This window comes from Microcebus murinus, chromosome 12, assembly GCF_040939455.1.
Source record: "Microcebus murinus isolate Inina chromosome 12, M.murinus_Inina_mat1.0, whole genome shotgun sequence".
NCBI classification, from domain to species: Eukaryota; Metazoa; Chordata; class Mammalia; order Primates; family Cheirogaleidae; genus Microcebus; species Microcebus murinus.
In genome coordinates, this window is record NC_134115.1 from 49,040,813 (window position 1) to 49,184,991 (window position 144,179).

Below are 144,179 nucleotides of genomic sequence, written 5' to 3' on the forward strand. Positions count from 1 at the left end.
TTATTAATCTTAGCTCCTTTTTTGACTCATTAACCATTTCCTCAGCACACGTACATGACCAGTGTGAGTGGGGAGGCAAAACTCCAGTGAAATTAAAAACACAAAATGTATTTCATGCTGTCAGAATGCTTGGGCAAAGATCTCATGAATCCTGGTGACGTTCATGAGAACACAACACCTTGCGCTGCAGTCGGAACGGAAACATCAGGCTCTAAGAAAGTCAGAGGAAATGGAAATCACCCACGCACCTTGAAAGCAACATGCCCCAAACTTAACTCGTTATCTTCTCATCCCTCTCTCCCCCCGTTTCCCATGCCCCATCTTCCTCCTCCTGCTCCTTTACTTTCTATATCTCAGGGAATAGCATGGCCCCTACCCAGGGGCCCCCCGAAACTGTAGGTAGTCATGTACCTACGAGTCAAGTGACATTGCACCTCCTGCCTTAACCCCCTCATCACTAGGACCTTGGAAATAGATCATTTCCATCCACACCTCTCCAAGCACACTTCTGCTGGCCTGGACTCTGCCCACACTGTTTCTCTGCTGTACTGTTGTGATTAATTCCTTATGCATCTCTCTGCTGCTACACTTTCTTCAGTGCAATTGTTCTCTACAAAACCTTTAGAGGAACGTTTCAAAGTTTCAAAACCAACTGGGGCACTTCCCCAATAAAAGTCTACATTTCTTTCAAGCCACCTCCCTGTTCCTCTCTCCACCCTTAATTCCTTCCTCTCCCATGGTCCTATTTTACCCTCTAGCCACATAGATTCACTGCAGGTTCCCAAATCTCCCACTTTTCCTCCCACCTCTGCACTCCAGGCGCATGCCCTTTCCTCCGCTTGGGATTCTTCCAGTGGTTTGTCTACCCAGAAATCTCCAACTCATCCTACAAAGCCCAGCTCAAATGCTGCCACCTCTGTGCAGCCCTCCTTGCCTTCTGCAGGCTGTGGACACTGATGCTCTACCTTCCGGGCAGCATACACAGAGCTCCGTAAGTCAATGCTCTCACCATTTCACAATGGCTAGTTTGCAGGATTATCCTCCAGCACTGTGTCTGGATATTGTAGACCAGAATAATGACAGTGACAACAATGTAATAAGAGTTGTTCCTTTTGTTTACAGTCGTGGTTATTAGTGTTGAGTCTTTGGCAGATTCTAGGCACTTTGCTAAGCCATTTATTAGCTTGAATGGCATAGAATTGCTGTTTTCATTGGTCAAAATGGTCATATATTGGTGATTTCATGTAGTTTGACCTAAAACATGCATCATTTTAATCTTCACCACTATCCTAAGAGGTAGATATGTTATTGTCCCCATTCTGTAAGAAAATTGAGGCTCTGAGATTTTAAGTAACTTTGCCCAAAGTTACACATCAAGCGCTATAGGGGGAGTCATAAATATTTATGAAGGGAATTCATACCCTTGTCATTGTGTTTTATTTCTTCCATCCCATCGTGGCTGGGAACTCAGTTGTAAGGTGTTTCTAGGGCTCCCCTGGGCCAAGACGAGCCCATTCAGTTAGCAGAGGTCTTAGGATTTTATTTGTAGTCCACACTTAGTATCCCGGTTTTGCAACATGATGATTAATATATTAAACCAATTAAACTCGAAGTAACTCTCCAAAAAAAAAAAAAAGAAAAGAAAAGAAAAGAAAGTAAAGGAACCAAGACTCTAACCTAGGACTGCCTGACTCCCAAGGCTCTTGAGCAGTATTGTTATTGATATATTCCAACCCCCAGAACTCTTTAATTGGTTAATCAACTAATGAAGTGATAATAGGGGGGTCCCCAAAGATATAATGATCGTCGCCTAACATAAAGAGGCAAGCTGGCATTCAGCAAGTCTAAGGAAGGACAAATCCTGATGTTCATGTGTGAGTTAAAATAAAGCAGGCTTCTCAGCAGCAAGCAAAAGCTGTTAAATATTGAAATGAGTCAAGAAGGAAGGTTATAGACTCTCCTTCAAGGGAAGGATTTCTTCCCCCAGTGGAGAATAGGTTCTCATCTGTCTGAGGTGGTTTAAATATAATCCTTTGTGAAGGTCAATAAATTGGCTCGCCAAGCCCCTTCCAGGCTCCTTATGATACTCGGATACACTGGCTTAATGTGGCTCAGCGCATGGCCTCAAAATGGAGGGTGCTGATCTCCCAGCCAGAAATAATCTCTCCCTCCTTTAAACTCTCTCAGCCCTCTGACTCGACCTTCTCTGTGACATGTGTAGTGATTTCTGTGTGCTGCTCTGACTTCTGCTGGAGAAAAGCCCATCTAAAGCACAAAGCGTGTATGCTTCATTCTGACATTTCCCACAGTGCCTAACAAAGCGCTGAATGCTACATTTCTTAAAATTTGCTCAAATGGCCCTTCTTTTTCTCTTCTGAAAGAATCCTATACTATCAAATGCAAACAAGGCCATGATTTTTGTCTAAAATTTATTTTCAAAATTAAGCAACTCACGCCCTGAGAACAAAGTTTTCCTAAGTGTGCTGTTGGTCCAAAGATGAACCAGCATTTGAGTTAATAAGAACAAGATCTAGCTAGATTACTAATAGATGATGATAGCATGTCCAAATATCTAAGCAAGTGTGTAACAATTGCCAGTTAGAGTTACTACCATCTCCAAATAATTCTAATGGGGAAGTTTTTCAATAATTGTCACTCCATAGAAACATAACTTTTATGATTATAATAAATAAGTATAATAAAAATTGCTCTAGACTTATTCTCAATAAAAATAATAACTACACTTGCACAGAACATTAAAGTGGGGAAAAAAATCTTCCAAATGGTTTGGCTCATTTGATCCATATAACAGTTCTTACCATTTATATCAGCACTCTAGAGGATATTTACAGGAAACTTGGATCAGAGAGATGAAGAAAATTGCTATGAGTCACAAAGCTAGCAATAGCAGGGTCTAGACTAGAACTCAGGCATTTTCCTCATTCCAAGTCTGATAATTTTTCCACTGTGTCTATCTGTCCACATGGCCAATCTTAAAAAAAAAAAGGAAAGAAAAAAAGCATTTTTATCTCAGCAGTAAAGAAAATCAAGTTCCAGAAATTGACCAATTTGCTGGAGGAGGCACATTTTCTTAATTTTGGTAATTGAGCTTAAACTTTAATTCCTCATGTCTTATAAAAATACCAAAAATGCCAATAGTTAACATCATTGAGCATTTACATCTTGCCACTGTATTAAGGGCTTTACATGAAGCATCTCATTTAACCCCTGTAAGTCTGGAATGTTGATCCTCTTCCAATTTACAAAAGGTGGAAACTGCAGCTGACAGAGATGAAATAACTTCACCAAGGTCACATGATCGGGAGAGTTAAGTGACAGAGCCATGATGGGAACCCTCAGCTGAACCCAGAATTGAATTCTTAACCACTACGTTAATCTGCTGTGCCACTGGTTCTCAAAGCTTGGTGCCGGCATTCAGCATCAGCATCCCTGGGAACTTGTCAGAAATGTAAATTTTCTGGATACGCCCCACAGAAGGTCTGGGAGTCGGGCCCAGAAACCTGTGTTTTAAGCCCTCCAGGTGCTTTTGAGGCACACTAAAATTTGAGAAACACCGTGCTAGACTGCAACAAGAGTAAATGGCAGCCATTTATAAGGCTTCTGCGTGCGCTCTGTGTTGTCGGGGAATGCAAAAAGGAAGTCAGAGAAGTTGGGGACAACTAACGAAGTTGTTGAAAACGAAAATCTTCAGGGGATATTAAAGCCAAAAAAAGGAAAGAAATAACCTTAACTAGTGAATGCAGAAGCCGAAAACAGCAATGATGAGCAATTAATCAGGCAGTATGTTACACTGTAATCAAAGTTCAGAAAATTCCGGAAGGACTAAATGACACAGAGTTTATTACTGCATGGTAAGTGATCATTAATAAAATGTGGCTGTTAAAAGAACTAAAGAGATGAATAATTGTAAAAGGAAATGTCAGCTGTAGAAGGAACAACTTGTGGTCTTAATCACTTGGAGAAATTACAGGTGTGGACTCAGAATCAAAAGAATGGAAATTAGCTGTGATATAAGAGCAATATGGCATGAACTGGATAGCTCTTTTTAAACAAAATCGGGGTAGTTGTAGAGATACTGTACACTAGCTAATGACAGTTTGACCTGGCTAACATTGAAGCTGCTAAAAATAATGAATTTACATAATTTTAACAGCACATTGTTTGGCATTGATCCCCACCTCTACTGTGGAAACAAAAACTGACTTGTAGGAGTTGCTAAACAACAGAGATTGCTTGACTTGGAGTTTATCTGCCCCTTCCACCCCAGTTATTCCTTGGATTTATCTGGCTGATGACCTCCGCTGGTCTATAATTTTTTTACAGAGCTAACTCTGCACACAAATACCTCTGAAGAGAGAAGCAAAAGCAGCTTCCAAGGGCATATCATTCCAATATCATTCATTAGATCTCTTTAGAGGACTGCTTTTTCAAAGTGCAATGCAGAGGGACTGAAATGTGATATCAAGAAGAAAAAACACCTAATAATAACCTGCAAAGGAGTATGAAAATAAAAAGGATTCCAACAGAGACACCAAAAGTCATTATACAACAAAACTGTAGGTTACTCCTTTCATTTGATGGCTACTAATGTGAGGTCCTTGAAAAAACAAAACAACAACAAAAACTCCATCAGTTGTTTAAGAGGAAGCAAATCAAAGAGAATACATTAATTGAAGTTGTCAAAGAAATATTAACCAGTAAAATTGTCTACATGGGCTTTACCAGGAAAGGGTATGCTCTTTAACTTAGCATTTTACAGCAATTCTCCATTCCCACATAAACAAAAATTAACTAAAATGTATTGACTACTTACTATATATCAGGAATCATTCCAAACTTGTTACATGCATAATAACTTATAATTTTCATAGCAACTCTATGATGTATGACTTTGTTACCCTCCCTCCATTTCATATTTTAAAGATAAAAAGGCAGAAAGTTAAAGTTACTGTGGTATTCAGTCTTAAAAAATGTCCCCAAATAATTCTGCCTCTTATTATATGTACAAGCTGCTCTGCCCATAAAGAATGGAACTTACATTCCCTTCCCCTTGAATGCTGAGTCTGAGACTTATTTCACCAATACAATGCAGAGAAAGAAATACTATGAGTCTTCCAAGCCAGTAATTAAGAAGACCTGGCAGCTTTCACATCTTGAAATGTAGCCACCATGTTGTAAGGAAGCCCAAGAAGCCATGTGGAGAGGTTCCTGTGGAGAATAATCAAGACCGCTGGCTGATATTTTCAGCTGAGCTCCCAGCCAACAGCCAGCAGCAACTCACCAGTTATATGAGTGAACCATCATGGATGTTGACTCTCCAGCCCCAGACAAGACACTCCAACTGATGGTACGTGGAACAGACATAAGTTGTTTCCAACAAGCTCTACCCAAATTGCAAAATCATTACTGTTTTAAGCCACTATGTTTTGGGGTGATTTACTACATATCAATGGATGACTAAAACTCTTAGCCACCTAAAGTTATAAAGTGAGATGATCCAACACCAGGTGGGCCATACCTTTCACTCTCAAATATATTAAACTGCAAATGAGGATATGCAATGAAAGGATTCCAATCAGAGGCAGGGATGATTAAAAACATGCTTATATGGACATTTTATTCAACAAGTATTCACTGAGAATATTTGAGGTGTCAGGCACTGAGGCCAAATACTATATATAAAGGTAAATAATTAGATTATTAGATAATAGTAATCTAATAATCTAATAATTAGATATAAAGGTAAATAATTAGAATCCTGAGCTCAAGAAATTCTCCATGTGAGACTACTGAGACAAAATTAAAATACCAGAGGAAATGATCAAATTGTTGCAAAATAATGGGTAGATGCTTGGGAGCACTTGGTAACCTGAGTAGATACTACTGCTTTTTTATATATACCCTAAGGCAAGGAATTATGGGGAAAACTTGGAATGAACAGGGAGTAGGAGCAAGAAGAAAAGTTGCATTTAGAAGTACAAAGTAAACTTGCATGGTAGAGCAACAACCACCACAAAAACACTATATACATACACGCACAGTACTCCCATGGCAAGGTCACAGAAATAGTCTGGCTAAATTGAACGTCAAAGAGTTCTTTAAAAATGAACTCTTTTGGGCCAGGCGCTGTGGCTCACGCCTGTAATCCTAGCTCTTGGGAGGCCGAGGCGGGCGGATTGCTCAAGGTCAGGAGTTCAAAACCAGCCTGAGCAAGAGCGAGACCCCGTCTCTACTATAAATAGAAAGAAATTAATTGGCCAACTGTTATATATATAAAAAATTAGCCGGGCATGGTGGCACATGCCTGTAGTCCCAGCTACCCGGGAGGCTGAGGCAGAAGGATCACTCGAGCCCAGGAGTTTGAGGTTGCTGTGAGCTAGGCTGACGCCATGGCACTCACTCTAGCCTGGGCAACAAAGCGAGACTCTGTCTCAAAAAAAAAAAAAAAAAATGAACTCTTTTTTTAAATAACAGGGACCTCCAGTTCCAGACGAGATGGAGTTGTCCCACTTCTCTTACAAAGGCAAAGGCCCTTCCTTTCATAACTAAAACATCATGGCTATAACAGTACCAACAAGCTAAGGTTCTAACAGGTGAGGGAAAGACAGACTGCCTAGGAATCTCAGGACTTGAGGAGGACATTGCAGAGTCCCCCACCTATACCTCCTCACCTGCCCCCTATATATCCCAGACATAGCACTGCAGATACCTCCAATCCAAGACCACCGAAATGCACAGATAAAAAAAAACTGTAAGAAAAGCCTATACCCCTAGCTAAAGAACTAGAAAAAGGGTGGTCTATCAATAGAAACTTCTTTTTGGCAATACCACCTTATTCCAGTCAAATTCCAAAGGGAAAATTGCATTGTCCCCACCCTGTGGTTTTAGTAGGGCTAAGTAGGGAGCCATTCTTCTACCCTCCCCTCCCCACAGAAGCAATCAGTAAGGCTCAGACTCTACACCCAGGTAGTATTAATGAGGTCTGGAGTCAAACTGAGCCTCTCACCCCTACCAGGTAGCAACAAAACTAAACAAACTGTGAATCCTGTCTAGTCAGCACATCACTCACACCTCACCCGTGTCAGGGGAACCCAGTGGGAAGCTGAATATCCATGCACATCCAGCAGTAAGATGAAATATGAGGCTGGGTTAGTTGAAACTCCTTGTAACCCCCCTTCCCATTACTTGGTGTCAGTGATGCCCAGGAGGGAGCTGGGCTTCTGCCTCACCCTACAGCAACAAAGCAGCATGAGTCTGTCCTCTGCTTCCGCCCTCCCTGGTGTCAGCAGAGTACAGTCGCACTCATGAGTTGGTATTACTCCCCCACTCAGAGGCAATGAAGTGAAATCAGTTGATGCCCCACTGTCTCTGAGAAGGTGACAGTAGGGCTAAGAGGGGAGCTAACTTCTACCCCACCCACCTGCAATAACTGGTATTGGTGGAGCTTGTTGGCAAGCTGGACGTTTACACCCTTCTAGTCCTCAAGCTACACAACAAGCTACCTATGAATAAAAGAATAAATAGGACTCAGAGTCTCACAATAGAATATCCAAAATGTCCAGGGATACAATAGAAAATCACTCAGCATAGGGAAGAACCAGGAAAATCACAACTTAAATGAGAAAAGACAATCTATAGCCACCAACACCAAGATTAATCAGATATTGGAATTATCTGACAAGGATGTTAAAGCAACCATCATAAAAATGCTTACACAAGCAATTACAAATTCTCTTGAAACAAATGAAAAAATTAAAAATCGTTACCAACATTATCTCATGTTAGTAAATTTATATAACTGGCAGCTATGGCTAGGGCATCTTTTCTTTCTCAAGATTCAGAAGTTGCTTATTCCCTAACAATAACGATAACTTGTCCACTTGAAAATATTTGTAGTGCCTGCCTGCATTTTCCCCAAAACCTAAGAAATTATTATTCATTTGAATTTTCTAAAGAACCCACAGCTAATACAATGTACAACATATGGACCAGAAGTTAATTATTTCATGTTAGTTGCTTACCCATTTCTCGTAAAATTGATCCCATGTATTCATTTGCTTAACATCTGTGTCAAAACTTTACAACTTCTAATGAAAATGCTCTAGAAGATGGTAAATAGAAGAAATAGTGGTTATTTTTGGCTTGACATTGACTTTTATTTACCTTTGACACTGATAAAAATGTACTTTTCTTCTGAAGAAAAAAACTTGTCAAATGTTTGCTGTGGGATAAGACCTTAGAGAGACAAATGCTTCCAGTGGTATTTGTTCATTGAGCTTTAGGTTTGTATGGTATGAATCAAGGTGCCTCAAAGTGTACCTTTCCCTAATATCTGCCATAAAGCCTGAAATTACATACAGTCTTTGTGCATTAAACACTTTCCTGTCTTTAGGCATTTTCTCCTGAAGTGAAAACACTCTGTGAGGAAGTACATCTCAGTGATGAATGCCCTGTTAGGACTCAGGACATCTGAGCTCTCTCTGACTGCTCATCGCCCACCTGACTTGGGGCAAGTCTTGTAACCGAACTATGTTTTATTATTTGTAAACTGTGGATAACCCACCTATCTGGTCCACTTGGCAGAATTAACAACAAAAATAAAATAATGCCTATGTGCATGCTTTATAAAATGTAATGAGCAAACGCAAGTGACTACTATTAACAGATAAGTTTTTGTAGAAATAAGCAGAATTGTGTCAAAGTTAGTTCTTATGTCAAAAGAAACTCTTCAATAATCAAAACATACAAGAAGGACTTTAGGGGCTTCCAGGGAACTAGTAGGCATATCAAAAACTATCAGAGGGAAGGGAGAAGCTTGCCATAAACAAATTTTGCCTATGCCTCAGTTGTCCCTGAGGGATATTTAGTGGTCCTTGCAACAGGTCCAGTGGAAAGCACACTCAGGACCAAGACGAGGCCAGAAGCTAAATGTGCTGTGTCTGCACATAACACCTGGATCCAAGGATGTGGGAAACCTCCAAATTTTCTATCAGTTATGTACACAGTATCTCCTTGCAAGGGGACTGGTAATAATCTGCAGTTAGATCGTGTTTCTAAAATTCATGAGTAGGAGGCATTAAGACAGCTAAGAAGGCAAAGCTATTAGATAAATAACACGGCCTTCAGTGTCTGCCATCATCAGCCCTGTTCCTTAAACAAAAGTTATAAATGTTTTCTTGAAAAAGAATCTGAAAATCTTCATGATATTGAAGAGGAGTTCAAGGCAGATAAAGCCTTAACTCTGTAATATTCATTGCTGTTTCAACTCCAGGCAAGTACAGGTGTTAATGTTGAACCTGGGTTAGGGAATCTGAGTTCCCAGCACTGTTTCCATCCAGCTGTCCTCTTCCCAGTCAACTTCAAGTCTTTTATAGAAATCACATTTTTCTTTTGAAAACTGCTGTGCCTACAGCCATTGAACAAGGAAACACTCGTGTTGTTAGTCCTCCCAAGGATGTCAAATTGGAAAATAGCATCCACCTCCTGATATCTGCATTGCTCTGAAGTTGCAAATAAAATAATTTGTTGTCTCACTTTAAAGGGGGGGGAGGTTTCCCCAAAATTACAGACCCTCCCCAGTTAACCCCCAGAGTGTGTTAAACACTTTCCCCCTCCACAATTCATTTTTAAATGAACGTGCTAAAAAGCCATTCTCTGTTCTACCACTCCAATCCCATCCCTAGAAGACTACAGAAGTTACAGGGAAAAGTACCAGAATGAAAATCCAAAGGCTGGAGTCTAATAGCATTCCATTACTAATTTACTATGTGCTGGACCTTGAGTATACCTCAATCTCTTTAGAATATTGAACTAAATATTATACATATTTACTATCTATGGTTGGTAGACATTTTTCTAATTTGCTTTACTCTTTTGTTGGCATCTGCTTTTATACCAAAAAAAAAAAAAAAAAAAAATACTGGTCTTGGAAACCATTTCCTGAAATAGAGTTTAATTTTCTCCCAGCCAAACTATATGTAACATCACTCAGAGTAGTGACTCGCACTGCAGTTTCACAAGTGTGTATATGTGTGGATTCTGATAATTTCGTACTCTGTAGGGGAGGAAAAGAAATACAAATCAAGTTGAGAAGAAAAATTATCCTCAAAAATGTTTCTTTATTACTGTTTTTGGAGATTTTTGTTAAGGTTAGCTCTTGAGATAGCACTAAGGTGGTAAAACGTGCCAGAGAACAATGGTAAAAACTCAGGCTTACCAGTTGGAAAGACTCAAGTTGAATCTTAGGTTCTGCTACTCATTAGCTATGTGACTTTTACACAATTGGTAAATTGGAGTAATATCTAGCTTGCAGATCAGATTTTCTATGGCAATTAAATATGATACTAATAAAGTCCTTGTGCATATAAGGAAGTCAATAAATGGTGCTTTTATGATGATGATAGTTGTGATAGTTCTCTTTCTGGGGCAGAAAGAGAACACAGAAGGGGAAGCACAACCCTCTGTTCCTGTAGCAGCAAAGCCATCTTCATTCCATAAGAGCAAAGCCATTCTTGGTCAGAAGAGGGCTTTAGTTTAGCTCTGTAGAACCTTCCAGAGCTGCACTGAAAGGGGAACTGGAAGCTGCAATTCCCTGCAAGAATTTCAATCCATGTTCCCTGTCTTCTTTATAATAGACCTCGGCATACTCTCTAAGATGCCAAATTGTCCCCTATGAGCTTCTCCTGAGAATGCTGTTTTTCCATGAGGAGTAAGAAAAGGCTGGTATGACAATTTCTGGGACCTAAAATCATAGCAATAATAATAAAATGATGCTTACTATTTATTGAGTCCTTTCTATGTAGGCCAAGCACTGTACTAAGTTCTTTACATATATTATCTTATTTAATCTTCTCATCAATTTTGTGTGGTAGGTATTATTACTCCATTAAAAGATGAATAAGACTCTCAAGGCTCAAAGAGGTTAATAACTGAAAGTGCCAAGATTCCAACACCACTTGCTTATTCACTACTTTATTCTGCTTTAAGTGCTACATGAAAATACTTAGACTTGTTAATACTTAACCCAGGCTCCCTGGCTGCTAGGAATTTATGCTAAATTGTATAATTAGAATTTCAAATTTAGGGCAGTGACTGAGAATTATTATACTTCAATATGTGACCTTACAAAAGTATTTACTATAATAAATTTGTCTGTACTATCTTTTGGAGAAGTCTACAGAATTCTAAAGCAGAGTCACATATACTTATATAAAAAAGAAATAGAAATGAGATTGTACTTCAACAAACAAGGTGCTCAAATTAAGTAATAATTGTATATTTTAGTTTTAATTGACACATAATTGTATATATTTATGGTTTATAGAGTGATATTTTGATATATGTATACAATGGATAATTAGCATATCTACCACCTCAGATATTTATCATTCCTTTGTGTTGGAAATATTCAAAATCCTCTCTTCTTCTAGCTATTTGAAAATATACAATAAATTATTAGTATTAACTATAATCACCCTACAGTGCTATATAGCACTACAACTTATTCCTCCAATCTAGCCGCAATTTTAATTGCAAATATACATGTAAATACTATGTGCCAGGCACAGTTATAAGCATCTTACTTATATTATTTAATTTAATCCTTACAACAATTCTATAAATGTGGATACAATTAAAATTCCCATTTTACAGATGAGGAAACAAAGGTACAAAAAGTATAAACAATTATTTTTGAAAGAGTTGATTAAACATCCAGGACAGGAAAAAGCCTTTAACAAGAAAAGAATACGAAACAAATGAAAATCCAAGAATCACTCTTCATTTATAAATCAAAACAACAAGGACAACACATAGGAGTTGTGCCTTGATTGAGGAACATTAATGATCAATTTACAAATAAATTGAGTTTGTATCCCAGATATGTTGAATTCACACTACTAAGCCAAAGTCAGAGAATACTTTTACTTTGCTAAGATTTAGTCCTCAGAGATCTAATGCAATACACAAATTGCTACTGCATGCATATTATCAACATTTGGTCTTAGATCTCTACCATACTTTTCCATATTTCTAGAATTGTTTCATGAGACCCATCACGTAGGTTTCAACATATATTTAATTAGTTCTTGGTTCTTATTTTTTTAAAAAGCTCGACAAATGGGTTGTGACTCCTTCATTGACAGAACGGACACTTCCATTTATGGAATTAGCACTATACATTAAGCCATCTGATTATTCCATGGTCAACCTTCCTCTTCTCTTTAAGTAAATCAGTATCAACTTGTGTTGCTTTTAATGAGATTAAATGAGTAGAAACCTGGTCTTGTTTTATTATGAAGTTGGTAGTTTCAAATATCCCCAAAAGGATCTTAAATCTGTGAGAGCCACTGCCTGCCTTTTGTAATGCTTAACTGGAACACTTTATTCCAACAAAAAAGTGATGCTCAAGGTCAGCATGTCAGCATATAAAAATGAAATTAAGCAGATTTCTAAAAATTTGCTAATTGCCCTTCTCTTTTTTCCCTAGAAATTGTATTAGCCTTAATATAAACATGCCACACACATAAATACTAAATGCATTGTGCTAGGTGTGGGGGATACAAAGATGATTAAGATACACCCACAAAGAACTGAACAAGACAGGGCACCCAAGCCACTCAGCTGACTGTCATCTTGAAATTATAGATTCTGTGTCCTAATTTATCACCTACATTCTGTCCTAGCCTTTCTGATGCTCAGCATTAATTTTCCTTTTCTGAGTACTGATCCCTCCTCCCCTATTCTATTCTTCCGCTGTTGAACCAGAACAAAGGTCACTTGAAATGGAAGCAAAATTTAGCTGTTACCAAAGGCACAAAGATCAAAGTTGGCAGCCACACTGAAGTTCAGGATTAAGAGACTTCCTCTTTAAGATCAAAATTCCAGATGATCCAAATATAGGCAAATGAGCCCCAGTAGAACACTCAGCTTTCTGTGCTGAATCCAAGAAAGAAGCAGAAATCACCATAGAAGCAACTCAGTCTCACTCTTTCCAACCCCGTGGGCTCTATGCTAATTGCCTACCCCAACAGTGAGATCGCATTTCGAAATATGGTCAAACACAAAACAGCCAAGTCAATCAAGCATTAAGTATTCAAGCACAATTATCCCAACACATGCCCAAGGACCAGCAGTGAAGCAGCTTAATTTGGGAGCGGCTCCGTAATCATCTCTCTGGGCAGCTGAGATTTTAACCTCTCCCCTGGGGGCTCCTGTTGGGGCACTAGGCTGACTCTCTCCCTGTGAGAGATCACAACGGGGGCCGCTGCCCCCCAGTTATGGGCCTCATTTAAATTCATGCTAAGGGTGGGGGAGGGGCGGGGGCAGAAGGTCTGCAGAAGCTCCCATTGTTGGGGAGAGACGTGTGGGAGCAGATGGTCTGGCTGGTCACTCAGTCTGGCTGTCAGATGCTCTCTGTCAAGTTCCCTGGGGACTGCGGGGGCTTTCTTTCCACTCTCCGCTCTGGTCATGTGTGTTTGCTCAGTGTGAGCAAGGGGTCTGTTTCTTTATCACCCCGCAGACTTGCCACGTCCTTCCCCCACTTCTTCCCTCTGCTTTCTCTGCTTTTTCTGGACCAGCTAGTGCTGAGCCTCCAAGGGCCCACTCGCTGCAGAGCAAAGCAAGCGATTTCCTTTGTCTCTAATTGATGCTGTGCTCTCATCCAGCAGCTTCTGACTGGCATGCTCACTCAGTTATTTAACAAATTACTCCACTGCCCTCATTAGGACTATTGACATGTACAGCTAACCAACCCCTACAGTCAGGGATGATGTGGTAACTGACTTCCATAGTCTTCCTTCCTCCTTTTAGCTCCATCCTGCAATGAGATGAGCAGACAGACCTTCAGAGCTTGGTTGGCCTTATACTCACCTTTCATATTATGCCAGGGTCTAAAAAAATAAAGCGTGGGTTACAGATGCAACTCTTATTTGCATCAGTAAAGGACAAACACGGAGTCAGCTTTTCTACATATAACTCTGTCTCTAAAGCATTAGCTGGTGAACATAAATCTTGGCCTCAAAACCTGCTCCCTTTTAAGATTCCACACAGCTTGTGCCAAGGCAGCTATTCCTTGCAGTTCTCAGTTAAGATTTCCTCCAGCTCAGGATGCTGTTAAATTTGTTTTAGTTTTTAAACCATACTGGCAGCCCAGTGCTCTGTAATGACGCCTCAGTCAGCTGGATAAAGTCAACATCAGCCCACAGAGACTGGTTTCTGAGATTGGGTGGCAAAGTTAAAGTGAGAAATATCATTTGATCCCCCTCGTCTGGCTGAGATTAATCTTTTCCTCTCATGGGCTATTCTCTGGACATAAATGCTTGAATGTTTCATTTTTCACTCATCAACAGAATTTCAGCTTCATGTTTCTCTCCCTTTCTCCCGCAAATTATGGAAGCCTTGAAGACAGAGATTGTAGTAGTCATATTTAATTGGTTCAAGATCCAATGTTATCTCCTACTACATCAGAGCAGCTCAATTAATATTGAATAAATGAATGTATTTAAAAAATCAGCAAATATTAGAAATTAACAAAAGAGAATATAATAAAATTGGAAAGAAGAAAGAGTATCTAAACTAAATGTCAAACATTTCTTCCATACGCCCACTAGTCCAGATATTCATGTATCCCACAGTAAAAATCAAACCATTTTGCTTTGAAGTAAAATGGCTCTGAAGAATTAAAAAGAAAGCCCGGGTCACTACATACTCAGGGTCTAAAAGACCAAAAGCTCTAACTGCCCAAGTGTTAATGTCCAGTGAAGACCAGCCCACAAACTAGCAATATGCACAAGCAGTTTTGTAAAATGTGCAGTTGGCATACTTGTAGGGGATGGGACAAGAGCTTAGCATGGCCTCTGGACCCCACTCTATCCCCTGTATTAGCCTGTGGCAGACAGGGACTGCATGCAGAGCAGAAGGTGTGGATTTATTAAGTGTAGTGCTGCTTTAGTGTCCAAGATACAACATATGACACAGACAGGGGCTGGGGTCCATCTTCCCCATGAGTAACATGGCCACAGGTGCTTGAGGATTTACAGCTTTGGGAATATTGGGGGATGGCATCCTTGCCACACACATCAAGCTTCTTCCATGGGTACCAGTAGCAGCAAGACACCATCAAGTAGCTTCCCAGGACATCATTGTAGGTGGTAGGATAGAGAGAATAGAAAAGGAAGAAATGGGCACATCCCATTGTAGGAAAGAACACTGTGCAAACACCCCTAAGGAAAGCCAAAAATTGAAAATCTGAAGAAAGCTGCCTATAAACTCTACTTTAGAAGATAGAGGTAAAAGCCAAGACATGCAGATTATACACACTGACACACATACTTTTCCTTTCATTGCATATTAGCTTTTCTTTTCATTGCATGTAGACGTAAGTACCAGAAAATTCATCTCGCACATATAACAATGCACCCTCCAATTTGAAATCATAGAACACTCTCTTTAGGAGGGGTATCTCCATAGTTTGTGTTCTATCATTTTTCTAAGAAAAGCTCCTCTAATCCATTCAATCTGCTATTTTGTATCTTAAAAAAAAAGTTATCGTTAGAACATGAATCAAAGAGACCACTTTAAAATAGGATGAGCAAATGTGATACAGGCACTCTGCCAGCATCCCTTCCTGTGCCCATTATAGACATTGCTAATCACTCAAGGCCTTAACGCAGCCTGCAAATCCTGCTAAAGCACAGGACAGCAGCAGCCCCTACCAAGCAATCTGTCCTGGTGTTTGAGGTGACTCCTGTTTGTCACCTTAGCTTTAAAGATAATAATCAGATATTACAAACATTAAACCATAGGAAATTCATTGCTTAAGAGGTAGTGAGAAGACCCAGTGAGGCAACCTTTATTATAAAAAGGTATGCTGTTGTCAGGAAGTGTTCCTGGTTTCCACAGGAAGCCATGGAATACAGCCTGTGGAATGGGGGGAAGGGATCATCGTGGGAGGATGAGCTTGCAGAGGTGGCAACTTGATAAACTTGCACTTGCTTTTGTATGTGTTTCTGCGGAAATGGTAAATATTCAGTTGCATTGGAGAAATTGAAGAGGCCTTAGAAGATTTCCAGGGAGGTGGCTTCTCAGGATTAGCAGGACACAGGATAGGAATAGGAAGTCCATTCTCCTTGGCCACCTCTCCCTAGAAGTGATAAGGAAAAGCATTGGATCTCATTTCCTTTTTCCTAGGACATGACCTTCCTAACTGGGGAAGGCCCCTCAGTCAGTATGTTAATACCTCAAGAAATCCATCACAGAAACAACAGAAAAATACAACACAGAGTGCCACTGGCCAGGAGCATGTTCTCAGCCTTTTCTTCACATTGCCAAGAATAAGAAATTTGAAAAGCAAGTTACTTGTTTTGTGGTTTGGATTTTAGCTATCATTTCAGTACTATGTGCTTTGCATACATTAACTACCTCATTTGATCCCCACAACCACCCTGTGAATTATCCCCATTTTTAAAAGACCCAATGAGGAGGTTAAAAGTGCCCACAGTCATAGAGCTTGAAGTGGCCAAACCTGGATTCAGATCAGATTAGGTCTCTGTGGCAACAAAGGCGGTGCTCTAAATCCACCTCAGGGGTCAATAACCTGCATATCTAGTATACCTTTAAGGACCATCTGTGTTCCTCCCTTCTCTCTCTCTAGCATGAGCTTTATAGGGTCTTCCTTTTTCCTGGCTAACTCTCACTGTTTCATGTTCTATGTCTGGGTCTGACACTGGAGCAACAGAGAAGCCCTGGTTTAACTTGCTGCAGTAGAAAAGAACTCAACGCCCTCTTCTCTGAAGTTTCACTGCTCTTCTCCTATCCAGGGAGTATCTAATGAGCCTGTTAATAACCTCATTTATGGGGTCTATGGTTGTTTTAAACCACAGTTACATATGATTACATTAAAGTTATAAATATTCCTGGTTGGCTATTCTGCTCTGGCATAATATTAACAGTCTTTAACAGCTGGGATGAACCAGATATCAACCACCAATGAGAATGAGCAGGCCCTGGGAGCTCCCCAGCTGTGTCACTCATTATGAACCCCTTAATTGCTGAGACGTGGTAGCATGGTGGGGTGCAATGAGAAGACCTGAAGCAGCGACTATTTACCCACTAGTAAAAAAAGTTTTTCAATATTTTAAAAACTGGTAGGGTCAGAGAGGTGGCACAACAGTGGAACATCAGCCCTGGATATGCCTCCTAAAACACGACTATACCATGACTAAATGTTTGAACACGTCCAAAAGAGAAGCCATGGAACACAGAACATGGAGGCAAATGCTATGAGAAGCACCCATCCTGATGCTAATCCGGGAGAGATTTTAGTCCACCCAGCAGGATCAATCAACGGTAGAGATGGGCCGAGCTGGCTTTCTGAGCCTACGTCCATTAAACATTCAAGCTACCCAAATAAATCCCCTCACTCTGCTTCCATATCTATTTTAAAATTTATTTTGTTTGAACTTCTGTGCTGCTTTTTCTCTGTGAAACAGCTAAGATGAAAATATTTTTACACAATCATGTTGAGCATGTTGAGCAAACTTGGAGGAAGTAGTAGATGTCTATTACATCGCTGCTTTCAGCACCCTTCCCCGATCAGTTTTAAGTATGATAACACAGATATTGGGCAAGAGCATATTCCCAGGAAAAAGTTTGATTTCACCATGCCTAGTATGTTTAACTTGGAGAGTCTTGAAAGAACTGTTTCAGTGATACCAGCCAGGTTTTACATTAAATATGATAGTTATAAGAAAAAATAAAAGAAGGAAAGTGGAATTATCTACCAAGTGCTGGTAATGCTGAAAATGTAAACAGATGCAAGGAGGGTTTGGTAAGTACAGGATGTAAAATCTGAACAGATTAGTGTCCTCTCAAGTCCTTTGAGATTTATGTGATAGAGACTGTCTTTTCCACAAATATAGTGCTGTCAAGGGGATTATTAGGCTGACTGAAGGATGAATAGGACCAATCTGATAATATCCTATGGGATTATGAAAGTTGGTGAGAATCAAAATGCCAAATAGGATGAACCAAACAACCTAGTTTCCTAAAACTTCCAACCTCCATATATTCCAGCATGATTGGAAGGACTGCAGCAGCAAGGAACAGGTAAGCCATTGCTGAAGACCTCTGCCTGCAACAATGAAAGTCATGGTTCCCATGAAGTTGGTACCAATGTCAAGAACCTCCAGAAGGCTCCTCTGCCTATCTCAGCCAGAACACCCAACCTAAGATTAAAAAAAAAGACTCACACTGACTATCTCCATTGCCTGGAGCACAAAGCAGGTGGTCCACGGGAGCTTGCTACAAGCTTCTGCAAGCCTCCTCTGTCATCCGTCCACATATCTGCCTACATTGTCTCCGGAGTATGATGATCTCTTTTCTCTCCACCTTCTGAATCTCACATAAGTAGCTCTTATTGGCAGACTCTACCTTGAAACCACATGGGGAAGAGGCTCCTGGAAAATATGCTTCCTAGCTTCTCCTCTCTCAGATTTTAGATAAGGATGGAGATGATTTCAAGCCGACAACAGACAACTCAGCACAACATGGAGAAGCCATGCTTGCTGAATGAATGAGTGAATATAAAGCCTTAAATACCTTAAAGTTGCTGCATTTTCATGCAGCCTTTTAGAAACTAGTCAGGAAAATTCTAAGGTTATGGTGGCTGAGAGACAGAACTTTATTGGGGCACATTCTAAGGGATGGACCTCAACTGATCACTAAAACTCAACGGTTCTCAAATTTATGAAAAAGAAGAAGAACCTGGAAGACATATTGCTCTTTACAAAACACTATGTTCTGTCAAACACCTTAAAATGTCAGCATAATGAGCTCCATCACATGAAGCATGAACAATTTTACCGGGAGAAAAATTTTATATGTAGAACTGGAAGCCCACATGCCCACAAAGAAACAAGCTGTCAAACGAAGCATGATCAACTGTTTCAGAATTTTTCCATTAATATTCATTTGCTGCTTGTTCATTTCTTTGGTCGTCTGTTAGTGCTTGCTACCAGACAAGCGGTAGCAGGCATCAAAATTAGAGAATGAATTTTAGGAGAAAATATTGAGAAAATTATCTCCTGTAAAATGGCAAGTTTTTCCCCCTGCAAATTCTGAAAGGACTGCCACTACTTTGGACTAACTGTAGCTCACCTCAATCCAATATTCCACTGGGCAGTTTGTTATAATGCAATGGGTTCGGATTGACCACCTGAAAGAGTATTGAAGTGTTGGCCTAACGATATTGCAAAAGGTAAAGTAGTAATAACTTCACACCCAAGAGCCTGTTCCACAACATTTAAAGATGAAAATCTTTTTTTTTTCCCAAACCTGAGATTCTTTGAACTGCACATCTCTAGAAGTCCTGTGCCAGAAAGTTCTTCTGAGTGCCTCAAAATCATGGAAATTTTATAGAACTTATAAAGAAATGTAACCAATCCTATACTAGAATTCCAATGCAAGAAGTTAAAAGGGTCTTCTATCAGAAAAGCAAAATATTATCGACATTTAGAGCTGAAAGAGCATGCATATATTTGTGTGTGTGCACACACACACATGCACAGACGTACACAAGCACACACTAACGTTTTTAGCAGTTCAAGAGCGTGGCCTGGAGCTTTGACACTGAAGTATCATTTATTGGCATTAAGGGAGAAATTAACTAGACTCCTTTCCCTAAGTACCTGAAAACTTACCCAGCAGTAGCAAAACTCTCTGGAAAACATAGGAATAGTATTTGACTCTCCCCAGATAAAGGTCAAATACATTTATTTAAAAACTTGTATGATGGCCTGTCCGGCTGTTACTAAAACCAGATGATGAAAAAGGACATCATTGAGCCTCAGAAAAGAAACTCTCCAAAAGGCGGGACTCTGGATGTGACCCACACCCAACAGCAAGGTCAAGTTCAGTGGAATTATAGGCACTGTGTATATGGAAACTTGAACCACTCCTGACCCTACCAGCCTGGCTAGACAGTGGATGACTTCTCATCAACCTTAAAATAAAATCTAACCTCCTTACCACAGTCTGTACATTGCAATGACTGGGCCTCTGCCCACCAGCCCAGGCTCCTAGTGTTCTCCTTCCGGTTCACTAAGCTCCAGCCGCACTGGCTTTCTTACAGTTGCTCAAATACACTGAACTTATTCCAATCCCAGGGACTTTATACATGTTATTTACTCAATTCTTCACTTGCATAGCTCTTTTGAAACAGAGACCTTTCTGAACCACCCTATTTGAAAGAACTTCCATCATCCCAACACAGCCACTGTCCTTCCCATCTCCCTCTTGTATGTACTTGATAGTAGTTACCACCATCTGAACTTAAAGTATTGGCATATGTTTTTCTTCTGTCTCACTTACTAGAACATAAACTCCATGAAAATAAGGATCTTATCTTTCTCAATAAGGACATGAGTGAGTTGAAAGAGTTATATCACCAGGAAAGATAACTCTTGAAGCACATGATTGACTGTTTATTTTTTCAGCCATTCAAAAAGCATTTATTAAGCACCTACCCTATGCCAAACACCATTTTAAGTGCTGTGGATAAAGCAATGAACAAAGTCTCTCTCCTCTTGGAGCTTTCATTCTAGCATGCAGACATAGTCAATAAACAAATATAACAATATCAAGTAAGCTATAAAAAAAATAGGCTGAGTGTGGTGGATCCTGCCTGTAATGCTAGACTTAGTAGGCCAAGGCAGCAGAGTCACTTCAGGCCAGGAGTTCCAGACCAGCCTGAGCAAGAGCAAGACCCTGTGTCTACAAAAATAGAAAAATGAGCTGTGCATAGTGGCGTGCACCTGTACTCCCACTTACTGTAGAGGCTGAGGCAGGAGGATTTCTGGATCCCAGGAGTTTGAGGCTGCAGTAAGCTCTGATAAGGTCACTGCACTCCAGCCTATGTGACAGAGCAAGCCCCTGAGAAAGAAAGAAAGAGAAAGATAAAGGAAGGGAAGGGAAGAGAAGGGAAGGGAAGGGAAGGGAAGGGAAGGGAAGGGAAGGGAAGGGAAGGGAAGGGAAGGGAAGGGAAGGGAAGGGAAGGGAAGGGAAGGGAAGGGAAGGGAAGGGAAGGGAAGGGAAGGGAAGGGAAGGGAAGGGAAGGGAAGGGAAAGGGAAAGGGGAAGAGGGAAGGGGGAAGGGGGAGGGAGAGGGGAGCGGAGAGGGGGTGGGGGAGGGAAAGGGGAGGAAGGGGAAGGAAGGAAAAGAGGAAAGGAAGAAAGAAAGCTGGATGTGGAACAAAGATGTGTAAGCTGGTATTTTATATGGGGTATTCTGCAAAGTCTTGTCTGAGGAAGTGCCATTTAAGCAGAGACCTAAACGTAGTGAGGAAGCTACCATGTGATATGAGACAACAGCAAATATTCCCCCACATAGACTAAATAGGAAGTGCAATGGCCTGGAGCTGGGTGTATCCTTAGCATGGTCAAGGAACAGCAAGGAGGCCAGAGTAGCTGAAGTAGAGAGCATGAAGGGGGCAGAGGGAGAAAGCCATACTGAAGAGGCTGTGGACCCAGACCCAGAAAGAAGACACAGGGACTTACACTGAGGTCTTAGGGAATCAAACAAGGCACCAGGCAAGCAGGAGCATGAGCCTGGCCAATCTCAATCTCCAGACTTCCAGGGTTCTGGCATGAATGGTATCAAACACCCTTATTTGACCAAATGCCCCCTTGAGGGCTGCATCAGACATTCATTCATTCATTCATTCAATTTCATATTATGGGGGTACAAAAATTTTGGTTACATAAGTTGCTTTTGTACTATTTGAGTCAAAGCTATAAGTGTGCCCATCCTCCAGACAGTGTGCATTATACCTGTTAGGTGTGAATTTACCCATCCCCTTCTTCCCTTTCCCACCTGCTTGATTGCCATGAATATTATTTCCATATGTGCACATAAGTGTTGATTGATTAGTTCCAATTTAATCATGAGTACATGTGGTGTTTGTTTTTCCATTCTTAAAGACATTCTGTAAGAAAGACATCTGCACTGGAATGTTTTTTGCAGCACCATTCACAATTTCAAAGATGTGGGAACAACCCAAGTGCCCATCAATACATGAGTGGATTAGTAAAATGTTTTATATGTGTACCATGGAGTACTACTCAGCCACAAAAAAATGGTGAACTAATACCTTTTGTAACAACCTGGATGGAACTACATCAGACTTTTAATTCTCCCAGGCAGAGGCAACAAATAAACAAGAAAGATAACTCTTCTGTACAAGCATTGGGGACTACAACAAAATTTGGGGAGGAAAACAGATGGAGGTAAGAGCCCTTTGATTCAGCTATCACAGAAACCATGGGCTTTTGGCCAGGCTCAGTGGCTCACGCCTGTAATCCTAGCATTCTGGAAGGTGAAGGCAGGAGGATTGCTTGAGCTCAGGAGTTCCAGACTAGCCTGAGCAAGAGTGACACCCCGTTTCTACAAAAAAAGGGGGGGGCTTATTTTGATTTTAAGTAATTTCAGATTGATGAGAACTGAGGAGAGGAGAGGGGAGGGGAGGGCAGGGAAGGAGAAAGAAGGGGAGAGGAGAGGAGGGAAGGGGAGGGGCGGCGAAGGGAGGGGAGAGGAGGGGAGGGGAAGGGAGAGGGGAGGATGGTTGTATGTGAAATATATGTATGAATGGATTTGTATGTTTACTTGTGCCTCATAGGTATTCTCTAATGTCTCAGTGGGGACAACCTTCGAGTTCATACTAAGGTCTTCATTTGACATAGAGGAAACTAAGACCCAAAGAGCTGAAGTGACATGTCCAGGTGTGCACAGCTGTTTAGAAGTTGTGGTCCTGCTCTGCCTTTCCCTTCCCCTATCTGAGCTCCATCAGAGCTTAGAAAGTTGTGCTTAAAAAGATGTGCTACTCAAAGATTACTAACATCCCTACACCTCTTCACATATCCTTTAAATATCATTAAGCTTCAGTGTTCTTTCCTCTTCATTATTTTACCCTCCTATCATATCTCTTCTTGGGGTTCCCTGGTCATTCACCAGCAACTCCCAACTCCTTTTATTGAAAATTTTTTTCAGCATATTACAGGGGTGCAAATGTTTAGGTTACATATATTGCCTTTGTCCTACTTGAGTCAGAGCTTCAAGTGTGTCCATCCCCCAGACAGTGCACACCGCGCCCATTAGGTGTGAATATACCCATCCCTCCCCCCCCAACTTGTCTGACATCCAGTGAATGTTACTACTCCGTTTTTAATTTCAAAATATTACAGGGTATTACAGAGCAGCACCTAGGTGGACACATAGGAACTACATTAATTGGATAATGGGTGGGTGGGAGGGGACTAGAGGCAGGTATATACATACATAATGAGTGAGACATGCACTGTCTGGGGAATCGTCATGCTTGAGGCTCAGACTTGTGGGGGGGGCAAGGGCATTGTTTGAAACCTTAAAATTTGTACCCCCATAATATGCTGAAATAAAAAAAATATTATAGGGGTACAAATTTTTTGGTTACATGGATCACGTTTGTAATGTTGAGGCAGGGCTATAGGTATGTTGCCCAAATAGTGTTCATTGTATACATTAGGTAGGTTTTTGCCCAACCCTCCTCCTCCCCCCCCACACTTGATTTCCACTGAGTTTTACTTCCCTCTGTGCAAATGCATGCTCATCAGTTAGTTCCAATTTGGTAGCGAGTACATGTGGTATTTGTTTTTCCATTCTTTAGATACTTCACTTAGGATAATGGTCTCTAGTTCCATCCAAATTTTTGCAAAAGGCATTAATTCATTATTTTTTATGGCTGAGTAGTACTCCATGGCATACATATACCACATTTTGTTAATCCACTCATGAATTGATGGGCGTTAGGTTGATTCCACATCTTTATAATTGTGAATTGTGGTGCAATAAATATTTGAATGCAAGGGTCTTTTTGATGAAAAATCTTCTTTTCCTTTAGGTAGGAACTACTACTTTTAGTTCTTTGAGGAATCTCCATACTGTTTTCCATAGAGGTTGTACTAATTTGCAGCCCCACCAACAGTGTATAAGTGTTCCTTTCTCTCTGCATTCACACAAGCATCTATTGTTTTTGGACTTTTTTAATAAAAGCCATTCTAACAGGGGTAAGATGATATCTCATTGTGGTTTTAACTTACACTTCCCTGATGATTAATGATGTTGAGCAGTTTTTCATATGTTTGTTGCCCCTGTGTCTATCTTCTTTTGAAAAACTTCTGTTTCTGTCTTTTGCCCATCCACTTTTTTTTAATGGGGTTATTTTTTCTTGCTGATTTGCTTGCTTTCTTTGTAGATTCTGTTTTTTAGCCCTTTATCAAATGTATAGCTTGTGAATATTTTCTCTCATTCTGTATGCTTTCTATTTGCTCTGTTGATTATTTCCTTGGCTGTGCAGAAGTGTTTTTAATTTTAGCAAGTCCCATTTATTTATTTTTGTTGTTGCTGTAATTAACATTGGGGTCTTAGTCATAAATACTTTGCCTAGGCCAATGTCTAGAAGAGTTTTTCCTACATTTTCTTCTAGAATTCTTAAGGTTTCATGCCTTACATTTAAGTCTTTTATCCATCTTGAATTAATTCTTGTGAGTGAGAGATTTAGATCCTGTTTCATTCTTCTGCAGGTGGCTATCCAGTTGTCCCAGCACCATTTATTGAATAGGGATTCTTTTCCCCAGTGTATATTGTTGTCTGCTTTGTCAAAGATCTCCCAACTCTTTTAACAGCAGCTCTGAACTCCCTCTAAACTTGAGCAGTATGCCTCAAGTCTTAAAAAGAGCACATTCTACCCCATTTCCTTCCCAATTTGACCTCCCTGCTCCTTGAGGAAAATTCTTCTTCCTGCTATATTTATTTATTTATTTAGAAACAGGGTCTCGTCTGTCACCAGTATGGAGTACAGAGGCCAGATCATAGCTCACTGTAACCTCCAGCTGTCAGACTTGCTGAGCCTGAGTAGCTACAACCACACCCGGCTAATTTTTTTTTTTTTTTTAATTTTCTACAAAGACAGGGTCTTGTTATGTTGCCCGCGCTGGTCTTGAACTCCTGGGCTCAAGCAATCCTCCCACCTTGGCCTATCAAAGTGCTGGAATTGCAGCATGAGCCACCATGTCTGGCCTCCTCCTATATTTATTTAGAAAACTGCACTACCATGGACATATTTTCTCAAGCTGCAATTGTTTCTCCCTCACTTAATGGTGCATTTTTCAGTTCCCCCTCATGTCTTCCCTTGCCTCTACCACTGTTGCCTTTGACTTTAGCTCATCTCCTGCCTAGACTTTAACAATAGAATCCAAATCATTCTCTCTACTCCTTGTCAAACCCACCTGCAGGAGGCAATAACTCATCATCATTAACTGACTTCTAAAGAATGTACCACCGCCTCTGAAGGAAATTCCCAAACAGGAACCCAACAAAGCTCAAACATGAGTACTAGTCCTGAAATAGCACCTTCCATAGTTTCTTCTTTGAAGATGACAGTTGAATGTACAAGTGCAGGTATGTTCTTCACAAAGAAAATCAACCTCATTAACTTCCAGGCACGTGCTCAGTGGAAAGTAAGGAGTGTTGGCATACTGCGGATTCAGAGAGATCTTTGGACTCCTTAGTTAGATGGCTTTCAAGCCACATGACCTCACCTCACTTCCACCTTCCCATTTGGAAATGCAGATATTAATAGTGCCCAGTTGGCAGGGTTGTTATATTATGTGATAGCGTGTGCAATGCAAACCTTTCTGCCTGATACAAAGTAAATAACATGAGATTCCTTTTTTCCCCCTTTAGCACTGCCTACTGTGTTTCCCAGAAAATAAGACCTACCCATAAAATAAGCCCTAGCAGGATTTCTAAGCATTTGTGCAATGTAAGTCCTACCCGGAAAATAAGACCTAGTGATGGGTGTGGCTACGCAGCATATCTGCACAACCCATGCATTTCGTCAAGGCAGTAAAGAAGAGGAGCAGCCCTTCTCATCTGCCCCATCGTGACAGCTACTATCCCAGAGGTGACCGGAAAGGTGTGGGCAGCCCCACCAACAAGGTCGGCTCCCCCTGTCAGGTCCTGGCCATCCTGTGCCTGCTGCAAGCTGAGGCTTTGAGGGGAAAATAACACATCCCCTGAAAATAAGCCCTAGGGTGTCTTCTTGAGGGAAAATAAATATAAGACCCTGTCTTATGTTCGGGGAAACATGGTAGTTATTTCTTCCTCATCCGAGCTCATGCTTCTCCACAGCAATTTCAGACCTGAGCACGAGATTCTGGACAATCTTGCCCATGTGCTAACCATGAGGGGGCTTTAAGGTGAGCAGCGTTTTCTTCTGAGTCCCTAGCCTGGGTGTCACACAAATGCTTCCACCGGCTGTCTGACATATGTGGCCTGCTCTAGACTAATTTCTTCTGACATGTTGCCTTGAATGCACAGTCACAGAGCATGTGCTGAAGTGCTAAACACCCCCAAACTGTGCACTTCCCAATCTGTGAAAGCTTTTTGGTGGGTCCAGGCTTTTTTTTTTTCCTCGACCTGAGGCATTATAATGGAGAAGCACATGGACACTTCATTGAGGCAATCTGTCACCCTGCAAATGCTTAATAGCAGCAGCAGTACCTGTGTGTCCCTCTCAGTGAGCCAGACAGCTGCTCCTCTGTTGAAGTTGTTGCTGCATTAATGAGCTTGCAGACAAAGAAATGACTGTGCGGCGTGTGGCTCTGGGTCCGCGCACAGGCTGAGAGGAAAGCAGAGGGAAACCCACACTCAAAAATATTACTTCATTTGCAAAAAAATAAAAATTGACTTTGGAGCCTAAATGAACTAATATGTTTCTTGAGACTTCACAACTTGTGAAGGCTAGATCATCCCTCTGCCATCTTTTATGGTCGCAGTGGCACACTAACAGTTATCTGGCACTCTAGAGTTTATAGTGTTTTCACACTTGGAACTTCACCATATCCTGTAAATGTATTGTTTTACAGATCTGGAAATTTGAATCCTTCAGAGGTTCAACAACATACACAAGTTCACGTGGGTAATAAAAGGCAGGAACAGCACATGAATAGATGTCTGTGTGTCTCCAAGGGCTTGACTTTCTGAAGAATTATCACCAAACTTAATCTCCGTTCCTCCAGTACACGGAGATGTCACTGCAACAACAATTATAAAAAGGAAGCCTCTGAAAGAAGGAGCTTTCAAGGGACAAAGCTTTTCCATTAAGATTTTAAATTCCTTACCTGACAGCATTTTGTTGGGGAGGAGGCAAGGGCATCTTAGGCTTTTTCAAAAGCTAATGTTCACACCCAAAGGAGGGCAGTCCTCTGCCCTGACAGTGATGATGATGATGACCTCGTGCAATGCCCCACACCACTAATAAAGGAGAGTAACAATTGAAACATAGCAAAGAATCCAGAACAGGTATAGAAATCCCAAACTACCTCTACTACTTCTACTATTATTAATAATAATGATAATACAGATAAAACAGCAATAACAAAAATAGTATTGGTAAGGAGCATTTCCTTAGCTTCCATCGTGTAATAACACTTAGGGTGTACATATATTATCTTGAATTTTCTCAACAATGCATTAAATAGGGGTTGATTTCTTTCTACAGATGAGGACTCTGAAGTCCAGAGAGGTCAAGTAACTTGCTGGAGGTCACAGAGCTTGTACATGGCAGAATGAGGTGAGATGCCCGTGGCTCCTGTCTCCAAGGCTGTGCTATTTCCATACATGCCTCTTCTAAAGGAGATAGGCAGTCACCAAATTAGTGAGTAGTGTCCAGGAGGTTAGGACAGCCTCATAACCCAGACCAGCCAAGGCTGATGAACACTAATAGGTGCACTGCTACCCCTTCTGATTATTTAATGGTAACCATTTTCCCTCGGTACCCAGAAAATGGGTTTTAATCACCTGCTTTTCGCCTTTTATATCTGGCCAAGAAATAATGAACAGGACAGGTTCTAAAAAAATCTGCCTTCAGGTGTGAGTTCGATCGAACCCTGTGACAGTGTGTTAAAGTCTCTGTGCATGTGCGCACACACCCATATTCATGTCTCCCGGGCGGAGGGTGCGGGCAGAGAACAGTAGGCTGATTACATGTCCTTTTCTGCCTCCTGACAGCTATGAAACTACAAGTGGGTAGATTATAGTTGAAGATAAAAATAGACATTATACAGCCGCTTTCTCTTCCCAGCTTTTTAGTCGCTCCAGCTTGAAAGCATATTGTAGCATTTTATTGTAGTCTGGGCTCTTGTGGCTTGTCTTGTTTGCGATTCCTTTTTGGAAAACTAGAAACATTCCCTCTCCATGGAGAAATGAACTCAAGTGAGTGAGTGAGAGGTGGCAGAGTGTGTGTGTGCCTGTGTGCACACCCGTGTCCCTCCCTGGGCTCCAGGACCTGAGAGAAGACAGGAGGGAGAATATGTGCCTATGTGTGCCCGTGTGCCCCTGTCCCAGTGCCTCCAAGAGAAGAGAGGCAGCAGAGTGTGAATCTGAATAGAGAGGAAATTGGAAATTGACACAGCTGTTTTTGTTACACTGTAACCATTTTTAGAACCTCAGGATGCACTAAGCTTCCAAACTAGGCAGCCCACTCAGCCCTGGGATTAAACATTAGCTGGGAGTGGGTAGTGGTGGACAGCGATTTGGAAGCATTGAACGTATCATCCCAAGGTCTAGAGTAGATCCCTCATCCCGGTAGTGCAGGTCACTTGGTGTAACATACATTCAGCGCCCTCTTTGTCTGAAACTGAATTCTGCAAGTGGGTGCATGTCAGGTCTCAGCCCAAACCTCTCCTTTCCACTTACCATCTCCATTCTTTTTCCTGAAATTTTATTTTAAGGTCACTTCAAACACCTTAAAATTAAAAGCCAGGTACAGTGTTCAGTGTTTCATAGCTTAGGGTCTCTGGACCACTGCACCCCTACTCAGTGCAGCTGTATTTTATAGTACACATTCCAGAGCCCACCACAGATCTACTGAATTTGAATCTATCAGGATCTGAATTTTAACTGGCTCCCTCTGAGTTAGTCTCACAAAGCTAAAATGCCTAGTGGAATATAAAAAATAAAAAAATAAAGACTTTGGTGTTACACTTGCCTGGTAGGAACCACTGAGTGACTCAGCCTCTTGTCTAGTTCAGTTCACTAGTTTCACCCACTTTATACCTAGGAAAAAAAATAGGAGCCTATTTATAAGTTGTGTAACCTTGTTCAACTCACAATATTTTTTATCTGCAAAATGGAGATAATAATGGTACCCACTGTACAGGGTTGTGGTGAGAATTAAACGAGGAAACATACATATTAACATAGAGAAGTAGTGATCAACTGGAAGTGGGGTGATTTCACCCATCAGGGAAGAGCTGACCATGTCTGGAGACATTTTGGTTGTCACACTGTGGTGAGGATCTAGAATAGAAGCCAGGGATACTGCTAGACATCCTACAGTGCACCAAGCAGCACTCCCCAAAAAAGCAGAATTACCAGCCCAAAATGTCAACAGTTGGACACTTTGAGAAACATAGGTGTAAAGCATATCAGGCCTGGGTTCAGATTCTGGGTGCCACCAGTCTAGCCGTGTGATCTTGGACAGGTTGCTCAGCCATTTGGAGCTTCAGTTTCTCTATCTGTGCAATAGGGATAAAATTCCTGCCTCATAAGGATAGTGAGGGTTCAAAGAAGTACCATATAAAATACATCTGGTGCATTTTCAGTGGGGTCCTTTCTTTCAGTTCTTCATCCTGGCCTGGTTTAAAAGGGGCTTTTTTCTACATTCATAAGAAGCTAGGAAGCCTAAGGCTTCCTTACCTTTAATTTGTCAAGTGAGGCACTTTATGAGTTGGCGCGAGGCAGGGCACAGATGGCCCTCATCTGAGCATGCATGCATGGCCAGGCCCTGTTACTGAGGTTAGGAATCACAGGGCCCCCTGTTGGGCCGCGGCTCCAGGACAGCCCCATAGACAGCCAAGGGCTGAGACACTTGCCCTGAATGCACTATTAACCCCATGATGCTATTTTAAAATAATGGAGAACCAGCTTATTGGAAAAGGGTAGTACAAAACCTAAAAATAAATCCAGCTAACAAGGTGAGGTTTCTAATCTAGAGAGAAGAAAAGCATCACACCCTTTAACATTTAGGCCATTGGATTTAAGATCCCCCCAAAATTGCCATCAGCTCAATTACCCACATGAGTGGAAGACAGCAGAGGTATAGATAAATGTATGCAATTATTTAGATTTTATATTCAGAATGCAAAGGGCATCAAGGATATGCAAGATCTTGGTGTACACTTCCAAGCATACTGGTGTTTCTGGGTGCCCCACCCTGGTGTTTCTGGGTGCCCCACCCTAGGACACTCTCCAATCAAGCTTGGCTCTACTCTCAGTGGAGTAGGAGAGGCTTGGAATTTCACTATTCCGGGAGCGACTTTAACATATTATGATCACAAACATGGAATAGTTGCCAGACCTTTAACTTGCACTAGGAGAGAGATACAGAAACCGCCCCCAAACCCCATTTCTAAGTCTCAAGGCCACTCAAGTCATCTTCATTTCCCCACTTTCTAACACAATCGAGTCCAACTGATCCTTAGTCAATTAAACACACAATTTTTTTCTTCACCTAATATGCTCAAAGCGCAAAATGACCATGGGCATGGTTCAAGCCTCAGAGAGTGGGAAAGGTGGGGGGAAGGGGAACCTCTGCACAGAAATTTTAGGGCTGCTGTGTCCTAAGAAAAGATAAAAGTAAGAATCAAGCTTCTTACCCTTTGTTGTCTGAACCCAGTCACCCACCTCCCTCCTGGGAAGGGGCGGGAAGGGAGCAGGTGAATGACTCTGCTATTGGATTTTTGCTAGGAGAAAAGATGGAAACCAGCAAACACCACACAACTGCTGCAACCACGTGGAGCCTGCACTGAAGTCAGCAGGCAGGTGCCGCCTTGCTCTCCCTCATCCGCCTCAACCCCTCATGGCTATCACGCACAGCTGCATCAGCTTGTACTTTTCACTCTGGTCAAACACACTGTAAATTCATCCCGCTCATCAGGAAGTCTCCTGTTAAGGAAATGAGACTGACATGATCCCAGCAGAGTGCCAACGCCTGGGAAGCTCGAGCCCCCCAGCCAGCTCTCTGCCCAGGGGGTGACTTAGCCACACACACGGGAAGCTGCTTTTGTCTTTCTCAAGTGGCAGCAATGCAGCCGCCAGCGCCATCCCTAACGTGAGCCTCAGAACCCTGTGAATAAAGGACCCTGCCCAGGGTTCCTCTGTACTGTCAGCTTTGCCCAGAAGAAGGGTACTCACCATCCACCCTGGGTAGGGACGGTATGCAATGTCGTGCAGTCCTTACAACAGCCCTTGAAGTACGTAGGTAGTATCTTCATTTTATAGTGGAGAAAAATGAATCTCAGAGAATTAAGAAGGGCCTCTTTCCCCAAGGAGGCCTCCTCAGCTATAAAATCCACTTTACATTGAAATATGTGCAGGTGGTTAAGAAAGAATCTGATCTTGTTACTTCCTTGCTTAAAACCCTCCAAAAGCTTCCCCAATGCCGGAGGCAATACTTCTCAACCATGGCTGCACCCTGGAATTACCTGGGGAAATTTCAAAAATGCCAATGTCCTGGCCCCAGCCCAGACCAATTAAACCAGAATCTATGGGCCTGGAACTCAGTGTTGGCATTGGCATTTTTTTGAAAGCTGCTGAGCAATTCTCAAGTGTAGTCAAGATTAAGAACCACTGCCCTAAGGGATTGGTGTCAGGCTCCTTAACATCTCTTGCCAGATTCTCTGCAGCCAGGCCCTTCCTTATCTCTTCAGCCTCATCACTTGTCACTGTCTCCCACTGCTACCTCCGTGCTTCATCCACCCCGGACCAGCTTGAACTTCTCCAGAGGAGGTGCACATTCATGCCTCTTTGCTTTGGTGCTCTATCATGTATCTACACAACATGCCCCTCTCTCTCTCCACTCACACAACCATAGCAGGTAGGCATTCCAAGCTGGAAAGCCTTTCTTCAGACAGTGATTCAAGGATCCTCTGGCTCCACTACTTTTAACACAGGTGCCCAAGGTTGTCCCAGGAGTTGCCTCACTCCAAGCCAGCCAAAATGGAAAAGTGCATGAAGAACCACAGTGGGAAATTTTCATGGGCCATGCCTGGAAGTGGCACACATCACTTCTTCTCATATTTCATCAGCCAGAACTCAGTCAAAGAGCCGCACAGAACTACAAGGGAGGTAGGGAAATATAGTCTATCTTTGTGTCCATGTGGAAGAGTAAATGGAATTGGTGATTCACCACTCCTCTGGCCCCTCATGCTACTAGATTTGTCCCCATAATAAGGCTTAGCTCCCCCTCATATTAAATCTCATATGTATTTGCCTCCCCCGATGAGTGTAAGCTCCACAAGGGCAGGGACCTGTCTTATCCACCACTGTATCTTCAGCACCTAGTACAGTGCTTGGAACACAGAAAGCAGCAATAATGATTTCTTGAATTACTAAATTAATTTTGTGCGGGCGCTCTATCTGATGGCCTCATATTTACCACTTCTTTCAGATGTTCCTGGACCTATCTTCCTTTTCATGTTTTTGCCACCAGAGCAGGCTCATCTTTATGCCAAAAGATAGGACCAGTTTCTCTAACAGTACCAGCAAAGTTGTGAGTCCCTCTCAACTGCTCCATCCTGGGCATATCAGTCGTGCTATCTTACCATTACTGATGTCATCGTCCCTTTCTAGTTTGCCCCAGTGGCCTTCTTTGTAAGGGAGAAGAAGAGACCCCAAGTTCATTCCTAGCCAGGCTGAGGACCCAAGAGGTGGTCTAGTACAAAGCACATTCTAAGTGAGGGGATGATGGTAACTAAGACAAAGAGATAGCCCCTCTGTGGAATTTCAACCAGAGGAAGATGGGATGTCATAAGAAAGATGTAAAAGAGTAAATACATAGAGAGAAGTGGACATAGCACAACAATGAAGACGTAGAAGTAGAGAGGGAGAGAGCAACTGTCTTGGATCCTCACGGCCATCCTGTTTCAATTGCAGGGAGTTACATGATGTCCTTAAAGTATCCCCCCTTTATGAGAGGGTCTAGAGGAGTCACTGTTTCTCATTTAGTTAGGAGCCTGACTAACCCAAGCCAGCACCCGTTGCCAAGATGGCCAGCAGTTCAGTAAGGGGGCTCAAGGAGAGATTGTCACATTCATATGCCACTTAGCTCTACAAAGTGAACTGCCCCACCCAGAGATGGCATCTGGGACTACATACCCCAACCAAGATGTCAACTGCACCCTGCTCTCACCACCTCACACTGAGGCTACCACAGCAGTTTCTTCACTCTCTTTCTTACCTCTTCCGCACCTTACCACCAGATTCCTCTTTCATAAAGCAGAATTTTTACTCTGTCACTTTCCTGCTCAAAATCTTCCAAAGTTCCTCACAGACTACAGAGATAACATTTAATTTGCATCTGTGTGGTGGGAAATCTCCTAGGGCTGTATATACATTGTCTCACTTGATCCTCAGAACACCCCGGCAATGAGGACTACCATCTTCATTTTGCAGCTATAGTCATGAAAGATTGAGTCACGAAAAGAATGAATACATCACTTACAAATATGGAACTAGGAACCAGCAGAACCAAAGAAGAAACTCAAATGTGCCTGTTTCTAAAGCTTCTCCTGTTTACATTATGCATTCTTGTGTTCATTCAAATAGATAGAGACAATCATGTGCCAGGATTGTGCTAGATACCAGGATTACAATAGATAATTTACCGATGGATAATTTTAAGAGTAGGAGCTCTTGCAAGCCTGGCCTCATTGGTCAGGGAGGCCCTTCTCGAGGCAGTGTCATCTGAGTTGCTCTGAAGGTCAAAGAGGAGCAAACAACCTGCTTTTCTATTGGGGACATCATCCTGGTGGCAAAGAGGCTGCTCGATGACTTGTCTCTCACCCTGACTCTCCTAGACTGGTGGACCAGGGAGAGTGGGCTTGAGGGCAGGAGGGATGAAGGCAAAAAACCCCAAAAGACCAATTAATTGTCAAATGATATTACCAAAATATATTTTATATTTCAACAACTTCTATCCCTTGGGTTTACACTGGTTCCTATGTAATTTGAAACTAAAATCTGTTTCCTTCCCCAGCAGCATGTCTTTCTTCTTCCACACAGGGATGCAATTTCATTGCCAGCCTGTTGGCCGTGCTGATTATGTTCTCCATAGCACATTCCTGATTGCATAGAAATAAATAAGGCAGGTGTGCTGGTGACAGAACAAAACATAAGATATGACTTATATGACAGACCATTGGTTTGGTGGGGAGAGGGCAAAAGCAGCAAGTGTTATACTCCATGAAGATTGGGGCAAAAGGCACAATAGAATCACACTTTTATACAGATAAATCAAATTGAAAATAATTTTTAGCAGTTTCTTTTATTATAAATGCAGTCCGAAAACACTGTCTTACTGTTTTTCTGCCTTTCACAGGCTTCAGATTTACCTTCTATTTAAGATGCCACTAAATTAATAGAGAAGACTATTTTGATAGAATATTCAATTTTGCATTTACAATCTGAAGATTGATTCACAATCATCGCTTCACCATCAGAGTGAAAGCAGAAGGTATAAACATCTTTACTCTAAAAGTGCTTTACCAAGTGAGGACAAAGATGGAAAACAAATTCTGAATAAGGAACAAAAATAGAAAATCTGGGCAAATAAGCCAGACTCTAAATCCAAACTGAACTAGATAAACTGTATAAGTGATTCAATAGGGTATGGGAAGTCCCCCAACCAGAAAGCCTGACTTGTGGCTTTGGTGATGCCACTCTCAAAAGGGAATACACTGTAGCTTTGTATTTATCAAATCCCATTTCTTTTTCTTCCTGGGCCCATATGCTCTACCCACATTTCCAGACTCCCCTGGATAAGGTGTGGCTTTGAGACTGAGTTCTGGCCAATGAAAGGTCAATGGAAGACCTAAAGGAGTCTGGGACCAGGGATGACCATGCAGAGCACAGCCATCCCACCTCTCCATACATACCTGCCCTGACCCGCACTAGACTATAAAGGAAGGGAGAAAATGCATTAAGGGACTGAGCTCTGGGTGTGTTTTTTGTTTTGTTTTGTTTTGTTTTGTTTTGTTTTTTAACAGCAGCTGATCAACCCTAAGTAACACATACCAAAGGCAGAAATAAAACAGGGATCTCTAGAGTAGATTGCAATACTGTAGGCCATGAACAAGTTTACTGCAAATGCCCTAAGTGGTTCCATGAGACACTGATAGGAGAGAGCCTTCTTAAGATATTATTAATATAAGGTATTTGAATAATTTTACAGAGGCCAGGGTATTTAAGAGGGGCTAAGTTATAAAGGAGAAGTGGATGGAAGGAAAGATGAGTAAGGGGTAGTACAACTGGCAAGCTCTTTAAAATATTTGATCGGGTCTCTCCTTTGCTTAAATGCTCCATGCATGCACCAGGACCTACAGAATAAAGTTCAAAACCTCTGAGGTCAGCACCTAACCCTCTCCATATCTTCATCTTCAACCACTGTCTTTCCTCTTGCTGGACTCACCCGGCATTGCATGTATATCCTAAACACTCCCTACCTCTATGCCTTTATGCATAACGTTCCCTTTATAAGGCATGCCCTTCCCTCACCTCATCTGCCTTTCTAATTCATGATCACCCTTCTAGGCTGAACTTAGACAATATCTCATTTATCCACGACTTTTACTGATACCTGCTCTTCCTAGGAAACATGCTCCTTAAGCTGGGTTCCCATAACTCCTTATAACCACATGTAACACAGCACTAATCATGAAAATCATGATTGTTGCTCTTCATTCTCATCTTTGGCTAGACTCATAGGTCCCTGAAGACAAAAACTATGTGTGACTTGCCTCCTTACTCCCCTTGGCCTATTGAGTATCTGGCATGCACACACATACACACACACACACACACACTCAAAGGTATCAAACAACAGGTGTATGATTAAGCTGAAAACAAGGCTCTTTGTGGGGTGTATAGTCGAAATGTAACTAGAGACAGTGGAACACACAATAAAGATTTTCCAGAAAATCTAGGAAATGTGACATCAAAAGAAGCCTACAGCAGCCTCTGAATAAGATTCACTTTACAGACTGTCAATCAGTCGGTCTTAAGGCTGAATTACACTTTTCTGTAAGTACAGATGTCAAAGGAAAGCAGGCTTGAGGAATAGAAGCCTTAAAGAATGTATACAAATAAAAAGTGAATATGACAATCTGCAAAAGGAAAATAAATTGGGATCAGGACTTCTTGACCTCCAAAATGCCACTCCTTCCCAACTTCACACATTAAAAGCATTCATTTCTCCCCTTAAAGAAAATGGACTTTTGTTTCACTTTTTAAATGTAAATAGCAGAAATATCCTACATGTTCAACAATAGGGGGATCGTTAATTATATCATGGACTGTCAAAAAAAAGAAATTGTAATGACATTGGAAAATGTTCACTGAAAACTTTTAACTTAAATAAGAGCAAGATACTCTATCTAAAGTATGATCTCAACTATATATATTTTAAAGTATATTTATACAAAACAATGGAAGGAAATGCAATAAAATGCTGTAACTATGGTCTTATCAGAGTGGTAGAGTGGTTGGTTTTATCTTCTTTTATATGCTTTTTTTATATGTTCTAAGTTTTCTACAATCAAGACAGAATACTTTTATAATTAGAAAATAATACAAGAATGCTCTCAAGTCAGACTGCCTGGGTTTGAATCCTATTCCCACTTCTCTGTAACTGTGACCTTCACTCAAATACTATGCTTCTCCATTGTTTCGGCTCTCTCATCTGTAAATAAAGATGAAAGTTTCTTTGGGGGATTTTTATAAGATAACCGTGAGATATTTCATATAAAGCACTTAGAAACAGTGGCTGACATATAGCAAATCTTGATAACTGTTATCCACCATTGCTGCATGTGGAGGAGCCGACGTGTGCTCCGCCAACTTGAGCCATGAGGTTAGGTGGGAAGAGGGCAGGTTCAAGTAACAAACTTTGTCCCCTACACCGTTTTACTCAAGACTGCTCAGGGATTCAAACCTGGTTAGTTATTGGTTCCTTGTCTTGCAAGTCTCAGTATCTCCTTTGCTCAACACAGCTGCCAGGAGAGGAAGGAAGAAAGGAGCAATTTTCAACTTTATTCTCCATTGTCTTTCTACTTTCTCACTGTGCCTTCCCTTTCATTCGTATTTCATCTTAACTGCCAATTTGGGGCTTAATTGGTAGAAGGCAAAGAAGCTCAAGTAAAATAAAGCTCAGCAGAATATAAAGACAAAAAGAACAAAAAAAAAAAAAGTGAAGGCATGAATGGCTGCTTCAACTCTTGACTATAATCAGAGAAGCAGGGTGGCGTGGCACTGTAACATACATGCCCTTCTAGTAAGTGGACTGTTTCATTAACTGCTCCCATTTTCTCATGGCAGAGATAATTTACCCGTGTGGTGATTACCTTCTCCCTCCAGTATCTCAGGAACTCTTGCTTACCATTGTATCTTGAGTTTGGGGGATCTGTCTGCATTCGGACAAAGTACTGAAGGTAACTTGGGAGGTAAGGCAATCTCATTTCCCCTCCAACACAGTGGCAGACTTGGATTCAATCCATTAAAGTCAATTGGTAGATTTGCACAAGTAGTCTAATTAGAGATATTCAGATAACAGGAACAGGTTCTGTTTGCATTCTAGGTTAAAAAAGGAAAATCAATGTCCACACAGAGGAAGAAAACTGAGCACGTATTTTGAAGCCACAAATTACAGCAGTGCCATGCACAGAAAACCAGGAGAGGGGCTATAGGTCAATACAAAAATACCACCTCATGAGGAAGAATGATTAGAGGGGACAAGTAGAATTTTCACCTCCAGGTCACAAGCTCAGGATGCAGCCCAGCCCTGCCTGTACGGTTTATAACCCACTGACGGTCCATGTGAAAAGGGCTGGTTTCTACGATTACATTTTCACCAAAAATCGCCATCCTCTCAGCTAAGAGACTGAAAAAAACAGTAGGATCCCCCCTCAAATGAATTCACTCACTCAGCTCCCAGAGAAGTATTCCAGCTGTCACAGCCATGTGAAATTGTGCATTTCATAAAGTTCATATCAAGCATTCTGGACCCAGGTTCTGTGGCTGCAGGCCCTGAAAAAGTGAGGCTTCCAGGAGGAAACTCAGCAGCATCACCTGCCTTATCTCTGCCTTTCAGCCACAGAGTCAGAAGGAGGGAACAGAAAACATAAAGGCATGTCCATATGTCCAAATCTAACTTCCTCCAGGATCCCAAGGCTCAAGTTCTTTTGAGGTACTGGATCAAACCAGTGACTAAAAACTAGATCTAAAGATGAAGGAATCTCTAATAATTCTTAAGGCTTTGTTTAAATAGAAAAATAATATTTATTAAACCATAACCACGTGACAGGAACTCTATTAAGTGCTTACCTAGACTTCATTCATTTCATATTTAATGCAGAGCCACTGGCCCCAAAAGTAAAAATTTAAAGAAAATTAAAAATCAGGATATATGGATGAGGAAATATTTCCCTGATATAAGGGAGTCTGCAGGAGTCTTTAATTCATAAGCCTGTGAGACAATCTCTTGCCTCTGACTCATTCTCAAAAGTATTTTAGGCAACTGAGAGTTAGTTGGTATCATCATTACCATTGTCATTATCATCATTGTTCCCATTTTATAGAGTTGAGAACTGAGGCTAAAAGAATTGAAGTAAATTTCCCAAGATCACACAGCTAGAAAGTTGAAGAGCCCATAAGGCAACATCGACTATCAAGTCAGTGGTTTCTGCTTTAAAACACATCACCTCTTATTATAGTTCAGAAATTCTGTTTCTCTAGCGCGCATCTACCCAAGAGCTAGGTGAGATCAAAAGAGAGACAACAGAATACCTGATATTGTTCTAAAAACCAAGAAAAACAAAAAATACCTTTTCTTCTTTCAGTGTGATAACATGAGTCACCCAAACTGGTCAGTGCTATCCCCAGGGGTGCCAAGTCTTCCGGACCTGAGACTTAATTTTCATGTTGCATTAAAAATAGTTAGTAGCATTCTGCACTCTACAAAGCAGAATCGGAACACTTCAATCCTCACCATGTGGGTGGCCAGGAAGAAATGCCCTTTCTTTTCAAAGAAAGCACAGGGAAGTGAAGCTGTATGGTGGGTGAAGAGGGCACCACACTTGCATCAAGCCCACCTGAGTCTGAATCCTGAATCCACACCAGGTGGTTGTATGACTCTGGGCATATTAACATCAGTGTTAATGATGCATCTGCAGAAGAGTGGTAATAAATCCTATTTTGCAGGGTTGTTGACAAAATGCATGTAGAGCACTGAGAGGCATCCCAGGACATGGTAGGAACTCAGTAAGTGGATGCTGTTATTTTTGTTACTAGTCCTCCTAAGCCCCTGGGAATTGATATGCAGCAGAAGAGCAGTTTCACAACATGCTCCATGGAATTCCCTATTCTGCCTGGGAACAGCATGCTGCTCTCCTCTTAAGGCACACACACCCTCTTCCAACTGAGCAGTCACTCACTATACATTTCTAGGGCCACCCATAAAAGCTCAAAAAAAAAAAAATCCTCAGAAGTCACCAAGAAGTTATTCTTTACAGAGTGCAATTCCCTGACCCAAATCAGTCTTTGCCTTTGAATCAGTTTATGTTACTAGTTATTTAGCAGATTGATTGCTGCTATGGCAACTACACATCCCTCTGCACAGACACAGGCATAAGTCCTTGATACGATCCTGGCTTAGTCTCTCTGGCTGCATTCAGTACATGCCAGAAATTAGATAATATTGGGAAAATTAATTGCTTTCTGCACTATAGGCACTGGGGCTGCATTGTGGTATAAAAAACAAAGGAAACTGGTGTGGAAAGTGAGGACTATACTTATCGCCCAGCAGCCTGGGAGGAGAGAGAACTAGAGAGTCCCCAGCTGCGCTCTGGCCATATTGCTCACCTTCGGTTTCCACGGTTTCGGCCAAGTATCAATGCAGGATGTGCCCAGAGACTGCAAACACCATTTGGCAGTGATTTGGAGCCTTTCAGGAAAGCTTTCCACTAGGGTAGGAAAGGACAAGTTTTCCTTGCATCAGAAACAGTTGTGTACAGATTGTGAGTATACCGCTTCCTAGCTGCATGACCTTGAGCAAATCCCTTAAACTCTGAAACCTCAGTTTCCCCATCAACAACCTGGAAGCAGGAATAATATCCGCTCCTGTTAGTTGTTATAAAGATAGTGATGGAATCACAACCCTGGCATGTAGAAGGAGTCTGATAACTGGCAGGCAGGTCCATTTATCTTTATCTTCACTCTTCTTTAAATTTTTATTCTTCCCCCCTGATTAGCAAGAGAGATTATTAGGATCATTAATTAAGAGTTGTTTCTATGCTAGCCTCTAAATATTTCTGATTTAGGGGCTTTGGCCTCAATAAAATTCTGTTAAGTGTTTCCAATTTGCTGTATGCTATAGGTCAGCATTTTTGGCTGGTTTCAGCCCAGTAAGACAGGCTGGATCCTACAAGTGAGTTTTGTTCTGTTCTGTCACCTAGAGCTTCTCCCCTTATCTCGTGGGTCAAACTTCCTTAAGATGACAGTTGTTTATCATGATGAGGCTGGAAACCTAGTGTGTGAGTATGAAAATGGCACCGATTCCTAAAAGAGCCCCTCACCTCGCATACTCCAAGAGGGGCTGAGCACTGTGATCTCTGTTTGCCCAGGAAGCCATGTTATTAGCAGCCAGGCTATTTCTGTATCTGGAGATGCCTCGAGCACTTTGGAAATTCTTCTAAACCATATGTTGTTTTAATGTTTTAACCACTCTGTATGTATATATAATTTGCATAAATACAAAAATAAATAGCTGTCCTGTATTTCTCTAAAGATTGTAAACTCCAGAGGAAGAGGGAGAAATATCAGCCTTAATGGCATAGTGGTTGGTATTCAGGGCAGAGTCAGCAAAGTTGCAAGCCCAAACTGACTTTCCAGGATTTCATAGTTAACATTATAATCTACGATGCCAATAGTATCATTTTTTGTATTTGTACCATCAAGGGTGAGAAGGAATGGCAGGCTCAGACATAAGAGCAGAAGCATTAGCACACCATAAACCAATACCAATTTCATCAGCTTATTCTGAAGCTCCCAGGGTTCAAGATCAGTGATAAAACAATTCATAGACAGAAATGCTTTGGCCACAAAGTATCACCAGTGGCAGCTGGTCACTGGGCAGAACAACATGACTCTAAAGTCAGAGACACCTGAGTTCTGGATCTAACCCTGTCTACCTCTCCGTTTTGTCTTCTTTAAAAGAGATAATATTTATTTGTTTACCTGCATGGTTGTAGAATGTAGTGATGAGGAGTGCAAACTCTGCAGTGAAGAGTGCCTGGGTTGGATTCCCAACCTGCTCACTCGGAATTGAGTGAAACTGAACAAATGACTTCCCCCCTCTAAGCCTGTTTCTTCATCTGAGGGATGGACAATCATGGACCTGCTTCATGGCTGTTGTGAAGATGAATTCACAGTACCTGTGTCGAGTGCTTAGCACAGGGCCTGATGGGTAAGACTCAATAATTGCAGCCCATGGTAGTTGTACCGTAGTAGTAAATGATATGATGGGTATAAAGAGTCTGGCTCTTAATAGGTTTTTTAAAAAATGGAAATGTGTATTGTCAAGAAAATTCCAGACCATTGCAAACTTCTTTAGAATCAGAAGATTGGACAGCAACCAACTATGACAAGAAAGGAATCCTCTTATAAATCTGTCCTCCCACTGAAACGGTTTCAGTGCTAGCAGAGAGTAAGGGGGTAGTAAAGTCTTGCCTGTGGTCGGCCCCCTCCTCAGTTCTGAAACACATGGACCAGGGGCTTATTGTGCTCCACAGCCCCAGGAGTGGGTCATCACTAGTTACTCCCAAGAATGGTGGGGACAGGAAACGCAAAAGCAAAATTATAAATCCATCAGCATAACAGGGCAGTGCTAGGGGGAAAAATGCTGGCTAACCACCCCCGGAGAGCAATGGGGTGGTTTCCTTTGGACACGGGGTCATCTCTGAGGCCAGTAAGGGAGCTCCACAAGAGTTACAGCAATAAAGAAAATAATGATTTTTATAGACACCTAGCCTAGATCAGATTGCTGGTCATGCTTTTTCTGTTTTGTCTCTTCAAAGGTACACCCACACACCTTTGGCAGTGTTATCCTCAAACAACAAGATGTTACTTCTAAGCTGCAAGACCTCAGGCGCTATCTGTCCTCACCCACACCCAACTGTCTGCCATCTTCAGCACCAAACATATCCCTGAGAACAAAAATGGCCCTTCAGTTCCTGAGTTGTTTAAACTGAAAAACCAGTTAAAGTGCCATTCCCAAAATAAAACAGAAACATGGCCACTAACATGAAATATTTACAGCTGTAAGACAAAAAAACAAAAACCCTTACTTGACCTGGTAGTAGGGGAATGATGTCGTTACACAGTCCCGTAGAGAAGCATTTTGGCCTAAAACCCTTCCCTCTTCTAGGATCTCTATGGATATCTGTCACTCAAGCTAAAGACCTAGAAGTCCTCTTCAGCTGCCTTCTTCCCTCACCCCCATATCCAATCACTAACACAGTTCCATCTGTTCCGTGTCTCACATATTCCCTGAATCAGTGCTCTCCTCTCCCATTGGACATCCCACTAGAGTTCAGGCTCTCCTATCTCTGCTGACCAGTGCAGCCACCCCACTCACTGGTTTCCTCCATCCCATAGCTCCCCCTCTCCCACTGCTCCTCACACTGCAACAGCATGACTCCAAAGGCCTTTCAAGGTTAAGCCCCTACCTGAATTTCCAGTTTTGCTTGTTACCCCATCCGGAAGTCCCCCTCAACCCACCAAGCCCCATCCATCCTGAAACATGCCCCTCAGGTGTGCAGCTTCTTGCTGTGGTGTGTGCTTTTCCTTCTGCATGTCAGCCTTGAGAAAACCCTCTCACCCATCCTTCACCACTCAGTTCACATGTCATCTTTTCCTTCCTTGATCCCCCAAGTGAAGTTTAGGGGCTCCCTATACTGTGTCCTCTTTGCCCTTTTACATACTCTCATTATAGCACATTTCACACTGTTTGGCCATCATCTGTGTGTCTGTCTCCTTGTCCACTCCTGTTCTGTGTTTTTAATATGATGGTCAGTCAGGTGTGGCCACAATAGGAAACACAGGAGACGTTCAGGAAAACAACAATGTTTATTACACTCACAGGTCCTAGAAACAGGAGGCATGCATGCAGGATCACAGAGGAAGCACCAGGTTTTGGTCAGGAGGCAGAAGATAGCAGCCAGGGGAAAGCCTAGGCCAGAGACTTTATTGAGATTTCTTCAGGAAAAGCAAGGCAGGGCAGGGAAAACAGATGAGGACTGGCAAAATTAAATCACTCTCGCAGGCTTTGTGCTATAGAGGTGGTCTCTAGTTGCCCAGTACCTGGTCCAGGGATAATTAAGGCAAAGGAATAGTGTTTCCCAGGGTGTATACCCCAGATAGAGGAGGTACAGTTCTGGACTATTTGATCTGCATATCAAAGGCATGCTCCCTGCTACCTGGGGTACTTCTATGTGTTGGCTAGCTCCACAAGGGGCAGTCTCCCTCCAGCCAGAAAGATTTTTAAGATGTCAAAACACCATAATATACAGAAAGTAAAAAATGCAAACAATACAACTACCAACTCCCAAACTAAAACCTGTACTCTTCCCTCCTGTGTTCTTGGCCTTGTTGAAAGCAGGGCTTATATTCCACTGATCTGCTGATATGTACTAGATTACTGGTTTTCTACGCCTGATTCCTCTTGATTTACTAATCATACTGGTTAGCAAATATTTTGAATATCATCCCAGTTATATTTTGAATATAATTGCTTTATGAACTATTATCACAGCTTTGCAAGGCATGTATTATGTATTATTATCTACCTTGTAAAGATCCAGAAGCCAGGCTCAGAGAAGTTAAAGAGCCTGCTCCAACTGCACAGGTAATAAAGAGCAGAGCCACAATGGGAAGCCACCTCTCCTGTGCCAGAGCCTCTCTCCTCCCCATCACGCCTCTTTGCTCTTTGCTTTATTCCTCTAGACTCAGGCATTCAGCATAGTACACATTCATTAAACGATTGCCTAATGAATTAAGGCATAAATAGCAGTGATATAAAATATTTACACTTTTCCCATAGCTAATTTACTCAATGGAACAAAAAAGTCAAGAGGTCTACAACCTCATTTTTAACTGAAAAACATCTCATAATAAGAATTGCTTACTTCATCAAAATGCAATGTGTTCATTATAATAGCTAACATTTATTGAGTGGCTCTTCTATAACACACACTATGTTAAGAACTTTGTGTTCATTATCCTAGCTCATTCTCCCACCAATCCTACAGGCCAAAACCTGTTTTTTTATACCATTTCAGACGAGGAACCAGAGGCTCAGAAAAGATATGTAATGCTAATGGTTCAGAGCTGGTAAATGGCAGAGCAGGGCTGGGTCACAAGCTTCAAAATGTCTGCCATTTCCACTATACCACACAGCCATTTTCTTTCTATGCCCATGTACCATTTGCAAGAATGAGTATATAAGACAGGAAATGGGACTGCATACTACGTGAAAGTTTCTGAGAAAAAAAGGTGCTACATCACCATTAAGTAGCCTTGTCGGTAATGGATTATTGTGGCTTCCATCTTCCGGGCCCAAGGGGAGGCTCGGTCATGGGCTCAGGACCCATCTCCTGCTGGAATCTTATTAGTGCTTCCTCTGCACAAATAAGAACTGGTGTATTGTGTTAAATTGACTGACACAAACAACCATGCTTTGTCCAGAAATAGAAAATGCAATTTTCTTTAGCAAAATAGAACATAGGAAGTGGTGGGGGTTGAAATGTCATGCACAGAACAAAGGTTTGGCAGAGGAGAAAGGTTAAAATCAATCACCCTACGGAGAAAAAAAAAAAGAGGTCTGCAGTATTCTGTAGTAATTATCCACCCAAAGTCACACTATAGAATTGGGAGCCATTGCTACTCAAAAATTCTTTTAAAAAGGAAAAAAAATAAAATAAAATTTCCAACCTCATAATGTTAATGTTTTACTGTTCATGAACCATTTGGAAAGATCATAGATATACTATTAAAAATAAATAAAAGAATGCCATTTCAACATTCTCACCTCTAGTGGTAGGAAATAACCTTTTCATGTAAGAGTGAGGTGGAGAGAAACCAGAACTGTTCTCTCAACAGAAACTACCACCAAGTGTATTATTACTCTGACTTCTATGCTAGCAGAAATTAAGTAAAAAATGAGGGATTATCCACCACTCATATCTTCTGGCTACTAACCTTCTGTACAAGACAAATCTCTGCTCACACTACAGACAAGTTTCACAAACTTCAAATCATGGCATGACTTTCTGGGATTATTTTGTTTTTCTCCATTGCAAGGTTTTCTGTTACTCTCTAAGTAATTACAAATTCTTCCAGATCCTATCACTGTGTGTTGTCCTTATCCTCATTGTTTTTAATCTGATAACATTCCCCATTCCTGCCAAGAGGAAGTTATTAAGAAGAATCATAAAACAAAGACAGCAAAATATTGGCTTTTAGGGTCAAATACTGAGATGTGAAGTCAAAGAGAAAAACTTAAGGAACGCATTTGATCAAGGATTCATCAAGAAAAGTACAAACTACTGGTCTGCCTGTGAGAAGGAGATCTACAGTCTGTCCCTCAGGTAGAGTTCAGGAGGAGACCAAATGGTTTATGGAGACTATGCCCTGTTTTCTGTACAATTGAAGGCAGAACAGAAGAAATGACTTACCTCATAGCAAAAAAAAAAAAAAAAGATGAGAATTAGAGACCAGCCTGTTTTATACACACACACACACACACACACACACACACACACACACACAAAATGGCAAATAGAAGTATTAAGTTAGAAAGGTGAAGTCGTTAAAAAGAAAAAAACACGTATGGCATGGTTTAGTCATGACTTGACTTGAGGCAGGAAGATTGGGGGACGCAAGTAAACAAGCTCAAGGTTCCACTGAGTCAAATACACACAGTGCGATTACTGGGCACACTCTGGGAAGTACTTCTACTGTTAAATATAGATTTGAACTCCTGTCACTTTCAGCTCTTGGTTTTTAGTTCCTTTTTATCCTGAACAAGTCATAAAACACTTTCTGAGTATTAACTGTCCCCAGGAGCCCATGTCCCTAACTTAATAAGAATGATGTGAAATTAGAAATAAAGGCGATAAGGTACCCTGATGTCTTAGAAAAATGAGTCAATAAAAACTTTAAGTGTTTTGGTAGGGAAAAAAGGATTTTTACCCATGTAAATGGGATGAATCTTAGAGAATCTAAGTTTGTTTTTGGAGGGAAAATGCTGCAAATACCAGTGAGAAGGGAGCGTAGCTGTATTGCCTTGAGTAAGTCGCTAGACGGTGTTCTCTTGGTGCCTCAATTTGCTCATCAGTAAAATGGGGGTGAGGGTTCAGCTATGTGAGTATCCCTAAGTTTCTTTCTGGTTATAACATTTATGAATTAAATCAGAACTGAGATTAGAATTCAAAGTTCAAGATTTTTATTATAGCTGTCTGTTTAGGACATGTTAAAGAGCCATTTTCTCTTTGTAATTGCTATATGTGTCAGAAATAAATTCAGTATTCAAGAGAGAAAACATTCTGCCTCTTCTTTGCTCCCGCCACCCCCTTTCAGTCTGATTGTTGGATAATAAAAGTCAAGACAGGCAAAGTCCAAGGCAGACTCTTAGACCGGCCTCTCCATTCAATGGATTCAGAATTATTCTGGTTTCTGAATAAGACGATTCTCTCCTTCACCCCCAGCACTTATCTCTTTGGTCAACCATTAAAAGGGATGAAGCAAACGCACTGCCCAGCGAGAAACTCCTGCAGCTGGCAGAAATGAAAAGCAAAGATCTTCCCTCACAGGTCAAATCTAACTGACACCACACAGATAAAGCTCAGATGGGAGAGAAAAGGCACACTCGCCCGCGGTTGAAACCAGGGAGGAGACTATTTTGAGTTCCTTTCACCAAAAATTGTAACATATTTGTCCATTGTTACCAAAGCCTCCTGGAACTCTCTGGCTTTTCTTTATTCATATCATTATTACCGGAAGATTTTTTTTTTCACTTGTAAACAAGCTATTCCTTGATTGTATTCTTGCTCTTTTTAAAACCTGCTGTCACACTGTAGTGTTTCACCTGAGCCCTGGGGGCAACCTGAAATAGCTTCTTTTTCTGCTTGTGGTCCAGGAGTGTAAGATCCTACCTGAATAGATCTGGAGTTGTTTGAAAAGTCTCCTGTTCCCCTGGAGCCTCAGAGCAATTTTAGAGAGAAACTGTCCTGAGATCTGCCACTCAGCACACAGCCTGCTCTTGAAAGCACTCACTCCTTGCTTAGAATTGGCTTTCTTCCTGGCAGTCCTGCTTAAATGGGAATGTAAATGCACATGTGGCCAACAGAAGCATTCGCTTTCATACGATAGGCTTATTCAGCAGCTGGGGACATCCCGGTACTCAGGGAGTTAGCATAAAGGAGAAAGCCTGCACCCACACATCAAAGTTTCGGTAGAAGAGAAAAGCAAGCCGGACAACAGGCAAGGACAAATGGAAGGCCTGATCCTCGGTGTAGGATACGTTTCCAATCAGGAAGGATGATTGGAAATTTCTTGGAAAGCAAGGAGAGTGACAGGCCTCATTCCCGGCCCCACGAAATAGGGGAAGATCAGCCTTCACTGCAGACCAACTGGGGAAAGAATATCCTGAGGAGGAAGGTTTTTAATTCAGCTGAATGGCATTGTGCTAAAATGTTGAGGGTGTAATTTTTAACAAAGAAAGAAATGTTTCTGAATGTTTAACAATAGAAAGGGTACAGAGGAGAGTTAACACTTGATAAAACCCAAAGTGGGAATTGCAAAGCAATGAGGGAATTTGGGTTTTAGAGAGGATGGACAATTGATAGGGATGTAAGGGCACAGCTTGTTGGGAGTGACTACCTATAACTGGCCTAACTTTGGTCAATTAGCTAAACTTTCCAAAGGTCAAGAGAGAGAAAGACTAGGAACTGTCAAGCAGTTGGCAAGTGGATACAAAAAGGTCTGTACTGGCAGGGGCAGCAAAAAGGTCTGAAATAGGTGTCCTCATTTTTTTGGGAAAATAAAATCCTGATTGGGGTTGGATGAGATGACCGTGCACGTAAACACACATGTGCATAAAACTGGAGTCCCTGTTTCTACTGAGCCCTTCCATGCCGAAAAATTGGTAGCCTGCTGCAGGGGAGTTTGGCACATGAATATAAAATGAGCATTGTTAAACTTTTGGTATTGATGGAATTCTGTATTCATGAAACTCTCAATATGCTTTAAGTAGAATGAGTAATAATCTGTGAGTCTCATGAGGAGACTCGAATTCTGGCCCTAGAGCCAGCATTTACCATTGATGGAGAAGACGACCCACATCCAATGTTTGCTCTTTTGCACCTCCCTGTCCTCCACAAGCTGGTTTCTGGTCCCACCCTTCCAATTAATGTACTCAAGTGAAGCTCACCAATGACTCTGCTCCGCCACAGCTGCCATCAAGAGATACTTTCAGTTTTAACATAGGTTCATTTTTTCCCCTTGGTTTCCCATGAATAAAGCTTTCCTGCTCTTCCTCCACTGAACCAGGCCATGGCACTAAATGCTGGTATTGCAGGACCTATCACTCAGGATGGTTATCTCTGTACCTCAAGTAACAGCATAATGATTGTCAAATAGATAATTGAATAAAATGGTTTCATTGCTACGCTTTTGTATCTTCATCTTTAAAAATTAAAAGTTTGGACTTAAAAATCTAAAAATATATGATTGCATGCTCTTCTTACAGTGGTTTTATGGATTTAAGAATCAAGTATCCTCCACTTAGGGAAAAGACTCACTCAACAGAAGATCTATCACCTAAAAAGGATGAGTGACAACTATCCTCTCCCTTTTCAAGGTTGCAAGAAGTATCACATCAGCATTTTTAGGTTACTGATACCAAAGCTTCGGAAATGTAACACTGTCTTGCTTAATATAGAGATACATATTAATACATAGACATACTAACTATAATGGCTTTAATGTTGCCATTATCTCATTCTCTTTAGAATATGACCTAACTTATTGAGTTGTATGTTGTAATAAAATCCAACTTCAATTTGAGTAAATAGAACTGTTCTTTTTAGCAGTATGTGCTTATGATGCTTAATGATAATTATACGGATCTATTTATATAAACACATTAAAAATGGTTCTGCTGTTTCTATGTCAATTCATTTGTCATGACTCTGTACATAATTCCTCAGACTCGTTCTTTTTAGAGTATAAAAATAATGCTTCCTAATTACATAAAATTAGAATAAAGTCAGAAAAGTATAAAGAAGATTTTCTTGATCACACAAAATCCCAACATTCAATGGCATTAGATGAACATTTGGTGTATTTCCTTTTGGGGATTTTTCCTATTTAAAGATTTTATTTCACTGAGGTTATTTTTAAAGACATAGTTTATATATAGTTTTTGAAAAGAATATATAGATCATTTTCCCTGAAAATATTAATACATGATCATAAAGGTAGTGGAAATAAATTGTCACTTCAAAAATGTGTCTTACAAAGAGCATTCACATGGTTTTTAAATAGAAATCTCTAAATATCTTATTCACAGTTTACAGTGGTAACGTACCTTTTAAATAAATAAAGCTAAATAAAGTACTCAGAAAATTAATGCAGTTTAACATTCTCATCAAACCAATGTAAACATTACCCATACCTCTTCCCTCTCAATAGCTAAATTGTCAAGTACAGATGCCACCAAAATCTCAGTGCAACCACCCTCAGAGAAGCAGAGTTCAGGTGTCAAGTTAACCCAGACCTCTCTTCCCAACACAGCTGTCCTACAATCATTCTGGGGTATCCATCGCATAGCTCTTCTTCCCAAGAAAAGTAATGAAAAGAAGAAATGGAACATTTAGGCCGCTGCCTGACTAGGTCTCTCTGAAAGAAGGCCCCTGGTCTCATTCTTCTTTGTATCCAGTGACTAGCAGCCCACAAGGCATATGGTCCAAGCTTTATCAATATTTTTTGACTACTGAATAAAGGCCATGGGCAATTAGGAATACATTTGATTGCAAGTGGCAGAAAATCCGAATGTGGTGATTTAGAGGAAAGGCCTTCACTTTTTCCCTGTTCAGTAGCATATTAGCTGTAGGTTTGTCATACATGGCCTTTATTATTTTGAGGTGTATTCCTTCTATGCCCATTTTGATGAGGGTTTTTATCATAAAGGGATGTTGAGTTTTACCAAATGCTTTTTTTATCATATATTGAAATAATCATATAGTTTTTGTTCTTGATTCTGTTAATGGGATGTATCACACTTATTGATTTGTATATGTTGAACCATCCTTGCATCCCTGGGATGAATCCCACTTGATCATGGTGAATTATCTTTTTAGTGTGTAGTTGAATTCAGTTTGCTATTGTGTCCTTGCCTGGTTTGGATATCAGGGTAATGCTGGCTTCATAGAATAAGGTTGGAAATACTCTCTCCTCAATTTTTTTAAAGAGTTTGAGTAGAATTGGTATTAGTTCTTCTTTAAATGTTTGGTAAAATTCAGCAGTGAATACATCAGATCCTGAGTTTTTCCTTCATGGAAGACTTTTTATTAAGGCTTCAATCTTATTATTTGTTATTGATTTGTTGAGGGTTTTTATTTCTTCATGGTTCAATCTGTTAGGTTTATGTGTCCATGAATTTATCCATTTCTTCTAGGTTTTCCAATTTGTTGGTGTATAGTTGTTCTTAGTAGTCTCTTATGATTCTTTTTATTTCTGAGGCTGCAGTTGTTATGTTTCCTTTTTCCTTTCTGATTTTATTAATATTTATTTGGGTCTTCTCTCCTTTTTTCTTAGTTCAGCCTAAAGCTTGTTGATTTTATCTATAAAAAAAAAACCCACCTTTTCATTTTGTTGATCTGTATATTTTTAGCCTCAATTTCATTTATTTCTGCTCTGATCTTTATTTCTTTCCTCTATTAATTTGAGATTTGGTTCATTCTTGCATTTTAGAGTTCCTTGAGGTGCATCATTACGTATTTATTTGAAGTCTTTCTACTTTTTTGATACAGGTTGCTATAAACTTCCCTCTTACTACTGCTTTTGCCATATGCTACAGATTTTGGTATGTTGTATTTCCATTTTCATTTGTTTCAAGATTTTTAATTTCCTTCTTAATTTCTTCATTGACTTATTGTAGTTCAGGAACATGTTGCTTAACTTTTGTGTTTGTGTATTTTCCAAGATTCCTCTTGTTACTGGTTTCTACTTTTATTCCATTGTGGTCAAAAAAGATACTTGATCTGATCTCTATTGTTTTGAATTTGTACATACTTGTTTTGTGGCCTAAGATATAGCCTATTTTGGAAAAATGTTTCATGTGCTGAAGAAAAGAATGTATATGCTGTAGCAGCTTGATAGAATGTTCTGTATATATCACTTAGGCCTATTAGGCCTAGTGTGCAGTTTAACTCTGCTGTTTCTTTGATGATTTTCTGTCTGGATAATCTGTCCATTACTGAGAATGGGGTGTTCAAGTCCCCAACTATTACTGCATTACAGTCTATCTCTCCCTTTACATCTATTAATGTTTGTTTTATGCTCTTGGGATCTCTGGTACTAGGTACATAGATATTTATAATTATTATATCTTTTTGCTAAATTGACCTTTTTATTATTATATGGTGATCCCATTTGTCTTTTTTTATAGTCTGATTTGTGGTTTATTTTATTTGATGTAAGTAAGTATAGCTACTCCTGCTCTCATTTGGTTTCCAGTTTGCATCAGATATCTTTATCCACCCCTTTATTTTCAGTTTATGTGTGTCTTTATAGGTAAAGTGGGTTTCTTATAGGCAGAACATCACTGGGTCTTGTTTCTTCATCTATTCAGCCACTCTATGCCTTTTAATTAGAGAATTTAGTCCATTTGCATTCTTGTTATTGATAAGTAAGGACTTACACTGCCCTTTTGTTGCTTGTTTTATGGTTATTTTGAGACTCTTCCTTTCTTCCTTTTTTACTGTTTTCCTTTGTGGTTAAGTGATTTTTTCTGGTAGTGTGTTTTAACTTGTTGCTTTTTATTTTTAGTGAATCTATTATAGGTTTTTGTGCTGTGATAACCATGAGGGTTACAAAAAACATCTTATAGATAGATAGAACAAGTTATTTTAAAGAGATAACTTATATCACAAACAAAAGAATAAAAACAAAGGCAAAAATACCTACCCCCCACACACACACACGATTCGACATTTTAGTTTCATCCCCCCCAACATTTTGACTTTTAGTTGTCTCAATTTACATATTTTTACATTACCTACCTCTTAAGAGGTTGTTTTAGGTATTATTGCTTTTGATAGATTTGGTTTTGGGGCTCCATACTAAAGTTATGAATGGATTTCACATCATAAATACAAAATTAGAGTATTCTAGGTTTTTTCATGTATTTAATTTTACCAGTGGGTTTTATATCTTGAAAATTTTTCTTTTGTACATTAGTGTTTTTTGGGTTTTTTTCCAGATTAAAGAACTCCCTTTAGCATTTCTTATAAGACAGATCTGGTGGTTGTGAATTTTCTCAGCTTTTGTTTGCCTGGGAAAGACTAAGTCTCTTTCATATTTGAAGGACAATTTTGCTGGATACAATAATCTTGAATGGCAGTTTTTCTGTTTAAATACCTTGAAAATGTCATTCCACTCCCTCTGGGCCTGTATGATTTCCCTTGAGAAATCTGTTGCCAGATGCATTGCAGCTCCTTTATCTGTTATTTGATTCTTATCCCTTGCTGCTTTTAGGATCCTCTCTTTGTCCTTGACCTTTGAAAGTTTGATTATTATATGCCTTTGTGTAGTCTTATTTGGGTTTAATATATTTGGTGTTATAAGACCTTCCTACACCTCTGTACTTATATCTCATCATTTTTTGAAAGTTTCTGTTATTATTTATTTGAATAAACTTTCTATCTCTTGCTCTTGTTCCATTCCCTCTTGCACACCAATAATTCTTATATTTGGTCTTTTGAGGTAATGCTCTATACCTTGTAGGTACCCTTCTTTCCTTTTTGTTCTTTTTTTCTCCTCTGACTATATTTTCAAATAGCTGGTCTTCAAGCTCACCAATTATTTTCTCCGCTTAGTTCATTCTGCTATTGAGATCCTCTAAAGAATTCTTCAGTTTAGCAAACATATTTCTCAGTTCCAATATTTCTACTTGATTATTTTTTATTATTTTAATATCTTTGTTAAATTTCCCTGATAAATTTCTAAATTTCTTTTTTGTGTTATCTTGGAAATCACTGAGTTTCATTAAAATTGCTATTTTGAATTTTTGGTCAAAGAGGTCAAGTCACTATCTCATTAGGGTCAGTCACTGAATTTTTGCTTTATTCTTTCAGGGAGGTCATGGTTTCCTGTTTGCTGTTGTTTCTTGTGAGTATATGTCTATGTCTTTGCATTGCAGAATTAGTTATTTATTCCAGTTTTCTCTGTCTGGCTTGTTTTTTTTTTATTAGTGAATATATTTGCTTATTGAATCTTCACTGATAGGTCAATTTCTCCTTTTTGGCTCTAGGTGGTACCTGAAGCCCAGGCTCACACAGGCTCTAGTAAATTGTCAGAGCACTGCCTGTCCCAAATGGGAGAGGTTCTAGAGGGGTTATCCCAGCAGTGTGGGAGGCTGGCTAGGGGTTCATGCCCAAGTACTTGAGGAATGTAACTCTCAGAGCATGGTACAGTTGAACGGGCACTCTAATTTGGTGTTTCCTTTGGCAGAGTAACAAAGCAGAGTCTCTGACAGTCCTTAGGGAATTTCTCACTTCAGGTCAGTCACCATGCTTCCTGTGGGTTAAGTCAAGGACAGATCTCCTGCCAGGGAACCCAAGAAGGTAGGGAAGCCTTTTGACTACCACAATTTCACCTTTTCCAGTATAGAAACCATGAGTTGGGGGCAAATTTTCCACACACTGGTGCCAGGCAGAATGAGGGAGAGTGTATTGCAGATGTGAAATTCCGATTCTCCTACCATCTGCTTAGAGTCCTTCCATTTCTCTGTGACCTAGGCAATGATCTCATCTCATACCTGAGCTCTGTGTTGTTGCTGGTGTAGAACTCAGCACTGTGTGTGTGTATATATATTTATTATATATATATTTTATTTTATATATATATATATATATTCTGGTTTTCTGTGGCAGGAGGAGAGAATTCAGCTGCTACTACACCAGCATTTTTGAACTGGAAGTCCCCAAATGCAGTAATTTAAATAAACAAATAGTTGTTTCTTTCTTACCTAGCTAGGTCAGAAAAAGACAGTTGATGTTTAGTCAACGGCTCCGCAATGTCAGGGCTGATGTTTCTAAAACTCTTCCAGCCTTCCCCTTATGATCTCAAGATGGCTGTATTAGCTCCATTCATGAATCCATGTTCAAGACAAGAATAGGCTTTGTAAAGCCCCTGGTAGATTTCCAGTTAAATCTCACTAGTAGTATCACATGACTTCCCCTTGCCACAAGGGACTCTGGGAAAGTGACTGTCTTTCTTGGAGCTGGGCATAAAATCTGGATTCTGTTAGCAAGGAAAAAGGGAGAAATGGATACTGTATAGGCAATTCACAGCGTTTGCCTCAACAAATGTCTTCCTCATCTTCTTTAAGTCTAAATAGTAAGTTTAAATTGAAACCAGAATAAAATAATCAAGAAAAAAAAAGTTCTTTAGGTATGATCACTCACTAACAGTGCTTTGGTGAGTTGGAGGTGGTCATGGTTCAAAAGTGAAGTTAATCAATAAACTTGAGAATGCACATGTCTTGAATAATGTACTCAACTACATAATGTGTCAGGGTCTCTTGTTTTTGGAAGGTGACCTAATATAGGACAAAAACAAACAAATTTGATGTGTCAAAGCTAGCTGAATTATGAATGTCTTTTTTTGTTTCTAATACAGTTCAATACTTTAAAAAATAATTTAGAGAATTTATAGAGTGGGAATTGGAAAGACTCTTGTTTAGGCTTTCCTTTCCATCACATCATGCAGACTCAACTTGACATTTCCAGCAATGAGTATCTCTCTACTCTGTGAAGCAGCCCATTCACCTTTTAAATTTCTCTAATTATCAGAAAAGCCTTTCATAATTTGAACTTGATTTCATTTCTCAGTGTTACAAACCCATTGTTTCTAATACTGTTTTCAAGAGTGACACGAATTATTAATAGCTTGTCTCTCCTGGCACATGAGAGCCCTTCAAATAAATCGACAAAGTATGACACCCGTTCTCTTAGTGAAACAGTTCAGGCCGTGAACTCTTCCTTACTTGGCATATCTTCCATAGCTCACTTGTCTACTCCTCATTCAACCTAGTTGCCCTTCTCTGGGTACCCTTTCCTAATGAACATCTCTCATTTTATAGCTCTTGCAATGACATAATACTTCGATGGGTTCTAATCACCCCAGTGCAGACATCTACAACCACCCTTGGCATCAACACTAGGCATTAGATTTATTCCTGGGAAATTTCACTGTTTGGGTTTGGGTCCGCAACTCTAGACCTAAGAAGAATTATTTGAGATCCTTGGTGACCAAACACACAAGTTTTCCTCCCAATATAGTTGCCAAATAAGCCCTCCATAACTTCGCCCAAATCATTAGGGAAAAGTTCAATAAAGTAAGGAAAATATGCTAAGAGAGCTTTTCCTTTTGTCTATCAATACATTAAATATTTGGATAAATCTGTTGTTCAACTGTCTATTAATGTCCTTTAAAATATAACCCTATTTCTCCATTTCCGGTTCATGAAGTGTTCCCAGGATTTTTCTTTCTATATATCAACCAGGTAATTTAGAGCCATTGTAAATTGTTTCTTTACTGTGCTTTCCACCACATTTAACACAGTACATCACAGATGTCTGGTACTCCTTTAAACATCAGGTGGAAAAGTGAGGGTGGGGTATTATTAATAACATGTATGTACAGTTACTAAAGAACAAATATTGAATTATGTTTATTATTCTCTTTGTTCATCTTAACTACATTTTGTGGGCTTATAAAACCCCCCTACCTTTTTTAGATGGATTACAAACTGAAGTTCATTGTAGTTAGGAAACTTGCTTTAAATCTATGTTTTTTTCTGACAGCAAACACATGTTGCTTTTTTACACAAAATTCTTCAAATCTCTGACATCAGCTGCGTCTCCAACAATTCAATTCAATTCTGACACTAACTACCCAGAGTTAGCACAGACCATACAAGCTAAGGGTTCAGTCTCAGAAGACTGCCCCCACTTCTGATGAAAGCTGCAAATGGGGTGCTCAACATACATACACTTTTGCTCAGCTAACTACCAATTCAGAGTTTCCAGGACCTCCTCCTTAAGCTTCATAATTCCCTAGAATAACTCATGGAACTCAGGAAAACACTATACTTAATATCAGCAAGGGACAGCCAAATGAAAGAGATAAATAGGACAACATATGGAGTGGGTAAGGGCAGTCCAGAGCTTCTTTGCCCTCTCTAGATGCACCACCCTCTTAGCACATCCATGTGTTCACCTAGGGACAAAGACCAACTCCTTACCTTTCATTATATCACAAAATCACACTGTTAGTAATGGTGGGGCTATCTTTCTAACTCAGGTCTGCCTACGGCTCAATCCCATATTCTTTTCTTACAGCAAACTTCCTTCTGATGAATCAAAACTTATAAAAGCTTAAATGAAAGGCTATATTAGTACAAGATATTTTGAGATGCACACCAAGTAGAAATATCCTGTGTCAAAGTCACATCAATCTGAAAACTGGTAATCAAGAAAATGAGTCTTGAGAAATTTGTTTTTCTTATTCTGAATAATCAAGCTCAGCGCTTTCATTGTCATATTTACTCTTTATAGATGAAAGCATGTCAGATAGGTATGGTCTTCATTCTCCACCAATTGTTTCTTACTAACTATAGGTTAAGAATGCAACTAATATTCCACAGTAACTTTCACATTTATCATTTGCCCATCGATCCACCCATATACACTCACTATCAGGGGTTTATATAGTGTAGACACATTCATTTAAAAAGCAAAAAGAAAATAGATTTACCACACAAAAACAATTTAAAATGCTTAATGATTAATGTTGTAGGAAAATAAATGATTACAGTCTGAGTTACTTGTGTACCAAAAGTAAAGCATGCTGTGTGTGGGTCTGTTCCTGTCAGCTGCAAAACGGTATGACAGATATTCTTGGGTCAGGAATTGGAGCCTTTTTTGTGGTACTCCATTTTCTAAGAGTTTCATAGAAATGACTGAACATAGAATTCATGTTAGCAACAAGAATTGGTTGTAAATTTCCATTCTAAGTGTTTGAGCAACAAAGGAGTCTATACCATTTATTGCACTCCTTTGAAGTTTTACTAATAATGGCAGGCACTTTTTAAATCTCTAGTCCTTGCAGCTCCATGATAGATAATCATGTCCTCACTTTACAAATAACAAAACTGAGGCTCAAAGTTTGAGAGGCAAACCATGTGGAGTGTGGGGTTTTTTTGTTTTTTTGTTTTTTGTTTTTGCTATACTAAAACCTCAACTCTCATTTCCCTCTCAAGATTTCCCTGAGAAATCTTTCAAGAATAAAAGGGAAGAAAAGGAAGGGAAAGGAGTAGATAGCAGGGCGGGCCAAAGCAGGGCAAAACAAAACGAGTGTTCCAAAGCGGGGCACCTGGAGAAACAATAGCTAAAATTCTGTCTGTTTCTCACTACAGGACAAAGGTTGTATTGACATTGTGTCACCACTCAAAATGTGTTGCTACTCCAAATATCTTGGTCATTCAGTGGCCATATTCATTGAACACTTCTCTGTACTCAGAATGTTGTAATAGGTGCTGTGGGGAAAATACATAAGCAATAAAAGATAAGTTGCCACCCTGATGGCACTCACAGTCAAACAAGGTCAAGAGTATAAATGCGTGGAATAGCAGCAGACTTTCATGGTAATGCCTTAAAGACAGATGTCTCTAGCCCCAGCAGTGAAGCCAGAAAGTAGAAATGCATGAGTCAGGCAGGCTCTTACATTAGTCAGAGACTCCTTCTCTAATCAATAAATATCTAATCAATAACTTAGAGACTCCTAAAAAGAACAGAAAAAGAGAGCACGACTCTACCAACAATAGAGGTGACACAGAAGGTTTTGACTTTGCATGGTGCATGCCAACCTACAGACCATGGCAGACTCCCCTTTAAGACCATTATGAGAAATAATCAGTTCCTTCCCCAGCCTCTCAGTGGTCTATCTTAGTCCTAAACAGGTTACCCTAACCCACTTCAAACCCTGAAACCCTCGGCGATAACGAAACATCCTAAGCCCATTCCTCTGCAAATAGCTATCTGTCAAGGTCCTGTGCCAAACAGTGGAATAGTGTTTACTTCTATCTCGGCAACACAGTAGCAGGCACCTGGGCAAAAATGATCATGACAATAAAGTCGCAACCCATCACTGTAAATGATGTCTGGATATCCATTTCCTGGGGCTGCCATGTCTGTTTCTAAAACCAAGGTGAAAGACAGGATGCAGATCCTCAAACAAGAATGGCTGAACTGGAACCTTCACATGAGTCCTTCTTCAGAATCTGGCAAGGTTTATGCTGATATTTAGAACCTCAGTCTCAGGACAGGTGTATAAAGCCATAGAAGGATATTTTTTGTTCAGGTCCCTTTCTGACTGACATGAATGATTGTGTCTCATTCTGAGCCACAAAATATCATTTTGAAAAACACATCCTCGTACACAGTTTGAGGAGGACCAGCAGTCCCTGTGCTTCCTGGTACCTTCCCAGGCCGAGCACACAATGTTTATGGAATATGGGTGCTTAGGTACCCACATTCCTTTAGAGAAGGTGTCCAACGAATGACACAATGTAAACTTTGTGTTCACATATTTCCATAAAATCCCATTTTAAAAATTCAATGATCTTTTCTGTATGGGCATCTGTAGGTCCATGTGGTTCCATAGAAGTCAAGGAGAGATTTCTGCATCCTAACACTTTGTGCTAAATCCCTGTTGGCCCCACCTATACTAAAATAATCTGGAGTTTATTTATCATAAAAGATGGCTAGTTCTCCGAGTACTCTGATTTTCATCCAACAAACATTTATTGAGCAGCTACTATATTACAGGCCTTGTACCCAGTGTTAGGATAGACAGAAGAACAGGACCCACTTCCCACCCCAGCCTTAGGTCAGCCACAGTCTAACGGGGCTGTCAGAGAAGTAGGCAATTACAGTGCAGAGTGGAGAAGGCCAAAGTGCAAGATGTGGAGCAGATGGCAGTAGGGGCACAAGGAAGACCCAGGAGACCACCCTGAAGAGGTGAGAGAAGTCCTTCTTGACTTAAATCCAGACCTGAGCCAAGTCAGGAACTAGGTTACCTTTTTAAGTAGTAGGTGATTGAATCAATGCAATCAACTGCTTCTAATCCCAAGAGGTGATAACTGAGTAAACTATATTCTTTCTTATATTTTAACTGGTAAAAATAATGATTTATACTATGACTTTAATGGAGTCTTGAATTTGTTGGGTGACCTTAGTCAAGTGACTTATCCTCTCTAAACTTCAGTTTCCTCATCTGTAAAATCACCCCTACCTCATAGGTTTGTTTTGAGGGTCAGTGCAGAATAACGCACATAAAGCATTTAGCATAGTGCCTGGCGCATAGTAAGTGCCCATTAAATAAAGTTTTTAATTATGAATTTCATTCACGAATCTCTCTTCATCTTCATTCCTGGTACATGACAATTGTCTGTTCAGCTATATATATCCTGCCCTCTAAGCCCTCTCTATCTCAGAGTTATCCTGTATTCCTAAAGTTTATTTAGGGGAAATAAGCTAATCTCTGAAACCAAACTTCTACTTTATTCAGTGAAAAAAAAATGAGCCTCAGCGATCCTTTGGGTGTATGCTTCTGGTTTATAGTTTTTCTTAAAAGTCATAGAGGAATTTCTCTTTCCTAATACTCTGGCTATCTTCCTTTTGGCTCCCAGAAAGCAAGTATTACTCTGAGTTGCACAGACTAGACTCGACACAGATACAGAAAGCCAATGACCTATATTAACTGCCACTAACCATCAGGGTAAGGGAACAGATACGTCCCCTTTTCTGTCAAGGGCAGACCAATGAATTAGGCAATGAAGCAGACCAAATGTGATCTGATATCTTAGGTCTGTGCAATCGGCTACAATAAAGCTAAATGGTTTAGGAAACCATGGCAAAGCAGTAATCATCCCTAAAAGTAACCAGAGGAATAACTAACTAAGCAAGTGTCTGCTAAAATAGGGTCTGTGCTTTTTCAAGAGGCCTAAGTCTCAGTTTGGTGGTGATTTATAAAAAAACTCACTTAAATGGATACACAAGGTCAGCCTGGTAAACAACTTGAAAGGCCTGCAATCAATATCCCTAATTTGGGGATGGTTAACAAGGTACTGTGTATAAGATGGGCTTAATATGCCACTTCATTAAGTATGGGAAAATAATTTTTAGAAGGAACTGAATTTCAGCTCATATTTAAAGACTGTGGTTGTGCTGTAGAAAGAAGGGAAGAGTTAATCCCCAATTGTGCCCACATGTGCAGCGGCAGCAGAAACTGGCAGAAAGAACCCTGAACTAGCCTTGAGTACTATTCTTGTCTCCACACTCTCTAACTGTGGGCTCCCTGCCAATAACTGCTTTTGTGAAGCCACTAGAAGCTGCTGACTGGCTGCATTTCGTTGTTCATCCAAATACTATTTTTAGAGTGACAACCCCTGGAGATTTAGGGACCCTGAGACAGGTCAAGGGATGTGATCCTGCTCTGATCAACAGTCACCTTAAAGGAAGCCCCTCTTGGCGTAGGCCAAGGAAGTAAGCTCTACACTGGGGAGAAGAGATGGGAGGACAGGAAGTAGTAGAAGAAAGAGGAAACTCAGAGAGTAGCAACACTATGCCAGGACTAGAGCTTACATGACCTCATTTAATCTTAACAGTTATGCAAAGCAGGCATTATCCCATTTTTCATATTCTAAAATAAGTAACTTGGCTAAAGTAAAAGCATAAGTAATGATTCAAACCTAGGGCCTCCAACTCTACTCCAAGTATCCAAGTATTCCCATTACAATGGTTCACTGCCTCCGTGTAGAGCACCCTCTGGTGGGCAGGCGGGACATCTAGTGTCCAGCCTTCTCTAGACCCTTTCCCTAGAGACACTGAGACCTGTTGCACATTCCTGGTTAAATGGGCCAGGAGCCTGGGTTTGAAAGGGACATTGAGGCAGTTGGAGTTTTCTGGGCTTGCATCAGAGGCTCTAAGCACTTCAATGTGTTTGACAAACGTTTCAAGGAAAACAGACCTCCTTCTTTGGGCTAAGAATTCTTTTCAGAGAGAAGATATCTATTTAGATAAATGTAAGTTTCAATTCTTCCTTTTCTCATAATCCTCTCTAAAACAGAGTTAGCGAGTAGCACAGTCTTACAGTAATACAGGCTGGTAGAGAATGTTTCAGAAGAAGACTATAACTATTAACTTGTTTAAAGAGAAGGAAAATATAGAACACTGCAATTTGCAAAGTTCTTCCACACATATGAACTCATTGATTCTCAGAGAATTGGAGGTGCAAATATCATTATTCCTATTTTACAGAAGCCCCAGAGGCTTGGAGACTTGCTTAAGAAAAAGTTAATAGGAACACTGCTTTGACTAAGTATTCTGACCTCAAAAGGCATGCCTTTCTCACTAAAAATACTCTTTCTGTAATCATGTTACATAACAAATTCCTACCAGTGATAAAAGAAGGAAAGTGATATAAAATTAAGCCATTGTCTTATCCCTTGCTATCATCTGAATGTTTGTGGCCCTTTCAAAATTCATGTGGAAACTTAATCCCCAGTGCAACAGTATTAAGAGGTGGGGGCTTTAGGAGGTGATTAAGCCAGACAGCTCTGCCTTTATGAATGGATTAGTGTTTTATAAAAGGTCTTGAGGGCAAGGACTGTGTCCTTTTCATCCCTTCTGCCATGTGAGAACAGCATTTGTCCTATCCAGAGGATGCGGCAATAGGCGCCATCTTAGAAGCAGAGAGCAGCCCTCACTGGACACCACCAAACCTGCAGGTGCCTTGATCTTGGACCTTTCAGACTCTCGAACTGTGAGAAATAAATTTCTATTATTTATAAATTACCCAGTCTCTGGTATTTTATTATAGCAGCACAAAGGGACTAAGATATCCTTGAATAATATTGCAGTAGTATAAGTCCAAATGCTATATATATTATGGAAAAAATAGATACAAATGATTTTACCCCAGTGGAAGGAAAGTAGGGTGCATGGAAGGGATGTGGTATTACACAAGAAAGGCTTTATGACACAAGAAGCAATTCAATTGAGTCTTGTATGAAAAATAAGATGTCAAGAGTTCAAAACAGAAATCAGGCAGATAAAGGAAGGAAGTCAAGTTGAGGAAAACTGAGAAATTCAATATTGCCAACTAGAGGCTGCATGAGAGGAAATAGTGAAAGGTATTTCTGAGAAAGTAATGTGGATGATCTTGAATGGCCAAGCCAGGCAAAAGCATTAGGCCTTTATTCTACCAATAATGTGAAACCATTGAAGGGGATAGAATAATGCAACCTATCCTTGTGTAGTATTATTGTGAAGGACTGATTGAAATGAGGAGGTATTAGAAGATATTTAGGAGAACTACTTTGCCTCAACACACATAAGACCAAAAGGAGGCCCTATGAGTTGCAATACTAGAAATTTTGAGGTGGGATGAAAGGCTAAGGAAATAACATGTGTAGAATATTAATAGAACCCAGTGAGAGACTGGATATGAAGGCTATTCAGGGGTTAAAATCAAATGAGGTTTGAATCCAGCTGATTTAAAGGACAATGACAGAACTAACAAAGACAGAGGAAACAGGAAGGGGAGCTGACATGGAAGGGAATATGGTAAGTTTTGCACATGCTGAGTTTAAAAAGATTTGACTGATTATTCAGATCCAGATGTTTGGCAAACTCTTGTTGATGTGAAGTAGATCTGGAACCAGAAGGAAGTCAAAGCTGGTATTCAGGAATCAACAGCATAAGGAAGACAGAAATTAACAAAATGTCCAACAGAATGAGACGAGTCAAGTGCAGAAACCCAGCAGACCCTCAAAGAAAATGTACTGAAGAAGACAAAAGAATAAGATTGAGTGGCAGGAGAAGAACATGAAGAACACAATGCCGCAAGATAAAGGAAGTAAGGAGTATCAAGAAGCAGATGAGGCCCAATAGTATCAAATTCCACAAAAACATAAGGGAGGATGTGGGTTAGAACTAAACTATTAGATACATTTCTCATGGTCTTTGAGACCAATTTTAATCGAGCTATGTGGACTTCCACCGGATTGAGAGGTTACAAAGAGAGACAGAGAGAGGAAAAGCAGGACATGGAGGCAGTGGAAGTGGAGGCTACAACTTTTAGGAACAGAGAGCCTAAGACTCACAGCCAATCATTGGTTCTAAACAACCCTTCCAACCTTACAAACCATTTTGCTCCAAGAAATAATTTCCTCCATCTAGCCTTGTCACACGTCCATCAGCCCATTAAATCAGACTCATTTGGAATATTCTGTTGTCTTATCTGCTCCCTACCTTCAACCTCCACTGCCCAACTGATTTGTCTGCATTTTTTAAGACTCAGATCATGTCCTAATGCCTTGTGAGTCCTTCTCAACTTTACTGATTTTTCAGGTCTCAGAATTGGGAAAGTAACTAGAATAACCAATAACCTGGACTACACATGCCTCACTTCGTTGTAAAGGCCTTTATATTCCTATTTAAATAATTCACATACAAAGCAAGAGAGGCTTAAGTCTCCTTAAAAAACAGAAAGTAAAACTTACCAGTCTTTTGTTGTTGTTGAGGCAGAGCCTCACTCTAGTTGCACTGGTTAGAGTGCACTGACATCATCACAGCTCACTGCAAGCTCAAACTCCTGAGCTCAAGCGATCCTCCTGTTCTAGCCTCCCAAGTAGCTGGGGCTACAGGTGTGCACCATCATGCCCAGCTAATTTTTCTCTATTTTTGGTAGAGACCTGTCTCACTCTTGCTCAGACTGGTCTCAAAATTCAGGCTCTGACCACGGAGTTGGGCAAGAGATAAAGGAGGTTTGAAGGAAAGAATACCAGAGAAAGAAGAGGCTATATTAATTAAAACAGCTTGTGATTGGCACAAGAACAGGGACATTGACCAGTGGAACAGAACACAGAACACAGATATAAAACCATCCTCATATAGCCATCTAATCTTTGACAAAGCAGACAAAATCATACACTGGGGAAAAGAATCCTTATTCAATAAATGGTGCTGGGAAAACTGGATAGCCACGTGTAGAAGACTAAAACAGGATCCATATCTTTCACCTCTCACAAAAATCAACTCATCCTGGCTAACAGACTTAAATCTAAGGTGTGAAACTATTAGAATTCTAGAGGAAAAGTTTGGAAATACTCTTCTAGACATTGGCCTAGGCAAAGAATTTATGAAGAATACCCCAAAAGCAATCAAAGCAACAACAAAAAGAAATAAATGGGACCTGATCAAATTAAGAAGTTTCTGCACAGACAAAGAAACTGTCAAGAGAACAAACAGACAACCTACAGAATGGGAGAAAATTTTCACAAGCTATATAGCCGATAAAGGACTGATAACTAGAATCTATCTAGAACTCAGGAAAATCAGCAAGAAAAAAAGTCAAACAACCTATCAAAAAGTGGGCAAAGAACATGAACAGAAACTTCTCAAAAGAAGACAGAATAATGGCCAACAAACATATGAAAAAACGCTCAACATCTCTAATCATCAGGGAAATGCAAATCAAAACCACAATGAGATATCACTTATCTCCAGCAAGAATGGCCTTTATCAAAACATCCCAAAACAATAAACATTGGCGTGGATGCAGAGATATAGGAACACTCCTACACTGCTGGTGGGACTGCAAACTAGTGCCACCTCTGTGGAAAGCAATATGGAGATGCCTTAAAGCGATACAAATAGATCTACTATTTGATCCAGCAATCCCATTACTGGGAATCTACCCAAAAGAACAAAAGACACTCTATAAAAAAGACATCTGCACTCGAATGTTTATAGCAGCACAATTCACAATTGCAAAAATGTGGAAACAACTCAAGTGCCCATCAATACATGAGTGGATTAATAAAATGTGGTATATGTATACCATGGAGTACTATTCAGGTATAAGAAACAATGGTGATATAGCACCTCTTGTATTTTCCTGGATAGAGCTAGAACCCATTCTACTAAGTGAAGTATCCCAAGAATGGAAAAATAAGCACCACATGTACTCACCAGCAAATTGGTATTAACTGATCAACACTTAAGTGGACATATAGGAATAACATTTATTGGGCATCAGGCAGATGGGAGGGGAGAGAAGGGGATGGGTATATACATACATAATGAGGATGCGCACCATCTGGGCGATGGACATGCTTAAAGCTCTGACTCTGGTGGGGGAGGGGGGAAGGCAACACATGTAACCTAAACATTTGTACCTCCATAATATGCTGAAATTAAAAAAAAAAAAAGACTTGCAAAAAATGTTGGTGGAATAGAAAAATACAGATTTGAGTAAATTAGTTACAAAAGTAATCAGTAAAAATAAATGCAATGTACAATTATAAAAGCTGACAGACATAAGAAGGAGGTGAGCCACATCTAGAATCATGGGGGGCAATAGATAATATGTAATGTTTACCAATAAAGATAAAGTAGCTTACACATCTTTTTTAGTGCTGGAATGAAAACTACCAGAAAATCTGAAAACAGAAGCGGTTAATAGAAGTTGAGTCTGGATAGTGACACTGGAATTGGGGAGTAGCAGGTCAAAGAACTGTTGTTTAAAATTGTACGTTGTTCTGTTATTTAATGTTTGCCTTGTTTTTACTATGCATATATATTACTTTGATAATAAAATATAGATAAAAATAACTGTATGTATTTGTTACATGTTAATGTATCCTGCCTTTCCCTAGATTGTAAGATCTTCCAAGGAAGAGATTTTGTCTTCGATGTTCTTCTCAAGGCTATTGCAACAGCACAGCTAGAAGTCCACCTTGATAAATAAAGCATATTGTGTCAGCATTGTCATGGATCTGGTATGCCCTCTGTGGGCCCTGGACTGCAATGATCAGGCTGGACCACCCGGTCCTAACAGTCATCTCTCACAAAACCCAGAGGCGTGCTTTTACTTGGGAATTTTTATTTGCAGTTCATTACAGTCAGCTCAAGCATAGCTAATAAATGGCAAATTTCAATTTCCATACAGTAAGGCTCTGGTATCAACTTCTAACTCCTTTGTAAGAAGTTGTTGAACTCCTTAGCCCAAGGTACCTAAGAATGATATTAATATCTGTCTGATACTATTTAAATGCCTGACGGTTTTTCCTACTGTTTCTCTGTCTTTATCCCACCAAAGGGCATACCAGGACATTGCTTTGTTGTATAAGAGTGTAGATTTCAAATTGAAAAACTATTTCTCTGTGTCTGTCTGCAAGCAATTGAAATTTTGGTTTTAAATCAGCAACATAGTCAATTATACCACTGAGGAGGCTTTGATTTCCATCAATACCATTTGCAAAATTCCTTTCTGTCTCCATTCCTTTCTCCAGGCATTCTCTGCCCAGCTGCCCTGTTCTTTGAACCATAGAGGTTGTTGGGAAGGAGGTGTTCACTTGGTAGCTCTTTCATAGGAACTAGGGCTTCCTGGTTGTATCAGAACTAGAACTTGGCCTCCCTCTGGGCTGAGGTATAGCATCCTCATGTTTCCTGTTTAATTCTATAAACTACCTTCCTACCTGTAGCTCCCTGGACCTTTTCTCTTTGGTTAATTTATGCCCCCTACCATGTAAGTTTCATTTGGCACCTCACAGCTATTTAAATATTTGTTCCATGTAGGTTAACTTGACAAAAATAAAGTACCAAGATAATAGGAAACTACCAGCATGCCCCGTGCCACCCCCATCGTACCACTAAGTTATTATAGACTGATTTGGATTCTGGATTCTGTTTCTTGGAAACAAGGCAGACTTCCCAAGGTTGAGAAAGCATATTTTAAAAGAAAAAAAAAAACTCTATGCTACAACAAGAAAGAGGAATTTCAAGATACATTTAATTTAAAACACCATATAAGCCATTTGCTATAGACTGAAAGGTCACTGGTCGCTTGTGGGGTTTCTTTAATTATTTTTCTTGGTTTCATTTAACAATTTTGAATCTGAAGATCCTGCATTTCTAATCCTAAAACCAGTGGCAAAAGCAAGCAAGCACCCAGCCAAGGTAAGGCTTTAATATCTGACTGGTAGCCAGAACGGCAGGAGGAAGCTGGCAAACAAGTCAATGTAACACTGCTATTTGCACAGGCAGCTGCGGAAGGAAAGTGAGAGCTGCAGATGTGGACACCTGACCTTTAATCCAAAAAGAGTCTCACGAAGGATTGAAAATAGATCATTCCAGTATAGTAGGAAGGTTTCAGACAGGTGTGCCGACAGAAGAAGAGAGTCTGGCATTAAATTTTATATAGGTAGCGGCTGACCAGAAAAACGCAGCTTCCAAGAAAAGAAAGCAAAACCACCAGGTCTCCAAATAACTCTTTGGACACACGGCTAGGAAATGGGATTGCAAATGTCAAGAGGGGACTACATTCTCAACAATTTAAGATGTGACTTCAGTCACAGGGCTCGTGTGACTTGGTAAATGCGATGGTTTGAATGTGTCCCCTCCAAAATTCAGGTGTTGCCAAGGTAATAGTATTAAGAGGCAGGGCCTGTAAGAGGTGATTAGGCCATGAGGGCTCCTCCCTTGTTAATGGTATTAGGTGCCCTTATAAAAGGGCTGGACAGAATGAGTTTACTCATTTTTGCCTTTCTGCCTTCTGCCCTGGAAGATGTAGCATCAAGTCTCTATCTGGGAACCCAGAGCAATACTCACCAGACAACTGAACCTGCAGCACCTTGATCTTGAACTTCTCAACCTCCACAACTGTGAAAAAACAAATTTCAGTTCTTTATAAACTATTCAGCCTCAGGTATTTTGTTATAGCAGCACAAATGGACTAAGATAGTAAGAGATACAGATCTGGTAACATGGTAGTTTCTATGTCTGAACTTAATACAGTTTACTTTTCTGTCCCCAGATGAATTATACCATCATCAATAAAAATAATGGCTTTAATATAAAAAATAATGGACACTCCTCAATTGCTGTATGCAAGGCCCTATGCAAGGAACTTACTTTAGTTATCTAATTCTCAGATCCATACTGAAACAAATATCATGCCCATTTAAAAGACAAACTAAGGTTTAAGCAAGTAATAGTCCCTACTTGAGAGAGCACATGTCTCTACTCTCCAAAAGGAAGAACTCAAACCTAAATCTTTCAGATTACAAAACCAGTGCTCTTTCAATTAAAAGCAAAATAGAGTAGAGAGGCCGGGCGCAGTGGCTCACGCCTGTAATCCTAGCTCTCTGGGAGGCCGAGGCGGGCGGATTGCTCGAGGTCGGGAGTTCAAAACCAGCCTGAGCAAGAGCGAGACCCCGTCTCTACTATAAATAGAAAGAAACTAATTGGCCAACTAATATATATAGAAAAAATTAGCCGGGCATGGTGGCGCATGCCTGTAGTCCCAGCTACTTGGGAGGCTGAGACAGAAGGACCGCTTGAGCCCAGGAGTCTGAGGTTGCTGTGAGCTAGGCTGACGCCACGGCACTCACTCTAGCCTAGGCAACAAAGTGAGACTCTGTCTCAAAAAAAAAAAAAAAAAATAGAGTAGAGAGTAAGATAAATTTGAATTTGCCTCTGGCTCTATGGCTTACCAGCTATCTGACCTTGGGCAAGTCAATTTCTGATAGTCTCACTACCTACCCTATTATGTAAAATGGGACTATTAGCCTACTTCTTGGGGACATTCAATAGGATTAAATTACATAAGATGATTTACCTTAAACATTTTGCAAAGTAACTGGTTCATAGTTAGTACTCAATAGAACACTAGACAAATATGTCTTTCCAATCTTCAAGTAGGAATTATATTTTAGGATTTTAGCATGATTTTCAATTATTTCAGTGATATTTATGCTTATGTATACATACACTATGTATGTGTGAAACTAGGAAGATAATGCATCAAAACAAAAGGGGAGTCAATTCTAGAGAACTTAGCTTCCAATGAGATGCTTAGAACACAGAGGTATAAGACTAATCAGTGAGGTGCCTTTAAAGAGGAAAAATGCAAGGAATTGGTCAAGAGGAAAATAAGGAACAAAGGAACAAGTACTTGGCACATTTTTTAAGAAAATTAGGAATTCAAATCCATCTGCTCAATTTCCAACAAAGTTTAAAAAATTCAACAGAAGGCTAGGTTCGCTCTAATAACTGGATAAGAATGAAATACAAACTAGAAATACCATTTGGCATCATATAGCAGGCTGGGGTGGCACCAAGAGAACTGCCATGTGCCCAAAGAATGAGGGTAACCTTAGACAAACCCCAGGGAAATGCAGGAGAAGGGGGCTCAATCTAAGATATGGGGATGGGATTTGTGGTTTCCTTTTTAATAGTGGGCCCCACTTTTGTAAAATGTTAAATGAGGACTGGACTTGACTACACTCTGCCCTTTGATTTCCATATGCCTATTCACATGTCTGTTGCTTTAACTGCCAAGAACATAAGCCACCAATTGCCAAGGAGAAAAGTCAAAGAAGGGTCTTTTTTTCTCCTGTATCTTCCAGTTTAGAGTAGGCAGAAAGGAACTAACTACTATAATTCCCTTTTATTTTTGTCTGACAGAGAAGAATAATCGTTCTTTTCTCAATGCCTTTTAATACTTCCAAATAGGTAGAGAAGGGGAGATATGCTAATTCTCACTAACATGTTAGTAAAGAAAAAAATGGTCTCTCAAATGAATAAAACCCTCATTCCTCTATGTTTTGATGATTTACAGAGATTTATGTTATATTAATGAGCTACTTTTTAGAGCAGTTCTAGGTTTATGGAAAAACTGAGCAGAAAACAAAGAGTTAACTCCCTCTCTTCCCCCATAAAGTTTCCCTATTATTAACATCTTGCAGTAGTATAATACACTTGTTCCAATTCACACTATTAACTAAATTTCATACTTAACTTTAGTTTTAAGTCTCTGTGTTGTACAGTTCTATGGGTTTTGACAAATGTATAATGACAGGTACCCGCCATTACAGTATCATACAGAATAATTTTACTGTCCTAAAATTCCCCTGTGCTCCACCAACTTATCCCTCCCTCCCCTGGCCATTGGCAACCACTGATATATATCTATCTATATATATTTTTTTTCACTATTTCTATAGTTTACCTTTTCTAGAATATCATATAGTTGGAATTGTACACTATGTAGCCTTTTCAGACTGGCTCCTTTTACTTAGCAATATGCATTTAAGGTTCCTTTATGTCTTTTCAGGCACATTTTTTAACAACTCTGCATAATAGAGTTGACTAAGTCATATATATATAACATCTTAGTGCTGAAAAGTCAGCAAAATTACTTCTGGCATTTCGGCTAGAACAAATCTAAACCATAGAGACCTCCCAAGATGTTGCACATTTTCCCTCAGTTTCTATTTCATAGGGTAACAATTTCCCACCAGGAAAACCTTCCTCTTATCTGCCCTAAATTGATGGAATCCTTTCATATTTTAATGAGGATACAAAATAGATAGAATTTTTCTCTTTTTTTCATTCAACATTTACTGAGTACTTGTGTGCTCAATAAATTGTGTGGCAGACTGTATTAGTAGGCACTAGGTGCATGAAGATGAATAAGACCCAGTCTTTAGCCTTAAAAATCTAAATGTCTTTGTTCTTCCTAATATCTTCTGTAGTCTTCCAATTAAAGCGTTTTTTTTTTTTTGCCTTGTCACTATCCTTCCAGAGAAACTGCAATTATTTTTACTTGCCAAATGTATCAAGTCAAAATTTCATGCCAAGCATTCGAGGTTCTACCATATTAACTTACCTAATCATCTCTCATTATTTCCCAAATATGTTTACAATTGTCACAAATTCATGTGACAATGATCTCTTTTGAAAAGGGAAATTTAATAAACCAAGATTATGCCTTGGCAATCCATCAGCTAAGACATGCATGTTTCTGTCTGGTTCCTACCATTATTTTCCTGTTCTAACCATGAAGCTTCTCCAAGTCCGAGCTCTTGGGCCACATGAGTACCCCTGTGGGCCACGCAGGCAAACATTCTGCTGCTCTGCACTCCACACTCCATACTGTGAAAGGATGGGGACACTCTGAAGCTGCCCACATCTGCCTGGGCATCTCCTGCTGCCATTCTAAACTACTAGCCTAAGCTGCCTTGGCCACGCAACTTCTCTGTAAGACTTCCTACCTCCTGGGAAGGAGGATACCAGGAAAGCAGAATTCACACAACTGTTTGGAGATTTATCTGTCAGCACCTCAAGTTCCAAAAGTTAATTCTGAAACCCCAAATCTGAACATTGCCTGTTCTATCTTTGTGCATATAAATTATAGCAAATCTTAGGAGAGGAAAAAGGAAAACTTTACTGCTGCTTCCTGAAAGGGGAACATGGTAAAGTTAATAGAAAATACAGGGGAAAGAAGCATATTTGTAATATTTCAAAATATTATTCCACTATACAAGCAGGAAATTCTAGTCTTGTCTATTTTGGTTAATTAAGAAGTGACCTTACCAAATCATGGTCAGTTTGGATATCTCTCATCACCTTTCAGTAATATTATATGGTTTCTCCTGGATCTACAGATCTGTATTACTTGGTTGGGGAGGAGTGGGTGGATATATTTAGAAACATTCAATAATTAAAATCACTTTCTACTTACCTTCTGCAAACACATCTTAATGATAGAGTTCCCTTCAATTCCATTAAAGCACAGTTTTAATGAAATCTGTTATCTTAGCTTCTTTTAAGGAGATATGTTCCCAGTAATTCTATTTTAAGAGGGCTATCTTTTCTTCCCAGCACTTACTGAGAACGTGCATGTGCACGCATGCACACACACACACACACACACACACACACACACAGAGTTTGCTGTGATCTCTCTAAAAAGAAATGAAAAAGTTGTAAAAGAAAGGGAGCAGAGGTAGACAAGAAAAAGCTCCCAAGGGAAGCCGCTGTCTCTTTTCAAGTCCTCAGGAAAACAGCATAAACAAATACACCTTTTTAGCAGTGTAATCTTTAAATAACCTAAAAGAGTCATGATTCACTTTCAAGAACAGCTCCTTGGACTGTCACGCAAGTTCCCATCGTCTCACTGACTTTCCACTTCCAAGGAGACTGAGGTCATACCTCTAGACTTCTTCTTGACAGAGTCTCAGCTCAATAGGAAAGATTGATTTATGTAAAACCACTTTCTCACCTTCTGAAAAACACGAAACAGGGAAATGGAGCATCAACAGACCAGCAATGTCAATCATTTGTAATTCTTCACGTGCAAGACCATAACTTGCTTGTTAGCTAAGGGACACTGCCCTACATTTTTGTCAGATGGTGTTGGAATCTCCCTGAGGTAGCAGGAGAATCCTAAGGGGATGTAGAGATCAGAGTTACAGGACCCAAAGGACAGCTTACTGGTGGCAACAGCAGCTTCTGGATTCTGTCAGTGGATACAATCAGTTAATTCAATCTGTCCTGGCGCCAGGTTCCCTTTGGACTCTGAGATCTACTAAAAGTTTGTGAGAAAAATAAATAGCAAATAGCTTTTATTTCCTTATAGCTTAGCTTATAAACTCCCAGAAGATGTCACTTGGTGGTAGTGGTGGTGTTGGTAGCAGTGGTGGTGGTAGTAATAGCAGTAAAAAGAACAGCAGCAACTAACATTTATTATGTTTTATAAAATGAGCACAAATCTGAGATATAGCTATTAAATATTTACAATGTTCTTCTACAAAGGAAAAAGCTAAGCCTCAAAAATAGAGTGACTTATCTAAAATCATGCACAATTAGTAAAGGGCAAAGTTAGAATTCAAGCCTAGACACTTGACTCTAATACTCAAGAGCTTGCCTTGATGCTGTGCTATAGTGTGTAAGACCATAAGCTGAAAAGCCATAATCTTAGTCCCTTACTGGATACATACTCTATATGAAAAACAGAGTTAACTGTTACTTCATTAATATTCCACTTATAAAAATACCACTCCACAAATGACACCATGGTGTCTAGCATTCTCTTCATGGTATTAGAAAATTCTGGCACAGAAATTATCATTATTCCCAAAAAATGTCCATAGGAGTCACCATCTTTCATTCCTATTCAGCTAGATTTGGGCATTGGAGATGCAGAAAAAAAAAAAAAACAGACCAAGATCCTGCTTCACCAAGGTTTAAGTCAAGGGAAACACATAATAAAAAAGCAATCAAAAAGATGTCAGATCATGGTAAGTGCTATGAAGAAAAATTAAACAACATAAGCGATAAATATTGAGGCAGTGGTGAAGGGGAGGCCATTTTACAACAAAGGCCTCTCTGATGATGATAGAGTTCATTTTGTAAGAAACACAAAGTAAAGGAGTGGATATATGGGAGAAGAGAAACTTCCACACCAGACACATTCACCAAAACCGACTTTGTGCTGGTACTGAGCAAGGTACACTAGATAGAAAGATTAATAAGACATGGTCTTGACCCATCAGGAGCTTTGGGTCTACTTGTGGAGATGTATATAAATAAATTACTGTAGTATGAGAGATGCATACTATAGAAAATTTCATAATACAGGGCCAGGACTAGGATGAGGCAAGTGAAGTACTTCATTTTAAATGTAGACGATACCAGGGTAACTGACTTTCTTGTTTTGCCGCAGGTTCCAGTGTGGCCTTGCATGGCACTGACAGTGGGTACTTATAGGAAAGGTTTCTTACCCTTTCTCTGGGGACTGGTGTTCCTAGAACTGATTACATCTGAGCTGAGTCTTAACTGATCAAGAAGATAGTCAAATTCAGTGCTTTTCTGGAGTCACAGAGGCAAGAAGTATAGAACAAGGATTCAAACACACATTTCTATGTCACAGACCATGGCTATATAGTCCTAATAGGCATTTCCTAAAGTGCGTTTACTGTGTTTACAGAGCAGTGGATCCACAGGAAGTTTATAGGTATTATTGGAAAGAATCATTTTGATGATTAAATAAATTTGAGAATATTTAGGCTATAAGAATTTTAATAGGCTTCCTTGTTGTGGAACTTTACAGAGACTTCTTAAAGCAAGAAATACACAACACTGAGACCAGCATTTCTTCCTTCACAAAGACAACACAGCAGCAAAGTTTGAAACTGAATAACAATAATGCAAACACCATTTATTTCATATGTACGACAGGCCAGCACTTTATACATACATATATACACATATACAGACTATGTGATATGTATATGTGTGTATATATTTGTACATATATATGATTTCATCCTCATAACAACCCTATAAGACAGTGTTGTAATCTCCATTTTGCAGTTGAGAAAAACTGAAGAGCTTAAAGAACCTAATAATTAGGCCAAAGTCATATAGCTTGTAAACAGTAGTCCCAAAGACTTTGACTCTAAAGCCTATGTTTTCTTAGCCACTAAAGTATACTGCCATCCTGAAGTCTAGGTAGTATTCAGAAACTGCACATAAGCTGGCTAAGAATATCTTTCATGGGTTCATGAGTTTGGACAATAAAGCAGAACAGTATTGATTCCAAACGGTTTGGGAAACAAGCCTATAGAAAACAAGCTATGAAGGTGCTTAGGTCTGCAAAGTTGATTTTGGTTTGGTTTGGTTTGGTTGGTTGTTTTCTAAGCCCAGTGTGTATCCTACTATCTTGTAGGTTTGGGGTTATTATGAAAAACATACCATTAGGGGTTTTTTTTTTGTAGGAATACTGTTTTACCTGTATTTTTTTCACTCAAAAGGGTATATGCAATGTTCCACTGTGCATTAGCAACTCAACAAGGCAAGGATTTGGGCTACGTCAGCCTTTCTCCCCAACCACATGGGTGGTCAAGGTTGGCCTTTCTACAGCCACAAACACTTGACCCAGTCAAATTTCTTCTATGCTCATAGGAGCTGACCTGCTAGCATGAACTCCATGAGCAAAATGCATAAAATGCAAGATGAATATGAAAGGGAGACCCAGGTGGCAGATTCCAGGTGTTATTTTTAGTTAGACCACCAAAATCTCTTCACCCTCATAAATAGAACCTATCTGGACTCAGCCTTATTCCTTTGGAGAAGCTGATTAAATAAGAAAGGAGTTTTGCCACTAATAGGCAATGCCCAACGAAAATGAGGCTCTTGTGGCTCATCTCAAAAGCAAAAGCTACAAGAAAGCACTGAATTTGCAAAGAAGTGAACCTCATAAATTGTGCACAAAAAGGTTTTGAAGATTCAGATAAAAAGCTCAGTTCCAGCATGACCATCTGTTATTTCCCCTAAAAGCGGATAACTAGTAGTTTATAAAAGCAATAAAACAGTTCCAGAGCTCAAAGGCAATAGCAAGGACTTCCAGTTACAAACCAGGGAACATACAGACATCCAACTGAGCAGGCTTCCACTGCCCCGCGCGCCTCCTCTCCAGACAGAAACAAAGATGATTCTAGTTGCTGGTGTCTGATCCACTCTTTTTCTCTCTCAAAAGGATTATGATGGGGCAACAAGCCTGCCTTCCCTCTTTCCTTCTGCTGATATTCACAGGTTAGTTTTTTTGTTGTTGTTTTTTAACCTGGCCATCTTTTCCATACACATGTACCATCTTTGACCACTCTGTCTCATCTCCTTCCAATTCTTATCTACTTTTCTTAGAAGATTCTTCTCTGCCCTGTTTGAGTAAGTAGTAAGCTCAGACTAGAACCAAATCCTGACTAGTCAGTATGGGAAGTTAATGACGCAGCTTAATCAAAACGAAGAAAGCTTAGCCATGAATCAGAGAAATCAACTCCTGAAACAGAAATACAAGTCTCCCATGGCTGCTCCCCTACAGTCTCCTTCCAGCTCCTTAATGGAGCTCTGCGGCCAAGAATTTGGGCAAAGATCTGTGCTGCCTGCGCTGCAGTCTTGGTTCTATTATGCTTATTGGATGTCTGACCATGAGTGAGCTATTTGACCTTTAGAGCCCTGAGTTTCCTCATTGGTAAATTGTGCATAATAATGTACTACCTTCCTCTTGGGGTTGTTAGGATTAAATGAAATAATTCATTTAAAGTGCATAACACAATGCCTGACACATTTTTACATCCTCAATTAATGCTGTTCAGCGTTATCAGCAGCATTTATATCTTTCTCTAATTAAACTGTTCTGTTTTTTTTTTACCTTACCATCCTTTTGTAGTCATTACTAAGATCACAACTATATTTTTCCTTTTCTTTTATCACAAACATACACTGAAATTGCTTAAATAATAATAGAAGCCTAAGTGTGGCCTATGATAATATCAGAGGAGGCAAAGAGAGGGGATGACCCAGGCTACCTGGTGAGTCCCTGGCTCAGGGATTGACCATCCGCCTCACAGGCTCTTACCCAGATCTGATTTTGTCGGCTCGCCAAGAATAGACCCATCTCTCAGGGGCACATCTGAATTAATCAAACTCAGGAAACATTTATAGAATTACAACACCTATCTTTTAATTTACAACAATTAATATAATTGTGACAGGGCAGTATGACCTGTGGCAACACAATGGGAGAAATCTTTCCCTTTTGGCAGACACACAACAAGCCAAAGCTAACCAGAAGTTATTAGGTGAGTATGCAAATAAAACAAGAGAGTTAGCAGATGTTAGCTGCATAACCTAAAATCATCTGATGTATCTTGTCTTCCAAAGAGACCTGACCCTTCAGTGGTCACTGGCTAAAGCTCCCTATACAAGATGCAGCACCACCTTGGATAGATGTCCAAGGTGCTCATTTCTCAGTTCTTCTGGGGCTAACTAAGGACTTTCTGTCTCCCTTTGGGTAACATCTTACATAGACCCAGAAGCTATACTGCTTCTTAAAGGTAACTTTAAAATCTCTGCTCTGATTAATTTTACCCTAATTTTATAGTTGTACTCCTTAGGGGAAACTCTCTTTCCCTTATATATAAGTTCTTGGGATGAACCTCAGTGCACTAATAGCATTTAGTAATTCCATTATGTTATGGGGAAAAAAAGGCATGTGGGAAGGTGGGGCTATTGAAAATCCAATAATGTATCACTTTATAGGAAAATTAACTGCGAGTTTCAAGTAAATAACTTTATAAACTTAGTCAACACTTGTTCCTACACACCCCTCTTTCTATTAATAAAATAGCATTGTACTAATTTCATCTTTAAGGTAAAGGATATCTGTATTTCCAAAATATTTATTTTCATTGACAAAGGAGATCACTGTAATTATTTTGGCAAAAATGCATCAAAAACAAAGGTGATATTTGTGCCACCTACACAGTGTGAAACAGCATTAGAAGTTGTTAATAATATGGGACAATCTTTAAGTGAAAAAAAAAATCAAGATTAAAAGTAGTATATTCAGAATATAGGCAGTACAGTATAGGATTAAGCTTTGCTCTAAAACTTACTGCCTGGAACAGATACCTTGCTTTGCCATGTCTAATCAGATAAGGCAGTGTACAAATTTTGAATAGTGACCACATCAGTTTGCCTTAGTTTCTTCATCTGTGAAATGGGAAGACAGTGTCTAACTCATGGACTATAATGAGGATTAAATGAGTTAATATTATTTAAATGTTTAGAACAGGGCCTGACACATAATCACTCAGTAACTTTTAGCTCATTATCATCTCCACTATAAAAATATGAATAAAAACCTAGGACAGAATATATCCAAATATTATTGTTAGTATAATCTGCCCTAAGAAAGGGCTTTCTCCAAATTTGAATAATGACCACATACTACTTAAACTTTCAAAAAGAAAAAAATCATCTCAGTTGGTGACTTTTAGCCTGAAATAAGGTTGTCCAATGCCCCTTTAATGATGCCATTTGAGGTTTATAATTGTATTACTTTTCTACTGCTGCCATAACAAATCACCTCAAACTTAGTGGCTTAAAAAATACAAATGTATTATCTTACAGTTGTACAGGTCAGAGGTCTGACATGGGTCTCAATAAGCTAAAATCAAGATGTGGGCAGGGCTACATTCCCTTCTGGAGATGGGACATCATTAATCTAGAGTCACACTATCCAAAATATAGCCATTTACCACATATAGCTATCTAAATTTAAACTAACTAAAATTAAATAATATTACAAATTCAGTTCTTCCATCACTCTAGCCACATTTTACATACTCAAAGGCCACACGTGGCTACCGTAGGCTTCTGTACTGGACAGCACAGATATAAAACATTCCCAACGTCACAGAAAGTCTGGACAGCACCAAGCTAGAGGCGAGACCCATGCTGACCTCCCCACTGGTGTTCTTGTGGTGGCATGCTTTATCTTTTCAGATGTGGATGGGCTCGAGGCAATCTCCTGCTTTAAAATTTCCTTTGGTCTCTATAGCCTGTAACCTTTTTTCAACATTCTAAAGCTATAAAATCTTTAATTCAAACAAAATCTTATATATAAATCATAAAATATAGTTGTTTAGTTGTAGCTCCTCTAGGGGCTTTGAAACGTCCATTAGCCCCATCCTAAGCCTGGAAACCACTGAGGAGACCACACTGATAACCACCAGTCTGGAATCCTCGGCATGGCATAAAAACACCTGTTGTTTACCTAGTTCCAGCCGACTTGCTCTTCTCCAGAGGCCACTCGACTATTCGCTTCCGCCCTTCTGTAACTTCATCCATGAAATCCCGTCCACTCCTCTCTTTTCTACCTACAAAACTCCTCCTCAGACTTCAATCTCCAAATCCGTGGTCACCACTGAGGAAAGCTTCCTGATGTAGAAGAATCATCAACGCCTCTACAGGCCAGGTGTGCTCATCCTGAAAGCAATGATACAGATGGACACAGAGGATATTTCTGTGAATCCTCAAAATCGTCTGTGTATGTGCATTTGGAGGGTAGATGTTCCCTGGTTCTACAATTATGAACTATAATCATGACCCCAAAAGTTTAGGAACATTGCTAGAGAATGTCAGTATTCAAACAGGAGTCCTTTCAACACTTTACGATCCCTCTTTTAATCTCAGTTTCCAAACACACCTTATTAATTTTTAATTCCCTGACACAAATACAGTCATGAGCCACATAACAATGTTTTGGTCAATAATGTACTGCATGTACAATGGTGGCCCCTTAAAATTATAATGCTGTATTTTTACTGTACCTTTTCTATGTTTAGATACACAAATACATAGCATTGTGTTACAACTGCCCACAGTATTCAGCATAGTAACATGGTACACAGGTTTATAGCCTAGGAGCAATAGGCTATATCGTATGGCTTAGGTATACAGTAGGATATTCCATCTAGGTTTGTGTGAGTATATTCTGTGATGTTCACACAACTACAAAATCACCTAACAAATTTCTCAGAACATATCCCCATCAGTAAGTGACACACGACTGTATATGACAATACATTTAGTCACTTCTGTAGTCTCTTCTACAGGTTAGAAGCATCTGCTCACTCTGCTTCATTCTCTCATTACCTGGAATGCCAGGCACTCTAACACACATGCTCTATCGGGGGAAAGAAAGGCAAGGCAGTGCACATCCTTGAACGACAAATATAGTTCTACCATTATTGATTCAAACGTATACTTTGAAAAAAATTACTGATGGCATTTAAAGAACTCTTGCATGTGCTGGGTGCAGTGCTAAGTGGTTTACATATAGCATCTTAATTAAGCCTCACACCCCTTGAGAAGTAAGAACGATGCCAATTTTTACAGATGAGAAAACAAGCTTAAGTTACACAGCTAGTAAATGATACACTGGGATTTGAGCCCAGGCCATCCGACAAGTGGATATTGAGATCACTGCATTCTTGGAGTGTTCCTAGTTCTACCTGAATAATCACTGCCAAGCACTTCTCTTGAAGTTACATTTGTGATTGTCTAAACTTGGAGATGCAAAAGAAAAACGTGAAGATTTTTGCCTCAATATGAGAATCATTCCCTTTTAAAATGAAGGCAAAGGCTAAGCATTATATAGTGACTATATTTTTGATCAAAATGTATCACGAATCCACAGATAACTCTGTCATTCACCGACTGTATACTGTTGGAGAAGTTCCTTAAACTCTCAGCATAGTCTCCTGATATGCATAATGGGAATCATAAAAATACTTGGTTCTTGGGAAATAAATTGTGCATAATGAGAATCATAAAAATACTTGGTTCTTGGGGAATAAATTAAATAATATATAAGGGTGATGGTTAATTTTAGGTGTCAACTTGACTGGCATAAGGGATATCCAGATAGCTGACAGAACATTATCTCTGGGTATATCTGTGAGGGTGCTTCTGGAATAGACTGGCATTTGAACTGGTAGACTGAGCACAAAGAATCCACAATACATGGTAGATACAGCCTATTGATTCTGTTTCTCTGGAGAACCCTGAGCAATACAATCACTAAATGCATATTAGTAATTATTATTATTTTTGCTGGAAAACAGGTTTAAGGCAGAAGAATATTCGGATTTATTAAATCAATCTCCCTAAGTGAGCTAAAATAGCTGTGCTGAAAGTAGTTAGACCACCTACTCTTCTGCTTTCCTATAAGGAGGAAATAAATCGGAGAGATGGGATCCCTGCTTCACATGTAAAAATTTTACAGGAGAGTAACTAATGAGAAGCTTGCTCTTCTCTAACTATCAGGAGTTGGTGGGAAGCGGGCAGATGAGATCACAAAAAATCTGAGTCCCCAAATAGACTGGGGGTATGGCGGCTGGCTGTACCTCCACCCCACCAGAATGACACCTTAGATTCAGCCCCGCTCCTGCAGCACTGGACACGTCGGAACCCAAGCAACTGAACTCTGTCCGTGGGAGACACTAACATTGTGTCTGCCATAATCACATTTTCCCCAGGAAATGCTTCTTTATCCATAAGACTCTTCCATCCTAGGGCCAGGGGTGGAAAAGTACAATGGCTGAGTAACAAATAAATTTCTATCTTTTGTTTTGGGGCCACATCTTAGTTAGTTTGGCTGCTATAACAGAATATGATAGACTGGATGGCTAAAACAACAAACATTTACTTCTCACAGTTCTATAGGCGAAAGTCCTAGATGAGGGTGCCAGCACGGTCAAGTTCCTCTTGAGGGTCCTCTTCCTGATTTACAGATGGCCCCTTTCTTTCTGCACTGTCACATAAGAAAGAGAGCATACTCTGGTCTCTTCACCCTTTTATAAGGACACTAATCCCATTCATGAGGCCCCTGACCCCATGACCTAACCACCTCCGAAAGGCCTCACCCCTGAATACCATCACATTAGGAATATAGGCTTCAACATGTGATTTTGAGGGGACACAAACATTCAGCCTGTGGCAGGCCATGAAACCAATAAATGTTCTTTTATTCTGGTCTTAACATGTATAGTATTACAGAGAGCTTAATGCGAATGAACCACACAGGATAATAGAAATTGAATCATGTGGCTCCAACTTGTAAAGTTAGCCCACAAAAAGCATTTTACAATGACCTTTGAGTTAAAGCAAGGCTAACCTAAAACTTTCAGTGAAGAATTTTCCATACTTGTATTCATGCTTGACATTCTAATGCCATGACACAAACCTTCCATTCTTCCACACTGTCCCCACAACTGTCTGCTTACTATCCAAATAACATATCTGAACTCATTCCTGACTCCTAGATGTATCTCCTGCTATGTTTCATTCCCCATGTGGAGTATTTTTCCTTCTCTTTGCATACTGAAATATACCCAACTTTCACATTTTGTCCCAAGTTTCATTTTATGTTTAGATGTTAAGACTTCCCCTATTCCCACCATCTGCAGTCACCTTGCCCACGTCTGTGTATATTCCAAAAATTGTGACTATATTCTATGACAGTGTGCTAGGCACTGGAGATACAGCAGTGAACAGACAAGTAGTAAAGAAGGCAGAGCAAAAAGCAGTCAAAAACGTTAAAATTATTTCTATATAGCACAAGAATATGGCAAGATTACTAAAATGGACTATCAGGGTTAAGAAGTGATCTCACCAGGACCTGGGGTCTGGAATGATGCAAGATTGGGTCAGACTTCATTGTGAGCTGTCCTTGAAAAGAACCAAGGTTTGGGACTAGTAGTTACCACTGCCCAAAGAAGTAGAGATAGAAATAAACTGGGAGTACTCTTTCTTGTCTCTCACACATTTTGTCGAGGTTAAGCTTGGAGCTCATGCAAAGCCTATCTTTTCCTCTTAAGATGTAGCCTGCTGTACCATTAATGATATACATACTTTGCCTTCTTTATAAAATGAATAGGTCCTTTTAAGTTCTGGTAGTTATGGCTCTTTCGATATATCATTTCAATGCTATCTCTCTTCAAGCAGCATAAAGTGAATTTTGAAGTGTTTTATTCTGATAATGTCCCTTGAAAGATATCCATTTGTTAAGTATCTCTCATGTAATTTTCAGTCTAAAGTCCATCATCTGTAGACAGAAGTGAGGACAGCACAGTTGGAAAGAGGTCTAAAGCTGTTATTTTAAACAAATAGCTAGTTACAAGTGCTGGTAAGGGAGAGCTTTTCCATTTGTCTTTTCATATATACGCCAGTTTGTCACCACAGCATTCGTGTTCCTAATCTGATTAGCTGGAGGGGTGTCCAGAAATCCCCTAGCTACAATAGCCACTTGCAAAATCCAAATACATCAAAACAATGATTAATAAAATATATCTATAAGCGTGTTTACAGTCGCAGGGGGTTCAAAGGGAAATGAAACAGCAGCTATTGCAAACTCCTTTCCCCTGGAATTCATAATTTATTTACCTTGTCTGTCCTGCTCCCTGTGTGGCTACAATCAATTGCATTCAATGTCAGCTCCTAGTACAAGAGTCTACTGTGCCTGCATTTCTAGTTCTACATGCTAAAAATTCTACCAACACTTTTAAGAAAACATCAGCATGTATATATTAGTTGTCAATGTGAAATATAATTGTTACTAGGAAATGATCTGAGTGCCTAACCTTTCCCCAAAAGAGAAGTATATTAATCATAGCAGGATAACTGCTGAAAGAACCCCAAAACCTCGAGGACTTAACATAATAAACATTTATTTCTCATTTATGCCAAACGCAATAGGGATATTCCTGGTCTGGCAGCTCTCCTGGGTGGCTCTCCTCTAAGCACAAACTCAGGGATCCAGGTTCTAACTTAAATTGCTAGCATCTGCAACATGACCCTCCACTATAGTCATGGAATTATGAGAGAGTGTGTAGACATGGCCTACCAGAAATTTAACCACTTCTTCCAAAGTAACACACATCATTTAGGCTCACATTCTATTAGCCAGAAATAGTTACAAGGCCTTACCTAGATTCAAGAGCCTGGAGAAACGTAAACCCAGCTGAATGGCACTTACTGTTGGGATGAAGGGGACTCGGACACCAGAATCCAATCAACCAAATTAGTTTATTTTTACCTGCGCAGGGGCTGTCACCACTCCATGCAAGGAGGGAGAAGCAGCTCTGAACAAAGCTTTTGCGTTATTTTTTATACCCTGAGGGCTGGTAGCTATGCAAGCAAGCAATCACAGAAAATCACAGAAGCAGAACTTTGCGGTCAGTTGTTAGTTAAGTGAACAATAGAAAGGTACACTGAGGGACAAGGGACTTTTCTGGAACAAGACCTCTCTATTTTTTTTTTTAATTACAGGCCTCCTCGACTCCCTCCTCCCTCCTCTGGGAACTTTTTCTGGGAACTTTTTTACACGGTTAGGACCTTTTACTAATAGTTAGAGCAAGACTGACTGCATTTTAGATCTACAGGAGCCATCTTTAGTCTATCTACTTCATTACCAACGTGGAAGGAGTGCTCCAAACTGGTGATTAGCTAGCATCTCTGGCCTGAGGACCTAATGTAGACATATTTAAAAACAACAACAACAACAAAAAACACATGATCTTCTGCCCATCTCAACTCCTACCAATCCTACAGCAGATTATCAATGCCTGGCTCCTAAGTACTCACAGTGGGACAGTACCAGTTTCAAGGCCAACAAACCCAGATGCAGATTTTGGCCCATCACTTAATCATGTGACCGTGTGCAGATAATTTATCCCCTGAAGCCTTCATCAGAACAAGGGACATAAGAGTAATATTTTATTCCTAGGGTTGTTGTAAGGATTAAATGATGGAATGTGTCAATGAAGACATCCCCAAGTGAGAACAAACAGAGGTTATTTATTTGGAGTTTGCTATAACAAGGAGCCAGCCACTGTCACTTGCATTTGGTGGAGACTTACGGACAGGCAGGGAATGAGAAACTTTATAATGAACAAAGGGAAGACTTTGGGTTGTTCCGATTGAAGGTTGTTGGCAGGGGGCAGATGACAAGGGGCTAACCAGAAGCAGACATCTAAAGTGATTGGTTTGGAGGCATATTTGACTTTCTCTGCTTAATCCTGAGTTATAAGTGAAGGCAAAAATTAGGGAAGCAGGCAGTAGTCACTGATCAAGTTCTGACAATAATGGGCTGATGCTGTGGAGGTTGTGGTTTGGCTGCCCGGGTGGGTGGCTGTGTAGGTCATGGCTCACAGTTCCATTGTCCTATATGGTCTGGCCATTGTCCCTTTGTAGATTCAGTCTCTCATGAGCTATTATTTTTCCAGATTGGATGGTGCGTCTACTCTTCGTTCACATTGACAGAGATGATCTTCCCAGGTGTATGTTCCTCTGGAAAAACTTTAATAAGAATTTTTATGTTCTTAACCCCTGGGAATTAAGGGATGAAGGGCAGGTAAAATACAAGACAACCGCTGTACATTTCACACTGTCTGGCAAAGCCAGGTCTACCACTATGCTACACTGCATAGAGCAAATCTCTCCACAGCCAGGTGATGCCACTATTAAACAGCACTGATGTGCTCCACAGTGCTGTAAACAAAAGGGCTTTCCAGGATGCCCAAGAGCTGAGGGCAGAGAGCGAGTGCTCAGAAATGCCTGCACACTGACTGCCTTTCCCCAGGTGAAGATGGAATATTCTGACAAGAGTTTGGTTGGAAAACCAGCAGAGCCTAAAGTTCGCAAACATCTCCTTAAGTGGAAAAATCAAGCACAGAGATTTTACTGACTGTGGAAATTCCTCCCGAATGGCGATGAAAAAACGATACAAAGTGACTCTGGCCTAGCACAAAAGTAAGCTTCTTGGATCCTGCAAGACCTCATCTTAAATGGATGATGTTACTGGTAACTATATGCCCCCTTCCCAGCCAGTAGAGCCTCTCTTGGGGCCAAGGGAAGTTGCAGGAAGATACTCCTCATCTGCTTTTGCTCTGTGTGGCCATATTAATTTGCTGAGTTCCCGTATCCTTGACTACAGCAAGCCTGCGCGTGTGTGCATACACACGCACACTTGCACCCCAGGGTTTGTTTAAAAACAATACATTTGCATTAGGTTTGGGTAGCATTTTTATTTTATTTTTTTAGAGAGGAGGTCTTGCTCTGTCGCCCAGGCTGCAGTGTAGTAGGTCAAACACAGCTTGCTGCAGCCTAGAACTCCCAGGGTGCATCACTAAAACAGAGACCACCTGAAATTATGCAAGTGCCCTGGGTCAGACCACAGGTGGTGGCCAGGCTCAGCCACTGAGCTTAAAAGAGACACACGGGGCACATTCAAAGAAAGCAACCAGGACACAAGAGAGGCTTAAATAAATGTCACAGGAGAGTGAATAGTTGAATAATAAAGGAAGGAAAGAACTGGGGATGTTAAACCTGGAACAACTGAGTTCATCCTAACAGCACAGTCCAAAAATTGAATAGGTCTTCCCTGGGCTGGGAAGAGGGAAAGGAGTTACTCACTGGTGTATCTCTGGACATATTTAAGCAAATGTAATAATACTGTTTTTTCAGTGTTAATTGACTCCCTCTGCCCACCTCTAAGAGTTTTCTTTGCCTTCTTAGCCCTTGTTTCTATGCAAGCAGCTAAGTTGCTTGTGATCATTGCCTCAGGGAAGGGACAAGCACAAGGTAGAGAAAAAACGGAGCCCTTTCTTGCATTTGAATTCTGAAAGCCTAGACTCTTCAGGGAATGAGAGGGGGTGGAGAAAAAAAAATCACCCGCTACATGAGAAAACAAACCCTGCTCTGAGGCAGAGATTGGAGACAGACAGAGACATTTTTAAACTCAGAGTGTGTGAAACTCAGGATGACAGCCGCTTACCTGGAGAGACCCTGCAGGCAGGAAGCACGTCCACATTTGAGATGGTCCCTGGAACAAGGTCCATGCACTGCCTGTGCCTCAGAGTGCTGCCTGCTGCCCGCTTCAGGGACCCGACAGTGGCCAGTGCTTCAAGCACACGGGTGCCCATCCAGGAGGAGAGAAGCTTGCCCAGGCCCAGAAACTTTGTGCAGCCCCCGGAAAACTCACCCCATGAGGAGAACTCACTCCCACTGCAATCTTTCCATATCCCCGGTGCTTTAAACTTCAGAGACAAAGGGTGATGGGTGGAACTCTAAACAGGATAAGGTTGGGGAATGAAAGAAAAGGCCTGACCACTAGACTTCAGTAGAACTGAGCAGAAACAACCCCACATCCCCCTGGGGCCAGGAAAGCGCAAAACACTTTCTGATTACGCACAGACTGAACAATCACTTGGCGTAGAGTTGAGTAGAGGGAATCAAATTAGGGGTCTGCACTCGTCAGGGTTCTCCAGAGAAACAGAAGCGATAGGATGTGTCTGTGTATAAAGAGATTTATTACAAGGAATTGGCTTATGTGATTATGGGGGCTGAAAAGTTCCAAGAGCTGCAGGGTGAGCTGGCAAGCTGGAGACCCAGGGGAGATGAGGAGATAGCTATAGTCTCAGTTCAAAAGCCTGCGGATCAAGGGAGCTGATGGTGTAGTTCCAGTCCAAAGGCCAGCAGGCTTAAGACCCAGGAAGAGCTGATGTTTCAGTTTGAGTCCAAAGGCAGGAAAAAGCCAATGTCCTAGTTCTAAGGCAGCCAGGCAGGAGGAAGTCTTTCTTACTTGGGGTAGGGTCAGCCCTTTTGTTCTAGTCAGGCCTTCAGCTGATTGGATGAGGCCTGTCCACGTTAGCAGGCAACTCTGCTTTATTCAGTCTGCCAATTCAAATATTAATCTCATCCAGAAATGCCCTCATAGATACACCCCGAATAATGTATGACCAACAGTCTGGGCCCTCTTTGGCCCAGTGGAGTTGACACATAAAATAAACCATCAACCACATGTAAAATTAACCATGTCTCAGCGGGATGGCATTTAAGGCCATTTCCAAACTTAGATCTAGGACAGCATATAGACATACAAAATGTGGCAAAAAAGAACAGGCACTGGGGAAATTGTTAAGGCTTATATATGTTTGTCTAATCTTGCTATCAGTTTATGTTTATTTCTAGGAATATTTCTATGTAGCCAGTCTGTGTTGATCTTTAGTGGAGCACTCAGGTATGGCATAAGTGTTTAGCACATTTTTGTAGTTAAATCCCTGTCATTTATCCAGCATGAAACAAGCTTTTTAGAGACATGAAATGCAAAAAATGTCTGAGGCTATGAAAATTGTTCTTCTTCCATCTTTCCTGATACCCAATAAACTTTTGGATCCAGCCAAGTCAGGACAGGGTAGTGATTAAAAGCATGTGTTCTAGAACACACAGACCCAGATTCAAACCCAGGCTCTGCCAAGACATTCACAATAGACTTCAGCAAATTATTTTAAATCTTTGAACCTCAGCTTCCACATCTACAAATGTGGGGATAATGACACTGCTTATTTGCCCTCATTAAATCAGAGGATGCCAGTCAATAACTTAGCACTGTATTTGCCACACACCAAATGCTTAATATGTCTTAGAACTGATTATTATAACTTGGATAGAGTTCTCTAAAATGTACTGCCAACATTACCCTGAAATCTTTTAAAAACCCTTCTTCTACTCTTCCTCTTTCATCTTACAATGCAGACAGCCAAAACAGAACTACCAATGATTTTCAAGGTTAGCAGATAGATTTCTGGCTAAAATCCTGGGTGACAATTTCCTCAGAAACCCAGGGACCCCATTTACAAAGGGCAGGTATTTGACTTGCATGCCAGAAAGGTGGAAACCAGAGAACAAAGATAAATAATCCTATTTCCTCCTTCAAATTAAAGCTTTGTGTGTATGCATGTACACCAGAAAATACTGACTTAATCAGAAGCATTCAATTAAGAGTAGAAAAAGTAAAATAGAGCCTCAGAACTGAGGCAAGCACAATAAACACGCAGTTATTTCTAAAAAAAAAAAAAAAAAAAAAAAAAAAAAAAAAAATCCAACCTCGTGACAATGCTCAATATCGCTGATGCCTAGATATGAGCAATTCCAGAAAGTAGAATAATTGCACCATTTGACAATAATGCAAATTTTCTCTCCTTACTATGTCACTTTACCTCTGGCTGTGAGTCTGGAATTTTCCAGAGAGAAGAAGCAATATTTTGCCTTGACTAGTTCTAAAGATAGATACCCTAATAAACTTCTAGATGCAAATTTTTATTCACATAAAGAAAAAAGGCAGGCCCGCTACAGTCTGTTACGTTATATTATTTTAAACTACATTGGTTTCAAGCAATGATTTCAAAAGGCAAATAACTTTTAAAGAGTAAAATGGTTTCTTTAGAGAAAGTTTCAGGGATATAATTAGTCAACGTAGATGCCACATGATTGAACTGTCATTAATTTCACATGGGAAGAGTACTTTTTGTGCACAAGGAGCTCAAAAGAGTTTAGTCTATAGATATTTACAGAGGAGTTTTATCTACTGGGAAAATCCCATCATTTCTAGGTGAGAAATAATGTCAGAATGATAATGTGTCATTAATTATCAGGGAGACCAAAGTAAACCTCACTGAGATACTACTATACACACACTAGAATGATAAAGTTTAAAAAAAAAAAATCTGACCATACCAACCAAGCATTGGCAAGGATATGTTAGAAATGGAACTCTCGTGCATTCATGGTAGGAATGTAATATGGTACAACCACTTTGGAAAACAATCTTATAAAGTTAAACATACACCTGCTGTAAGACCCAAGTATTCCACTCCAAGGAATTTAGGGAAGAGAAATAAATACATATGTTCACACAAAGACATCAATGTGAACATCTGCATGAATGTTCCCAGCAGCTTTATTTGTGATAGCAAAAACCTAGAAACAACCCAAATCGACATCAAATGAATGGACAAATTGTAGAGTATTCATACAATGGAACGTTACTTTGCTACAAAAAGGAATAAATTATTGATACATGCAACAAGGATGAATCTCAAAATCATCACATTATGTGAAAGAAGTTATATGAAAGACAGTATATACAGTACACTTCCATTTATGTAAAATTCTAGAAAATGCAAACACTAATCCATAGTGACAGAAAGCAGATCAGAGACATTGCCTAGGAAGGGTATAGAGGAAGAATGGATTACAAACGCACACTAGGAAACTATCAGGGGTGACAGAAATGTTTGTTTTCTAGATGTAGTGAATAGTTTCACTGATATATCCATAAGTCAGATCTGAATTGTACACTTTAAATATGTGCAGATTATTGTGCTTCAATCATACAATAAGTATAAAGACAAAAAAATGAGAATGTAAATGTAACTGTCACAGTGCCTCGCATATAGTGGGTATTCAAAAAATGTTGAATGGGGGCGGGCGCGGTGGCTCATGCCTGTAATCCTAGCACTCTGGGAGGCCACAGTGGGAGGATCCTTTGAGCTCAGGAGTTCAAGACCAGCCTGAGCAAAAATGAGACCCTGTCTCTACTAAAAATAGAAAGAAATCAGTCGGACAACTAAAAACATACAGACAAAATTAGCCGGGCATGGTGGTGCTTGCCTGTAGTCCCAGCTACTCAAGAGGCTGAGGCAGAAGGATCGCTTGAGCCCAGGAGTTTAAGGTTGCTGTGAGCTAGGCTGATGCCACGGCACTCTAGCTCAGGCAACAGAGTGAGACTCTGTATCAAAAAATATATATATATTGAATGAATAAATGAACAGTGACAGTACTGGAGCTGTGTTCTATACATGTTATAATTCAAACTGATTCTTATGACACTTTTCTCTCATGTTCTACCTTAGTCTTTATGACACAGCTTCTCTCGCTCTAATTTATATGTTCACTGCATCCTCTTCTACTTTATGAATGTCTCTTCCTCACTCCCTTATCTTGCTTCTTACATATGTATCATGGACATGACTAACAGTGTCTTCATTTTTCTTTGAGGAATGTGCTTTCCTGCTTCTCGTTCCTTCAGCTTCTGCACTGCAGCAAGCAGGAAGGCCATGTGACTCAGTCTTAACCAGAGGAAGGTATCCTCCTAGCCAGGGTGAAGGCTAAGAGACAAGGTGTAGCCCACCATGGGTTAATGAGATTATATATAAGAGTCCTGGACTAGGACTTTTCCACAGACCGTGGAGAAAGATCCTGACTTCAAGTGGTGAAATGTAAGCATGGAACTGCAGGCAGATGTCTGGCTCCACCAAGGGAAAAGCCTGCCTAAAAATGAGCCAACACAGAAGAGAGATGGCATGACACTGTAGACCTTGAGTTCAGATGTGCCTGAAGGTAGCACTATCTCTTTATGACCAAAAAATTCCACTTTTCATTAAGCCAATGTCATCTTGTTTTTTGGGCACCTGCCATTATCTCCCTCCAGTCAAGGGATGTGGAGATATCCCTGGGAAAGCATTGATGGGAATGTGCTAAGAAAGGCACTGGTTGATTTCTACAATTATGAATGTCAATAGATGAACAGACAATTTGATAAGCCAGACGATGCTCATAGTATGGTCCCCTCTACTAAATATATCTGAAGATAATCTTGGATGAAGTGAACACAAGAAGTAAAATAACTCTTGACTTTAGGTAAGTTGCTTAACCAAAATCTCAGTTGTCTCATTTTAAGAGAAGGCTAATAATACTATCTATTTCTTGGGTTTTTTGGACAGTTACATTAAACCATGCAGTAAGCTTTTAGTACAATGCCTGAAATAGGGTAAGCCCTCAAGAAATATTTGCTATATCATTGCTACTAAGAGGCTATTAATCTTCAACTATACTACAAAGCCCTAATGGTTCTTCCATCTATTCCTTAATATAAACCCTGGGCATTCTTCAAGCCCCACTACCTCCTCCAGGAAAATCTTCCTTGATTATTTCAATACAAAATGTAGTGATGATTTTCTCTTCTGGATTTCCAAACCATTTACTGTAAACATGTGTCGGATACTCCTATCTTATTTTGTCATAAATTGAATTTCCAGTGCTAAGCTGGAACCAGTTCATATCAGCTTCTTAGACTCAATTATTAAAATTTCAGGAACTTTCAGAGGTAGGTGTTAAAGACTGCCATTATTAAAAATTAATTACACAAAATTATGATTAAATAAATTATACTAAAAACAAAGGCAATACTCAAAACACAATGCTTTCTAGTTATATGTATGACATTTATGGCATTGTACTATTATCTATGCACTTGAGGTTCTATCTTATATGAATACGGAGGAAATGCTACAAAACAGAGTGCTACTGTGCATCTCCTCCCAAATCCAAAGTCAGCAACATCACATTGGTAATTTGTAACTTGCCGTCAGTCATGGCAGGAGAATTCACACTATAGATACCAACAAACACTGTAAATCAGGATTCTACACCCCACCCCACTCCACCAAGCCAGTGTTAAACATTTATGGGCACACCACTGATTTTAACTTTTTCATGTTTTAAACTGTTCTATCATGTTTTCCTGAAAATAAGATAGGGTATTATATTTACTTTTCCTCAAGAAGACAGCCTAGGGCTTATTTTCAGGGGATGTGTTATTTTTTTTTTAAGTATGGTACAACAATCTACATTTATTCAAATATAGTTAAGTCGTTGTCTTCTGGAACATTATCATAACTCTCCAAACCCCGAATTCCATCCTGAATTTCTTGTGACTCTATTTCCTTTAGAACCATTGGCCCCAATCTCTCATGTCGAGCCATAGAGCTTTCATGGGGCAAATGAGAAGGGCTGCTCATATTCTTTACCGCTCTGCGATGAAATGCATGGGTTGTACAGATACACTGCATAGTCATGCCCATCACTAGGTCTTATTTTCGGGGTAGGGCTTATATTGCACAAATGCTTAGAAATCCTGCTAGGGCTTATTTTATGGGTAGGTCTTATTTTCGGGGAAACATCGTAATAGCTTCAATGAGCTCTTTGACCTATGTTTCACATTGTTTTTTGCCATCTGTGTTGTTCAACATAGCATTGCATATACAGTGGGTGCTAAATGCTTTGCCACTTGATAAATGCTTAGAAAGAGGCAATCATTTTACAAAGATGTCTTTGCTATGGCTAACATCTATGTGACCTGATACATTTAAAAAATGTCTGCACACACACACAAACCTTGCAGTCTATCACTGCTTGAGTTGTAAACAATGGGGAAAAGGCCAAACATGAAAATATATGAGTAAAAATATTATAATGTGACAGTTAAAGTGAATGCATACTGACACATTCTTACCCCATAACAAAGAGCTGAGATCAGTTAAATTCATCTCATCGGGAATGGTCAAAAAAATCAGCAATGTTTCACTTAGAGAAAGGAAAAATTATAGGTACACAAAGGGCAATAAAAATGTCTTCAAATAGTTGAAAGGCTATCACAAAAGAAAAAGACCGGATATGTTCTGTACTGCACTAGATAATAACACTGGAATCAATGTTCAGACGTTACAGAGAGATCCCTTTTGATATAATGAGGAAGAAATTGTCCTACAAAGATGACCCAAGATGCAATGGCCAACTTTGGGAAGTAGTGAATTCTTGCTCCAGTGTTACTTAAATATGTGGGTCAGTCACAGGCTTGGCACATTAGCAGCAACTCAAATTTTTTGCATGAATAGAAGATATGGAGAGATCCATGGGAAAGCAGTGGTTCTCAACTGGGGCCACTACTGCCCCAGAGGGGATGTTTGGAAATGTGTTGAGGTGTTTAGTGAGGGGACAGGAAAGCTAAATAATGTGAGGCAAAGATGTCCCCACACAACAAGTAACTCCACCACACAAAATGCCAATAGCACCCCATTGAGAAATAGTAAGCTAGACAAATCTTGAAAAAAAATGTTTTAGTCAACATTCAATACTTAATCACGCAGCAAGTGTTTGCTGATTGACGGTTAAGTTTCAAGCACACTGCTAAATTTCAGGGTTAGAAAGATGCACAAGATGAAGTTTCTTCTAGCCAGAGGCTTGACACTAACAGGGGAGACAAGGAAGTAAGTAATCAGTTTCAAGAGAATGATAAGTGACTAATCTAGAAATCTGAACAGGCACTGAAAAGGCAGAGGGATCCTCTAACTATTGGGGTATGGGACAGTTCAAAGGGTGAGGAAGGGCCTTCAGAGGTGACAGCACCTTGAAGTTGGCTTTTGTAGAATATGCATAGGAATTTGCAAGATGGAAGAAGGAATTCCAGATGGAGAAAACAGTATGTGTTAAGGAACAGAAGTGTGAGAAAACATGGCGCTAGAGGTCTGGGAAAGCAATCCATGTAGAAAAAAAATGTTCTGCAATACTTACATTTGGGCAACTGGTATATTTTCTAAACACTCCCACACAAAGGACATTACGAGAACCTAAGCACAGCTTGAGTGAAGGTTGAGTATGGGCTCTGTCAAGAGAGGAGACTGGGGAGTTTGGGAAATGTCCGTTCCAACCCTGAGAATCTTTGACTTTTCCGGAGACAAAAGTGGCAAGTTATTGCCAGGACACTATAAGATGGGCAGAGACAAAGACCCTCACCTACACCAAACTCCTCCTTCTTCCTGTTCACTCTGCTTCAGCAACATGGGCTTTCTTTATGCTGTTTGATCTCACAGCTAAGCTTGGTCTCACATCAGAGCATTTGCACATGCTCTTCCTCTACCTGAAATACTCCTTCCCAGATAGTCACACAATCAATTCCTTCTCAACTTCAAGATCTCACTGCAGGGCCACTTCCTCAAAGAGGTTTTCCCTGTCTACTCAATCTAAAATAGCATTCTCTGAGGTTTTCTTATTCTTTTATGTGATTATTGCTTGTCTTCCCCACTAGAATGCAAGTTCTATGAGAGCAGGGCATCCTCTGTCCTGTTACTTGTATATTCCAGTGCTAGGAGTACCAGTATGCTATCTACTCACACCTGGGCATTTCAGCCTCTTATGGACAAGGAGCAAATGGGTCAGAGGAGAGCACCTGGATGGTTGGGAACTCCAAGTCACTTATATGAAAAAGGGACTGGTGTGTGGTCCTTCTAATAACCTCAGATGAGTCTAGAGCTAACTCAGAAACTATGTCTTTTGAGGAAAAAAAAATTGTAGGACCCGGAATATTTAGCCAAGTAAAAAGTGCTCTCAAATGCTGGATATTTTCAAATGTCAAGAGGAGACCATGTGGAAGAAGGACTGGGACTGCTCTGAAATGACCCCAAAGGAGAGGGGCCACAAGCTAGAAGCTGCACGAGAAAGTGATATTTCAGCTCTACATGAGGAAGGATAAGTAAAAAGTTCAAAAGGGTGATAGTCAAAGTTCAAAAAGGCCCTTCCAAAGGTTCAGGGTTCCCATTAGCAGGGTAATTTAAGCAGAAGCTGGCCAACCAATCCCACAGGGATGAAAAGCTCAAATCTTAGGCAAGAGAGCAGACCAAATAACTGACATTTGTGTGACACTTACTGCATGCCAGGAGTAATCTGTAAGATACATGGAAAATATTAACTCATTTAGTCCTATGACAACCCCTGAGGAGGGAGGTGCTATTATCATCATTTAACAGAACAAACTAAGACACAGAAGTCAAACAACCTGACCAGGTTCACCTTGCCAGTAAGTGGCAGAGCCAGCTTTTTACATGACCTTTAATGCCTCCTCTAAATTTCACAGTAATTCTTTTTATGCTTCAACTAGAAATAAGTTGCTATCCTATTTTTATCATCTCCAGGGAAAAGCATTCCAAAATGTCCAAGTGTAGCTGTCCAGCACCACGGGGACTCAGACGGCAGGTGGCACACAACACAGGACTTGCACAGAACAGACATCCTGAAAACCTGTGCTGAGTGAGGGACTCAGCCCATACCATAACACGCATTTCTTTATTTTTGTTGTCTATCTCCCCCTAACCTCTAGATCACAAAGGAAGGGATTTTGTTTTATTGACTGCTACATCTCCCAGTGTTAAATAAATATTTGTTGAAAATAGAAATGAAAAGATAGACGGGAAGGAGGAAGAAAACCAGTATCTTCAAGGATTCTCCACCTTGGACTCTGTACATTAGGTTCTTTGTGGGCCTTTTTCATTTGAACTTATCAAGAGAAAGAAACCACTAGGAGCCTAGATCTCAAACACACTAAACATGTAGCTTTTGTGGTTTTCAAAAGAACCCGTTGCAAAGAGTTTGGTTTCTAGGTTAAAAGAAAAACAAAAGCAAGCATTTTTCAGCAAGGTAGCTGAAGCATGGATAAAAGTTGAGAGTACATCTCTCGGCTGCTGTCAAAATCCCATTCTGATTAAATATAATAAAATAGAGTCAATACTAAAATGCTAATAAAATACTGTTTTTCCTCTAGTCACTAGCATCTAATAAAGGTGTTTTGATCCTATTTAGAAAATAAATTATATTACTTAGTACCCAAAGGTGCTATTTTGTCTGTGGGAGGTAATCATATTTTAATTTAATGACAGAGGGGAAAAAATCATGCATGACTAAAATAACTATAATACAAGCTATGCAGCTTTAAGAAGACTTACATCTTGTGAGGGGCTGCAGACATGCCAATGCTTGTTAAAGTATTAAAATTAACATGGGTAACTTTTTTCATTTACTATATATTCAGTTTGCCTTCTTCCAGATCCTGTAAGCCCACACTACCTTTCTCATAAATATTTAATTGTTTCCCCCACCCCCTACCCCCCACCCCCGGAAGTCAACTCCACAACCATCCCTCCAGAAAAAGAACTGTAAACAAGGCTGAAGGGAAAAGTGAGACGGAGATGAGGCAGGAGCAATGCACAAGGACAGATGGCTAAGAGAAGCAGAGGCCGGCAAAGGCAGACAGAGACAATTAGAACCCAGAAGTGAGCAGATTCCTTTTGGAGGCATTTAAAACACTAATACCTTCCTCAAATGGAGAAATGGGTTCTATTTTGAGGCAAGGGGAGGCTTATGAATACTTTATAATGTTTGCACTAGAGAGCCTATGTCAGCATGAACAGATTGCATTCTTTGGGTGAGTAAGCCACTCCTTGGTCAGTGGTTAGAAATGTTAAACGTCTTCCCTGAAACAATTTTTCTGGGGGGGGGCAGTTGAGTCACCAACTAAGGTGGTTTAGAGGCAGACTGCAAACTTTTAGTGGAGGAATACATTAGGCCCAGGAGATAGGAGGCCTCCCAGCAGAGTTGAGCGGGAAACCATTAGTGTGGCCGCACCTTGAATGGCATGAAGACCACTGGGGAAGGGCTGAATGAGTGAGCCCTCTCCTCACCTACCACACCCACATTGTCTACCTTAAGCTGGGGTGGCATGCCTGGGGTGTGATTTTGTCAAAAACACTTAGAGATCAGCATGGCTTATTAAAACTCTAAGTGTTGAATCAAAGTTCCTAGACAAGAGAACATCTTTGTCCAGTACCCAGGAAACCACAACCAAAGCCAACCTGCTTGCTGCCCACGCACATGTCTCTTCCACCTGAGTCAGGGACGTGCCCTGCCTGAGTCCTAGATTCGGTAGAGTCATGTCAGAAACACGCGCTTGCCTTAAGATTGCTAAGGGCTAACTAAATTCTACGCCTAATTAATATCATTCAAGCGGCACTGGGTTTGAAAAATATCTTAATAGTTTCGGTTCCCCCAGAAGCAGAGCTAGAGGTGGATGTGAACGCAAGTGGGAGGTGATTCGTGGCAACTCCAGCAAAAGCATGAGACAGGGAAGGGGGAAGAAAGCTAATAAAAGGTTCATTATCAATAGATTGCCATGGTAGGGAAGAGGAGCTTAATCTCACTGGGGAATTCTGGGGAGCAGCATAGAAAAGGTGCCTCAAACTCATCCCACCTGAGAGAGGACGTGCCGTGCTAGTCACACACCAACCCCCACTGTGGGCAGCTGGGGTGGAGGAAGGACTAACCACCCAGCATTTCCAACCTGCTGTGTGCCTGGGGGCTGTGGGCTCCAGCGGCCAGAGGAGAAAGCACGTAGGAAAAAAGCAGCAGGTCCTGGCCCCAGAAGTCAGGCGCAGCGTGCACTGAGACGGCAGAGATCTGGGGACTACGAGCGGGGCAGGAGGAGCAGCTGCTGCTACAGGAGGAAAAGGCAAGCGCCAGGGGACTATAGTGAACTACAAAACATGGGCTGTAAGCACCACATTTGGATATTAACATTTGTTGTAGGTTTCAACCAAACCAAAAAAAAATTTCTCATATATCCTCAGCAGCAGCACCACCCCACCACCCAGTGCCCAGAATGCTCAGGTGTGGGGCAAAGCTGGCTCGCTCTGCTTCATACAGGGGGTGGCACTTGAAGTGCCCTTTAAGAGACTCAAGGAGGGAAGACAGATGCTTAGGAGCCTGGGAACTGTGTGAAGGTGGAAGAGGAGAAAAAAATCACTACCACCACTTCTCCTTCTGCTCCCACCCAGGCAGAGCAGCTGTGCAGAAAGGACTAGAGAAAAGAAATCTATAATAGGGGACTGCTAATAGTTTTTCTTGTTGTTTCATAATGTGGGACGAGCATATGCACAAACAATAAACTTCCTCTCCCTCTATTCTTCAAAATCATTAGTGAGAACCACATTATCCACTAATGCTTTGTATGAGGGATTCTAGGGGCGCTCGAGAAGTTGCTGAGCTCTCCATCCTTCTGAGGGGGACCCTGACAAGGGGACAGTGTACATCCAAGGCCACATCCCTGTTCAGAGCACTTTCTTACATACCAGAGTTCTAAAGAGCATGAACTGCTGGCTAATTTAGTCGCGGACACAGGTTTGGCCATTCCCCAATCTGTACATTTTTTAAAAACTGGGACCAACATTTTTTATATGAGAGATTTCACATTAAACTCTGGCTTTTGGGGGAAAAACCAGAAGTTTTATACACTGGGATAACCACCTAGCACCAATCAGCTGAATAGCATGCATATTTAGATGGCCACATCTTACTGCTACTCCTTACTGCTCCCCAAACATCACACTTGCACTAATTTTTCCTTTCATAGCAAAAATGTATCTATCAAAAATGAAAAAAAAGAAAACTAGTGCATGATTGTAGATCCAAAGGAGAGTGTCTATTTCTCTGTGAAAGTGGCGAACAATCTTATTGCTAAAACAAAAAGTGTGTGTTATGTGAGGTTTCTAGAATCCTTGAGAGTGACCTTAGTGCTCAGAAGAGATCAGTCTGATGCTACTTTGGTTTTAAATATTAATATTTGATTTTGTTAAGTTACAAATGTAAAAGCCTAGTTTTTGCTTACACTTCTCATTTCAGCATACAAATACAATTCTGTTTATAATCTAGTAAATTTTAGCAATTGCTTTTAAGGGTACTTAGAGGAATATTTAGCTCCATTTATAAATGGTTAATTAAATCTCTTCAAACATTTTAAAATTCATTTATAAATTTAATATATTTGATTTCCTTTAAGTACTTCAATTGTCTGACTTTAAACCTTCCTGAGTAATTAAATCTCCTAAATCAAATGAATTAAATTTATATAGTGAATCAAATTCTTTTAAACATTCCAACACTGTAGATCAATTTAGTAATATTTCAACCTAAAATCACAAGTCTAAATCAATTACTTAATTACGCATTTTATATTGGAATTACGAGACTGATCTGTTTAATAGACCAAATTCTCTTAAGCATTACAAAAACTTTAAATACCAAATAAACACAAATTCCTTTTGAACACAAAAACATTTTGTGTTAGTTTTGATTCTCTTAAATACTTCTATATTTAATTTAAAACATTGCCTAGATAAAAGTGACAATAACTACTGTTTTAGCTAACGAACATCACTGGTAATTTAGATCAGGGAACTCTCTGGATTCTTGTTGGCAAAACTGAGGGAAGATCCTGAGCCCTATTTAAAGTCTACATGAGGGACCCTAGTAGACTAAAGTAGGTGGTCCACATAACCAGATTCTTAAGATCTGAGTCACATTTTACTAAATTTCAAACTAGATCAGAGTCTGTAATGGCTTGATTGAGTGATGTACTTCTTTGGCTCTTAAGATACATAAAATCTCCCCTTTAAACATAAAGACCTGTGGTGTAATGACAGAATACTAGTTCTTTCCTTCTATTTCCTACCTCTGCTCTACCACTCTTATGAACATTAAAATGACATTGTCCAAATGGATTCTTGACATTTCAAATAATAGACTTTGTCTATTTGGTAATGATGCCCAAGATAATTCCACTTGGACTCTGTGCTATAAGGAAAGACCACACCAGGCCCCTGTACTCATCTGTCCTGGTAGGAATTTGCCTCAGCCACCTGAGAGACAAACCACACCACAGGAATGGAAATCCGATGGCTGTCAATGTATAGATTTCAGGCAAACTGTTCAAACTCTCCAGTGAAAATGAAAGGGGAGGGCAGAATGTATTGTTTATAACGATGCTTAACTTCTTATGGGTCACCAACACTTTAGAGGATCTGATAAAATTTCTAGACCTTCTGCATATACTAATAAACCCTATGGTTTATAATTTCCATAATTTTGTGTTTCCCCTGACATTCACCAATAAATATCATGTTAAAAGAAACAAAACAAAACCTTGGACTAGATGATCTTTAAGGTCCTTTCCCAACATGATCCTGAAAACATAATCTGTCAAAGTGACATATTACAGAGGAGATACCAGAAATTTGGTTCAGAGGATTTTCACAATGACTAAGATAGACAGCTCATCAAAATCAAAGCAATATAAAGTTCAATGGAAATTGGATAGAGTAATTTTCTTCATTTTACAAAAAAAAAAAAAATGTTTGTGGTCTGTCCTAATTTTCATTGAACATGTATGTCAGAGGTAGGGTATAGTGAGAAATTAACTTGCAAGGTTAAAAAAATAATTGTATTTAGCCTTGAGAAGAAGCAGTGAAGAAAATGTTTATGATGGGTCTAGTCTAAAAGGCTTTTATAAAATGAAAGATAATAAGCTTGTTTTCCACCATTGCTTCAGATAAAATGTAATTTCAAGATATAGGAAGTTTTTGTCTGTTTGGTTTTGGGATGAGTTACCAAATATAGAAACAACTTCTCTGGAAATCACAAATTCGAGTATTCCTCATCTGTCTGGGGCAATTAAAGACCACCAATGAGCAAGAAGAACCACAGGTTCTGTGGATGAATGAATGACCTATCTTTCTTTCTATCCCACAATTCAACACATTTCATAGCAGATAATGTGGTTTTTCCATTAGTGCCATCAGTTGGTTGATCCACACACTCAATGCCATAATATTTACTAAACAGAAATAATTCTATATCATATTATTGTATTTTTTAAAGTCTACATTTTATTTATTAATGTCAATGGAGTTTAAATTTCACATTGATAGCACAAGTTTAAAAAAAAAAAGAGTTATAGCCACGTAGACTCTCTTTGTGTCCTCTGTGTGTTAAAAGCTAAAGGCAAACTTCTAACGTACTTTTGCCTTCAGGAGTATTTTTGGAGGAATGGTGGGTTTTGAAACTATTTTATCTGTAGAGCCCCTCAGAGCCAGGGTTCCTGCATTGAACACATTTAAGTCTTGGATTTAAGCTGCCTGGCTCTTAGAGTAACAGAAAACAAAGCTCTGATGCATGAGGCCATCAACAAAAGCAACACAGTCTCTTTAAAGTTTCAGTTCAATAAATGTTTGCCTCACAGAAAAAGTCTTTTTGCTTTTTGAGACTTTTTCACTCAATAGCTCTCACTTGAAATCATGTTTTTAAAAAATGCCTTTATTTTGGTTGCTAGAGATGGTACTCTCCAAGGTACCTACAAAAATGATGGAGTTGTAGTGAATTGAAAGGCAAGAGGCCTGAACTCCATGATGACAAGGTGAGTCCTTAAACCTCTATAGCAGAAGTAGTGAGAGGAAAATATAAAATGGAGACACAGTGAGAACGGAGAGAGTAAATGTCTTCAGGAGCTGGGTAGCTATCATAAAAGTGTGGCTTTGGAGAGTGCATACCTCCTCTAAAGGCACTCAAAGTTGAATTGTTAAAAAATGCAAGGGCTAGGCATAGTGGCTCAAGCCTGTAATCCCAGCAGTTTAAGAGGCAGAGATAGGAGGATTGCTTGAGGCCTGGAGTTTGAGGCCAGCCTGGGCAACATAGCAAAATTATTCCACAGAAATTACTTTAAAAATTGGGCATGGTGGCACATGCCTGTAGTCCCAGCTACTTGGGAGGCAAAGGTGGGAGGATTGCTTAAGCCCAGGAATTGGAGGTTACGGTGACCTACAACTGGATCGCTGCACTCCAGCCTGGGTAACAGAATGAGACCATGTCTCAAAAAAAGTAAACGAATGATATCCAAGAGGTGGACTAAACCCAAGGATTCAGAGTCTGAGGTGCTTTTGTCGCCTCCTACACTAACATTCCCGATCTACAAAAAGATTGGCAAAAATCTCTATGTGTCTTCACTTTGCAGAAGTGGCCTAGAAGTAAAAACAACTTCTATCAAGTTCCTCAGTGCTGTTGTAGCCAAACCTGTCAATATGTTAGTAAATGTTTCCATTTTGCCCTCACTCTCTTTAGGGCCAAGTCCCTTCTTTCAACACTGCATATTTTTCATAGAACACTCCAATAAGCAATCAGAAAAAAATTGCTACATATTTATGTTGAATTAAAACATACTATATACTAGAACCTAAAGTCAGAATATGCAAATCCACAAACTGAAAGCAAAGTGACAAGTAACCACAGGAGAAATAATTCAGTCCAATTACACATAAAATCCAGAAATGATGCTAACTTAGCAACCACTAAAAAAACGCATGTATTCATCTATTCATTCATCCAATTATCCATTCGTTCTTTTGTTTGGTCATCATATCCTGTGCTCCTATTATGTGGTAGGCACGGAGGATAAAAAGATGAAAGAAACACACATCTTTCAAGGAGACGCTGCCTAGAATCTGACAGCGATAGGATGTTGATTGTAAGTGTATGAGAGGATTATAGATGATGTTCTGGGAGCAAAGAGAAGGTATATACCTTGCTCAGATAAGGGAGAATATGGTAGCTCTAAAGGTTTCCTGAATAAAGAGTTTTAAAGGTAAGCGGGAGATAGTTGGGTAGAAAGGAGAATAGTATTTTAAAGTTAATAGTTTTTTCACACATAACAAAACACATTTCCAGTATGTAAAAGTTTTCCAAGTCTATCATATCCGTGGAAGACTCAAATCAGATCTGAGCATAGCCAACAAAATTCTCTCTGAAGCTCATGGGAAGTTGGCATGATTTTTCCTAACACAAGCCCTGCTGATTCCTCTGATGGCACAGGGGACATACAGTGAAAATTCCATGGCATCTCAAATAAATGCAGCTTGAAGAAGACAGCAGTCACAGGCCTTTCTCTCTCTCTTTTACACATGCACACACACAATTACTAAAAGTCCCAGAATCTTAAAGACCTATCCTTGCAAAGAAACATTCACGTCATCTTTCAAATTTAAAAGAGAACTAGATGTAAAAGAAAGAGAAATTCTCTTATAAATATAAACTCTTATATAGTTACAAATACACTTTAACAGGGAAGATTAGTTCTTGAGACTCCTTGCATATTCAAGTGAGCCAGAGGAGCTATACCATCATCCTTCTTCCTTGCTGAAGTTACTTTTGTTTTCTGCTCACTGTACTTTTATCAGTACTAATTGGGACATTCTTCCTGCCACGGTTTAGCATTTTCAGATTTTCTGTAGGTACTGATTTAATGGCACTGACATTAAGGTTCCTATCCACTGGGTCGCATAAAAGCCAACTAAAATGGGCTGCAAAGGAGAAGAGTGTTAAATATCAAAAGGAGTGGGAGGGCAGGAAGAGGACTGTCAATGTGCCTACCCCACTGTACAGAGAGCAGAGCTGGCGCGGGCACTAGTTATTAGCACAGCACGTTGAAGGACCACTGAGAGTGTCCACTGAGCCTCCCCCTGATGGGAAAAAGCTCAGGAAGGAGGAGACAGTGATAGTCTATCTTCTTTGATTTCACAGACACTGAATGAAATATTCTCACCACTGCAAAATAGTAGAGATACAGGCCAATCCTCAAGTCAGCTCTTTGAGCCTTTCCCAAAGGCTTCAGATCAATTTGGCCACCCTGCTGAAACGTGGGCATTTCTATAAAAACTATAGACCCAAAGGAAGACACAGCACTTGGAGGAGGAGAGAGCAAAGGCACGAGGTGATGACCAAGAGCTTAGTTTTTCTAAGCCTATCTTCAATCAGTTAGTACCTAAATTCTGGAGGAGCCAGACAAGTATTTGAGGCAAGCCAGCATGAGCACACCAGAGAGCAGAGAGGATGGGGACAAACTGGAAGGTCCCAGCCCTACAGAAGGGGCAGCCCCTATTCAGTTCTAGCCCAAGGTATTGCCATAACAGCATGCAGGTCTAGTATGGTCAGATCTTCTGATACTTCAAGAGAAGTGAAAGTATAGATTTTAATGTGAAATCCCCAATTTAAGTTGGCAACAAATGTAAAATTGATCCAGGCCAAACGAAATACACATGGTGCCAGAGGCAGCTGAGCAACCACCGGTTTGTATCACCTGATTAAAATTTTAAGGCAAAAGTTTAGAGACCATCTCACAGTAGCAAAAGGTACAATAAATTAGAAACGCCCAAAGAGCACACAGGTACCTGAACTATGCTACTTTTTAACCCAGAAGGGCCCAAAGTGCCATAACAGCTGGCCTTGGATATAAACACTTTTTATGTTTTCTCCTCTTTTTTCAAAGCAAACTCAATATTAGGTGCAAGATACCCAAGGAAGAAAAATAAAAATGGGCCTGGTTTTGATATTTCGGTTTCCTTTTAAAGGTTTTATGGGGCATGCGGCACTACCCAATAGCTTCCATTGGATCTCTGCAGTCGGTCTTATTTACTAAAATAAATGTGCCGGTTCTTATTTATTGAAATAAATTTGCTCTGATTCTCAGATGATTTCCTTTCACAGATATTAAAACTGAATTGAGTCTCCCTGTACATTTTGTAGATAAAATGAGGGTCCCTTCACCCGGCTTTCCTCAGCATTTCAGGGACTGTGAGAACAATTTCATTACACAAGGACATCCCAGCTGAATTCCATGATGGTCAAAAGGAGTTCAGGGCTAGAAATCATATCATAAGCCTGATAAAGGGCTTCCCAACCACAGGGCCTTTTCCTCTAAAGTGAGCAGTCAATGATCGAGGATCGAAAGTGCTCTCTCTGTCAGGGCCAGGCAGGGGCAGCAGCCTTTCCTTCTCGGAATCTCCCACGACAGAATGCACAGGATTAAGATTAAAGCAGCAGAGTAGGGTGGATTCATGTATTCATTGAGAAAAGGTTCATTTAGTGCCTGCTGCAAGCCAAGTATTATTCTAGGCACTAGGGATCACAGCAAATGATACAAAGTTTCTGTTACCACTAAAAAAATTCTAAACAAATACACAAATAAATGTATATTACGTCAGACAGTGCTGAGTACCATACAAAAAAAAAAAAAGGTAGAAGAATAAGTGGATCACTGTGATAGAATAATAAGGCTGTTTCAGAAAGTTTTCCCTAAGGTCTCCTCCAAGAGCGTTTCCTGGATAAGAGAAGGAGTAAGAAACATCACACTCTGGCAGTTTACATGTTGTTTCACACCGTAGGGAAAGAGCGTACCAATGTGAAACCCAATCCAGCCAAATTGGCTGAAACTTGTATTCTTAGGCTGATTTAGACTTCCTATGTCTCAGTTTCCTCACCTGTAAAATGGGGATAATATCAGCTACCCACGTCAAGGGATTACATGTGGATTACACATGGCAATAACCTAACGTGTTGTGCAGACAGCTTGGAACAGACCGTATCAGCCATACTGTTATTGTCACTGGTACCGTGCACCATATGCAGCTAATTCCTTTCCCTTCCTCATCTCCCGTCAAGTGACTGCACGGGGTGAGTGTGAACACACACACCAGTGTTTCAAAGCAGGAACCCTTTTGCAGGAGTGTGTTATCCTAGAATTCTGCTTAGGCTGAGGGGAGCTAACGAGTTCTCTTTTAACGAAGATAAGGAGGAAAGTTCTTTTCTCTCCTTCCTTCCCACACAGAGAGTTAAAATTTATACACTCCTGAAGAATGAGCAACTTTCAAAGGCACTTGATGGACTGTATTACTTCTTGCAGAGAATTTTTCATATGGACTGTATTACTTCTTGCAGAGAATTTTTCATAGCAAAGACTTCATATTTCTATTTTAAAAACTATGAAATAATGAAGTTGTGTTAAATAGTTGTTTTTTCCTCCTTCTTTGAAATGGTATTGCTATAATAGGACTCTACTTTGATTTACATGGGTTGATGACTGCCAAAAAGTTGAATGATAAAATTTTCCAAAGCAAAAATAATAGCTCTAGTGAAATGAGTGAAATGAATGAAATACTCCAAACATATTTGATGAATAAATTGTAACACTACTCGAATACTGATTGCCAGATTTTTCAGAAATTGTTGAAAATGGGTCCCATTAGCAATTCAGGTGAGGGAAAAGTGAGAAACTGATTTTAAATTAAATTTGCAGACTGCTTCTGCCACTGCTGGTGCTGCTTGTGTGCTCATTCAGTGCAGACTCGGTACCTCTTTTGCAAAGTGGTAGCTGAGGAGACTCTGGCACTCACCAGGGACAACAAAAAGCCTAAGGAAGAAGACTGAGAGCAACCACATTAATTCACAGATGGTGGGCAGGATGGTTCTGTGGTGCTATTTAAAATTAAGAGGCATATAACAACTTAGTGAACTGATGAAAGCCTATAGTGAATGACAGGGTTTGTCAGTGAGGCAGACCAAATTCCAATCAATGAGACAGACATACCCCCCACAGTTAAAATTGGAGGATGGAGACACAACTGACATGTTCCAGCAGCAGGCAGAAGATGTCTACTAGAAAGAGAACCTGCTACTGTACCCAAAAACTCTATCCTTAGACTAAGAAATAGTCTCAGTTATTAAACTATAATTTGGTTCCATCACATCCTGACTACTACAGGATAGTTTTCTCTATTCTTTCATTTTCCCCTTTCCCATGCCTTTACTATACATAAAGTAAGTGATACATCTGCACAAGCACACTGCATTTCTTCTTATTAAATGACCAGTGGTATGTTTTGATGGACATCTAATGGATATGGGATGGAGAAAAACACTGGCTCTGTGAAAATATTCCCTTTCTTCATGAGTGGCAGGCTCATTCAGCTCTTATCTTTATATTCCAGTAAGTTATTTTGCTCTCATTAGTTTAATAACAACAACAACAAAACAAAAATCCCTGCATACCTTGTTCAATTGGAGAATTTTAATGTTTTTCTTTTTCATTGTAAAACCAAAGACAATTTTATGACTTTTTTCTACATAGCTGTTAGATATGGGGCAATGTCTTTAAGTAGGGACAAATTAGTCTTAAAAAAAAAGCAACACATGAATCATAGATAGTGCTCCCTTCAAGTCAAGTGTCTTGTTGGTTAAATAAACTTATTCTTTAAAAATAAATAAATTTGCAAACTTAATCAGACAGCTGCTTACCTACATTTGGTCAAATAAATTCCATAGATTTTTCTCACTCTCCATTAAAAAGAGTATTTAAATTCATCCCTGAAAAAACTGGCCCTAGGAAATCTACTTGGGAAATAATGTAAATAAAGAAACAACCATTACTTTATGAAAAACAATTAATTTGTAGATGTGTTATGCAGCATATAACCAGCATATCTGCAAATTTATTCCAATGCTTTCAAATTAATTAAATGTATTAGAGCAGAAGCTGAATAAATCACAATATATTACAAACAGCAATGTTTATTTCCTGACTTAACATATCTGTAGAGAAACCATGCCAGTTAATTTCCATGTGCTGTCACAGACAGAAGGAAAACAAGACTGAAACACCTTTGACTTGAAACAATGAAACCACACTGCCATATCCGTTTTCACCATCCAATACAGAAATTACAAGGCCTAGCCTTAAAAACATCTTGGAAACTTTTTGTTGAGTAGTATCCAAGCTTTCAGCAATATCCAATATAAGTTCATGTAAATCTAGTCCTTCTGACCACTGTTTTTAACACTCCTCATCCCGACTCCTCACATCACTTACCTTATTCCCTTTTTTTATCTACAGCACTTATCTTATTTCTTCTATATGTACACGTATAGATGATGCCTAATATTTATGGCCTGCTTCCCCTCAAAAGACTGTAAGATGCACAAGGGCAGGAATCTTTATTGTGTTGAACTATATGTCCAGAACACTTAAACAGTACCTAGCACATAATAAGCTTTAAATAAATATATGTTGTCTGGATGAATTTAAATGCATATGACAGCTCGTTATTTAAAGCAACACAAAACTAGGGTTGTTTTTTTTTATATATATATATATAAAAAATGAGTTTTTCTTCCATTTAAAAAAATGTACATTTAGGCCAGGCATGGTGGCTCACACCTGTAATCCTAGCACTCTGGGAGGCCTAGGCGGGGAGAGATCGTTTGAGCTCAGGAGTTTGTGACCAGCCTGAACAAGAGCAAGACCCCGTCTCTACTAAAAAAAATAGAAAGAAATTAGCTGGACAACTAAAAACATATATATATATATATATATATATATATATATATATATAATTAGCTGGGCATGGTGGCACATGACTGTAGTCCCAGCTACTCGGGAGGCTGAGGCAGGAGGATTGCTTGAGCCCAGGAGTTTGAGGTTGCTGTGAACTAGGCTGACACCACAGCACTCTAGCCCAGCCAATAGAGAGAGACTCTGTCTCAAAAAAAAAAAAAAAAAAAAGTACATTTATTTCCTCATTATAAGCCCCTATCTTTCTGTGCCAGCTGCTCTCAAAGCAAGGCACAACTACAGTTTATCAAGAGGAAAAAAAATAAAAGATCGTTAAACCACCAAGTGGGTACGTGGGTACAGGAGAAAAGGGGTCACGGCAATGTATCTCACATCCTCATAACCAGTGATCTCATATTTAACAGCTCTAGGCCAACAACTTAAAATACCAATGTACCAAAATACCTGCAGCCACACAAACCCCGCACAGGAATCAAAAGCATACTATTGCAACATCAATGCAACGAGCAGGCTTCCCGCAGGTGACCACCTCTCACCTCAGAGTATTCGTTAGGCCACAGTCATGATTTCAGCAATATTTATGTTCACCTTATTTTACTCTTTAAAGGAAAAATGCAAACCACTTAAGCAGAACTCTATAAATAAAATTCCAAAGCACAAAGTTCTCCCTCACATGGACAGCCATGCCTTTTCTCTCTCATTTTGAGTCAGTCATCAAAATCATCTAATTTTCCAGTTTTCCCACCAAGAAACATGTACTAAAGTCTCATATATTAGAAATGATCCTCTAATCTGAGCTCTGTCATTTAACAGCTGCATATACTAAGGCTGCAGTCCCCAGCCCCTGGGCTGTGGACCAGGACCTGTCCGTGGCCTGTAAGGAACCAAGCCACACGCAGGATGTGACCGGCTTAGCTTCATCTTTATTTACAGCCGCCCCCCATCACTGGCCCCATCACCTAAGCTCCACTTCCCCCACTCCCAAGTCTATGGAATTGTATTTAATGAAACTGGTTCCCGGTGCCAAAAAGGTTGGGGACTGCTATCCTAAGGCATATCATTTCTATTCTGGGATCCTCAGTTTCCTTACCTGTTAAACAGAGCCAATGCCATGCAGAACTGTCAAGGTTTAGAGTTGCTGAGTGCAAAGTCTCGAGCATGGTTTCTGGTAGGTAGCACTGTGGTATAATATCTATTGAGACGATCTGCATTTTAACTCACAGTGTTAAGAAGCAGAATCCTGAGCAGGATTTTTCTCTCTTAGAGTAATACAGCTATGCCCTTGCAGTCTGAGTTCTGGGGCATTATTTGGGGGCTAAAAAGGGGTAGCAGGCAGCAAAGGAAGAAGGTGGGGTTCCTGACCTCTTACCCATATCCAGGTTTGGGTTAAAAGAACAGAAACAATTTGATTTGGGAGAGGAGAGGGTTACCCTTCCTTCACTTGAGAAAGGAAACAATGTGCCCGAGTGAGCTGTCCAAATAAGACTACATGGTGCCTGGAAAGGGTGAACAGAAAGCTGCAGCTTAGAGCCTTGACAAACGATTGCTGTGCCTAACTTGCCTTTAAAATGGACCCCACCGATTTAAGTAAGTTTTTCATGGCATCCAACGCAGCAAAGAACAAATGACACATCACAGAATGTCAGAACTGCGTAAGGTCTCTAGAACTCACAGACAACTCCAATAAGATCCCCACCTCAATTTAATTGATAAATACTTATGTGCACATATTAATAACATTCATCGGGTGTTAGGCAGATAGGAGGGGATAGGTATCTACACACCTAATGGGTGCAGTGCGCACCAGCTGGGAGATGGACGTGCTTCTACCTCTGACTTGGGTGGGGCAAAGGCAATGTATGTAACCTAAACATTTGTACCCCCATAATATTCTGAAATTACAAAAAATTACAGTTAGCGTTGGGCATCTCTCTACTTTGGCAAGTAGGGGCTTAGATTCAGATTTAATTTGAGTTTTGACTAATGAGAAAGTGTAACATTGATACACCCAAATGTTATAGAATAAATTCATACCCACCACTCAAACGGAGGAGCCACACTAACCCTCTGTACAGAAGGTTTTCTCTTTGCGTGTGAGGAAGTGGCCATGTCCTCATTTCATTGGCGTGCTATCACAGCACCTTCGGCGGCGTCGCATCATGCCTTCAAGGCCATAGCACATTCCAACGTCCAATCCTTGTGACAAAGCACTGGAACACAGTCACCAGCCTCCTCAACAGATGAGCTGCAACTCCCCTGCAAAGCAACTAACCAGCCATTCTAAATTCAAGTCATCAAAGAAAGTTTTCTGCTTAAAATGAACTTCAAAAAGGTGAGTCACTCTTTTTCACAGTCAGCAAGTTTCCTACGGGTAGAAAGAAAAGGAATGATCATTTATGCTTCAATGCTGAAAATATGGGCTATAAAATGTCTGCTTTTAATGCCTTTCAAAACAAAAGGATTTGAAGAACTGCAGCCACAGACGTCAAAAGGCACTCCCCAGGGTGACTACACAAGCATCCGTCATCATTATAGAAATTGATGTCCCTTAACTGAGACACAGTCACGTGCCAGTCACGGCCCTCAGCACACTATAAGCACTATCTCATTTAGTCCTGACCATAATCCACAGATACTATTAACCCATTTTCCAGATGAAGAAATTCAGCTTTAAAGAGATTAAACAAGCTATTATTATACAAAGAAATAACTAGTAAATGACAGTGCTGAGGCTCCAGAACCCAAGTTCTCCCCCTCAACTGCATTCCTCCAGCATCTTAGTTAAAGCATCTCTGGGCCTCTGCTTCTCAGTCGGGCCTATCAAATCCGAGCCACGAGCTGCCCTATCTTTTGCTCTTGTACCACTTCTTCTAGTTATACTGCAATTACTAAACCTTCCATCTTGTACCAGCCTTGATTCTGGGAAGAAAACAGAAACCATACCAAATATCTTACCAGAGAGAATCCGATATAAGAAATTAATTAAATGGCTGTTGCAGAATTGAAAAATTGGAAGAGGGAACACTGAGGCAATGAAGAAAGGAAAACCAAAGGAAGAAACGGCCATCCCTGCGGAACATAAGGAAGAGACGGGGTAGTTACAATCTGGAAGTCTGGAGACGGAACTCTGCAGAGTTGGGCACCAGACGCTGGAGGAGGCAGAAGTTGTGAGGAGTTGCCCAGCTGGCACTGGGTGTGCCAAAATTAACAAACTGGAGACTGAAGCTGACTACCACTGCCAGGGTAAAAACAGGAACTGCAAACACACAGCCGAGAACAAACCCTTCTCCTCTCCCAACCTACCCGCCTCCCTCTAGTGCCCCTACTGGCAGGATCTAACCAAGAGCCAGGCCAAGGACTCCAGCCCAAACACAAAGCCAAGCACAGAAGGGTGGGTTTCAAGTTAGAGACAGAGCCTGGGCACTAACTGGCACACATCCCATCAGGGCACACCGGTAACCAGAGTAGACTGAGCTTGCCACCCTCACTCGATGTTGACCTGCAACCCCTCGTGCTGCCAAATGAACAGACTCTTCCCACCTGGTCTGGTTCCCATTGAATGGCACCATGAAGGGAAGAAAATCAGTCTGGGCTGATGCCCACAATGTGTGAATATTGTACCGAGAATTCTATCACATGCATCCTAACATTTAATCTTCAAGGAACGGTCAGTCAGCTGTCACGCAGCAGTGACAATCACCGTGCTGTGCAAAATCGGACAGGAACGCCACAGGGCTCTTGGGAAAACCAGGGCTAGGGCACAACAGTCCCACACTTTTCTCAGTGACACAGAGGAACCTAATAAAAATAGCATGGTTTTTACATGTATGAAATGATTAAGAAATACATAAACGCTACAGTTAATATGTGCAAAGCTTTATCGAACTTTACGTTGAAAAAGGCCTGAAGTTTGCTCGTGGGAGCGGGTGTCAGTCTGGCTGCTGTTCGTGAGTTACCGTGAAACGGGTGGAAGGAAGGCCATCTGACGTCGGAGGGGCGGTTGTGACACCAGTATGACTAGTACTCCTGCGCAGCTCTGTCGGGCTAGTTGTAACTTTCAGTGTGAATCTCACGTAAGCAAATGCAAACTCCGTGTCACGACCAGATTGTTCTCTAATATACTGATCGTATTGGGTATTGGAACAAGATTTCAAAATAATCATTATAGCAGAACTGATGAGAAAACTGACTCAGAAATATTAAATATATTGCTCAAACTTCTCAAAAAAAAAAAAAAAGTGTACACTCCCTTTTCCCTTTCTTGGGCCAGCACTATATTTTCTCATTTAAGATGTGTCCCTTGACGGCGTGAGGTCAGAGCAGTAGAACCCGAGGGCAGCTTTCAGTGCAGTGTTTGCCAATGACCTTTTCTAGGTGGGTGTAGTGCCCCAGGAAGAAATGGCTGTTGATCTCAATCTTCTTTAGGTCAGTGTTTAACACAGAGCTGCCCAACAAAGGAATTCACTTCTCTCCCGTACTTTCTCATAAATGCACTTCTAGATCTGAGTCACAGTGATTCTCAAAAGATGTTTGATGATACTTGAAACCCATGGAAATAAATGTCCCAACCTCCACAGTCCAGAAATAAAACATAACATGAATTTCTAAGTTTGTTCCTCCATCCTCTGCCACAGTGATCTTTCTAAAATGCAGAAGTCAATAATGCCATTCTCAAGCTTAACACCCTTTGCTGATTCCCCACTGCCCAAAAGGTTCAAACGCCTTAGTGTGAAGGATCCCCCCACCTTTGCATGGGGTCCTTCCAGATATAGCATCTGTTTATACATCCACCTTCATCTCCAGCTAAGCCCCTGCCTAACACATGTTCTAGTCAGCTGAACTCTTTGCTTTTCCACACATAACAGGTCATTTCAGAGCCACATGAATTTGCTCACACGAATCTCTCAGCACAAATGCCCACGTCCTGTATGCCTGCCTGCTGAATCCCAACCCATCATTTGCTCACAAACTCCTCTAACAGAATGCTCTTTCTGACCCCTTCCACATCTCTTCAGGCATTATAACTATTCCTTTTAGGGGGCCTCATTGTACCCTACACTATCTCCTAGCATAGCACTTTGCCACTTTGCTATGCATATTTGACTGAAGGCTGACTCTCCCCATCCCTGCCTTTTTATTAAACCATAAGCTATCTGAGGGTACTGGCCATGCCTGAGTAATCTCTGCATCCCTGGCACCTAGCTCACTGCCTGGTAACTAAATGTGCCACGGATGTTTAAGGAATGAATAAATGACTACAACATTATCATGATAGGAAAACAGTGCAGTTATGAGATCTGTACCCTTTTTTTGCTACACCTAAAGTCTGGAAAAGATCCCCAGTTTCATTCCATAAGTTTCTGTGTGGAGTAAAACCTACTAAACTGGTAAGGCAGGTGATTGTATGTATCAAATGATTTTGTCAAGATGCAGATGGCCTGGGTACACCAAGGTAAGGACTCTTGAGGACAGGGAGCTCACAGGTGCTTTGCACTTAAAGGCATACTGAATTAAATGGAAGTAGTATCCAGGAAGCAAAAATTAGACTATAGGAAATGCTCCCTCTGGTTGTCTTATTAAGTATCTACATAAGAAGCTATGAAAGAAGACCACTGTGCATAATAAACACTTCTCTAGAGAATCTCTCGGAATCATAAGAAAACTCCTCCCCTGTAAGTGTGAAGCTGACAAATTCTCTGTTCAAATAAAAACAGCTCATCATCCTGTTCCACATTAAGGCCAACTTAAATCAAAATACCATAAACAGTTTGCAGACACCAGATCCATGACGTAATAACTGACAGACTGCTCAATGACTTGCTTGTCTGGAGTTTTTCTGGATCTGCATTCTTCTAGAGATCTCTTGTATTTCAGGGTGGCTCACTCGCTGTGGGTAGCAGTGCCACAAATCATTAGTCATGCAATGGCATATCCAGTCCCAAAGTACACGAGGCATGATCCTCTTGAAAACACATATTCTAAAAAAATGCATCACACAAAAGCCTACTTTTCCTCCCCATTTGGGTTGGGCATTTCTTATCATGAAAATTTAATCCTGTAAAGCTGTCAGAATCATTTTCTGACAGCTCAATACCTAAAATGGATACAGGCAAGTTTCAAGGAAGATAACACCTGTCCTCCTTAGGAAATATGGCCCGGCTGAAGCTCTACGTCTGTTTTCCCCAGTGTCTAAGGAAGATTTCCACAGTACATCTCAGTTGCCTCCAACTCCTTATGCCCCAAACACCTTCATTGTTCTTTTCCCCACAAATGTGCCGTCCTGCCCACAGACCAAAGTCCTACAGCGGTACAATCAGAAGCCTAGTTAGAGTCACTAAAATCCTCAAATCATTCTTTGCTCCTATTTATCTCCTCTCACCAAATCTCATCACTTCTTCCTTTAACACATTGACTACCACACTAGAAAAAAATGGTTTTTTCTTGAGGCCACAGTATTTTATTACGAAAATAGAATAAATATTCCAAAATCAAAATGATCCTTTCTCATCTAATGAAAAATTTCTTATTTTTTGTTGTTTTCTGTACGTGAGTTATATGCAATTCAATTGTCAATATTAATTGTAACAATAAGAACATCAACAAGTAAGATTTTCACAAACCAACTGCGGGGTTTTGCCCAGGGGGCCAGCCATCATGAAACATGTATGCTACAGCACGGCAGCATGAGTTGCCTGTGCCCCACGTGGCTTCCAAGATAAAGAGACATGTGAGTTACATATGCCTCAAGAGGCCCCAGGCTCAAAATTAGCATTAGCTAATTTTGCATATACAACTCACATGGCAGTTAAGGTGTCAAAATCTTAGTGACAGACAAAAACATCTAAACCTTCTCTTGACCATGCTTTGGAACCAGACCATATATTATGAAGTTGGTTAGACAGTCTCCAAAATTCATGACCCCTTTCTATAGTGTAAACTTGTTGCCAGGAAGTGACTGCCCAGCCAGATGTTATATTTCTTACCCTTGTTACTTGCAGTAAGGTGTGGTCATGAATTTTCTAGACCACGGCACACAGACAGAAGTGATGTGCACCACTTTCAGGCCAAGCCCATGAAATACTCATTCACAATGCCCCTTTATGCTTTTCCCTACTCTGTTTACAGCAATGAAATTTGGATTCTTAAGTGATAGTAGAGCCACAGAAAGCCTGGGTTCTGAAGCACCATGTGAAGGAAAGTTAGCCTCTGCCCAGCAGCACCCAAATTGAACCACTATGTGAAAAAATAAACCTATTGTACTAATCCACTAAAATATTGGAGATTGCTTTATTACAGCACAATAAAGCAAGAAGACTAGAAATATTTAAGATTTTAGTTAAAGCTATCTCCATGTACATGATAACCAGGGTTATGAAATTGTCCTTGGTCATATGAATCAAAGCTCTCAAAGTATACTATTGCTTTTTGAAAATAATTATAACATAATTATATTTATTAAAAATAACCACCATCCATTGACCTCTTCTTTCCATGAGCTGAGCAGGGATCATACGCGTTTTATGTATTTTAATCTCATAAGTATCCTATAAGGTAGAAACTGCTACTATGCCTCCTTTTGTAAACCAGAAAGCTTAGAGGTAAAAGGCAAAAGCTGAGGTCACACAGCTAGAAAGCAGCATGGCCAAAGCTCAAGCCCTACTCTGTCTTTCCAAAGCTCATGTCTTAAACTGTTTGCTATCCTGCCTTCTCTAAGGGAGGAAAAAAAAAGCAAGCAAAATAAAAATGTTGTGTAATGGCTTTTGCTCCAGTTTCCACATGAAACTGCATTTTACAACATGAATGTAAATTTATTTTCTGCCATTCAGAACAGGCAACTTGGTATTTTAGTTACCACCACTGAACAGTCATCAAAGTCTAGCTTCAGGGTTTCCCAGCCCAACGGCAGCAGCTGGATAATGAAGACGCTTTTCTGATGCTCATCTCTGCCCTCCCCACACTCCAAGCACAGAGCTCCACCCTTCACCTCATGAGGACCTCACATGACACCTCAGCTGGTACATTTGCACCATCTCTGACCATCTTTAAATTCAACCACCCGCTTCCATATCCAGATTTCAGACTTAGTTTTCAAAATAGTATACCGTCCCTAGGGTGTGGGCTAAAAAGCACTCAATTAACCATTTCATCACGCCTTAGTTTTCTTCCTCTCCTCAAGAAAATCCAGAAGACAGCTTGCATCAAGCCTTCTAACCATTGTGAGAAATGTATCAGACCCCAAAATAAATCTACTGTAATTTTTTTTAAATAACTGATCTTTACATAAACTGCCTTGTTTATGACTGGTCATTTTCCAAATTACAGGTTGATGGGACACCTATCAGTCACTGACTGCAACTTATCTGACTGACGGTGCCTGACAAATCATTTCCCAGCAGACAACAGGGGAGCCAATTTGTGAAACAGGTAACCAGAGAAGGCAGAGGTCATCTCTCAGAGGGCGTTGACCTCCTAACCCACAAGTGGCTCTGGACAGGTATTTATGTGCCAATCTTGGCACAAAATGTAACTTGCTGAGTTAAAATGAAGACAAAGACAAATTAGGCACTTCTATGAGAGTACTGATTTTTTTTTTCTATTGCTATGGTAACACTACTCCATTTTAGGAGAGGGAAAAGAAAGAGTGGGCCTTAAAAAATCAGCAATAAAATTTGTCAATGATGTCCTATCAAAAAGGACTTTGAAAAGACATTCCTTTTAATTATTTCACTGCTAGGAATTTATCCAAGAGAAATAGTCTGACGAATGTACAAAATATGTACATAGAACATGCTTATAATAACACTTTATTGAAGAGTCAAATTGGAAAAATGTAAATGTCCAATCATTAAATAAATTATAGTGTTTTCACAACAGTGGAATTTCAGAAGACCAATATGAGTTAGGATGTAGATGAATATTTACTGAAATGAATGTATCTTCATTGTGTACAGCTAAGTCAGTAGGCAAGGTACAGGATAGTACATGTCATTTGATTCTGTTGTAAAAATTTCCCAGGGAAAAATATCTGAAGGTACTTATATCAAAATACTAACAGCAGTAGTTATTTTTAGTGACAGACATTTTGGGGGTAATTGGAAATGTTTGCCATGTTCTTTGCAGTATTTTCTATGACGATTTTCATTATTTGTGTAATAAAAATAGGAAAAAAATGCATCTGTGGCTGATTGCATTATTTATTCAAAAACATCCACCTTCCCTTCCTAGGCACCCTTCCCTGGCACCTCTTTTTATGGTAGGAGTATCATTCTTGTCCCCACAGACATCAGGCTTAACAATATGATGTGCTTTGACTAATAAAATAAAAATAAAATGTGAGCAGAAGGGACATGTAAGACTCCCAGCAGAAATTTTGAGAGTATCATGTGCATTGACCAGTTTTTTCCCTCCACTCCAAAGACAGGCATGTTCTAGAGAGGAGCTGCTTCTTTAGCCTGCATGGCAAAAGGAGAAGATGTGGACCAGATTTAAGCTGAACTGCCACAACCACAAAATGAGCAAGGAATAAATCTTGGGTTGTCATCAGCCACTGAGGCAGAGGGCTGTTTGTTACACAGCGTAACACATTCTAGGCTGACGAATACAGCAACTTTACCACTCCCCCCACGAGCTCAAACTAGGATTTAAACATAAATACAACAGCCCCTCAGTGACCTATCTCTAATTAGTTCTAGAGTTCCATGTTTAATATAAACCTCTCTGCTAACAGTATTTTAAAATTGTTATTTACAAGAGAGTTTAGTAAACTCAGCCTCCTCTTCTTCATTTCTGCCCCACCCCCCAGCCCCCATCCTCTCCAAGTCATGATTACTCCTCTACCTTTCATGACTATTTCTTTTAGGCCCCACTATTCTGTCATCCAGGCCTGCTCATTTCTTGTCTACCTATGGTGGCCATGGCCAATGACACTACCCTTCAACCTTCTTTTTAATATTCACTGACTTTTAAAATTTTACTTTTGATTGGCAAATAATAATCATGTGTATTATATGTATGCATTATATGATATCGGTACACTGAGATGTCTTGATATATGTTTACATTGTGGAGTGATTAAATCAAGTTAATTAACAAATGCATCACCTCCCGTACTCATTTTTTTAATGTGATGAAAACATTTAAAACCTATTTTAGTAATTTTGAAATGTACAATGCACTTTTATCATAGTCACCAACCAATATTCTTTATATGCTGTTGTGAGATTCATATTTCTTAAATACCATTGCTTTGTAATTTACCACTAAGTTCAAAGCTCCCTGGTCCTTTAGCCTAGAATTCAGGATACTGCTTAATTCTTTGAACTCACTACCCTCCTAACACAAACTTTCAGCACCAGCCAAACTATCTCATTCATTATTTCCTCCGCACATCTCACACGTTCCCAGAATTGAGACTACAATGATGATGTCAGCAGCCTGAACACTCTAGGGAAAGGTTATACTGGTGGAATGAAGGAATTGTTTCATGGGCGACTCTGATATACTGGAACACAGACAGTACAGGCTTGAGGGACAAATTTCAAAGTGGACAAAGAGACAAGACATATCTCTCTAAATATAATCACCAACAATTCCTCCCATCCCAGAACACACAAGACCTATTTCTTTTCTCTTAGGATCTAGGCTGGCTTTGTGACTTGCTTTGATCAAGAAAAATGCAATGAAAGTATGGCAGACTTTCAAGACCATAAGAAACCTGGCAGTTGTCACGTTCTCAGAGCCAAGCTGCTAAGTTGTAAGGAAGTCCAGGAAAGACTACTGAAGGATGAGAGGCCACACAGAGAGAATCCCTGAGCATAAGTGTCTATCTGGGACCTACCTGCTCCAGTTGAGTTTCCAGTTGAATGTAGCCACTGGTATGACCTCTACCAACAGCACGTGGAGCAGAATAACTGCCCAGTTGGGCCCAATCAACTCAAAGACTTGTGAGGAAAAATGAATAATTTGTTTTACAGCAAAAGATAACTATGACAACAGGTATTCATTCTCCTTACTTCTGCCCTGAATACAATATACCTCTGCAGTCTCTTGGGAGAAACTGGTTTATGAAGCCTGAGACAGGATTCTTGGCAAAGTGGCAGCACCAGGGGTCCCTCAAAGGACAAACAGGCAGTGAATTTAAACGGTGGCAAAAGGGGTGGGAGTGCACATGAAGTGGGAGGAAAAGGATGGTAGATACCACACGGTAAATATTGCTAATAGACCCGGCCCATAAGATATAACAAGATGAAAACCTAGGGGTGGTAGAAGACTCCAGCTGAAGGTATGGGCAAGAGCCATTACAATTTGATTCGTTATTTCTATGGCTCTACTGTTCCCACAAGCCAGTAAGGGCTCAGAGAGACTCAGTCGCATGGCAACTAAATCCATCACAGGCAGAAGCACAAATCCAACATCAGCATAGTTAAGACCCAGGCAGCAGAGATTGCTAGCTGCTCACCAAACTCATTTCTTCTTGTTCCCAGGCACACAGTCAGGTCACATTCCCTAGCATCCCTTGCAGTTGGGTGGGACCATGTGGCTGAGTTCTAGCCAACAGACTGGGGATGGATATGACAAACACCAATTCCCAGCTTGGCCATTAAATGTCTCCATGATTTACATCTTACAAGCCACCCTTGGAAGTCACAGGTTGACAGTGATAGAGCTCCAAGAATGACAGACCCGGGGTTTCTAATCTGCTGCTTTCAGGGCAGCCACCACACAAACCAGAACATCCATTTTGGTGGCTAAAAAAATGTTGCATTGCCGAAATTTGGGCATTTATCTTTTCTAGCAGTTTATCTTTTAAACCCTTCTCATATACCCTAGCTGCACATATGGCAGCACCTAGCAGGTATCTACACCTGAAGATGTTCTTCAGTGCAAACATATCCATCAAGGGGTCTCCAGATGTTTTAGAAAACTGCAATATAGTAATGAAAGTCCTTGGCCATTTTCAATATTCAAAATGCCTAATGGGAAGTCTCTATTTAGGTTTCCAGGCTAATTTACACCTCAAGCGTCTCTGCTTTTGGCTGATGTATCACACCTCAGCACAAAAGCACTGGCCATCTTATGCCAATCAGGGGTGGGAAGCTACAGATGTGGCCAAATAACTATCACTTTAAAACACTGCTTGTTTAGTCAACAAAATCTGTCATTACATGAAATTAAAAAAATCATACCCGGCGGTGCAAAGATTTGGAACCCCCTGCTCTCATGCTCTCATACACTATTTATTCATACAGTTGGTTCACTTCATGTTTTTTTCCTTAAGAAATATGAGCATCACAGCAGTGAACTATAAAAGCAGATTTAAAGATTACTAAGAAATCCATGAATATTATTTTATCTTTTTGAAAGCATCAGGAATAAACATTGGCCACACTACTAACCAAGTGGAAAACATCGCGCATGTTACTTAATCTTTCTGAACTTCAATTTTCTCAACGGCAAAAGGGGGCTCCTTTCATTTACCTGCGGTGGCTCTCAGCTGGGCAGCCCCCAGCACTCACAGGAGGGCGTTGGAAAGCAGATTGTTGGGTCCCACCCCCCAGGGCCTCCATCACCCTGGGTGGGGCATACGAATTCTCATTTCTAACAAGCGCCCAGGTGTAACTGCTTCTCCAGCAGAAACAGAACTAATAAGTGTGGGGGTGAGTGTGTAAAGCGGAGGTGGGAAAAGGGAGAGATTGAGATTGATTTCAAGGAACTGGTTCCCACACTTGTGGGCCTGGCAAGGTTAAAGTTTTGCAAGGCAGGCCAGCAAGCTGGAATTCTGTCACCGGTGCAGTTTTGAGTCTGAAGGCAAGTCTGGAACAGAATTCTCCCCTCTTCTGGGGACCTCAAACTTTTCTCTTAAGGCTTTCAACTCATTAGATAAGACCTGCCCAAATTATGGAGGGTAATCTGCTTAACTCAGAGTCTACTGATTAAATGTTAATCACATCTAAAAAATAACTCCACACCAACATGTAGACTGGTGTTTGGGCAAACAGCTGGGTACTACAGCCTAGACAAGTTGACACCTAAAATTAACCATCACACCAGGTGATGCTGCAGTCTGGTATACCTCTGACAGCCATTGCCCTATAGGACTGGGATAAAGATAAATACGCTAAGAGAAGTAAAATCATCTGGTAGCAAAGGTTTTTCAATTATAAAGGCCTCTTCTAGTCTCCCTGACAGGTCTTTTAATTTTTAACTGACCAAACCAGGTTGAGTGTGTGTTTGTGAAAAAAGAATATGCAAAAATGTACATCTGTGGTTGCTTCCTAAATTCAAATAAACAATCATGGATTAACCATTGGTATGTTACCTAAGCCCCTTTCTCCATTCCATAAGCATAAAAACCAAAAGTTTAATTACAGTACTGAAATCACTATTCTCAAATTCGACTAACTCAGACAATAAAAGTTAATACAGCTTTCCATCCACCCCTAAGATTTCTGAAACCTTCATGGATATAGATTTAGAAACCTAAACTCCAAAATAATGTTTGTATTCTAACCAGGCACTTAATAATTACATGTTACATAAACATGGTGAATACTTTTATATGTTGAAAAGTCATAAAATAATGATATAAATATAATGCTATTTTTTCTCTTTTAAGAGAGTTGTTTCCTACTAGGATTACATTCTTGCTTTTTTGACACATTTTTAAAATCTGCACTTCACAGCAGTTAGGAAATAGCAGAATTTGGTTCGATTTAATCAGATGAGAACTAATTCAGCTTCAGGCCAAAATGACACTTGGTAGGAGAGGCTGGGAGGCTTTCACACTTTAAAAAACAAAACACACACACACAAATCTCTCTTACTCTTCACTTGAACTTTCACTTTGCTTAATACTATTCTTAGATTTTAATTCCTAACTCCCCCAAAATAGAGAAAAGCCATCTAATGTATTAGAATTTAAGACATCTTCAATAAGATTTCACTTTAAAAAACAAAACACACACACAAATCTCTCTTACTCTTCACTTGAACTTTCAACTTTGCTTAATACTATTCTTAGGTTTTAATTCCTAATTCCCCCCAAATAGAGAAAAGCCATCTAATGTATTAGAATTTAAGACATCTTCAATAAGATTTTTATGATACTAGAATCAAATGAGCCAGTTTTTAAAAGCTGATTTTGGCAAGAGTGACAAGAATATTTATATAAACATATAGATACACACCCCATCTATCTATCCATATATATACACACACACACCTTTTGACCAAAGTCTTATCATACCAAAAACATCTGGAAATCCCTTATCTAAATTCATTATTATTGTATTTCACAAATTATACTCCTCAGAATTCCTTGTAATAGACATTGGGAAAAAAATCAATCAGCTGGAGGAAATTCTAGATTTAAAAAGCTCCTTTATTCTAGAAAGTCTCTGATATTTTAACACCCTGAAATGCACTGTGTTAAAATGTGTGTGAGTATTCACTATTTCCCAAACTTACATGTTCATAAACAGATTTTGTTCCCTCTTTGCAACATCTCTCAGGATTGGGGTTCTTCTAAAACAAGTTAGAAGATGGCTTAAAGATGTATTCAGGAAGAACTTACAGTAACAACTGATAGACTTCCATTTAAGAAAATGTTTATAAATATTAGGCTCTCTTTGTACCTAGATCAAATTCAGGTCAGTAAGGCCAAGTCTTCAACTGAGAAAGAAAGTATAGTCTGAGTCTTAACAACAGCTTTGCTTCTTCAGTTTTTGAGCATTCCAAAAGACCTATTTCCCTGTAACAATAATAATAATGATTGTGTTTAAAATCAGCCTGGACAAATGGTATAACAACTGCTAGACACTCTAGGAAGAACATAATGTAACATGATAAAAGAAACCAAAACATTAGTAGGTGTCATTTCTAGGTTAAGATTACAAGAGCATTTTCTTCTTCACGCTGTTAAGGATTTTATAAATTTCCTAAAATAAGCTATATTTTTCTGATCAGAAAATAAATATAAATATCTTTTCAAAAGTTAATCTAACTTACTTTCTTCACAGAGGAGCTTTTATAACATGAATACTTACAATGTCATTGTTTTCATCATCATAACCAAGAGAAGAACATAGGAAACCTAGATCAGAAATTAAAACAAAACATGAAAAATGACCCCAAAGTACTAACCTTGCCTTTGTTTTCTCTGTCATGGTATATGAGCTGCCCTTCACTAAGAAAGGAGAACCTTCCCTTTCATGGGAGACGTGCAGCAGACCACCAGAAAGCTGTATTTTTGCCTAACTAGAACTTGGATTGGGGGGGAGGGGGGGAAGTAAACACCATTATAGTAAAAAAATCATTCTCAAAGCAGTCACTTCTGGAACAGTTTCTAATGCCTGTTGTAGGCTGAATAATGCCTGCCAACACACAAAACATACCCATGTTCTAATCTCTGGAGCCAGTGAATGTTCTCTTCTATGGTAAAAAATGACTTTGTAGAGTAATTTAAGGAGTATGAGAGAGAGAGATTATCTAGAATTATCTGGGTGAATTCTAAATACAGTGCATGTGTCCTTATCAGGAGTAGGCAAAGGGAAAGGTGACAGTCAGAAGAGAAGGTGGTTTGTGGTCACAGAGCAGAGACTGGAGTGACACGGCCACAAGCCCAGGAATGCCGGCAGCCACCAGATGAGGCAAGGAAGAGGCACTTCCAGAGGGAAGCATGGTGAGTACCTTGATTTTAGCTCATTAGAACTAATTTCAGAATTCTGGCCTCCAGAACTGTGAGAGAATAAATTTCAATTGTTTTAAGCCACGAAGTCTGTGGTCATTTGTTACAGCAGCCATAGAACACTAACACAATATCCCAGCCCAAAGCACGCAAGTGGTCTTGATTACCACAAGGCCGTGGGAGATTGATCTTCTGGAGGACCAGTTCCTAAAGGCGATCCCACCCTCGGTGACAGTCCCTACGCCTTGGTGAGGGATGGACGAGACACTGGCTTACAGGCTCTGGCTGCAGCTCCTTTGAGTACGACACTGTCAAAGTGCGTCAGCCGTAACGGAGAGCTGTGCGCCCATCATGTGAAAACTACCTGGGATAATTCCCTTTATTATTAAACACACATTTCCTAAAATCCTTAGTTTAAAATCATCTCTCTGCCCAGGAAGTCATTAAAACATGCACCTGACACAATTGTATACACACCTATAATCCTGATGTCAAACAAAGAGCTCCACAAATCTAGAAACCAGAGTTTTAAATAGGAAACAGGCTAGAAGGAGACAGTTCACTAACCTTAGTTATTGATTAAACTTTGAAAGAATAAAACATACTGGGGAAAACATCATCAATTGAAGAAAGAATTGCCGTACTTGTGAATCAAATTCATTCCACTTATGAGCTCCATTATCTCCAAATAGTAACAAAATTGAAAAGAGGTTATTGCATTTAAAGGTTTAATTTAAATTTAGGTCCTTCAACAGCCAGTTCAATGATTTATCACACGGATTGAATTCTAATTCTCTTACCATGTTGAATTCCAGAAAACCATTTCCTTCAAACATCAGTACCACAGTTATAGGAGGTCCTTAATCCTCAAGAAAATAATGTAGTTTATACATCATTTAATTGAACGAGGCAGTGTTACTACTGCATAAAAGTAATGGTATTATGCACAGGAGTACTAGGTGGCATGGTATTTCTTTTCAGGTAGTCTTCTAGAAAATTCAGCTTTGCAAAATGATAAAGTATCAACAGCTTACTGTATCCTAAATATGGAAAGAATTATATGTAACTACTAGAACACAGAGATAACAATCTAAACTCACTTTTCTTCAAGAGGGGCTTAAGCCCCTTTCCTACCACCTCACTCCACACCACACTCTACACAAAAGTGACTTACAACATAAAGTAATGGGAATTCAAATCTAAATGTAGATTCATTCCAAGTAAAGATTATGGCAGAAACTTCCTAGCTATTTAAAAACTATTTCATCTTCTTCATAGGTACACAACTAGACTAGATTTCCCAGCCTTACCTAATCAGAGATGAGTGTTAAGAATGAGATATGGCCAATCAAATGAAGACACCATAATGACTTGTGCTAGGCCTGCCCCATAAATCCCTAAGGAAACAATTCTCCACATTCCTTACCTATCTGCACCAGCCTCAGGAACTACATATTAAAGGAGGCTAGCAGAGCTAGAAAATGGAAGGAGTCTGAACAATAAAAATAAACTATTGGCATTTACTTCTTGCAGTAGCTAACAATGGCTTTACTAATACAGTGGTTTTGTTTGATTTGTTAACTTATATGTTGATTCAGTTAAAACAAAAACACATTGTGTATTCAAGGCATGCCAGAAAATAAGGAAACAAGTGACAACCCAGAAAATTTACCAAGTCAAGAAAACAACACAAGTAGACAAAGATCCAGCGACGCACAATCCTAAGCCCTATGCATGAAATGTGTAGAGAGTTCTGGAAGGTTCTGTGGAAATGTGAGAACGATGCTAGCCCAAGTTGATTCTTGAAGTTCAGGCATGGAAGGTGCATTTCCAAACACTGTAAAAATCATGTGCAAGAGCGGCACAGTGCCAAAGACTATGGGCTCTGTGGAGATGGAATGGTGACAGGTTATAAGAGACGAGGCTGCACATCCAGGCAGGGTAGTGATAACTGCAGGCTTGATATTTTCTGAAACACCCTTCACACATTAGTACCACTGCCTAATAATGTTAATACTTTCGCTACAGAGACTGGACTTTAACCTAATGGCAATGGAAAGTCAGTGAAGGTTTTTATGGTAGATACAAATATTTAAAACTGTAATTTGGGAAAAACATGCACATATTAGGTAGAGGATATGCTTTTTCCCTTAGCGGGTAGCTTGGTTACAGAAAGCAAAGAACCAGCAGATCAGGTTTTAAAGTACTCAAATTCTTATATCACAAATCCAAGGTTATGCACATATGACTTTTATCTCACCTTCTAAAATATATCCAGGGTAATATTTTCCAAAAAATATATATTCACTTAGGCAAATTACTCCCTTATATATCTAAATGTTTTATAACTTTTTATATATTATACGTTAATCACAGAGAATTTCTATCCTGTGTCTTTTTCTAGATTCATATTAAAGGAGAGAGGGAAAAACACCCAGAAAGGGATAATAAATACAAAGCAACATTCCATCTATCCAGACCTTAACTGTCAAGCAACCATACCCCTGAGAACCATCCATAAAGTAAAAAGGTCTCTGAGAGGTGAAGAAAGATGTCACACTGGCTACTGACTAAAGACATGGCACTTTTCCCACAGGAAAATCCCTCAAAACCTTATTTTGACAGTTAAAACTGTATGAAAATAAAATTGTATAGAAAATATAAGCATCTAATTTCTTAAATTTCAGTATATCATGGGGGTACAAACATTTTGGTTACATGCTATGACTTTGCCACACCCAAGCCATGATTTGAGGTGTGCCCTTTCCCCCCATAATGCTCACCATATCCATTTGTTGTGAGTTTACTCACCCCAACCCACAATAAATATTACTACCGTGTGAGCACCTTAGTGTTGATCATTTAGTGCCAATCTGATGGCGAGTATATGTGGTGCTTACTCTTCTATTCTTGTGATACCTCACTTTGGAAAATGGGCTCAAGCTCTATCCAGGAAAATATAAAAGGTGTTAGATCACCATCATTTTTTTATAATTGAGTAGTACTCCATTGTATACATATACCATATTTTATTAATCCACTCATGGATTGACAGGCACTTGAGTTGTTTCCACATCCTTGCAATAGTGAATTGCACTGCCATGAACATCGAGTGCAGATGTTTTTATTATAGGATGTCTTTTGTTCCTTTGGGTAGATGCATAATAGTGCTATTGTTGGATCAAATGGTATTTCTATTTTTAGCTCTTTGAGGTATCTCCAAATTCTTTTCTACAGAGGTTGCACTAATTTGCTGACCCACCAGCAGTGTAAGAGTGTTCCTACCTCTCCACATCCTCACCCACATTTGTTGTTTTGGGATTTTTTGATAGAGGCCAATCTCACTGGGGTTAGGTGATATCTCACTATGGATTTTGATTTGCATTTCTCTAATGATTAGAGATGTCGAGAATTTTTTTTTATATGTTTGCTGGCCGTTATTCTGTCTTCTTTTGAAAAGTTTCTGTTCACGTCCTTTGACCATTTATTGATGGGGTTGTTTGATCTTTTCTTGTTTTTTTTTTTTAGTTCTAGATAGACTCTAGTTATGAGCTCTTTATTGGATATATAGAAAGCAAATATTTTCTCCCATTCTGTAGGCTGTCTATTCACTGTGATGATAGTTTTCTTGGCTGTGCAAAAGCTTTTTAATGTGATCGGGTCCCATTTATTTATTTTTGTTGCTCCTGTGATTGCTTTGGGGGTCTTCTTCATAAATTCTTTGCTTAGGCCAATGTCTGAAAGAGTCTTATATTTTCTTCTAGGATTCTTAAGGTTTCATGCCTTAGGTTTAAGTCTGTCATCCAATATGAATTGATTTTTTAAGAGAGGTGGGGATTCAGTTTCAATCTTCTGCGTGTAGTTATCCAGTTTTCCCAGCATCATTTATTGAAAAGAGATTCTTTTCCCCAGTGTATTTTTTTGTCTGTTTTGTCAGATTGGATGACAATTTGTGGATGGTTTCATCTCTGGATTCCCAGTCTGGATTCTCAGTTCCAAAGGTCTATATCTCTGTTCTTGTGCCAATGTAATGCTGTTTCAGTTACTATAGCCTTGTAGTACAGCTTGAAGTCTGGTAGACTGATACCTCCCAGTTTGTTCTTTTTGCTTAAGACTGCTTTGGCTATACAAAGTCTTCTCTGGCTCCATACAAAGTGCAGAATTATTTTTTCTAGCTCTTTAAAGAATGATTATGGTACTTTGATAGAGATTGTGTTAATTCTGTAGATCACTTCAGGTAGTATGGACACTTTAACAATGCTGATTCTGCCAATCCATGAGCAAGGTAGATTTTTCCATCTGTTTACCTCTTCTACAATTTCTTAGTGTTTCATAGTTCTCCCTGTATATGTCTCTGGCCTCTTTCATTAAATATATTCCTAAGTATTTAATTTTGAGGCTATTGTTAAAGGTACTGCAATTTTTACTTGATGTTCACCTTGACTGTTACTGGCATATATGAATGCCTCTGATTTGTGTATATTGATTTTGTATCTGAGACTTTACTGAATTCATTTATCAATTCCAGGAGTCTCTTGATTGAATACAAGAGGGAGTTTTCTAGATATATCATATAATGAGCAAAGAGTGATAGTTTGATCTCTTCTGCCCCCATTTGGACACCCTTAATACCCCTCTTTTCTCTAATTGCTCTAGCAAGGACTTCTAGCACTATGTTGAATAGAAGTGGAAATACTGGGCAACCTTGTCTGGTTCCAGTTCTACATGGGAATGGTTTCAATTTTTCCCCATTCAGTATGATATTGGCTGTGGGTTTATCATATATGGCCTTAATAATTTTAAGGTATGTCATGCCTATGACTATTTTGTTAAGAGTTTTTATCATAAAGGTGTGCTGGACTTTGTCACATATTTTCTCTGCATCTATTGAGAGAATCATATGGTCTTTTTTCTTGCTTTTATTTATGAGATATATTGTATTTATAGATTTTCGTATGTTGAACCAGCCTTGCATCTATGGGATAAAGCCCACCTGGTCATGGCGAATTATTTTTTATTATATGCTGCTGGATTTCATTTTCTAAAATTCTTTTGAGGATTTTTGCATCTATATTCATGAAGGATATCGGTCTGTAGTTTTCTTTTTTTGTTGTGTCATTTCCTGGCTTTGGTAACAAGGTGATATTGGCTTCATCAAATGAGTTGGGGAGGATACCATCTTTCTCAATGTTGTGGAATATTTCTGTGTATAGGTATGAGGTCTTCTTTGTATGTTTGATAAAACTCAGAAGTGAACCTATCTGGTCTGGGACTTTCCTTTTTGAAAGGTTTTTAATTGCTGCTCCAAATCTGTGTTTGATATTGGTCTGTTCAGGAAGTCTATTTCCTTCTGGGTGAACTTAGGGAGGTTGTTTGTTTCCAGGAATTTGTCCATTTCCTCCACATTATGTAGTTTAGGGGCATATAGGTTTTTATAGTGTTCAAAGATAATGTTTTGTATTTCCGTGGTATCTGCTGTGACCTCTTCTTTTTCATTTCTAATTGAGTTTATTAGAGTCTTTTCCCTGCTAGTTCTTGTCAATCCAGGAAGAGGGCTGTCAATTTTGTTTATCTTTTCAAAAAACCAGCTTTTGGTTTTGTTGCTCTTTCTATATAGTTCTTTTGTTCTCAATTTCATTTAGTTCTGCTCTGATCTTAGTTATTGCTTTTCTTCTGCTAGGTTTGGAATTGATTTGCTCTTCCTTTTCCAGTTCCTTGAGCCTGTTTATTAATTTGTTGATTTTTGAGCTGTTTTTTGGATGTGAGCATTTAATGCTATTAGTTTTCCTCTCAGGAATGCTTTTGCTGTATCCCACAGATTTTGATAACTTGTGTGCCTGTTATCATTTAGTTCGAACAATATTTTGATTACCCTCTGTATTTCCTCCTTGACCCAATCATTACTAAACAATAGATTGTATAATTTCCGTGACTTTGTGAAGAAGCAAGTATTTCTGTTGGAATTAAACTCTTCTTCTTTTTTTTTTTTTTTTTTGAGACAGAGTCTTACTTTGTTGCCCAGGTTAGAATGAGTGCCGTGGCGTCAGCATAGCTCACAGCAACCTCACACTCCTGGGCTCAAGCGATCCTCCTGTCTCAGCCTCCTGAGTAGCTGGGACTACAGGCATGCACCACCATGCCCGGCTAATTTTTTTCTATATATATATTAGTTGGCCAATTAATTTCTTTCTATTTATAGTAGAGATGGGGTCTCGCTCTTGCTCAGGCTGGTTTCGAACTCCTGACCTCAAGCAATCTGCCCGCCTTGGCCTCCCAGAGTGCTAGGATTACAGGCGGAGCCACCGCACCCAGCCTGGATTTAAACTCTTAATTTTATAGCACTATGATCTGAGAAGATACACTGTATAATTTCTATTTTTTTAATTTGTTGAGGTTCTATTTGTGGCCTAATATGTGATCATTTTTGAAGAAAGTTCCATGATTGATGAGAAGAATGTATATTCAGCTGTATTTGAGTGGAATGTTCTGTAGAGATCTGTTGGACCCCTTTGTTCAAGAGCTGTTTAACTTCATTATTCCTTTGCTAATTTTTTATTTGGAAAATCTGTCCAGTTCAGTCAGTGGGCTGTTGAAATCCCCAGCTACTATGGCACTATTGTTTGTCATGCTATTTAGATCAGACAGGGTTTGCTTTATGTATCTGGGTACTCCTGAGTTGGGTCCATAAAATATTAACAACTGTTAAGTCTTCTTGTTGGATCTTCCCTTTCACCATTTTATAGTGGCCATCTTTGTGCTTTCTTACTTTTGCAATTTTAAAGCTTATGTAATCTGAAATAAGTATAGCTACCCCTACTTTCTTTTGGCTTCCATTTACCTGGAGGATTGTTTCCCAACCCTTGACCTTGAGCCTGAAAGCATCTTTGTGGGTTAGATGCATTTCCTGTAGACAGCAGATACTAGGCTTGTGGATTTTTATCCACTCTGCCAGTCTATGTCTCTTCAGAAGACTATTCGAGCTATTCACATTTATTGAGAGTATGGATATTTGCAGATTTCCATTCATATTGCTGGATGAATTCCTATTTTTTTTTTATTTTATTCCTTGAGTCATCATGGAATCCAGGTACTATACTTTAACTCTTGAGTGATTTTACTTTGGAGAGTGTCTATTATGCTGTTCAGTTGGTAATGCATGTCTGAATATTTTCTGTAGTGCTGGTATGGTCTTTGCAAATTCTATCAGTGATTGTTTGTCTGGAAAGGTCTTTATTTCTCCCTCATAGATGAAGCTTAGTTTTCCCAAGTAGAGAATTCTAAGTTGGGCCATTATTCTGTTTTAGAAGATTAAGGATAGGCACCCAGTCCCTTCTGGGTTGTAAAGTTTCAGTTGAGAAGTCTTCATTAGTCTGACAGGTTTTCCTTTGTGGGTTATCTGCTGTTTTTGTCTCACTACTTGAAGGATTGCTTCTTTAATGTTTACTTTGGTCAGCCTATAACTACGTAACATGGTGATTGCCTTTTCACATTGAGTCTTCCAGGAGTTGTGTGTGCTTCTTGTATCTGGATATCTAGATTTCTGGATAGGTCAGACATATTTTCCTCCAGTAGTCCATATGTTTTCCAGCCCTTGTGTATTTTCTTCCTCTCTCTCTGGGATGTCTACCATTCTTATATTTGGTTTCTTTACATAATCCAGTATTTCTTGTATGTTTTGGTCTTGTCTCCTGTTTTTGTGTTTTCTTCATCCCATTTGTTTAGCACATAGGCATTATCTTCAAGCTCTCAGATTCTTTCCTCTGAGTGATTCATTCTGTTCTTGAGGCTTTCTACTGTATTATGTAGTTTCCTAAATGCATCGTTCATTTCTAGAGTTTCTGTTTGGTTTTTCATTAGTACTTCAATTTCTTTAGATAATTTTTCATTCATTTCCTGTATTGTTCTTGTGGCTTTTTATGTTGGGTTTCTACTTTCTCTTCAATTCCACTGAGTTTTCTTACAATCCATATTAGGAATTCTTCCTCGGTCAGTTTAATCATATCATGTAAGTTGGTATCTATTGATAGAGATTGAATGTTTTCTTCTGGGGGTAACTTTTGTCTCTGATCTTTCATGTTTCCTGTGTTCTTTTGCTGATTCTTTCACATCAGGCTACTTTCTTGGAAACTGGGGGTGCTGGGCTGGTTTATGGCCTTCTCTCCAAGTGCCCAAAGGGATGTTCCTTACAGCACTGGGGAGATGCGCTCTGGTCCTGTATTGCCTTAGAGGTGTTTTAGCCTGTTGGGTCATCTCTGACCTGTTGTCTTCACCTCTTGCCAAAGGAGATTAGGACCCCTTGCTTAAGCTCCCAGGTGGTGAATCTCTCTTCTGTATGTGACTCCGCTCCCCTCCAGTAGTTTGAAATAGAAGGCACTGTATTTAGCTATAGGGTTACCCTCTCTGTTGTTGTTTGCAGTTTGCATGGAGGAGTCAATTATCAAGGTATTCCAATGCCTTTGTGTTGGGCTCTAGACCCAGAATGGGTTATACAAGTGCCCCAATCTTTGGGAAATGTCTTGTCACTCCCAAGGATTACTTGAGCCCTGTTGCCACTTTTGGTGATGTAAGGGAAACAGGTACCTGCAATCCTGAGAGCATATACTTCTGTGGTTGCTTGATCTGCTGCTAGAGGAGAGCTGCTAATATGTTATTCAGTGCTCTTTCACTTCACTCGCGAGGAAGCTCCAGGTGGGGGATGTCAATTGGTGCAATTGCTGAGGACTCTGCCCAGGATTTTTCTTCCCAGTCCGTAAGTCCCAAGCTAGCAGCAGCCTGGCACCAAGCGTGAGCCCTAGTGTTATGTTCTTATCATATGATCAAAATGAGTCTGCTGGACCAAATCAACAGTCTGCCCCCTTTTGCTTAGTTCCAAGGTCCCATAGATTCATGCCAGTTGTGCAGAGAAAGTGACTTTTCTCCCTTCTCCCAAGGGTGGAATGTGCCCTGCTAGGCTGGGGGAGGGGCACTGCCTGACACCACCACATGTCCCAGCCCACAAAATGTCTTCTCTTATGTCTCCCCTCCTCCAAGTATGGGGTCTGCCCTGTCGGAGAGAAAGTCAAGTGGCTGGGCTGGGGGAGAGTTGCTGCCTGAGGCCACCGCATGTCTCAGTCCAAGAAGTGGCTTCTCTCATTACCCCCCACCTCCAAGGGTGGGGTTTACCCCAGCGGCACAATAGACAAGTTACATGCACAGAAAAAAATACAAAATAACACATTTTTCATTAAATTAGAAAGGATTTGTTTTGTTTCCAAAGTTTTTATTCCTTTTTTGTAATAAAACAGTGGCCCAAAGGAAAAAAATTTATTTTTCTAGTGTGGCAGTTAATGTGTTAAATTTTAGTCCTTCTACTAGGTATGTAGTAATATCTCATTGTTGTTTTAACTTGCAATTCCCTGATGACATTTGATGTTGAGCATCTTTTCATATGATTATTTTCCATTTGTATATATTCTTTGGTAAAGTGTCTATTCAGGTCTTTTGCCCATTTTTTAATTGGGTTGTTTTCTTACTGTTGAAGTAAGAGTTTTTTGTATATTTTGGTTAACAGCCTTCTATCAGATATATGGTTTTGTAAAGGTTTTCTTTCAGTTTGTTGCTTCTCTTTTCATTTTCTACAAGTGGATCTTTTGCAGAGAAAAGGTTTTTAATTTTAATGAAATCCAGCTTATCAATGTTTTTCTTTCATGGATCATGCTTTTGGTGTGGTATCTAAAGTCATCACTAAACCCAAGATCACCTATATTTTATCCTAGGTTATCTTCTATGAGTTTCATAGTTTATATTATACATTTAAGACTCTAAATCCATTTTTAGCTGATTTTTATGCTAGGTATAAAGTTTTTGTCTAGATTCATTTTTTGTTGCATATTATATTCAGTTTTTCCAGAACCATCTGTTAATAAGACTATCCTTTCCCCATTGAATTTCCTTTGCTATTTTGTCAAAGATCAGTTGATAATATTTGTGTGGGTCTCTATTCTGTTCCTCTCATCTATTTTTCTGTTCTTTCGTCAATACCACACTGTCTTGATTATTCCAGCTTTACAGTAAGTTTTGAAATCAGGTAGTGACTTCCTGACTGTTAAGAAAGGAGAAAAAAAGACTTACCACAGGAAGGTTTGTGAGTGACCCATTAAGTACCTCTAATTTGGTGAGAACAGAAGCACCTAGAAGCCTACACTATTCAGCCAGCCTGGATGGATCCCAGAGTCAAGGCAATGTGTGGCAGAGCCCTCAGCTAACCCCTGATGAACCTGATGAATAAGTAAGAAATAAACTATTGTCATTTTAAACCAATGAGGTTTGCGTTTTTTTGTTACTATCACAAAACCTAGCCGATCCCGGACACAGAGTCCCGACCTAGAAATATTTTCAACTACGTTAGTGAAGAAAAACCACTTTTGATCTCTGAATCCTTCTTCAAGAACAGAACAAATAAGCACCAAAAATGCTTCTCTAAGCGTAGTCATATAACAATATATGTCACACTTTTAAGAAATAAGATGTAAAACCCTCAGCTTTGGCAGATAAAGACAGGGCTCTTAGATCATAATTATTCAGAAGTTAGAGGATATCTGTGCTCAGTAACGAAACAGTTTTTAATCTGAACCTCATTAGACAGGAAATCTTACACCCAAGAGAGCAGAATAGAACTCCCACCATCGTAGGGAGGCTGGAAGAATGCATAGGCAGTCAGAGCAGACAGCAGGTAAAGCTGCCACACCACATCTCATGCAGACAACAGTGCCAAGACAATCAGTGAGTAGTTGCATGTATTTGTGGAGGAAACTGGATTCAGATCCCTAGTGAATAAAGGAAAACATTTGGTACTTGAATAAAGTTTTGACCAATTTCATTAGAAGAGATTGAGAAACTAATGCAATGAAGGTAGCTGATTTTGGAACAGACTTGTGGTGAGGATCAAGAACAGGGCAGGACACACAGGACGATCAGCATAATGTCACAGGGCAACCAGACTGGCCGAAAGAAGACCATCCTCAGCCATGGGATATGTGTCCCCACCAGATTCTTGTGAGGAAGAGCTATAAGTTCATATTGTATCCTATTGTCAGAACTGTTATCATTATTGTGAATATTCACATTTTCATACATAGGACACACTGTAATTAATAATAGAGCAGGTGTCAGCAAATAGGGTGTATTGTCCAAACACTGCTAATTGTAAATAAAGTTTTCTTGGAGCATAGCCACACCCATTTGTTGTTGTTATTATCTAAGTCTGTTTTAGCACAACAACAGAGTAGTTGCAACAGAGATCAGTAGCTTGTAAAGCCTAAAATATTTATTATCTAGCTATTTACAAAGAAAGTTTGCTAAACACTGATCTAGAGAGTAAGATTTAGTCATTCAATAAATCTTTCTGCTGTCTTTGGGAAACTTCAAGTTTTACAAAAAAATTCCACTATCTTTATTTTAAAGGCCCTATCTGTCTCCCAATGTCAATATTCTATACCTCCAAGAAATCATTAATGGCACCTACTCTGAGGAGAGGAACCGGAGGGTATGAGAGACAAACATCACCTACTCTTCACTGTGTTCTTTCTGTTCATAATGACTATTTTATCAAGAGCACATGTTAAACATAATTTCTCTCTACATACATAAACACACACATTCTTTTTAACTAACTTTAAAAAAATGGTTCTAGCCACCAAGTTTACATGGATTGTAGGTGTTATTAGGGTTCATTTTTATTTAACTTATTATAATAGGAAAATAATCTTAAAAGCTAGAAATGGAACAATATGAATCTCACAATTATTTTTCAAAATCTATGTGCATTACAGGCATTGAAAAGACTGAAAGGATATACATCAAAATGTTAACAAAATGTATACATTAAAGGAGAGTATAACATTTTTTTCTTTTTCCTGTACTTTTAAAATTTTCAACAGTCACCATGGATTCCTTTTCATTATTGAAAGCAAAGAAATTTTTAAAAGATAATGGAGTGAGTAGGAGAGGGCACAGGGACTCTCCTAGGATGCTGGTCACATTCTGTTCTTAATTTGGGAGCCTGTGACATGGAACGTCCAAAGTGTGAGAATTCATCCAGCTGTACACGTATTTGCGCATTTAGGGGTGTATATATATACGCTTAAATAAAACATTTTTTAAAAAGAGTATAGAACTCAAAAGGGAGGGGGAAAGCATGTATAACCTCATCCCATATAGAATGTCATGCAGTCAGCCTTAATCAACTACCTCCCACAGATTGGACTCCATGATAAGCATGATCATGAAGACACATAAAGCACACATTTACAGAGCTTGGTGGAATACACAGGCAATGTATGTAAAAGCACACAAATAACTACACACTTACAAGTATGTAAGCTGTAAGACTCACTTACAAGTTCAATGATATTCAACTAAATTATCTCAGGCAAACGAAAATTCACTGGCTCAGAGATTCCAAGGAAGGGTTCAGAAGCCAACTACGGGCAGGAAAGATCTAGGCCAAAAGTTCTCAAGTGGAGATGATTTTGGCCCCTGATGGGACATGTGGCAATGTTTGAAGACATTTCTGGTTGTCAAAACTGGGGAAATGCTAGTGGCATCTAGTGGGCGAAGGCTAGAGGTGGTGTTAGGATGCCCATGATAGCCCCTGACGACAAAGAAAGATGTGGCCCCAAATGTCAACACTGCCAAGGCTGAGAAACCCTGACTCGGGCTTTTGTTACTAAAAAGTGTGGTCTGCTGACCAGCAGCCTTCAACAGCACCTAAAAGTAGGTCAGAAATTCAGCATCTTGGCCCCACCCCAGATTATTTAAATCAGAACTTACCCAAGATCCCAGGGATCTCTTAAGCACATTTAGGTTTCAGAAGCACGACCCCCAGCTCGTGGTAATGATTTTGCCAGGCACGCCTCTCCCTGCGTGATCTCCATTTTCTCACTGAGATGAGATTCTGCCTCACACAGGAATCCCAGCTGCTGTGGGTTCCTGAGACTCACTCCTCACACCTTCTTCCACACCAGAGGCACTGACTCTCGTCCTCAGGTGCTGAGCTTACCAAATAACAAGCAGCTCTGACAGGCACAAAGGACAATAATGGGGGTCCTAGCAGAGACCTACCTGGATGTGGGGTCAGGAAAGTCTACATTGAAAATTTAAGCTGATTTCTGAAAAATAAGGACAGCTAACATGACAAACTAAGACATCTGTCAAATATTTACTGAGCACCTATTATGTTCTGGACACTGTCTTGACCCGGGAATTCATCAGTGAGAAGGACAGAGTCCTGCCCCTGCCCTCAAGGAGTTTCTACTCCAGTGAGCAGAAGCAGACGAACATACCCAGACAGACAACCGGATCCTACTGCAGAAAGTGAGAAATGCTAAGACATGAAAGAATGAAGGAAGGAAAACATTTGGGGAATAAAGAATGATGTCACGGAGCACCTAAGGCACAGGACAAGTATGTCAGGAAGGATTCTCCAAATTGACTTAGCCAAGCGCCCAGGGGAAAGGTGTTCTACAGAGAGAGACCGGCAAATGAAAAAACCCCGAGGATGAAGACCGCTTGGCAGGTTGGTTCAAGCACTAGGACAGGGTTGAGGGGGCACTCGGAGAGTGCAGACCGAGGGACACATGGCCCTAGTGGTTACATTAATAGTGAGACGCACCTTCAGGTGGGAGAGCGCAGATTGCAGACTGATGCAGGCTCTCGGCTCTGGCTGCCTCAGTTTGAATCTGCGATCTACCATTTATTCAGTTTACTGAAGTCTCAGAGGAGTGTGAGGGTTACAAGTCATATGTGAAGATACCTTACGACAGGAGGTGGCCAAATCTGTCCTGCTGACTGTTTTGTATGTCCCGTGACCTCAGAACATTTTCTTCGTACATGTTTAAATGGTTACATGTTAAATGGTCACATAAGCACCTACCCTCATAATGCTTGATTTTGCCTCTTGGTTTTGCAAAGCCTGAAATATGGATTATGTGGCCCTTTACAATACAGTTTGCCATAGAACCAGGCCACCCCTACCATCTGCCTTCTCAATGGCAGCCAGGCACTACCTGAGGCTCTTTTATCCTGTTTTACAGTTAACACATAGGCAAGTAACTTTCTAAGAACGTATCAACTTAACTGTAATTCTAGAATTAAAACTGAGATTGTTATGTTCCCCAAACCCATGATCTTTTGGTCTGTCATATGCAATCCACATAATTAAGCTGTCTATTAATTTGTTCTTCCCTGCATAGTTGACACATGCAACTGAATGAATTATATATATCATGTTGCTCATGGCAGAACCAAAACAAAGTGGGAGCTGAGGATAAGAAAAGGAGGTAGTTATTTTTGAGGGTGGTACTGAAACCAATTTATTGTCCTCCTTTTTACTTTTCTCCTTTTTCCAATTTTCTATAACAAGTATGTTACTTTTGTAATAGGAGAAAATACTTTTTGTAAAGAAAGAAAGCAGAAATAATCAGCTTTACCCAGAGTAGCTACATTGTACTTTTTAAAGACAGCACTATTTTGACAGCCAAAAAAGACACTTAGGAATTACAGCATTACAAATTCAAGATCATGTCTATGAACTTGGCTTGAAAAAAACCCTCCGCAAAAATACAACCTACCATCTGTACAATGTATTCAAAAATGATTAGCATAGTATGAAAAAATAATGCTGGAACAGCAGAATTTTTTTTTTTTCCATTTTTTAAGAATGCTTCCTGCTCGGTATTATTTTCAGATTTCTCCATAAGGTACATAAGCAAAGGCGAAATGGAACATCAGGTCAAGAAGACGGAAACAGAAAGTAAACAAAGATGAGAAAGGAACATTAAATGCTCTTCACTGAAGGCGTGACACTGCTCTAGAAATTCCACTGAGCCCAAGAGAGGATCTTTGTCCACATGCGCCAACATCAAGCACTGTGCTGGGAAACCTCCCATTTCTGGCTTCAAAAGTGAAGCCTGGGTCCTACTTATACCACCTCAGCCATCAAAAGCTATAATGCTGTTTCTCTGACAGCAGGACTCTCACGCTCAGGTCACTAAAAGTGAATCAGCAGAGCCTGAAGATCAAGGAGCCCTGGAAAAGCACCTCTCAGAAGACGGTGGAGAGAGCTGGGCAGCGTGGAGCACCCTGAGGGCCTGGGGAGCAGCCTGTGCCCGGCGGCCATGTCTCACTGAACAGGGCGCCATCTTGCACAGGCCCCTCAACTCCCCGAGTCCTTAGTAAATAAGAGAGTCAGGCGGAGAACCCCCACCCAAAAGCCCTTCTATGCTTTTGTGATCTTAAATAGTGAAGCTGTGTTCTACATTTGTAAAAATACATGCTATAAAGTAAATCCCAAACAATGTCATATTTAGAAAATTGTGCCCAACCATGAATGTTCATGTGATTTTTCCCAAAATGAAGAAAGTTTAAATATCCAATTTATACCTATTACAGAATATTTACCACGCGGGCAGAGGGCCTCTAAGGATTTGGAAATGTTCCATTTGCATCTGAAAAGCAGGTTGGGTGGGTTTTACTCCTGTCTTGTTAGTCGGCACAAGAGGGTCCCTGTTGATGGGGTTCTGCTTCTAGAAAATGCAGCCACACCAGGAAGTGATCAAGAGAATGACCTCCAACCACTTACAGCAGCAGGAAGCTTGATGCCTGAAACAGAACTCCAACTCTCAGGGCCAGAATTGCTGAATCAAGCCAGGAGACAAACCCTGGAGAATTAAAAAGAGAAAAGGGTTCGGTCTGGGCCATGTCAACACACCTTTCTTCTCTCTCCTCCGACAGTCTGCGCCTCCACTCTCAGGGAGCCAAAGCCCTCCAGACTGTTTTCCCTCCCACGCCCAGCTGGTCCCTTCCAGGACAGGGGAAACCTGTGGGACCCGAGCATGGTAGGAAGCTTTGTTCATGATCATTGCAGATCACCTCTACCATCTCTCCAATCCAGAGAACGCCTTAATGGCTGTTGAAAAAGGTGAAGACCCTAATGCTGGCGAACACAATGCTCCTTTAATGTTCGTTTTCTTTCGTCTACAGATAGGAAAGACAGAGAAATTCACATTTGGGGTAGCGCCCCTGCCTTGAGGTATCTAAGGGTTAGATGAGCTGGACCTACAAACACCAACATGTTTCTCCAGAGACTGCTGAATAAACACTTAATAAGCACAGGGGTCAGCGAACCTTTTCTGCAAAGGGCCAGATAGTAAATATTTTAGGTTTTACAGGCCATATGGTTTCTGTTGCAACCACTTGACTCTGCCATTCTAGGGCAAAAGCAGCTATAGAAAATACATAAATGAATGAGCGTGGCTGTGTGCCCATAAAACTATTTGTGGATGCTGAAATTTGAATTTCACGTAATTTTTGCAGGTCACAAGATATTCTCCTTCTTTTGATTTTTCTCAATCATTTAAAAACAAAGATGATTCTTAGCTCACAGGCCATGCGGTAAGTTGCTGATAATCTTGACTGAGAGGATGAGACAACTGTCATATTTAGCATCCTACCACAGCCAAATGCAAAGTGTAGAGCCCTTCTTCATAAGCATGGCCATACTAGATTTACCCTTTCCCTCCCCAAAATATTTCTCCAAGGAGCCCACTTGTCTCTACCTCCTGTCTCTGCTCCCATCATCTCTCCCACAGCCTCCACCTCATCCTGTATGACTCTCCCACCTTTAACAGAGTCACCATCCAGCACAAACAGTGATGGGCTTCAAAAGGAAGTAGGATCAAGTGCCTCCTTATTTAAGTTCTTCCAATAGTCCCCCGATACAATCAAAATAAACTCTTTACCTCTTATGATGATCTACATGGCCCTGCCTGTCTCTCCAACTTCATTTGTGCTCCTCTCCTCGTCTTTGACTCTGTGTGATGGTTCATTTTGTGTGTCAACTTGCCTGGGCTGAGGGATGCCCAGATATCAAACTTTATTCTGAGTGTGTCTAGGAGAGTGTTTCTAAATGATATTAACATCTGAATTGGTAGAAGAAGTAAAGCAGACTTCCCTCTGTGTTAGTCAGGGTTCTCCAGAGAAACAGAACCAATAAGATGGAGATGTATCTATGATATCAACATGTACAATGAGATTTATTAAAAGGATTTGGCTCACATAATTATGGAGGTCAAGAAGTCCCACAATCTGCCATCTGTAAGCTGGAAGACCAAGGAAAATCGGTAGTGTAAATTACAGCCTGAGAACCAGGAGTGCTGATGGCATAAGTCCCAGTCCAAGGGCAGGAGAAGACCCATGTCTTCTGCCATTTTGTTCTACGTAGGCCATCAACAGGTTGGATGATGCCTACCCATATTGAGGATGGCAATCTGCTTTCTCAGTCCACCAGTTACAATTCTAATCTCTCCTCCCCTAAATATTCTTTGAAAAATAGCTTCCTCTCAACCTTCTGCCAGTGATTCTTTCTAGCTTAGCCTCTTATTTGTGTTCCCTTCCAAATATTTATCAAATCTGTAATGATTTTGATTATTTACTTATTAATGCCTATCTCCCCCACTGGAAGGTAAGCTTCATGAGGCTGGGTACCATATCTGTGCTACTCATTGTATCCTCAAGCCCCAGGGCAGAGCCTGTCACAACATGCATTTTAAATCAATGTCACAGAGTAAATGCATAGCCCAGAGTTCACGCTCCTCTGTCCTCTTCTTTGGGCCTTCCATCTGCTTTATTAGAAAACGACCTTAGTATGAACAGGATGATCCTGGTGATGATAAGGTCTCCCATAAGGAAATGCTTATTCCCCAATACTGCTGTGAAGTCTTCTGTAGGCTGTTCCTGGGCTCTAGACCCATCACTGAGACAGGGACTTACCCTCACGAGAGGCTGTGTCTTACTACTTACCTGGGTCCCCGAGCTGGTGATCTGGATTAACAGTTAAGTCACCACCCGAGTCATTCACAGTGGAACTGTCTCTCCCACTACCAGGCTACACATAGTTCGAAGTTCTGGGTACCATGGCAAGTACTTAAGGCTTTGCTGAATGAAATGGCTTCTTGATCCCACTTCTTCACCCAGTAGCTTCTAAATCAGAATGACCTTGGGTAACAATGGTGGATCAGTGGCAGGGATAAAAATTCATGGGTACAAACTTTAACAAGAAGAGTCTTTTCCTTAGAGATGTAGGATTGGAGCGCTTATCAGCTTAATGTCATCTTTCCCTAGTAAAAATCATTCTTGCCCAAATATTTATAGCTACTTCTGGCAGGTTCCACCCAGTCAGTGCTTGCTTCCTGTTCCTCACACCAGCCGGTGAGGAGAGCTCATACGTCTACACAGCATGGAGAGCAAAGAGACAGTAGGGCTGGGATTCACTGATTTGTTTGTGGTCAGTTAGTGGTCAAGCTGATGAGCTTCTCACTGTTGTGGTCCGACTCATGCTCTGATTCTCTCTTCTGCTTCACAAACTCCAACAGGAAGAACATCTATGATTTGGGTAGAACAATCTGATCTCAGTGCCAGCTACAACCTAACTAAAGATAAAATAACCTGTCAGCACTAGTTATGTGAATTTGTTGCCTTATTCCTCAAAGTCCCCAAACCAGGCCAGGCACAGTTAGCTGAAACCTGCCAGCAAGACAGGGAGCTGGGTTCTGGGAAATCTTCCTTTTATAGAAAACCGCTGTATCTCAGGGAAAAAGCACGGGCCCTGAAAGATCTTCGGGCTCCACATGCCTGGGATAATACTCTGCTCTCACATGCATGAAATCTGACTAGAGCGTGAAATGTATTCATTTCTTGTACAACGATTCTTTCTTAAGAAGTAATAAGACCCCTCATTCCCGCTCTACTCAGAGGCTTGATCCTTTCCCTTCTCCAGTGTGAATTTCAAGTTTCCGGACAAACAAGGCAGTTATTTTTATACTTGCTCAAAACTTTCTGTTCGCACAGGCAAATGGGAGTATCAGTGGTGATGCCGCCCCAAGATCTCTTGAAAAAGATCCTTGATTTAACAATGACTTACATCTGGGCACTTTCCCTTTGAATATAATTCTCTTCACAAAGCAGCACCTTGAGGTGTAAACTTCAAAAGAGCAAGCAGAGCTAAACTGCAGGCATTCTTCTTTCCTAGCTCCAGACATCCCTATGTAGGCTAACTGTTTATTTTTCAGCTCTGATATAATGGTGGGGTGATATGTCTGTCATATGACAGCAAGAAAACCAATTACGTGAGTCACGCTCTAAAATGATCAAGTGCTGGCCGGCAAAGCCAGAGCTGCTTTTGATTCATTAGAAATACATTTTCCAGCCCGACATTTGTACAAGGTAATGCAGTTCAGTTGGTATTGCAGTTCTTTTTATATAATACCTCTTTATTTGATTCAAAGTACACATTTGTGAGATATTTCTAAAAAGTCACAAAGGGAAGGAGGGCATTAATTGATCATGCATCTCCTAAAGCTTTATTTCCACAATACATGGTAAGTGCTGGAAATGAAGAAATGTCTCAATTTGCCTGAAAACCTCCAACATGGCTTTCTAATAGGTAAGACGACAGGGTAAAAGCAATCCTCAGCATTTGACTAGTGAAGACTCCCACAGCTGCTAAGATTAGGTTTCTAGCAGGACTTCCCCCTCTCTCCTCAATTCCATGAGTGCAAAATACAATGGTCTCAGCTTGATTCCAACTATACTTTATTCCCTGAACTTACACTTTGGTTTTCTTTGGGATAGAGCTGTTTAAAGTCGATTGTAGCAATGAAAAATAATGACATCATGAATATTCTTACTAAAAACCTGCTGCACCTTGCTTAGATACTGAATATACTGTTCATCTATCTAAAAATGTAGGGCCATAAAGGCTGAATGATGTAGCAAGAAATGTCTATTCTAACAATCAGACCAGGTTGTCATATTCAAAAGTGTTAATTCCTTAAATGGGGAGTAAAAAAAGTTTTCTATGAGCAAACAAGTACAGGAAGTGGAGTTTTAAAAAGTTAAATGGGTTACTTTTCTACAGAATTTCTCTGAGCCTTTAATATTCTGACATGTTTTATAAATCTTTTTAAACTTTTTCTCATTGAACTCTTTTTCATAAAGTGAAATCTTTTTAGGGCTAGTGTTCCATAGAATAAATGTCTGAATCTTAGGAATAGGCCGCTTAAAAGTGTCATGAATATTTTACTATCTTTCCTATCTCTCTCTATGACACACACAATTTTCTACCTTCCTATCATAAGGATATTTTACACAGTGCAATGCAAAATACAATATTACAACACAGAAAAGTTACAGGACAATGAATACATTTCAAAATGCTCTTTAGCATTATTAGTCA